The sequence below is a fragment of the Xiphias gladius genome, chromosome 4 (genome assembly GCF_016859285.1).
Source record: "Xiphias gladius isolate SHS-SW01 ecotype Sanya breed wild chromosome 4, ASM1685928v1, whole genome shotgun sequence".
NCBI classification, from domain to species: domain Eukaryota; kingdom Metazoa; phylum Chordata; class Actinopteri; order Istiophoriformes; family Xiphiidae; genus Xiphias; species Xiphias gladius.
Window position 1 is genome coordinate 7,924,048 of NC_053403.1, and position 140,041 is coordinate 8,064,088.

The 140,041-nt window shown below is 40.1% G+C and overlaps 12 protein-coding genes and 1 long non-coding RNA gene across 35 annotated transcripts in view; 5 read left to right on the forward strand and 8 right to left on the reverse strand.

The window, feature by feature from the left end:
- Window positions 1–10,262: 10,262 nt before the first annotated feature.
- Window positions 10,263–12,563, reverse strand: LOC120788956. The gene is made up of 3 exons (XR_005707325.1): window positions 12,355–12,563; window positions 10,670–10,753; window positions 10,263–10,441 (listed from the first exon to the last, which is right to left on the reverse strand). It is a non-coding gene; the product is annotated as an uncharacterized LOC120788956 (long non-coding RNA).
- LOC120788949 (cytospin-A-like) lies at window positions 11,567–21,303 on the forward strand. 4 transcript variants are annotated; one of them, XM_040125264.1, is made up of 12 exons: window positions 11,567–12,032; window positions 13,207–13,332; window positions 15,019–15,492; window positions 17,024–17,097; window positions 17,489–18,102; window positions 18,178–18,265; window positions 18,406–18,481; window positions 18,579–18,615; window positions 19,104–19,200; window positions 19,321–19,437; window positions 19,940–19,999; window positions 20,225–21,303. In XM_040125264.1, exons 2-12 carry the CDS (start codon window positions 13,293–13,295, stop codon window positions 20,312–20,314), a joined length of 1,767 nt encoding a protein of 588 aa, XP_039981198.1. In that variant the 5' UTR covers window positions 11,567–12,032; window positions 13,207–13,292; the 3' UTR covers window positions 20,315–21,303. The 4 variants fall into 4 exon arrangements, with proteins under 4 accessions (XP_039981198.1, XP_039981197.1, XP_039981196.1 ...); XM_040125262.1 differs by lacking the exon at window positions 11,567–12,032 and adding an exon at window positions 14,332–14,488 and having other exon boundaries at window positions 13,221–13,332; XM_040125263.1 differs by lacking the exon at window positions 11,567–12,032 and having other exon boundaries at window positions 13,213–13,363.
- A 75-nt stretch (window positions 21,304–21,378) lies between these two features.
- On the reverse strand, window positions 21,379–24,553 carry grcc10 (gene rich cluster, C10 gene). 4 transcript variants are annotated; one of them, XM_040125279.1, is made up of 5 exons: window positions 24,419–24,553; window positions 23,031–23,100; window positions 22,858–22,911; window positions 22,290–22,466; window positions 21,379–21,718 (listed from the first exon to the last, which is right to left on the reverse strand). In XM_040125279.1, exons 3-5 carry the CDS (start codon window positions 22,907–22,909, stop codon window positions 21,579–21,581), a joined length of 369 nt encoding a protein of 122 aa, XP_039981213.1. In that variant the 5' UTR covers window positions 22,910–22,911; window positions 23,031–23,100; window positions 24,419–24,553; the 3' UTR covers window positions 21,379–21,578. The 4 variants fall into 4 exon arrangements, with proteins under 4 accessions (XP_039981213.1, XP_039981214.1, XP_039981212.1 ...); XM_040125280.1 differs by lacking the exon at window positions 24,419–24,553 and adding an exon at window positions 24,127–24,410; XM_040125278.1 differs by lacking the exon at window positions 23,031–23,100.
- Window positions 24,496–26,237, forward strand: saysd1 (SAYSVFN motif domain containing 1). The gene is made up of 2 exons (XM_040125277.1): window positions 24,496–24,973; window positions 25,762–26,237. The coding sequence occupies exons 1-2, from the start codon at window positions 24,779–24,781 to the stop codon at window positions 26,083–26,085; spliced, it is 519 nt and encodes a 172-aa protein (XP_039981211.1). The 5' UTR covers window positions 24,496–24,778; the 3' UTR covers window positions 26,086–26,237.
- Window positions 26,238–26,537: 300 nt separating this feature from the next.
- bpnt1 (bisphosphate nucleotidase 1) lies at window positions 26,538–38,796 on the forward strand. Of its 10 annotated transcripts, XM_040125268.1 has the most exons (12): window positions 26,830–27,180; window positions 27,279–27,346; window positions 27,759–27,765; window positions 28,398–28,519; window positions 28,703–28,807; window positions 28,895–29,002; window positions 29,199–29,247; window positions 31,021–31,110; window positions 31,357–31,448; window positions 31,519–31,716; window positions 32,717–32,822; window positions 32,995–33,831. In XM_040125268.1, exons 3-12 carry the CDS (start codon window positions 27,759–27,761, stop codon window positions 33,144–33,146), a joined length of 1,029 nt encoding a protein of 342 aa, XP_039981202.1. In that variant the 5' UTR covers window positions 26,830–27,180; window positions 27,279–27,346; the 3' UTR covers window positions 33,147–33,831. The 10 variants fall into 10 exon arrangements, 9 of the variants coding, with proteins under 9 accessions (XP_039981207.1, XP_039981208.1, XP_039981202.1 ...); XM_040125267.1 differs by having other exon boundaries at window positions 26,830–27,346; XM_040125271.1 differs by lacking the exon at window positions 27,759–27,765.
- On the reverse strand, window positions 33,929–40,450 carry LOC120788951 (serine/threonine-protein phosphatase PP1-beta catalytic subunit-like). The gene is made up of 8 exons (XM_040125276.1): window positions 40,345–40,450; window positions 38,684–38,815; window positions 38,013–38,243; window positions 37,628–37,732; window positions 37,068–37,139; window positions 36,267–36,418; window positions 35,126–35,260; window positions 33,929–35,034 (listed from the first exon to the last, which is right to left on the reverse strand). Exons 1-8 carry the CDS (start codon window positions 40,403–40,405, stop codon window positions 34,930–34,932), a joined length of 993 nt encoding a protein of 330 aa, XP_039981210.1. The 5' UTR covers window positions 40,406–40,450; the 3' UTR covers window positions 33,929–34,929.
- Window positions 40,451–42,200: 1,750 nt separating this feature from the next.
- Window positions 42,201–60,145, reverse strand: LOC120788955 (phospholipase B1, membrane-associated-like). Its single transcript, XM_040125282.1, has 40 exons — window positions 60,081–60,145; window positions 59,925–59,959; window positions 58,500–58,584; window positions 58,344–58,395; window positions 57,750–57,830; window positions 57,203–57,268; window positions 57,041–57,102; window positions 56,308–56,383; window positions 56,027–56,134; window positions 54,591–54,665; window positions 54,415–54,486; window positions 54,160–54,234; window positions 53,998–54,058; window positions 53,323–53,381; window positions 52,542–52,615; window positions 52,348–52,391; window positions 52,082–52,190; window positions 51,504–51,555; window positions 51,027–51,107; window positions 50,855–50,920; window positions 50,642–50,742; window positions 50,399–50,480; window positions 50,203–50,307; window positions 49,414–49,509; window positions 48,544–48,615; window positions 48,247–48,324; window positions 47,751–47,811; window positions 47,313–47,371; window positions 46,805–46,872; window positions 46,670–46,713; window positions 45,894–45,993; window positions 45,736–45,787; window positions 45,553–45,633; window positions 45,390–45,455; window positions 45,189–45,283; window positions 44,460–44,541; window positions 44,267–44,371; window positions 44,083–44,178; window positions 43,902–43,976; window positions 42,201–42,977 (listed from the first exon to the last, which is right to left on the reverse strand). The coding sequence occupies exons 1-40, from the start codon at window positions 60,134–60,136 to the stop codon at window positions 42,708–42,710; spliced, it is 3,177 nt and encodes a 1,058-aa protein (XP_039981216.1). The 5' UTR covers window positions 60,137–60,145; the 3' UTR covers window positions 42,201–42,707.
- An 8,675-nt stretch (window positions 60,146–68,820) lies between these two features.
- LOC120788658 (protein yippee-like 5) lies at window positions 68,821–72,663 on the forward strand. 5 transcript variants are annotated; one of them, XR_005707279.1, is made up of 4 exons: window positions 68,821–68,988; window positions 70,102–70,270; window positions 71,196–71,512; window positions 72,606–72,663. XR_005707279.1 is itself a non-coding variant. In XM_040124604.1 (4 exons), the coding sequence occupies exons 3-4, from the start codon at window positions 70,130–70,132 to the stop codon at window positions 71,415–71,417; spliced, it is 363 nt and encodes a 120-aa protein (XP_039980538.1). In that variant the 5' UTR covers window positions 68,821–68,988; window positions 69,156–69,236; window positions 70,121–70,129; the 3' UTR covers window positions 71,418–72,562. The 5 variants fall into 5 exon arrangements, 3 of the variants coding, with proteins under 3 accessions (XP_039980538.1, XP_039980537.1, XP_039980536.1); XR_005707278.1 differs by having other exon boundaries at window positions 72,609–72,663; XM_040124604.1 differs by lacking the exon at window positions 72,606–72,663 and adding an exon at window positions 69,156–69,236 and having other exon boundaries at window positions 70,121–70,270; window positions 71,196–72,562.
- Window positions 72,664–73,043: 380 nt separating this feature from the next.
- On the forward strand, window positions 73,044–79,140 carry slc35a1 (solute carrier family 35 member A1). Its single transcript, XM_040126180.1, has 8 exons — window positions 73,044–73,270; window positions 73,553–73,733; window positions 75,209–75,368; window positions 76,384–76,536; window positions 76,721–76,787; window positions 77,140–77,316; window positions 77,413–77,547; window positions 78,109–79,140. The coding sequence occupies exons 1-8, from the start codon at window positions 73,261–73,263 to the stop codon at window positions 78,240–78,242; spliced, it is 1,017 nt and encodes a 338-aa protein (XP_039982114.1). The 5' UTR covers window positions 73,044–73,260; the 3' UTR covers window positions 78,243–79,140.
- A 1,400-nt stretch (window positions 79,141–80,540) lies between these two features.
- On the reverse strand, window positions 80,541–91,854 carry rars2 (arginyl-tRNA synthetase 2, mitochondrial). Its single transcript, XM_040126017.1, has 20 exons — window positions 91,666–91,854; window positions 91,455–91,528; window positions 91,233–91,335; window positions 90,148–90,231; window positions 89,951–90,051; window positions 89,808–89,863; window positions 89,257–89,340; window positions 89,095–89,171; window positions 88,738–88,896; window positions 88,497–88,603; window positions 88,008–88,103; window positions 87,671–87,731; window positions 86,490–86,566; window positions 85,268–85,392; window positions 83,590–83,657; window positions 83,333–83,442; window positions 81,937–82,032; window positions 81,721–81,795; window positions 81,521–81,584; window positions 80,541–80,723 (listed from the first exon to the last, which is right to left on the reverse strand). The coding sequence occupies exons 1-20, from the start codon at window positions 91,699–91,701 to the stop codon at window positions 80,637–80,639; spliced, it is 1,740 nt and encodes a 579-aa protein (XP_039981951.1). The 5' UTR covers window positions 91,702–91,854; the 3' UTR covers window positions 80,541–80,636.
- A 1,199-nt stretch (window positions 91,855–93,053) lies between these two features.
- Window positions 93,054–98,807, reverse strand: akirin2 (akirin 2). Its single transcript, XM_040126129.1, has 5 exons — window positions 98,292–98,807; window positions 97,553–97,687; window positions 95,888–96,037; window positions 95,729–95,800; window positions 93,054–94,065 (listed from the first exon to the last, which is right to left on the reverse strand). The coding sequence occupies exons 1-5, from the start codon at window positions 98,461–98,463 to the stop codon at window positions 94,055–94,057; spliced, it is 540 nt and encodes a 179-aa protein (XP_039982063.1). The 5' UTR covers window positions 98,464–98,807; the 3' UTR covers window positions 93,054–94,054.
- Window positions 98,808–100,673: 1,866 nt separating this feature from the next.
- On the reverse strand, window positions 100,674–104,907 carry cnr1 (cannabinoid receptor 1). 2 transcript variants are annotated; one of them, XM_040125618.1, is made up of 2 exons: window positions 104,649–104,907; window positions 100,674–103,763 (listed from the first exon to the last, which is right to left on the reverse strand). In XM_040125618.1, exon 2 carries the CDS (start codon window positions 103,716–103,718, stop codon window positions 102,309–102,311), a length of 1,410 nt encoding a protein of 469 aa, XP_039981552.1. In that variant the 5' UTR covers window positions 103,719–103,763; window positions 104,649–104,907; the 3' UTR covers window positions 100,674–102,308. The 2 variants fall into 2 exon arrangements, with proteins under 2 accessions (XP_039981552.1, XP_039981550.1); XM_040125616.1 differs by having other exon boundaries at window positions 104,644–104,907.
- Window positions 104,908–136,990: 32,083 nt separating this feature from the next.
- Window positions 136,991–140,041, reverse strand: part of rngtt (RNA guanylyltransferase and 5'-phosphatase) — an 86,615-nt gene continuing 83,564 nt past the window's right edge. For all 3 annotated transcript variants that reach the window (XM_040125873.1, XM_040125872.1, XM_040125874.1), the window contains exons 15-16: window positions 139,801–139,924; window positions 136,991–137,402 (exon numbers count right to left, since the gene is read on the reverse strand). In XM_040125873.1, the coding sequence (XP_039981807.1) occupies window positions 137,236–137,402; window positions 139,801–139,924 (291 nt within the window). In that variant the 3' untranslated portion in view covers window positions 136,991–137,235. The remainder of the gene's footprint in view (window positions 137,403–139,800; window positions 139,925–140,041) is intronic.

Consider the following 140,041-nt stretch of genomic DNA (forward strand, 5'->3'; position numbering starts at 1 on the left):
CGTGAAATCTTGTTTCATAGGTGTTATCGCAGTGAAGATGAGTCGCTGAATGAGAGATCTGATACAGGGAATACAACAACATCCACAGAGGGTTAGAATAGCAGTAAAAACAGCAAGTGACACTAGGATGGAGGACATCAGAGCCTTGTATCTCCCGAACATGTTCAGCCAGTCATCCCACATGGAGGTGTCGACGCCCGCGTGTTCCTTCATCTTTTTGTTCAGGATTCGTAGTCCATCTACTGCAACAGACAAACTGCCATCTGCAGCGGTGTTATTAGGAATGAACGTACAACATCGTTCCCCAAACATTGAACACACTCCTCCTTTCTCGGCTAGAATCATGTCAATGGCTATTCTGTTCTGGAACGCCATTAGGGAGGTGGCTGCTAATTGCTGATGAACTGCTTCAAACCCTCGTTGTGTTAGATTTCCCAATTTCTGCACATTATAATGAACATAGTTGATTCTGTCAACATTCTTATTTATAGTGCACCACCAACAGATGCTAGACTCAAACCCTGCAGCTACCTGATCGATCAATTTGTATTCATCAGGTACTCCTCTCGGTACTCCTATAGCATCAATATAGGTTGGGTCTGGGCTAACATTTCTTTTTGTTCTGAACAGAGGCTTCTCACCGATCGCGTTGGTGAGCAGGTCTTTCAGCGTCAGGGGATGAACTTCCACTGGTAGTAAGAGCGTTACCAGTGCACACAGACCTGATGAGTCCATGGGAAAACGATCTCTGATCGTCTGTCCTCCACACCACCACCAGAGGTCACTACGAGCCATGAGGCGCCTGTTCACTGTTGCTAGGTGAACGGTGTGGAGACACCATGAGGTAGACACGGAACCTACATCCTCTGTTCTTTTTCCCCTAGTGACATTAAGACAGGTAAAGTTTCCTGCAGCTACTTTATTTGAGAAAATCGGTGGTGCCGCTTCTTGCGAGGTAAGTGGATAAACATTGTCCCATGCCTGACAGTCTGGTCTTACAGTTTTATTCCACATTACATCTATTACACAGGATTGAGTCATTGGTGCTGGAACAACTTGTAGTACTGGCCTAGGACCCATACATACGATGCAGGAACCTCTAGCTGAGACATCTGCCGCCTGTCTGGCCAATATCATCCAGTTGTTTGCTGACTCAGTAATTCCTGTATACGACACTATACGGACCTTTGTTTTCTCCTTTGTTTTAACAACATAAGTAGCTTCTGAGGTAGATTTTGGCCCTGGAGTAAAATCGTTTTGCCTCCCAATTTCCCCATCGTCCTCGTGTTGACAGGGCTGAGTGGCTGTGCTATTTGGACAGAGACTAACCCATGTGCATGGGTCAGTGCCACTCTTTTGTATGCAAAACCCAAACCTGTGACATGTTGGTGGGCCATACTGTCCTGTTGCTGTTGGCTCTGTCAGCGGTTCGGCTGTGCCATTTATGACAAAGCATAACTGATTTCGAGTCCAGTTATAACTTAGTCTACGTGCCCACTCCTTAGCCTTTTCTGAGGTGCCAAATGTTTCTGCAGCCCAGGATGAATCTGTAGGCAAAATAACATTACTCCAGTCATTCCCACTAGTTTTGTAACCATTTACATCAATATAGGCGGTGTAACCTGCCCAATGTCTTGTGGTATAGCCCTCAGTCATGGGCAAATCATAGAAGCACCAATCCGCTGTGCCATTTTTGCAATTATAGCAAAGGTAGGGATCTGGTGTTGTTCCGCCTATAGCGGTCGACGTATCGCAGGGATTCGAGAATGCTCCTGTCAGAGTTTTAACATAGACATCCGCTCCTTCTGTCCTTCGCGTTCGCATAAGTTGAAGTGATTCCGTTTGGACTTTGACTGTTTCAGTACTATTTGCTCTTTTCGACGGAGGTTCCCAAAAAGTACCATACCAGGGGACATGTTACTATAAATGATAGCAGAAATAGATAGCACATTGCGAGGTCTGCCAACACATGCGGTCGAGTCATTGTGGGGACTGTAACTGCTTATAGATTTAGCGGCTTGTAATTTCTTCTCTGAGTTTCGAGTCTACCTGACCTCTAGACAGTCAAGTCCACTCTATTGTCAGTTTTCTGCTCGCTATTTCTGTTCAGTGTCCTCGGCCGCAATGACGCGTTTGCAGTGTGTTAAGTGGACCCAGGTGGATCTTTCCGCTATCTTTAATGCTGTTGGCGTTGTCAATAACACTTGATATGGACCTTCCCACTTGGGCGAGTGCCAATGCTTCCTTTTAATGCTTCTGATTAGCACCCAATCGCCTGGTTTCACTAATTGTGGTACCAGCAAAGAGACAGGGGAATCTTCGTCAGTTACTTTCTCTTTTTGCTTTTCTAGCATTTTGCGCATGTAATCAGCCAAATTCATTTCAGTGTCTGTTTCCCATTCATTTTTAAATTGTGGCAGTCTGTACGGTCGTCCAAACATAGTTTCATATGGAGTTAATCCTCCGGAACTTGTTATGTTTATGTACAATTGCACTAGATCTAGGCATTGAGTCCATGGTCTGCCTGTTTCTTCCATACATTTCTTTAACCTATTCTTAATAGTGCCATTCGCTCTCTCCACTAAGCCTGCACTTTGCGGATGATAAGCTCAATGGTTCTTTAGGTCAATGTGGAACATAGTGCCTATTTTTCGTATCAGCTGATTTACAAAATGAGCTCCATTATCGCTGTAAATCCTCTCAGGTATTCCATATCTTGGAATAATATTTTTGCATAATGCCTTTGCTACTGTTAGCGCATCGGGATGTTTAGTTGGGAATAATTCAATCCATTTTGAGAATGCATCTATTATTACCAGACAAAATTTCTTTCCCTCACTTTGGTGTAGTTCAATGAAATCCATGTGTATTGCCTGAAACGGGTATAGTGGTGCAGGGAACTGTCCTCGTCGTGGGCGAGATTCCTTGTGGATTATAATTAGCACAGGTTAAACATGCTCTGCAATAATTTTTTGAATAGGAAATGAATCCATAGGTTGAATATATTTGGTGTACCTGTCCTACCATCAATCCTGTTGAGACATGTGTTACACCATGGCTCAAAAGTGCTGCCCATTTGTAGAGATTTTTTGGTAAGATAGGTTTATTGTTTGGTCATACATAGACGTCATCGCGTTTTTGTGCTCCGTTTTTTATCCACACCTGTTTTTCATTTTCTGGACTTTGTTGTTGCATTTCTCGCAGTGTGTCAGTTGTTAAAGGAGTTGATTCATCGGTTACAACATAGTTGTCGCTTTCTGCGGCTTCTTTAGCTTTTTTATCTGCTAGTGCATTTCCTAGCGAGACAGTATCTTTCCCTGCGGTGTGTGCCGCACATTTACAGATTGCCAGTGTTTTGGGTAGTTGTACTGCTTTTAGTAATTCTTTTAATAACTCTGCATGTGTGACTGGTTTACCTGTTGAGGTAACCATACCTCTGTTTTTCCAGTATTGCGCGAACGTGTGTACAGTTGCATAGGCATACTGGCTGTCTGTATAGATAGTGACTTCTCGACCTTTCATAAGCTTACATGCCTCTGTTAGGGCAACTAATTCTGCTGCTTGTGCAGAGAAGTGTGAAGGTAGACTCCCTGTTTTCAGTATTGTTTTGGAGGTCACTACCGCATACCCTGTTTTTGTTTTGCCGAAGCTGTCTTTTTTGGATGAACCATCTACAAACACTATTTCACCTGTTTTCAATGGTTGGTCTTTCAAATCACCTCTGCTTTTAGCTGAAAACTCTGCAAGCGCCTGACAATCGTGTTTTTCACCATCCTCAGGGAGTGGTATCAGCGTTGCAGGATTCAGCGTTGTACATCGCTCTATTGTCAGATGTGGTTGTGAGAGCAATGTGGCCATGCACGACAAATGGCGAGCCGGCGACAGGAAAGTCATACTAGTTTGCAGTAATAGTGCCGAAACTGCATGAGGAACTTTTAATATTAGTGGGTGGAACAGTACTATTACTGCACTTGTTTCCACAGCCACAGAGGCAGCGATAACTGCTTTCACACAGTGTGGGAGTGCACAGGCCACACTGTCTAGTTTCGATGAGAAATATGCTATTGGTCTTAATTTATCACCGTGCTGCTGTGCGAGAACTGAGGTCATGAAATGACCTTTGCAGTCTACCATCTGTATGAACGGTTTGTTGTAATCTGGTAAGGCCAACGCTGTGCTAGACACTAACACTTGTTTGATTGTGCAGAAAGCTGTCTCTGCTTCTGCAGTCCATTTCAACTGAGATGTCATTTTGAGATCTTCCTCATACATCATTTTACTCAATGGTGATGTTATTTCAGCATAATTCGGTACCCAGTTTCTACAGTAATTAGTTAAGCCTAGGAAGGACATCATTTGCTTTTTTGTTTGAGGTTTAGGTGCCTGCAAGATTGCAGTCTTTCTGTCTTCCACTATGGTTCGCCCTCCTTCGTTCAAATTGTGTCCTAAGTACTTAACTTCGCGTTTGCACATCTGTAATTTATTTTTGCTCACTTTGTGTCCCTCTTGTGCTAGATGTTTCAGCAGTGCCAATGTATCTATTTTACATGTTTCTTTATCAGGGGAAGCTAACAACATGTCATCTACATAGATGAGGATTTGGCTCTTCCCTGGAGGCGTGAATTTAGCCATACTAGCGTTCATTACTTGAGAGTAAATTGTGGGACTTTCACAGTACCCTTGTGGCAGTCTGGTGTATGTGTATCTCTGTCCACCAAACGTAAATGCAAACCAAAATTGACTCTCTTTTGCGATTGGTATGGAGAAAAAGGCATTGCTGATATCTACCACAGTGAAAAACCTTGCATCTGGTCTTAATGTATTCAGGAGAGTGTAAGGATCTGGGACACAGGGAGCTCTTTGGATTACTGCATTGTTTACTGCTTGTAAATCTTGTACCATGCGCCATCCTACAGATGGTGCTTGCTTTTTGACCGGGAATATAGGAGTGTTACATGGGGAATCATCACACTTAATTATCACTCCTGCAGCAATTAAATCAGTTATTACTGGTTTTATGCCTTCGCTTGCATCTGGTTTCAAGGGGTACTGTTTTACACATGGTCTGTACTCCGTTTTTGGTCTGATTTGAACTGGCAGTGCTCCTTTTATTAAACCAACATCAGTGGACCCTTTTGACCACAGCTCTACAGGAATTGCTTCCAACAGGCTTTCTTCTTCCTGTGTTAGCATTAGGTTTCATTCTGAGTCTTTTGCATTGGAGTGTAGATGCACTCCTTCTTGGACTTGAATGGTCCAGAACAGGGCTTTCCTGGTCAGACCAGTTGAGTCACTGTACCAAGTGTTTACTGATGTTGTGGTCCAATCTGTTGCTTGCTCACCCTGCTGCACTATTTTTCCCAGATCTTTCCAAGTTTTGGTTTTGTCTTTGTACAGAGAGATGTGTGGAGGCGTCCACATTCTGAGTAGTTTCCCTACTCTGTCTGTTAGTGTGACGCCTGCAACAGCTGTATTCTCTGCATCTGAGTACAGATAACTGACTGTGACTGTAGCAGGGGTAACTGCAGCCAGTTTTTTCTCATACTCTGGGTCTGAGCCAGGTGCGTTTCGGTACCACATTGTGATATGCAATGCATCATCAGCCATTGCATTTTCAACTTTTCTGATTGCATTTCTCCCTTCTGCCATCAGGGCTGTCCCTGTTTTCTGAGGTGGTTTGTTAGGGATGTCGAGTGAGTAATAGTGATAAGGTTGACCTATCCCTTTGAGAACAAAAATGTTCCCTTGAGCCAATTCTTCTTTTCGTACAACAGCCATGTGACCCTCTTTTGTCGGAACCAATGCAAGCTCCAGCTGTAGTAGGCCATCTCGGCCTAGGAGATTTACTGGGCAGTCTGGGAGTATTAGTATTGACAATTGACACGATCGCCCTTTTGGATCTCTAATCCAAACAGGTTGTGATTGTGGTACGTAGGACAAGCGTCCATTAGCACTTCGTACTGACACCTTTTGACCACTAGGTGTGTAATTTGGAAATAGTTCTGTGCAGGTTGTTCTGCAGGCTCCAGAATCGCATAGGAATGTAACAGGTTTCCCATTTATCAACAATGTTATCTCTGGTTTTGTCTCGTTAAGGGATAAAATCTCTTGTAAATTTAGTTCCACCTCCTCATCACTGTTTTCCTCAGCTTCCAAGGGAGGCTCATTTCCTGGATTATCTAGTCATGTTGATGAATTGCTGTGACCTGGGCATTCACGTGCCCTGTGACCTTCTCTGCCACAGTTCCAGCATTCCATCCCAGAGCACTTATTTATGTTGCGCTTGTCTATACCACGACCTCGGCTGCGATCTATAAATCCTCCTTTAAAACCTCTTCTGAAACGTCCCCTGAATCCTCCCCTGCCTTTTTGCCTACCCCTCCCTTGGCCTTGGTAGTATATTTCGTCTCCCTCATCCTGATAGAAGGTTTCTACAGATGACTTTTTGTCCTTTTTACCTCTAGTCACTTTCTCTGCGTGTAATGCATGACTTATGTATTCCTCCAATGTCCCTGTTGACAGATTTATATAGTGTTTCTGTACCCATCCATGTATTCCTTCTCTCGCTCCTGCATGTAGGGCATTTTTCAACTGCTGTCTGTATGCTCCTACATCATCACCATTGTCTTCTAAACCGCTATGGGCTCTGAAAACATTAGCCATCCTGACTCTGTAGTCATCAAATGACTCATCATCTTTTTGTTTAACCCTGCCTATCTCTGTGTAGTTGGCTTTTCTCTGAAAACGTGCTCTGGCTCTTCTTGCTAAGCCTTCAATTCTATGTTGTAATTCTGGTGTGTCAGGGGGTAGGGGGCGTCCCTGACTATCCCTAGGGTTCCAATCTCCCCTCACGTGGTGCCATTCAATGCCCATAGCAGTCATCCATACCTGCTGGACCTCATTACCATTGAGGTGGTATGATCGTCTCAGATCATCCAAGTCTTCTAAGAACTGAGTTATGTCTTCTTTGTGTGGGGTGAGACTTTGTGCAGCTTTCTTTATGTCTTCTGCTGTCCATGTACGATACACTAACATTGTGGGCTGCTGATTGTCTTGGCCCATTAGTGGATTTGGAACTTCAATCATCGAACACTCTTCTACAGTATCAGATGAGGGGGGTGCTGACGGAGGTGGGGATAATAGCTTCCCTAATGTTTTAGACCACGACAGCCTGGGTCCTTTTTGTGACATCATGTGTCTTGGTCCAGAGCTATATTCTGGTAGAGGAGGTTCATCTGGTATGTCAGGGTACAGTTTTTGCTTTGTGCCTTTAGTGGGTGTCTTTTTTGGTGTGGCCCCTGATGCATGTCCTCCACTAGCTCCCTCGTCGTCTTCCTCCTCTTTCTCTACTCTTTGTGGCATCTGCCTCCTTCTTGTCACTACATACTCATCATCTTCCGTTCTGTGAAACATAACTTCCTGTTCCTTTCCTTTTTGCTGCTCTCGCGACTCTCCCTCTCTCTCTTTTTCTCTTTGTTCTTCCTCTCTCTTTTTTCTCTGGCCCTCTTCTCTGCATTTTGCTATCTTTAGCCAGCATTCTGTATCCTCAAAGCCTAGTTTTTTCATACGACTTTTATCATTTTGTGCGTCACGCCGTATTTTCTCTTGTAAGACTGTAATCTTTTGTGTATTTAGGCTTCCATCGTAATCAAATTTTCTTATCCATTTATCGAGATGCTTGGTATATTGGTGGTCATGTTTTTCAACATATTTCCAGTCTTTACACCTTAGGGCTTCTCGCGGACTCTGCTTACTGTTTCCTTTCCCCATTTTAATGTTTTGGATCAGTCTTTCAACACCTAGGGTATTCTATGACTGATATTTCTTAAATTGAGATAACAGAAATCCTGTTGTGATAATCCTCAAGCTTCTACCTCCAAGGAGGCGAAGGATTCTTGCCTAGTGCTTCCACAACAGTTTGTTATTTGACTCTCAATTTTATTTCATGATAGAGAATACCTAGTGGTATACTCTATCCATTCACTCCCCTTCTTTTGAAAAACAACTGTGGTCACTGTTTTATTACGGAATTTAACGAGCTCCGCCAAACGTTAACGGAATTTATCGGACTCCGCCGTCCCTCTTTTACCTGTCAGTGCCTAGGATTCACAGGGTTTTGTTTAACGCCTAAAGCCGTACTACCAGTGTACTCTTTACCGTTTTTCTCTGAGACCCGCCTTCACGCGTTCTCTAACAGTCTACTACAGTGTTTTCCTTTCATTGCTTTTTAATGAAAATAACACTCACCAAACCGTAGTCCTCCTCTTGGATTCCCGTCAACCCTTAGACTCCAACTGGCGAGCCGAAGCCCAGTACCGGAAAGGGTCTTTTTAGGCCGAGCTTCTAAGCACGGCCTGCCGTGGCCACGGTCTTAACTGGTGTTCCGCTCCGCCCGTAGGAGTCCTCGGGTGTGTTGGGATCCGGCCCGAAGGACCAAGTAAATGTCAGGTTCAAACAACCTAAAACAGATATAAGCACAGTAATGAGGCAGGACACAGAGTGGTGGGGTTAAATACTTGCAAGGAGAACGGACAGAGAGTGCTCAGTTACAATCTCCAACCCGCTCTGAGTTTCTCAGCCGTCTACCTCGCTCTTTTATTTCCATAGGGTGGTTCGTATGTCGGCATAGCTACACAATCTCATCTGAGGAGCAGGGTGCCTCCTGCCTGTCTCAGGGACGGGTCAAGAAACAAAAACAAAGGAAGAGGGAATATATCTTATCTTTATTGGGGGTAACTGCCTTGCAGCTGAGGTACCTCCTTGTGCATAATTCTCAAGGGTGCTGATAATACAAGAGAAATAGCGAAGCATGGGATAATTTATGTACATTCTTCTAACAATATCCTTCCTTATTATTTAATCATAACTTAACTTCAAAGTTACAAAGTGCTTTACAGTAAACAAGGAGTTAAAAAAAAACTACATACAATCCAAAATGTTAAAAAATAAAATCAAACCATTTCCACAAATCAGTGTCAATTAAGAGAAAAATACTGTATTAGATAAAAATCCGTCTTAAACGAAGATACTGACTTTACTTTTGCAGCCAGGTGACTAAAACAACTGCAACCTGTGGAAATCTCATGGGGAATAACTTTCTGTTTAGGGCGTGTGAATGATAAACACTGTCCTATCCTGTCCTTTATGGACTGCTGTTGAAGGGCCCTCGGGCAAGGCACTTTGCTCCGGCGGCGCTTCGCGACGGGCCGGCGTCGGTAGACTGCTGCGTCGCCGGGCAGCTCCTGGGGGGGGACCCGTGTTATCATTCAGGAGGCAAGTCACACCATTAAGCTTTGCAGACATTGTTTATGGTATAAAAAGTGAGTGGGATTAGCAAGAAGAAGCTGGTTTTGCAGTGACGTGTGTAGTTCACTGGGAATTCATGTGGGTCCAGTGCATGAAACAGCCAGGGGCCGAGAAGTGCCTGCGTCTCTGAGCCTCTGCTCGCACTGCAGAGGCAGAGAAATCTGCACTAACAGAATTAGAGAACAGTGATAACATAACCTCGGCAACAGTGAAACGCACATATTTGCGAGTGGATTTTAGTTTTAGCGGGAGTGTTATGAGTTGTTATAACAGGAAGGAAAATTATATCTGTCTGGAAGGTAAAAGAAACAAGGTAAAAAAAAAAAAATTTAAAAAAAATCTGAGACAGAGCAACTTGTATTGAAAAGCAGCAAAAATGACACTATGCATGTTTTGCATAAATGTGAAAAAAATCCCCCGAAACAGACGAAGCTTACAAAACTCACACAAACCTGGGATTTTAGAGTCTGCCCCTTTACAAAGAACACCTGAAGTGGTTTCTTCAGGTGTTCTTTCTTACCCACTGTATGTATGGCAGTATAATAAATCCCAATGACACAACCCCCCCCTTTGGAAGAATGCTCAAACCTGCACCCGTCTGAAGCCCCACCGTCATGGGTGGCTCGCCAAACGGGTCTACCAGGCACAGGACCAGGGGCCTCGAGAGGTCAGGTGGCCCCCTGGGCCCCCAGCTTCTGCAAGAGGTGACTTAATACTCCTTGTTTGAAAGCCACAGGGCTCAGGTGGGAGATACAACGGGACCACAAAGAGAGGCAAGAGGTGATTGCGAAGAGAGTCGAAAAGACCGCAAGGTGACTCAGAAGTGTCCAGGGAGCCATTTTCTCATAATCTGTCCATGCCCACTACGCATGCCTGAAATAAGTCATTTCATTAAGCCTCCAAACAAGTGAACTCACTAAATGTTAGGCATTAATCCCACTGTTTGATGTCAATTTGGGGAAAAAATTAAGAAAATATGTTTTTTACAGAAATCCTCTTCGTTTTATTAACAACATCAAATGTTGACAGACTAAAGAATCAATCCAAATATTATTTTTTCATTATTCCTGGCAGCATTGAATTTGGACATCAGAGGGCGCCAGATATCCTTTTTCACTGTGCTCTGTCCATGGTCCTGAAACATTGAAATTACAGTAATTACATGCTGCATAATAATAATAATGATAATAATAATAATGATATTAAAAAAAATATATATATATATATATATATATATATATATATATATATATATATATATATATATATATTTATATATATGTTATAATAATGATAATAACAATAATAATAATAATGCACAAGAATCTCTCCACGGTGCTGAAGAATTTAACTACAGACTGACCGGCTCTGTCTCCGGTGCAGACACAGTTAACTCCAGTTTCACCCCACTGGGCTCTCCGTTGCCTGTCTGTCATTTTGAAATCAACTGAACACACACACAGACACTCTCACACACACACACACACACACACACACACACACACACACACATCAACTTGTATGTGCAATGCAGTGCATATGAAATGCTTCATTTCCAGTCCTTTTCACTGCAGCAGTTTTCCTTTGTTTGTGTTCATACTTCATCAGTCAGAATATAACATGACCCAGACCGAATCTGAATATCCCTTTGTCTCCTCTTATTCTTTCTGTCTACTACTGGCTCTCCCTGCTAAAACGGTTTACTCCTGTTTTCCTCCGTCCCCCCCCTTTCCAACTCCTGCCACTTGCCGTGGAATTGAACTCTTTTTTCCCCCCGCCACCGCCGACCTCTGTCCCGTCGACCCCGTCCGCAATGTCGGATATCTCCCTTTGAATCGCGAGTTTAACAACCACTCCACACAAACTGAGCCCCAAAGCCGGGGGGGCCTTCCTATGTTTACCTGGGGGGGGGTTTATTGGTGTGGAGCTCGCCTGCGCCACACTGCAATTGCTCGTTTTGTGGATTTTAGATTCAGATTTCCACGTAAGGTATCACTATGAATTTTTTATATATACTTGAACGAATCATAACGCAGCTTGTGCGGGGTTAGAAAACAGAGAGGATCCCATCTTGTAGCCTTCCAGTGATGCTCCTCGGGCAGTGGGAAGCCGTCCGGGCTCTCTGCTTTTGCAGTCGGTGCCGGTGCAGTACCTCGTCGTGAGCTCCGCCAGATGCTCTGCGCAGCAGCAGCAGCAGCAGCAGCAGCAGCAGCTACCCCCCCCCCCACGGGGCCGCGTGGAGCTCAGACCAGTTACCTGGCTGCCGGGCGCACCTGTGTCTGACAGAAGACAATTACCCTCCAGCTGGTGTCGGCCGCTTCCCCGGCGCGGAAGACCGCACTCCGCGCGGCCCTTTCCGGCGTTGCCCTGAAACAATGCCGCCGACAACATTCGCGTCGCCGGTCCGGTTTGTGTTCTGCCTCCGTCTTCGCTTTCCGTCGCATTGGATTTAAAGGGGAAGCGGACTCGGATATTTGTCGGGAGTTGGGGCTCGAGTTGCGGATGGTGGCCGCCTCCCTGTAGCCGCGCGGCGCAACGTGGGATATCGGAGAGGGGGAAAAAAAAAATGATGGTCGGTAACTGGGACCGCGTCCTCCGGTGAATTTGGGAGACGGGACGCAGAAGAAAGAAAACATTAAAAAAAAAAAAAATTAAATAAAAATCTCCCGGTGAAGGAGGCCGGCCGGGGACCAAACTGGAGGGCGTCCAGCTGGCAGGCTGAGCAGGTAGGACGAATGAGGGTGGAGGGTGGAGGGTGGCGGTGTGCGCAATCATAATGCAATTAGATGCAACGTATGTCACAGCCAGACCTAGTTTTATTTATAAATGTCTATTGTTTGTTCATGTTCATTTCATTTTAGCTTCAAAATCAAATGACTTGTTCCCGATACGGAGAGTTATTTTTGTTTAAAAACCTTATTCCAAATTTCATTAACCAAACGCGCAGTTTAAAGTTGGCCGGCTCATTGAAAACAGGAATATTTAGCATAAGCAAACTTTCAAAACATTTTTACAAATCAATTGGAAGCCCTCCTTAATACGGCATACCAGTCACCAAGCTCCGCATTGATTTAGTACCGGTCTAGGTTGTAGAGTTGGTTCCTCCAGGTTGCCCAGTCTCTTTAACAATCCCCCAAAATAATCCGCAGGGGCCGCAAGTCAGCTGTGTGACACGGTGGTTAGAAATGAAATGATTGTCAAGTACATGCATCACAGGGCATCATGAGCATGCCGAATTTGTCTGGGGACACCACCAATGTCTTTACTAAGCTCATTTATCTCGTTTAATATACGGGTCTTTTTTTTTGTTGTTGTTGATAAACACTGCAACCTTAAATCACTAGATTATTTAATGGAGTTTGGTTGTTTTATTCATCGCAAAGAGTCGACCCTGTGTTACAAATGATACGACCCCACAGCACCGCGGGGGGAGGGGAGGGGTCTACACGTCGTTAGGAAGAATGTTATCATTTTAACACATCGGTGACTCTTTCTTTTAAGAAACCACATTTATTTTACTTCACGCCAAGTGCGTGTTACGTCTGTAAACCGGTCAGCTCTTCGTTTTTTCATGAGGCCCTGATAGAAATCAGGCGGCTGTTCTGAGGTGACCAAAGAAAACTTAAGGCAGGCGACGCAGCTGACACTGTGCTGTAGTTTTGTTTTTAAAAACAGTCAAATGTGATTTACTACGGTTTTTACTGGCCCTAATGGTCACATCAGGGTACCTGCTTGGGCCCCCGCCTCTGAGGCAGGGAGATTCTGCACCAAAGATTTCCTGAGCAAAGGCACCGAAGGCTCCTTCCTTGACATGTCGCACGCTTTTTGTTCTGCTGACGTAAAAAGTCTCAGCACTCAGTCATACTCATTAAAGATGCACATTTATTCCCACTTGTCCAGACAGCAGTGGGCCAAACAAATCGGAGGACACAGTGAAGGACGCTGGGATAGCCTGTCCGGACACCCCCCCCCCTCCCTGCTGGATCATGGGTAACCATACTGGCAAAGACAGCCATGGCCCTACAGGTATCCCAGCAACGCAAATGCACAAACAATGGTTTGTGGAAAAATATTGATTTATTTCTTTTTTAATTCCTTTTTTAAAAAGCCTTTTCAGGATACAGACGACAAAAAGTACTGTTTTAGGTTGCTGCACTACACATGCCCAGTTTTCTCTCACAGTCTTGAGCTGAGGGCCTTTTTCTTTCTGGTCCTTATACTGTTAGACAGGCTATTTTTAGACACCTACTTCCTGGTGGCAAGTCAGAAAGTGCCACATGTTTTTTGTTTCAGCGTCTCGTTATGTGTAATCCCAGGTGAGCGTGGAGCGGATTGCACTCGGATCAAAAGAAACGTCTCCTGAAGCTTTTAGTCTTTTGTGACGCAGAGGAGTAACGGCATCCTCTTACACTGAGGGAGGCATCAGCTGAGGCGCTTCCGCTCGTTGCTCTTTTCTTCTGCGTTACAAAACAATAGACCTTGAGAATACATAAACACAAAATAAATACAGAAAATGAGAAGTTCGTTAGACTGTTGTGTGAACAGTTTGTTTTAAGTTGGAGTTGCCGATGTCGCTGGATTCAAGGTAATTGTTTTTTTTCATTACATCTGACCAATTCCAAGAAAACGCAAAGACAAATACCATTTATCAGATCATTTTGTTTACCCAAAGGACACTGATACAGTGCGAAGGCAGCGGAAAGCATGTTATGAATCGAAATCTGCATCCTCTAAGGGAAACACTGCTATTTTTTTTTTCTTTTTTCTGTGAATTTATACCCATGTGAGGCTAAATCCCAAAGTGGGGCCGCTGTAGAGATGAACGTCACAGTTCCACTGAGCGATTCCCTGTAGATTTACCCAGTTTGTCCAAACGAAAATTCTGGTGTGAGCCACTGTATGACGACAAAAACATTTCTTGGCCAATAGGAAATGACGAATTAGACCTGTAAGTCAGAGGCCGCTCGCTCTGGCTGATTGTCACTTACAGCTGTTTAAAATGCCGCTCCCGGCTTTCCTATGCAGGAAGTGCTCTCAGCCCGGAGGATGGGAAGAGCTCCGCTGCCGTAGCTGAACAGACAGCGTCATGCTGCTGCCGGGGAAACGATGAGTCTGCAGAATCCTGCGGTGCAACACAAGGACAAGGAAGGGAAGCATGAAAAGATCCCATTAGCCTGCCGAGGTCTGCATGAATTAGTAATCGGTTCACACCATAACCGGCGGCGATTAGCGTCATATAGAAGTCGTGTAGCTCTAGCATTAGTTGAAAGGTGACACCTTAGAGGGAGGTCTAGAAACCGAGCCAAACTGATGATGATGCAGCAACATTAGTCTTCAAGTTTCTGAAAATGTTTTTGGAAAAGTGGCAGCGCTGGAAATGGATTTAATCGCCTGGTGGTAGCAGCGACAGCAGCTGTCAAATTGCCTCTCTTCCTGGATCTTCCCACATGGGGGAACTGAGTGTGTGTGCGTGTGTGCCAGAGGCTTTGTGCTGCATCAGTCAGCCCAGGACAGTAAATAAGGGAGTGGACACTGAGAGCTTACGTCTGCACTGAGGAAAAGAAGAGAGGGGGCTTTGCATTCAGCACAATTTTTCAACTTGTATCAGATGATTTTAAAGCTCAGGACAGTGATATTTTTCTCTTTTCCCTCTATGCTTTTATCTTCCTTTTGCTCCTCTCCTGTTTTTACAATCTATTTCCCCCCCCTCAGGTTCTCCTTTAGATTTCTTCCACACGCCTCCTACCACGCCCTCAGAGGAAGAGCAGACTGCCATGGCATTACCCTCTGCAGCTTCCTCTAACACGGCACAGACGCCATCACCAGCCGGCAGCACCACCCCCTCCACCACCTCTCCAGTCGCAGAGTGGACAGAGAAGCTGTCTGCTCCCTCAGAGTGGGCCTTAATAAGCTTAGACGGCATCGCCGCCTCAGAGACAAACGTGAGCGAGGCAGCAGCGAGACACGAGAGGGCAGCGGCCAGCCCGGGCAGCCCCGCGTCTCTGCCCCCGTCCAGGGCATCGCCTTCAGAGCAGAGCTGGCAGGAGAGAGATAGCGGACTGGAGCCGCAGGCTGCGGCAGAGAGAGCCGGAGAGGAGATGGCCCTGGTTTTGCTCAGTCTGATGGAGCACTACAGGGCCTCGCTAGCCCTGAACCCCAAAACTGATGTTACCACGGGAGCAGTAGGTAGGCCCTCTATCTTAATCGTTTTCTTTTGCCTCTTTAAAGTCACTTTTATGGAAACTGTTGTTGACCTCTGTCAGAAACCAGAAGAAATTGCAAGAGCAGCAGAGTTTGTCTCCTCGTCCTACTCAAAGTAAATGTAAACGAAGAGGATCACTTGTTGTGATAAACATGCGGATGTCAAAGTGTCTCCTTAAAGTGCCACGTAACTATTGGCCACTGGTAACATGCTTAAAATCGTATCTTTTCATTCTTTGGATTTACTTAAAGTCCCTCTTGACTCAAAAATGTTGCTTTTGCTTATCGTTACTTCACTTTGATGTTTGAGCCTCACCGTGCGGAATGATGTCTCTGTGGTGTTTGACAGTAGAAGGCTGTTTCTTCCATTCATCTGGTGAAAGAGGACAGCTTCTCTCTGTTCACCCCTAAATCAGTACTAAAGACATGTGCATGTACGAGCATGATAACTGGCCAGTCGTGGTCCAGTATTCCAGTGTGCAACTTAAACAGGTGTGATTTGGAAACTTGAAGCCTCCAGTGCACGTACACTGAAAACACACATACGCTAACTTTTCAGCAGGTAAACTTTTGAAATGAACAATGTCTACATTTTCATACATTCTGGGTTTTGTTTTTGTTTTTTTTCAATGAGGGAGAAAAAAAATAACTGCTTTAACTTTTTTTGTGGAAAGACCAGATCGGACAAATATTTATTCCAAGTGGGTATTTTTATATGTCTCAAAACAGGAGGTTTGGAGGGGATCTGTAAGTTCATCTGATTGTGATTTAGTATTGTGACAAGGTCACTTTAGGATGATAGTTTTGACTGCTGAATTATCGCAGCGTGTGGAAAGTTAAAGTACAAGGTAGGAGGAGAAAACCTAAAGAGGCACTTCAGTGATTTTAGTATTTGCTTGCAAGAGACACATTAAGGAAAAAATGATCACAACTGAAACAGCAGAGGCCCAGAAATCCTGACTTTTAGCATCTAGTATGGTTCAAGCCACACGAGATACCAAAAAACACTGGATCCTACATTTCCCACAATGCCGCTTAATAGCATCCTTTGTTAGCCTTTCCCTGCCTGGTAAGCGCCCTCACCCTCCAACTCCACGCCCCCTTTTGGTAATGTGTTTAGCTTGCTGTTTAAAAAAAAAAAAACTGAAGTCTTCAAAGCCAAACCGAGATAACCATGATAATTAATATCACAATAACAATGATCAGAGTTTAGACGGCTCCCTCCAGAGCCACGGAAGAAGAAATGATCCCACTGTGAGGTTCTCCTACTGATCAGTAAACTGAACTTCTTGTGTAAAATTGGTGGAAGGCCCCTTAAAGCGAAAAATCGATTTTTCTATTTTAATAGATTTTCATTTTCCTCTTTTGTAAAACCTGTAAACCTGTAATGTTGCTTTCTGTTGCCCTGCTGGAAATAATGAATGATTTGCTGATTACAGCTGTCAGACCTAAATCTGTTTTCACTCAGACCTGTGTGCTTTTTTTTTTTTTTTTTCCCCTCCGACTTGTCTGTCAGAGCTGCTGAGGCGCTTGATAACGGAGAGAGAAGAACTGGTTAAGGAAGTGGACACGCTGAGGGAGACACTGAGGGTGAGTTGTCACTGAACGTCGCTTGGCTCTCTTAGGCCCTAAACATTCCTGTGCGGTATAAACTTGATTTGAAGACAAAGGACACTTGCAAATAGGTTTTTGTGTTGGAAAATTGATGAAATCTTAAAAATGTCAAATTCAGTTCAATTTATCTTTGCATTTTTGGTCTGATAACTACTTAGTATGTCATGTGATATCATTGCAGCATAAATATTCAAATACCCAGGTTGTGCTGAAAAAAATATTGATTTCTTGCTTGTGCCTTAGACTGCTGAATTTATAGAGTAAGAGATCAGAAAGGATCCAAAGGACACTGAGAGCCTCTTTGAGATGTATCTCTTAAATTCAGTGTTTCTTTTCCACGTGGTGCTCTTTCTTTTCTCCTCCACAGACGGAGAGGTTGGAGTGGCATCAGTTCCAGTGTGACCTGCAGGTCGCGGTGTCTGTGGCCGACCGGCTGCGGGTCGAGTCGGAGCAGGCTCTGGGTCTACTCCAGGAGAGCCACATGGCCGTGGAGGAGCAGCTGGCCCAGGCTCTCAGCAGACAGCGGGAGAAGGACAGAGAGCTGGAGATCCTGCAAGGCGAGCACAGAGACGTCTGCCGCAGGCTAACCGAGCTCACCCTGCGGCAGCAGCAGGAGCGAGCCGAGCCGGGTGCTCTGAGAAACACATGCAGGTTGAAAGACATAACAGATGGTGATAAACAGGCTCAGAGACAAGACTCTGAGGACGGGCAGGGGGAGGAAAAGCAGAAAGTTGTGGAGGAAGCTGAAGCAGAGACTGAAGCTAAAAATCTTGAAAAGCAGGAGGAGGAGAATGAAGCAAATCCAGATGTGGAAGCTGAAGGTCTTGATCCCGAGGAGGGAAATGGATCAGGGAGCACGCAGCTGAAAGGGAAGGGGGTAGCAGAGGGATACCTTCGCAGTTTAGCGGCCCTGGAGAAAAAGAAGGAGGGACGTGGGCAGAGAGATTCAAGGAGGATTGTGATGCTTTCTGAAAGATCCTGGTGAGTCTACCTGAATGTTCACACCCCTTACGTTAAAGCAAAATCTTATCAAACATGCACATCTTTGTCTTTTAGGAGTTTATCTCGTCTCCCACTCCCAACTGACTCGTCCAGTCAAAATGGGACCTCAAAAAACACAAGCACAACATTGCCACTATGCAAGGTATAACACTTGAACGGCTGAACACATTTATTACATTAGCAGGGTCATATGTCATCTTTAAAGGTGTGTATATGATTTTTCGTTGATTGTTTTTGGCCTGTGTAGAATACGATTATCGTATCATTTCTGAACTCTTCCAGAAGCAGCAGCCAACAAAGAGGAAAAGGATGGACCGCATTTTACAGCAGCAGGACAGTTGGTCCAGCTTTTTTACCGGTGAGTTTAAACCTACCAAACCACCATTATGTTTTTTTTGACAGCTTGGTAAGTGCACAGTTGTGTGTGTGACCGTGGCTGCATTTGCATCTTGCAGGAAAACAGGATGAGGACCAAAGCTCAGATTCCATCAAGTGAGTCACTATTAGACCCTTTTTAGTTGTTGATACTGACGTGCCAGGAGCCCCCTGACACCGGTAATGATTTAGCATTTTCAAATTAAACATGAAGTCACATTCAAACGTAGCCGCAACCTCAGTTCCAACGTGGCACATTTGAATCTGCAGTAAAGGCTTCCCTTGCAGTTCCAAAGTTTAGATTTGCTACTGAGGATGACACCTGACCTGTGGACAATGCACCGCTACTAATGTGTTTTTTAACTAAACCTAAAAATGGCTTTAAACTAACTTGTATGATTCTACGTTTCCTGGTTTATATCATGCTAATGTTGTTAAATGTCATTATTATGGTTTTACTTTTCAATGTGTAACTTTATTAGTTTCTCAAGTGCTTTGTAACTATTTTAAGAAAATTGTTATACAAATCAACTTATTCTTAAAAGTTTTTTTTAGTGAATAACTGTAAACTGATTCATGGTTGAAATGTTTTCTTTTCTTCCCAGACCTCAGGATGGTTTCAGTGCTCTGCTGCGACGTCATGGCGGCTCCAGAAGAAACTCCCTGCTGCGCTGGTGCCAAAGTCGTACACAAGGTTATAAGGTTAGAGAGAGATTTTTAAATCACTCGCAATCTGTAAAATCAAGTGGAATTCCGCACAGGGAACAAAAATACCTTGTTACAAATCAAATAGTCTCATCAACAAATGTGTTTTTCTAACAGAAGATTGAGATCACCAACTTCAGTAGCAGCTGGGAAGATGGTTTGGCGTTCTGTGCTGTTTATCACACATATTTACCAGGTCACATTCCCTATGATGGCCTCACCCCAGAGGACAAGGTAAAGCTGCTAGTGATTCTCAAAACACAAGCATGTGAAATATGCAGATTTATTTCATTTGCAAAGACCATTACCACAAGTCTTAAAGAACTTTTATAGAGACAGAAAAGAACAAATAGATATCAGGCACTAATATTAATAATCTTATAAGTCATAAAACTAGGCACACAGGTTAACCACGAAGCCCACAGTTTAAAAAATCCATAACTCTCCACAAAAAGTCCCTCCAGGTGTCTTGCGTCATAAACTCTGACTTCGGAAGAGCGAAAAAAAAACCATAAGAAAATAAAATGTATTGACATTGTTGTGCTCATCAGACCGAATTTTACCTGCTGGAGGTCTGAGGACCAAAACATTATTAACAGAGAGTACAGGTGATCGAGTGTGCAGCATTTTTTTTGGTTCTTTTACAAAAACCCACTCCTGAGAAGTACGTCTGTAAAAATGTGAACCTGAGTTGATACAAAAGCTGCTTTCTGACTTGATTACTGTGTTTTTGCAGAGGGAAAATCTGGACCTTGCTTTTAAGACAGGAGAGAGTGTGGGCATCACAGCAACGCTGGTGAGAGACTATTTGCACAGTACACTTCTACCGTTTGGTGCAGGATTTTACCGGATAGATTTGGAAAATAACTAACGTTCTAATTTGAGATTTATGATTAGCGTACAGTGTAATTGTAGTTCTCTTTGACAGTACTTTATGACAGAGGAGATTTACTGACAGATCTCAGAGTATCGTGTCCTCCGTTCCTAAAACCTTGACCTTTTCCTGTTAACTGCGTGGCAGACAGTGGAAGAGATGCTGAAGGCAGACGGGCCGGACTGGCAGAGGGTACTGGGTTACGTCGAAAGCATTTTCCGTCACTTTGAGATGTGACGCCGTCGCCTCTCGTCTTGCTCCTGGCTCTTTTCTATCCTTTGTGACTGGAGCTGAAGGACTGGGACGCTGTTCACCACAAGAGGGAGCTGTGTTCGCAATGAGGTAGACAGCCAGGGTTTAAAGCGTATCAGCAACACTAGACTTTATGACAGGATTTTATGTATCAACGCAGTTTCCCTCACACGGAAATGGCTCTTGGCTGACACCCAGATGAAGAAACTAAACAGTTTTTCCCCTAGGAATGCTTTCATTTCTCTACATACTGTCATTGGATCCGAACAGCTGCTGGGTGAATATGCACAGGACACAAAATTATTTAAAATCCTTAAGTACAGCACACTAATCACCTGCTCATCAATTACTCTCACATTTGTTACTGGTTGCTGGTTTTGCACTGTTTGCAAAAAAAAAAGGGCACTTTATGATTAATGTAATGTTGTGGTGGTTCTTTGAGTGGATGATTTCAGGATCTGGGGCTCGTAAGTTTTATTTATCTTGAGTAATTAAAAAACTCATTTTTAGTCATAAGCCTCTCCTGCCATGATACAGAGTTGTCATGTCTGCATGCACTCAGAACTAAAATCCACAAAACAAAGCAGGGGGGCAGACATGAATCCAGATTTTATATTCTGTTATAGTGATGTTTTAACCTTAAAAACTACAGAGGCTGTCTGTCGGGCGGGAAGTTGCCTTTGAGGAAATCTAAATGTGTGTAACCGCTTCGGTATTTTAAAAAACATGGTAAATATATTAAGAGATGTAGTTGACAAAGCCTTATTGTATTAATAAAGTTATGTATGATGTAAGTTTTATTTATTTATTTCCCCCCCCCATATTTTCTCCATTCATTAATACCACAGAGATTCACAGAAAACGCTTTAATTTTAATATATAACAAAAATGGCACCGATACATTTGACAGAATATAAAAATGGTACAAAAGAATGATATAAAAGATGGCATTAAAGGAAATGTTTAATGTTCAATGACATAAGAAAATGGTCATCATGTAATGTAACAAATAAATAATGAAGCATTTCAAAAGCAATAATTTAACAAGTTTTGCAAGGTTGCTTTAAATGAAACCATAAATGTAGATAGGGTATGTGTTTAATCTTTGCCGGAGAGCATTAGTGTATTGCGTTTCAAACGAACTTTTCCATAAACTCTAGACATGATCTTGGAATTACAGTATGGTCACACAAATCCAAAACATTAAATGAAAGTAACCTTGCAGCTGAGCAGTGGATTTCAATGGTTCCTATGAAGCTGGAATGGCGCCTCCTATAGGTGGTGTCGACAGAGGTGGCAGGAGGAGGGACTTCAGTTTAGCTGACATGGCTGCAATTTCAGGGTCCTGGGTTTCATACATCTTCACCAGTCTGGCAAATTTTAGGACACCTGAAATTGAATCAGAGCCAAGTGTCATCTACCCTGAATGACCTACCGTCTCGAAGTACAACACCTAAATATGTAAATGTGTATATATACATGTTACGTGACAATATTGTGTGGTTGACATGACACTTTCAGATGATATTCATGTACAAAACATTTAGAAAGAAAATTGTTTATTTCACTTCATTATGTTATTTAACTGTACTGCAGAATTTAAGACTAGAAAAACATGTAACATATTTATCATTAGATTATAATTTCTGTTATCTTAAGTTTCATATCATGACAGTGTTATATAAATATATTGCCCAGCTCTAGCAAATACAATGATGAATTCTGGTCTCAAAAGATCCTAAAGTTCAATCCTGTGGGGAAATATTCCCTTTTACAGGGTGGTGAGTTTACTCTGTTGCTTGGACTGGTCCAATGCGCACACAGCACATCTAGGAAGCTGTCAACTACAGAATATGTATATGTTATTATGCTAAAAGCTCCTTTCTGCGTAACACATCAGTGATGGTCATACACATTAGTGCATAAATCTGCATGTAAAGGCTAGAAAATGGTCCCTTACCCTCGCCTTCGTTGTTGAATCCGTAGGCTTTGATAACTTCTTGTTGAATCTGGGTGGCCACAGGGAGCACGAGCTGCAGCATCTTGCCCATGTCGTTGCAGGCACTCTCTCGAGCCTCCTCCATCCGAGCAGCGTTTTCTGGTACTGAGAAAGCCTGGATCACCTCACTCAGTACCACTGTGAAGCAAGAAAAACATTAGTAGTTTCCCTGCCTCTGCATCAGGCATATACAGTATAGTCTCAAGGCAATTTAATATATAGTGCATTCCATTCCAAGTAAACCCAGTGTGTTTTACATTAAAACGCATGTGCAAACACTCACTTAACAGACATATAAATGGCAAACATAGTCATGGACACACATACAGTGACTAATCATAAGCCTGTGAAAGTTTTTTTAAAGTGGACACAGTTGTGACAGTACCCTAAACACATCTGGATCTTATTCCAAGTTAAAAAAAAAAAAAAAAAAAAAACTAACTCCAAACAGAAACAGTGAGAACCACCTCAGAACAAGCAAAAGAGCTAGAAAAAGGAGCTTGTTTTGCTCCAAACCAGTTCTTCTCACCTCTGGTCTGCTCAACAGTCAGGGTGGGCTGTTGTGCTGGAGCTGAGGCCATGTCTGGAGAGGAAAGAGATGGAATAGTATAAACAGAAAAGAATCTGCTGTAGATGGCTAAGACAATACAGGACTGATGCAGACAAAATTCAATACTTGTAATTTTAACACACTTAATTTACCTTCTGAATTGCTTAAAGAAAATAAAGTAACCTGAGCCGTAGGGCTGCAACCTTTGATTGTTTAGTTGATCTAAAAAAAAAAAAAAAAAAAAATCAATATGTAACTATTCTGATCAATTGTTTCGGTCATTTTTCAATCAAATTTTACAAACATCCACTAGCTCCTGCTCTTCCACAGTGATGATGTGCTGCACATTGTAAACTGAATATCTTTGGGTTTTGGACTGTTTGTCAGACATAACAAGCTATTTGAGGACAATGTCTTGGGGTCTGAAAAAACTGTAATCGACATTTTTCATGACTTTTTGATAGTTTGTACATTAAACGATTAACTGATCAATCAAGAATATTAATCGAGAATATTATCTGCAGGTTAATCGACATTAAAAATAGTTGTTAGGAGCTCAAGTTTCCTACGTTTTATTTATGAGACTGAAAACGAGATAAGGAGTTGATCCTGATATAATAAAATTTGACCACATACCAAAAAATTTCTATATCTAACGTGAGATCTATAAACAATAGTGTAAGACAGTATGGGGATGGCAACATGGTCCTAAACTCGAATGCAAGAGGTGAACCTGCATCCAGCTGCTGTAAAATGATGCCCCTTCTACTGTTTAAGTAAGTGGTGGAAAGTAACTAAGTAGATTTACTTTACTTATATGCAACTTTCTGCTTCTACTCCACAACATTTCATAGCGAAACACTGTACTTTTTGACTCCACTACATTTTCTCTTTCAGATGAAGTTACTAGTTGCTTTCCAGATTAAGACTTTAAATACCAAAAATGTGGTCAGTTTATGAAATACGAAGCCTTAAAAGATTAAAGTCCCAAGCTGTATTTGAAATAATCAAAATTTAAACCACCTTTACCAAATACACCATTTAGTACCGCTTATATAGTAATAATGATCCAGTAATATAGTAATGTAACACTGACAGTGGCCATTCTGGATAATGAGCAGTTTTATTTTAATACTTTAAATACATTTTGTTTCCAACACTTCTATACTTTTACCTGAGTAATATTTTGAATGCATGACTTTTAGTTGTAATGGAGTAAATTTGATAGTGTGGTATTTCTACTTTTACCTCAGTAAAGGGTCTAACTACTTCTTCCACCACTGGTTTTAGTCTCTCCTAAGTTATATAACCAAACGTTAACTAGTCTTCCACCATAACCAAGCAGCCTAAAGGAGACGATGAGCTGGACATCGTCAATGTTCGTTCATCGCCGACTTTTCTCTATCGATAGATAATACACTAATGTCAGCGTTAGCTTAACACACAGCTACCAACAGCAATAACAACCACAATACATGTATTCATAGTGGGATTGATCGACCACTGAAAAATTAAAGTGTTGAGGTTCGGGGAAACTCACCACTGATGAAAACAACCTAGCCTGTAGCAGAGCGGGGAAATTTTGCTAGAAAACGATGCCTTTTACGACATATGAAAGATTTTTACGACAGATGAAAACCTTTTACGACATGACGTCCTTCTTTCCGACAGACGCTGACGCAAAGGGTAAACAAACTCCTCGTTAAGCTAGTACCGTGGCGAAATCTCTCCAAAATGTGAAATAAAGTGGGAGATAAAGTGTAAGACAGTTAGTATAAATGTAATGGATATTTTATAAAGCTTAACCGAAGCAAAGCTGACATAAAAATCTTTTGAATGAGTTGCTGCCGCGGCTATTTTGCCAGACGGACCTAGTAACGTTAGTGAATATTTAGTGTCGATGGAGCAGAAGCTTGCGGAGTTCAGAGCTCGACGACAGGCTGGAAATGCTGCTAAAAAGGACCAGGGTGCTGGTCCAGAGCACCCGGAGCCAGATCACGAACCGACTGTAGCGGCTCACCCTGACACATCATCAACCGCTGACAGGCAACAGACGAAAAACAACCGAGCTGCAGCTCAAAGCTCTCAAACCCAGGTAAGATAACTAACAACTACACTGTGAGTCGAGTGAGAGGTTCATTCTTGTTCAGTACCTTATTTGCAGTAGTGGAAAATGTGGGGAGATTTTAAACTTAGCAACGAAGTAGCAAAAGCCCAATGTAAAAACAAAAACCTCCACACAAAGTTTTAAACAGAAATGTAAGTAACAATACAATTAACAATTTATCGTTTTGTATCTTGATCTTCAAACCAACTACTAACTACAGAAGTCAGGTTAATGTAGTGAAGTAAAAAGTACAAAACTTCCCTTTGAAATGTAGTGAAGTAAAAGAATAAGCAGCATAAAATGCAAATACCTAATTAAAGTATAAGTACATCAGAATTGTAGTTAAGAACAGTGCTTGAGTTCATGTAGTAAGTAACAAGTTCGCTCTTCAGTAAATAGAAAAACAGGAGTATTAAATATTTCACGATTAAAATGTAAATACCCAACGAGAGTAAAAGTGCGTCAGGATTGTAGTTAGTTATACTCCACCGCTGCTGATTGGAAACGTACCATACTACAGTAAAGCATGCCGGAGTTAAAGTAAATTTACTGATTCAAAACTGTGTGTAGTTCAATCATAATAACAAGTAACAACTTAACTCTATCGAAAGGCAGGAGTTCTCATGACAATGTGGGAACCCAGCAGGAAGAGGTCACGGGTTGTAAATGATCTATGAGCAGTGAGCAGCTGAACAAATTCCTTCTCAGTTTGTTCAGTGTTATTAGTGTTAGAGTCTATACCCAGATCATGAACTTTACCATGTCTCCCCCTGCAGGACCATAGCGACTGGCTGCTGGACTCCGCTCTGGGAAGATGGCTAGCATCGAGACGGTTTATCATCTCAAACCTTACTTTGCTCAAAGTGCTGCTTTGGCTGGTGCTGCTTGGCCTGTTTGTTGAGCTGGAGTTCGGCCTGCCCTTCTTTGTCATCTCTCTCTTCTACTGGCTCTACGAAGGACTCCGTAGCCCAGCAGCCCGCGAGCCCGGAGAACTGAGCGCTTACTCTGTCTTCAACCCAGAATGTCAGCCTCTGCTGGGCTCCCTCACTGCAGAGCAGCTGGAGGGAGAGATGGGTTACAGACCTCTTGCTAGCAGATGAAATGCTTGTGATTTGCACATTTATATCAAATAATCAGGCTTTTTTGTCTTTTCTATGTTAATCGTTTAAAGAATTTACAGTGACTTAAAACTGTAATATCAGTTTGTTGCGGTATGTCTGTATGACACATAAAATTGAGATTTGTCTACTTACAACTTCATCAGTGTTTCTGTTCTCTTATGAAGCATTTTAATAGAGTCACGGAAAATTGGAGCTGCCTGTCAATTAAGGCTGTGAAACAACAATCACAACAATAATCATTATCACCATTTCGCTCATAATATAATGTGGAACATTTGTCACAAGCAGGGCTGCACCTATTTTTTCACGATGTCTTTTAACATTAAACTTTTAACATTTACCTCTACTTTCCATTTCCTTTACTGATCAGTGTGGGGTTAATGGAAAATCTGGGGCAGGTGTTTAAGAATGTGAATGGGAAGACAACGGCTCATCCCGACTCACACACAGAGAAAACATAAAGGGCGAGCTGCTGTTAATTTATGTGAGAAAAATGCCGTTAACTTGAAATTTAAGGCTTTCAAAGTTTAAAGAAGCATTTTGAAGAGTATCTTGTCTCTAGAGAATAATTCATTTTTTAAAATCTTGTTTGGCAGTGATATTTTCAAAGAAATCTGCCAGGAAAATAAATTATGTTCGATTGATGTAAGTGAGAGTTAAAAAACGTTCATGTAAAACTCACAATGGACGTTTCTTTTTAAAATAAAAGTAATTGAGTTGGGTTGAGCCGAAGAGGAAAGCTTATTAGTCAAAACGTCAAGCAAGTGTTCTGTATCTGTGCAATGGTTTTGGAGCCCTCTGTCCTCCTCTTGGCCTCAAACTGGACGGACACTTGGACCCATTGGATGTCTTTTCGCACAGAGAGCAGATGTTTCACAGATAAAGCGAGATGATTCACCCCCGTCTACCTCAGCGTTTGCTTAAAAGCCTTTAGACCAGTCGAAGCCACGTTTGATCGATCCTGTGTTTAGCGAGGACCTGAAAAACTGGCACACCCCCGGTTTTAAAAGAACGCTACTAGCTTTAAGTGTTAGTGCCCTTTTTTATACGTGTAAACCGAATCCTTAGAAGAAGGTGAATGTCAGGAACGAACGATCTTTCCAGCTGGCAATTTAGCTTGGTGTGGGAATGTAATTATCTTTAAATTCATCTCGGTTCTTTGGGGTTCAAAGGTTGTGTATTTACGTCTCCCAATTTCAAGTTATTGGAAACTGCGGGCCGTCCGTCTGTGTTAGATTCAGTGAGTATCCAACCCAGTTCACCGCTTTCTATGACTTTGTGGTTGATATGTCGGCAGTCATGGAGTAATATTACTGGTTCAGCTAGCTATCATCGGTAGCATGTTAGCTAATTAGCCACGAATGCAGATCTTCACTGCTTATTACCTGAGCCAAGGAGGTCGTGTTTTCACCCGAGTCTAAGCAGCAAACTTTACAAAAGTAAAGGTAAAAACCTGGCAGCAGATATTATTGGATTAGTTGTACTGCTGCATAACTGTGCAACAGTCATCTTACTGTTGTAGCAAGTTAATGTGGAGCTAATTTAAAACGCTTCATTTACTGTGGGGAAGTCCAATCTTTAACAGTTAGTCGTATATTATAAGATGTCCAAATGTTTTGTAACTTGATCTTCAAAGAAACCATTATGTACAGATGTCAGGTTAATGTAGTGAAGTAAAAAGTACAAAACTTCCCTTTGAAATGTAGTGAAGTAAAAGAATAAGGAGCATAAAATGTAAATACCCAGTTAAAGTATAAGTACATCAGAACTGTAGTTAAGAAAAGTACCTGAGTACATGTAGTGAGCGACAAGTTCAAATTAATTATTGATTAATGTTACATAAATAAAATCCTAATAAAAAATCATAATCGACAATTGCTACAAAAGAAAAATGAGGTTGCAGTTGAAAAGTTTGTGAGAGAGGAGGATTGTGTTGCAGTGTGATGGTGTTTATTCCACAGCTGTGCGCCCATGAATCTGACAGAGTATCCACTGAGAGTTGTTCTAGTTCTGGGAAGATGTAAAGGATGTCAGCATTTCTTGAGCTAAAATAATCACAGACATCGATTATTTCAGATGTAGATGTGTGTATTTTTTGATGTAGATGAAGAGAAGCAAAAGGTTTTCATCAGGCGATTTGCAAAAGGAGAGAAAATATAATTTACAGTTTAGTGCATGGTCATCATTTGAACTCCATTGTCGACTATTACGGCTGTTGACCTTGTAGGTATTAGTAATGCGTTTGAATGTGCCGATTAAAGGTGTTCTGTCTCTGTCTCTGTATATCTCAGCAATGTCTGGAAGTCCTCCTCTGGTTATGCGGCTGGTGTCCTCTGCCTACTCTGTGGCTGAAAAGGCCGGGGCCATTGTGAGGAAGGTCCTTCACAGTGGAGAACTTGGCATTGTGGAAAAGGTAGGACCCTTTTTGTTTTTAGTACTTCAATCCCAGAGGAGGCTAAATGTGCATTTAGCCCATTAAACAACATGTAAATACTGTGGATATTTAAGGCAAGCTATAATGCTCCCTGCCTCGTAAGTCCCTAAGTTGTTGTAATGGTTGTAACCTTTTCTGATTCCTCCATGTACCCGCGCACAGACGGGAGCTAATGATCTGCAGACGCTGGCAGACAGACTAGCCCAGCAGAGCATTTGTGCTTCGCTGTCCAGACGCTTCCCAAAAATCACCATCATTGGAGAGGAGGTGAGTGAAAGCAGTCCTTCAGAATGATTCTGGTTTAAGGCTTTAGTTGGACAGTGGGGTGATCACATGCACCTCTTGTTCATGCAGGAGCTTCCATCTGAGGAGGTAAGGGAAGACCTCATTGAGAACGGCCAGGCAGAGGAAATCCTCCAGAAGAGCTGTCCAGCAGAATTTAGTGAGCTGAAAGAGGAGGAGGTAACCCCCCAGTAAATTTAGAAGTGCAATTAATATCTTCAGTAACAGTAATTAGGTCCAGCTGAATAATTAAAAAGCATTTTCTGTGTATCGCAATTGTTAAAATATGGTGCAGCAGAGTTATATCAAAACATTGCGGTGTTCACTCTTAGTGTGTGTGCATTTTTTCCTCTGTTTGTCTCTCTCTGAATCCCAGTTTGTTGTGTGGGTTGATCCACTTGATGGCACAAAGGAATATACTGAAGGTAGGCTCTTCAAATATTCTTCTTAAAAAAAATCAGCCCGTGTGTGTGTATTTGAATTAGTGTGCACTTCAAACGCTTGCATTTTGTTTTCTGCACCGTGGGCTGAGGCTTCATTGTGAGCCATCCAGAAATTAACTGAACAAATACATTCAGCACTGAAGTGTCTCCGCCAGCTTGTACTGAAGACGTGAAAGAACAGACGCAGTAGCTAACTCATTCTGACCTTGCAGCAGGTCGTCGCTACCGCTGCAACTAACATTTTGACCATGGAAGCTCATTCTTGGCTGTGGTAAAATAGTCTCCACTAAAAGGTCCACTTACTAGCATTTTCTTGGTTTTTCAGCTTCGAAAAAGCACAGCCTTAACCTTGTAAATTAATCTAAATCAGCAGCAGCTTCTAATGTCACTACCGGGTAATACTCTGTGTCAAAATGTAATGGCCTCCTTTTCGGTGCTTGAAAAAGTCTAATGAAACCTGTTAAAATGTTAAATTAGTGTATAATGTTACAAAGGCATTTAACCATTTTTGAAACTAGTCACTATTACGTCGAGTGTTTGGCAAGATATTTTAATTATGTGTTAATTATTTGGACAGATAATCCAGTAACAATCTTTGCAATTTTTTTTAGCTATTTTGCTATCAGTTATTATTACATCATAAGTTATATTTTATGAAACATGAAGATTATTCATGAAACGATGATCAGTTAATGTGACAAATAAACAATAATGCACAAAGTAGTGTTCAGATACAAGGAAATAATGAACAAGGTAGATGTTTTAATTTTATTATTTTTTTATTTTGGAAAACCTTGGAGTGAATTAGTACCTTTTTATACCTTAGTACATGCACAAGGAAAAATTGTTTTTAGTCACTTCAGTCCATATTTTGGTTATTTTGACTAATGAGTTACTGGTAAAGTACTCTGGGCAGTCTAAGTGTCATCGCCATGGTTACAGTTTAAAATGTAACCTCTCCACATATTAATAAAGATGGTTAAAGCTTTGGCATTGTTATAGACATCTGCTTAACATTCAGAAACAAATATGTTTTGTGACATTGTTAGAATTTGATAAATTATTTATTTTTTCACTATATTGATTAGTTTTACTACATTTAAGCGTTCGACTAATGATTATTTTCATTAGTTATCTGTCATTTACTTTCGCAATTAATCTGTTAATTTTTCGGTCAATAAAATGTCAGACATTAGTAAAAAAAAAAAATACCCATCACACTTTCCTAATCCCAGTCTGACGTCTTCACATGTCCGAAGCAATTTTTGTCCGACCAACAGTCAAAAACACAAAAGTATTCGGTTAACCATAATGCAGGACAAAAAAAGCAGAAAATTCTGACAACAGAGGAGCTGAATGTAAGTAATATTTGGCGTTTTTGCTTGAAAAGTGACTTAGATGATCAATCGATCATCAAACTTGTTTGCCGAATAATTTTCTGTTGATGGATGAATGAATTAATTGACTAATCATTTCAGCCCTACCACCTTTTGACACCTGGCAGTGAAGATAACCACTGACATTGTACGGTCTTTAACTGACGTTTTTGTTGTGAATTTATTTAGTTCTTCTTTGTTCCTATTTGTTTGTTTGTCATTGGGTTGCTTTCTGGCTGTCAGCTCTCAGAGCTCCACTGTCACTTTCACCTTTTTCCTTCCTCTCTTTGTGTGTCCCTCCTCCTGCTGCCTCTCTCTCTCTCTCTCTCTCTCTCTCTCTCTCTCTCTCTCTCTCTCTCTCTCTCTCTGCTGACCCCAGCGTCAAGGTGTCTCCACCACCAAACTGAGGTCCAGATACCGCACAAAGGGTCGGACACCTCTCAGCCTCACAGCACAGCACTCTGTACGGGTGACAGATAGGAGGCAACAGCAGGACAATGATTAATGAAAGCTTAATCCCCTCATTGTGGAATATTAAGTGTTCTGGACTACTCCAGATGCAACGTTCCCCGTAAAACTTCCCTGCATGAAATTGCTTTGTCAGCTCTTAACTGGCCAGAGCAGTTTCTCATGTTTGCTTAGCGAGTAATTTCAGTAAACCAGCTGGCTTTGTTAAGTGACCTCCATCTAACATCCTGCTAATTTCTGACTTCAGGGCTGCTGGATAATGTGACAGTGCTTATTGGTATTGCCTATGGAGGCAGAGCCATTGCAGGTGTCATCAACCAGCCTTTCTACAACTACCAGGTACAGACCCAACTAAATCACGTCCTGCAGCTGTGTCTTAAAGGCTAACACTTAACTCAGACTTCTTCAGGTTGGAGCGGGAGCACATTTAGGAAGAACCTTGTGGGGAATGCCGGGACTGGGCGCCTTCGGATTTCAGCTGCGGGAAGTTCCAGGTGATAGGCGAATCGTCACCACCACCCGTTCCCATAGCAACAAGCTGGTAACGGACTGCGTAGACGCCATGGAGCCGCATGAGGTTATAAGAGTGGGAGGCGCTGGAAATAAGGTGAGTTGGATTTAAATTTTTAACGCTGAGCTTGTCGAAAATGTAACGTGGGACTTTGGTCCTCCTGTACAGCCAAAAGCTGCGTCATGTGTAGGGGTGACTTTTTCATGAATTATCAAATGCAGTCATGGTTTCTGATCCTGACCTCCAATGACCGAATCTCACACCAAGATCAGACTTTGCACTTTTAGTACTACTACTAACTCATCTTTTGTGCTGGTAAGCAAATTCCTTTAAGGAGTAAAGTAAAACTGCTTCCAAATTGGACCCATACAAAGTAAAATGCAGCACAGAGCACATCTTCTTCTTAATTTTTTTGGTGTTTATATTTGTAATCAGGGTTTCTATAGTGTTCACCAGGTTAAATTTAAAACTTTTAAGACTTTTTTTAATACCACATAGAATGTTAGAAAATTTAATACCACATAGAAAATTTAATACCTGTTTGACAATCATACCATCCAAAGTATGAAAGTATGATGGAAAACCAGAAGGGACAACACGGCCTGGAGTTATTTTAATATCATATCACATTTTTTCAGCACTTCCCAGCAGTATATAACAATAATTCCTTATTATATAATTAATTCATTGCAGAAATTCATCAAGTCCATATATGTTTTATATGAACTTCGATGTTTGCTACAGGTCTGATGAATCCTGCATGAACAGTCCGTTATTGCAACATTCCCACTTTTGTTAATTAAAGTTAAAGTTAATTAAGTATAAAAATGTTTGTTAATTAAATAATCAATTGACTGGGGTTTTATTGCTGCAAAGCCTGAGTACAAAACTGTGTACTATTGATACTGAAGTTTGAATCTGTTTTATACAGATATACTGTTTATACTGCAAAGTGTTATGGTATAGAGATGTGTCTTGTTAGCGAAACTGGGAGCTAGGATTGCATGCCAAGAATATAGATATTTTAGCAATAACACCAAGCAAAGAGCTTGTCGATGCGTGAAGAGCAGCTGTTTACTGAACCACCTCTCTGCAGATCATCCAGCTTGTTGAGGGAAAAGCGTCAGCTTATGTCTTCGCTAGTCCAGGGTGCAAGAAGTGGGACACCTGTGCTCCTGAAGCCATCCTGCATGCAGTCGGAGGTAAAAATATGTCCTCATGTGAAAACTCTAAGGAAACGTTTCAGAACAAACTAGCAGTATATTTTATTGGTGCAGATTAAACTTTAGATTCTACATTTTACAACATACAAAGTTTACTGCTCTTTGAATTGATCTGCTTAACATCTCATCTTCTCCTTCTGTTCTTGCGCAGGTAAACTGACTGACATGCATGGCAATGCATACCGCTATGATGCTAATGTAAAGCACATGAATTCTGCTGGGGTTCTCGCCACACTACGCAACCACGAGTACTACGTCAGCAGAGTACCACACTCAGTGCTGCAAGCCCTCAAGTCAGATTGAGGTCTGTCTAACTCAGAAAACACACTAATGATCCACTGTGGGGCAGTAAAATCAGCAGGTAAAAAAAAAAAAATTTAAAATCCATCCATAGACAGGGTCCTATCTGTCTGAAAAATGTTTTAAATGTTTTTTTTAGTTTTTTTTACATAAAATCTATTCTTTTTACTCATTTAAATCAACTTTATTTGACTTGTATGTCTGATTCTAACCACAGCAAAGACTGAAAACGGTGACCTCAGACTTACACTGTTCATGTGTAATTCCTCAACACACCACACTTAATTAACCGAAAATAAGCAGAAAGCAGGCCCAACAGCACTTCCATTTATTTCACTTGTTTGAAACAAACTTGTACAAATCTCAAAACGTCTTAACATACTGTTTCCAACTTGAAGACCAATAGATGTACAAGGCAAAAGGCAAGATTTAAATGAATAAAAATACATAGGTTAAATGTTCATTAGTGAGTTGGAAATCATTTACTGTACTTCATTCAATAACCACTAAGTGGGAACATTGTAATATATCTAGCATAATGCCAACAACAAACAATATCGTCTTGACTTGATGATTTTGACCTCTTTACAATGTCATGCAACGATGTTCAATATGAGAGGTCGACGTCTACCGCTGTGAAGAAGTAAAAGCTTTTCAACCTGTACAAATTAAAATACTGATAACTGTTTTTTTTGATACCTGTACTGTTTGTCAGTTCCTCACATTTCTTTTATATACCTCTGTATCTTGCATTGGCATATCCATCTCTACGTTTCTACACACCTACTGTACTTACCAGACTAAAGGACACAAACTCAAAGTGCTCACTGACGTTTTGTTCCCACATTTCCACGTACACTTAATTTACATCAGAACAAAAAAAAAAAAGGAACCTTTTACGCTTTTGCATTGCTTTTTTCCCCTACTTCATACCAATAATGGAAATTCTGCTCCTCAACAACCACAAATGCTCATTAACTGATGTGAGGGGTACAAACTGTTCAGAGCTGAGGCTGGAAACACTTATCTAATGCAGATAATCTATTGTTTGTGAATGCCCTAGTAAAGGTACAGCATGAGTTGGCTGTGACAGTTTTTTTTTAAAGTTCAAATAGGCCTTAACAAATGTTCTTGCTTGCATTTGGCATGGTTTCTAGCAGTATTTATTGCACTTTTATCACCAAAATCTCTGGCTTTTATTGATATCTCCGTGTGGAGGAATAACATTCTTGAGTCGAAGAGTAAGCAAATAAGCTTAATTCCCAAAATGTTTAAACTGTTCATTTTCTGTTTTAGGCCAATATGGAAGGTGACAATGGCAGTTATTAGGGAAATTACATGGACATTAGACAAGTCAGTGTGAAACAGTAAATATTTGGCCCTGTTGTTTGAAGGATTTTACAATGGCTAGGGCCAATAACCCATCTCAGTCTCATAAATGTGCATGCATTCACAAAATACACAATGGAAGTTGTTAATCTGAAGGCTGAGAAGCATCTTTTCTTACAATCTTGCCCATTCCACAAGGGGTTGGTTTTTATATTGCTGAATGGACTGAGTAGTAGAATGAGGGCTGAGTTAGTACATACCATGGCATCAAAAAATGGAAAGAAAAATACCACTCGTGTTCATAAAAATACCCACAGAACAAGCAAAAAACACTCCTGGAGTTTCTGTTTACACATGAACAAGCTTACTGAGAGAAGGCTGGAGTGTTTTAGGCAGACTGCAGAGACGTGGGCCAGAGACCAGCTGGGGGAGGAGCAGGAGAGTCAGGGCCAGCCGCTCACCTCTTTTTAGGTGCCTGAGTGGTGCGAGGCGGGGTGACTGGGCGTCCTGAATTCACCCCTCCGTACTGGTACTTTGCTTTTTTTTCTGATGGCTTCAGAATCTGAAAGACCGGATGATGGTACTTATAATTACATTGACAGCGCATAAATCAAGATTAATGTGCCAGTAAGACAAAACACTGTGCTCTGTACCTGAAAGGAGCACATAAGGGACTCGTCCACACTCATCATGCCGCCTGCATTGTCAAACTCGCCGCAGTAGTTGGGGGCAGAGAATAGTGTCACCAGCTGTCGCTTGGCAAAGAACTCATAGCCGTCTTCAACAACCTGTATGTAGAAGGATTAGAGCTGAAATGATCTGGATCTAGACAAAAATTCTTCGGCAACAACTTCTGTCATTTTTAAGCAAAAATGCCAAAAATCCACTAGTTCTAGCTTCACAAGTGTGAACATTTGCTGGTTTCCTTTTTTCTTCTATGATAGTAAACTGAATTTTGGACTGTTGGTCAGATAAAACAAGCAATTTAAATATGCCAACTTGGGCATTCAATTTTGATGGATATTTTTACATTTTATAGGATCGACCGATGAATCGCTGATGAACATAATTGTTGCAGCCCTAGGCAGAATAACAAATTTTAATTTTAATGGTGTATTATAAATTTACCCAAAGTCCCAGCAAGCATGCACTCGAAAAGTAAATGGCACTGATATGTGAAAAAGAAGCTACAGGAGAATACAGCTGCGCTATTATGGCTAAAAGGACTATACAATTAGGGTTGGGTTACATGAGAATATATTGGACTTTTGAGATATGTCAGCGGGAAGAGTTTTTTTTTGCTATACTGTTTCTACAGAGATGGCTATCCCTTTAATATCTTTGGTTGTAATAGGCCATTACAGGCAATTTTGCATCAGCAGGACTGCATCAGGGTGATATTGTTGATAAAGTACCTTCATTTGCCAAGTATTTAATTTATTGGGTTAATCAAAAGCTGACCTTACCATATGGTTATTTTATCACAATTATTCATCCATCTTCGGGAAACACATTGTGTATTTGAAATTAACAAAACTGCCTTCACCTTTAATGTAAATTAAAAACTTTCATCAAGTGTACAAATCTTGAAATAACTGAGTCTTTTGTAATGTTATCAAATACATTAAACTGAACTCCGTGATTATAAAAAATGTTTCTTTGTTTCTGTATGCAGTGATAATGTTTTCTCAAAGGTTTGTGAATTTGTAAAAATAAAGTTCCAATTTATTTGCCTTATTTTCCACAGTATCATTTTGAATACAGTCGTAAATCACAAGGCAGCAGGAGTGTCACCTGGTGTGCCCGGCAGATGAGATCCAGGTCGTGGCGGTTGAGGAACTTGCTGACCACGTCGGCCCCAAAGGTGAAGGAAACTCCTCGATCGTTCTCCCCCCACCCCTGCACGTCTTTGTCTGGGTCCGACCACAGCAGGTCACACAGCAAGCCTGAAACAAATCAGGCACTAGTAAGCCAAAAACACACAGCGGACAGAAGCCGGTACCTGATATAAACAAGTGTTTTCTGTTAACTACTTGTGAACCAACTCCAGGTACCCCCTGAAGGCTTATGAATCCAAAATCAAAGGCTTATTGAAACAGAGTTTTTCTTAAACTTAGAGCTGTCAGTTTCATTTATTTTCAAATAGTAGGAAACCCTAAGACTACAATAGGAACAAGAAGTACAGACAAAACAAACGTTTCTGCACTACCAGCTCTATCACTTGAGTCCCAGAACTAGCATTTTATCTTTGGATAAATCAAATTAATTAAATTTGCATAATTACTAAATCCATGCACAATTTTAACATGAAAACATTTTAACATGAAATTGCTCATTGACTTTGTGCTCTATCTGCTAATAAAATCATTTCAAGTGCACATTATGTTATGAAATTAGCAGTTATAAATAAGAAGCAGCTTACGATAGTGATATTTTGAATTTACTTTTTAACACCAATCTCTTACAATCAAGCAATGCAGATGTACTACCATACTGTATAGAACCAACTCGTGCTTTCCTTGAGACCACATGTAAAGGACGCGATCATCCGATCACAACCGTAGTTCATTAGCACAAACACACAGAACAACAGACCTGTGTCTGGGACATCAGTGGGTCTCATAATGCGTCGAATTTGTTCCATGGACTGGAGATCAGGTGAGAGCCCTGAGGAGAACAGATGACTGCATTATATGTGAAACACACTACAGCAAATCCCATGTGCACCACAATTTACATAAGGAAAAAATATACAATAAACTTTTATTCATCCTAAAGCAAGATTACAATATAGTAACCTCCAGATAATGAGTTGGCAAAAAATGTGGCATAACATAAAATTACAGTTAACACCTGTAGTTACTTAAAATACAATATATTTTAACTGATTATGTTATGGTAATATAGAAAAATGATAAAAGATTGTTTTCTGATTATTCTCTTTAAATATTAAACCATTCAATACTTTTATTAGATAAAATATTAAAGCCCTTCTAAAATACTAAATGCTGATGAATTTGTAAATAAAATGTTACATTTTAAACATCAGCTTTTTTTTAAACCCATCTAGGGGTGAACTGCAGTCACATAGATAATATATGACATTATCTAGTAGCACATTACTGGCTGACACATAGCAGAGATCCTTCACAAACCTCCATGGCAGCAGAAGATCTTCTCATCAATAATCGCAGCAATGGGCAGGCAATTAAAGCAGTCTGTGAATGTCTTCCAGAGCTTTATGTTGAACCTGCGTTTGCCTGAGGAAAAAATTAAGAAACGTGGCACAAAGAACAAATCAGACAGAGAACTAAATGATACTGGATTTCTTCATTGAAATTTGCATGTGAAAGTAAGGCTCTACTTTTGCAAAGGGAAACCAAAGACAGTAAAAATAAATCATCAGATTTATAACTTAGTTTTGTAACTGAGGAAACATTTTGTTTGCAAATGCTGACAAGGCTCTCCTTGGCCACAGGCAAAACATAGGACTTCAAGGTGAATTATATGCACAACAAACGGGTGTGTTTTCCAACTTACACTCATCATAGAAGCCGTATATGCGATTGATGGAGGCACACTCGTGGTTCCCCCTGAGCAAGAAGAAATTTTCTGGGTATTTGATCTTGTAGGCAAGCAGCAGGCAGATGGTCTCCAGCGACTGTTTCCCTCTGTCCACGTAATCCCCCAGGAACAGGTAGTTGGCCTCTGGAGGGAAACCCCCATACTCGAATAGCCTCAGCAAGTCTGTGTACTGTCCATGGATATCACCTGGAATCATATGATCAGGCATCATATGTTATATGTTTAATTGACATCACAAACTCTACAATGACCCTAACATTTTTTAAAAACAGAAGGGATTAAATGAATATGGATTAAATACAAATTGCATGAAAATTGTTGTTTAACATACATGTATTTCATGACAGAAATTTATTTTTTACAGCTCCAGTGTATAAACTGTGGTCCTTTTACATCACAGTAGTGTAATAATATACCATAATCTATTTGGTGCAAAATTTTATTCCAAAAAAACTTTACAGTACAATAAATGTGTGTATTTGTACACTTGAAAGCACAATTTAGCATTTAGCCCACATTTTTATGTTTTGACAACCATTCTCCACTGTGTAAGTCATAGTAATCAAGGGGTAAGTCATCCAAAAGGAACAAATATGTGGAAAAAAAAAAAACAATAAAATTCTCACCACAGATTTTGAGAGGAGCCTCCAACTCTAGCAGGATCGGCTGACTGAGGAAAATCTCCCTGGACTTGATGCAGAGCCCCCGCACCTCAGCCTCTGTCATCTGTACTATCTTCCCTGGACGACATCCTCGCACTGCAAGGCAAAAGTGCAAAGAGGTCAACACTCAACCTGGGGCTGATCCTTAAACAGGGATGAGTTTTAGACGCCAGATTCATCCATCAAATTCAACACTCAGTAATGACAAGTGATCAGGTACATTTTCAACTTGTAGGCTGAATCAGCAATAGACAATAAGCATTGTTTTTTTAAAAAGTACTTTCTAATATATAATTAATGTATCTGTGTTATAGCCAAACACAAAAAAACAGCATTTTGAGCATTTCTAAACTGATATAAAATTAAAAGCCTGTTTTACACCAATGTAACAAAGACTTAAGTTTAGTCCACTGTGCTCTACTTGTATTAAAATGCCTCCCAATCACAATGGGAGTGATAGCATGTTCCAATCGCGTGTTCTCTTTCAAGCTCTTGTTTACTTTTGCATCAGCGTTCGCCATTAAACAGAGCTGACTGTTGCATTTGCTTTCGCTACTGGCCAGACATGCTTTTGCACCGGTCAACGCGGGCTGTTGTGACCTGGCAAGTGCAGGAATGACCAGATTGTTGGCTCAGCTGGAAGCGTATGAAAGAGGGCGGTTGGGGTCCGGGAGCGACGCGAGGTCTAGAGGACAGTTTTATGTCAAATGAATAAACAGCGAATTTGACGTATGTATGTGTCATGTGTTAGCTCTGGTCGTAACTGCATGCGGATTTTCTTTTAAATACTTTATCATTGTCAAACTGAAAGGGCAGGCAAAAAGAAAAAAGAAAAAACCCAAAACATTAAAAGAAAAATTTAATTAAAAGAAAATAGAGTACATAGCAAATAAACAATACAATACAATAAATAATTAATTCATATGAATCGTGCTTTAATTTAAATTTAAAAGGTAACTAAATATAGGCACGATTAATTTGTAGGGTTTTACATATTTAGATGTCAAATTCATACATTTCAGGGATTAAAATGTCTGCGTTATGGAGGTTTTAGTGATCTCCCACGTAAGGGGGGTGTGTCCGGCCGACTTAGCAGCCTGCCATGCCAACGAGAACAGTTAACGTTACTTAGCAACCACAGCATTCCACGGTTCTTTTCTCCTTCCATGGCGTTCAGTTTTTGATTATAGAGAAAACACTAACACGCCTTTCGCTACTCGGATACTTTATTTGTCATAACGTTGCGTTATATTACCACTTAACGCAGTCAGCCCTCTTTCTCGGGCAGCGACGAGGGATCTTTTTTTTACAGCTATCTCCAATTTTACGCGCAGTGTCGAGACTAACGTTAGCTAGCATTCGAACATGAGCGAATAGGTAGCTCCTATGAACTGTGACATCACTATAACGTTTACATTACTCCCGGAGCAGAGCGCTGTTAACGCAACGGTTAGCTTTACGGGTCGCTGGTGACCACGGATAGCAACGGATGCAGGGCGGTAAAAATCTTTTTTTTTTTTTTTTTGTAGGTGTCGTGAAGTTACTGGTAATAAACAAGAACGTACAATTCAGTCATTTTCTTGATAAAGCACACAGAAAGACAAAATATCACAATGCTGCCCTACCTTCCAGTAATCGAGAGATGAGGCTGTCAACGTTCAACTCGCTTTCCGCCATGTTTCTCATACTCACGCAGGCAGGGCACTGGGCAAAATTGGCCCTGAATGTTGACTTGTAGGCTCAAAGAATTACCCCGTGTACGCACGCAGACGGTGATTTATGGATCATCCAGGTTAACAACGTTGTTGGAAAGTACATTTACAGGTCACAGTTTTGGGGGTACTTGTTTATTATTGCAATACTTCCATTTTACTTATACTTCTACCCCACTAAATTTCATGGAAATAAGTTTTACTCAACTACATTATTTAACAGCTACAATTAATAGTTAATTTTCTGATTTCTTTTTGTAAAAAAAAGATTTTACATAGAAAACATAATCATAATAATAACTTCATTCTTGTAGCACTTATCAAAACGAGTTACACAGTCGTGGAGCAACAGTTACAGTAAGAAGGATATAAATTATGTTAAAATACATTAATACACAGAAAAATGATACTAGATGATACCGCTGATAACAAACCCATGAGTTACTGTAGGGCTTCCGTCTCAGGCTTTTTAATGTTTTAAGCTGACTGGTTTTAAGACAAGAATTATGTAAAAAGGGTGTTGAATATGCACTTGATGGCTACATACATTTTATAGTGCTAAAGACTGAGGCTGGAGCTGCATGCCCCAGACAAGTCTGCATCCTCACCAACTGATCCATGTAGAAGACTTGTAAACAAAGAAAGAGCATCTGGATTACAGTGTGGAGCTAGTTAGTCCTAGTGGCCTATTATAATGATTTAAAAAATGTTAATCAGGCTTTAACTCTGTTCGGCTCCTTACAGATAGCTTGTCTTTTTGTTTTTTTGTTTTTTTCAAACAGTAGGCAATGCATTTTTGTCTCTTTGTTTTTGTATTACATGTGGTATTTTCCTTTCTTTGACAATCATTGTAAAGCTAAACAGGAAATGTGGGGAGAGAGACGGGTTATGACATGCAACAAAGGTCCTCAGCTGGGAATCGAACCGTGCATGTCACAGTTATTTTATATGCACCTTTCACTAAAGTCTGATAGCTTCCAAATACTACAATTACTGGCTTTGCTGTTGTGAATTGGACTTTTATTTAATATTAATTGTAACCCCAAAAACAAATGTAGTTAGTTTATGATTATGCTTCTTGGCCTTGGAGGTTCACGTTGGGTTACCTGTGTAGATAGTTAGCTAGTTAGTTACACCTTTGCATCTTTTGTTTTTGAGTTTCATGGCAGTCCATCCAGTAGTTGTCGCGAGATTACATTCAAAACCACAAATGTCAACCTCATGGCACTATAGGAAAAGTCAGGGTATCACCAAAATCTTTCCATGTAGAAACCGTGAATGTCTGTACATAAGTTTTCTGCCAATCGATCAGGAAGATGTTGAGATATTTCACTTGAGAAGTGAAGACTTCGACCATCTGGTAGCACTAAATTAAAAATCAGGGGATTACCAAAGTCAGTAGGGGATCATGATTTTTTTTACCATATTTAATCCATCCAACAGTTGGTGAGATATTTAAGTCTGGACCAAAGTAGTGGACCGATGGACATGGACCAATCCTAAAGCTGAAGAAAAGAAAAAGCTACATATACTGTAGAGTTTGTTTAGGTTGGAGATTATCAGACATGAGATAGTGCAGGACTCCTCTTTCTTTCACTGGGTAAGACACTATTGTCTCAAAAGTACATCAACAATAATTGAACATTGCAGTAATTTTATTTTATCAATAAATAAAAATGACTAAAGAGAAATGTACAAAACATTTGGGTTCATGGAGGTCAGTCAATTACATATGGAATATTTCAAAATTTCTGTGCAGTACAAAAAATTACAAATATTTTACATACTTGCAGTACCAATAAGCAATATTTTTCAAACTAGCATTTAATTATTTGAGTACCTGTAATGTGAAAAGGTCGCTACTAGTGCCAGTCCAACTGAAAATCTACATCCCAGTCTGCAGCTCTATGTAGGTTTTATAATTTTGCTTCATTGGTCCTAGATATAGTTTTTGTTAGTGCTAAGTTCCTGCGGCTCACACTGACAACTCTCAAACAAAACTGTGAACAGCTGCTCCCACCACGTCATCAGGACCTGCTGACTGTTCACTGGTCTGCTAGCTTGAAACAACAGACGGTAAACAAGCAGCTCGTGAAGAAAGTCAAACATCTAGCAAAACAAAGAGACCCAGATAATTTTGCCAAGAACTGGTGGACCAAACCATGGCTGCAGTGCAACTGTAATGCAATAGCCTATCGATGTTGCTGTTTCCGCTAGGTGTTATTTCTGAAGTCAACTTTCTGCCCTCTAGAGTTCAAAAATTGCTTGATGCAATTTTAAGGCTTATATATACTGTGGCATATACGGTTGTTGTTCCGATGTTGACAGCAGGTGAGAAGTAGCCAGGCGACAACAATGCCAGCCAGTAAACTGACGTTTCCAACAACCACTGGCACCCATACAGGAATGGAGGGGGGGCATTTAGGCACAGCGATGGTTGGTGTAAGACTGGAGCTGGTGGTGGGGTGTGTGCTCGGAGCAGTGGTGGTGACGGTTACTGGTGGGGTTGGGAGGCTGTTAATCTTAGTGAAGATGAACGGACTGGCCTATGGGAAAGGTAAAAAAGTTAAAATTAAAAAAAAAAATTTAACTTAAAAAAAAAACATGAAATATAAATGATGAGTTAAATTATGTGGAGGCCCAAGGTGTTTAATATTAAACAAATAAGACATTTTGAAATAAATAGTCATGAATAAAACCAGAAAAAATATATAATTATGCATTTCTAAAAACAAGCAATATTTATGAAATGTTACGTCCTCCTGTTTATTTAAGGTTTATTTTTATTCCATTTCAGTAGTTTTTATTTCAAAATGTTGCTTTTGCTAAATCTGCTGTTTTATTTCACAGTGCCATTTTACCTAACGACTGCTTCATAATTCATTCACTTTTCTTTGTCAGAACTGTAAAAACTGCTGAAATTAAATAAAAAATTACCTTCTATAAAGTTGGTTATCGTGAATAGAAGCAGGACGATAGAATTAATAATATATTCTTTGAAACAAACTACCCATAACACACTTTTCCACTTATCTAACAAAAAAAACATTTAAGTCAACATAAAACATGAACCTGCAGAAACACAAAAGGAATAAAATAAAACAAACTATAAACAGCGGATAAGACAAAGTGTTATGCATAAAACTGAGGATACACTAAAAATTAAACATATTTCCATAGCAGTCCTATTTTATATTTCCTATTACTTCACTGAGTTTTAAAAAAAATATTATATCACAATCTCATAGTTATATTAAATACTTTGTATGTATTCATTCTTAGGATTCTTTATTTCATAATGTCCATTTATTGAATTCAACACTTTGGGTCTCCATTAAAGTAAGACTGATTGATGTTAAAATTAAACACTAATTAACAAAAAATAAACAGGTATAGTTGAGTGATAGAATAACAACATGAGCTGTGAGTAGTGGGATTTCTCTCCAGACTCCAGAAATCTCCACACATACCTCAGAGGGACAGTGAATCTTGGAGCGATCATATGTGAAATTGTTGTAGGCCTGTTTCCTGCCTACAGGCTCCAACTGTTAAGACAGGAAGAGGAATTCTTTAAAACCAAAGATCACTAAAAACACTTGGAAACACTGGCCACTCTGCGTCAGTTCGGTCCCATTATTGCCCATTACTCACCATGTTATTCCAGAGGGCAATGGCCATCTCAGAGTGAGATCGCTCGCTGATGTGGAAACAGTCGACAGAGAAGAAACTCGGGTCAGCCTCGCCCTTCTGGTGAAAAGATCAGATTTTCGGCATGGGTACATTTCATTATTTGTATGTGTATTCTTGTTTTAGTAGATTTGTCTCTGTCACTTACTCCAATATAAGGGATAAAGTAATTCTGTAGAAATGGTTGAAGGACAACAGCAAAATCTTCTTTTCCGTCATAGCGATCTCCAGAAACAAGATGCTGGATTTCAGCCTTGGCAAAAAATAGAAAAATGAAGAAATTAGATAAATGAATGAGGAGACCCCATTATAAAAAACTGAATATTTAGAAAAGCTTTTACCTGGTACTCATGATTGATTCGTTTTATCTCTTCAAGCTCTGGGGAGTTTTCATCCGGGTTGATAACACAGGGACAGCTGCTCCTGCAAAAAAAAACACATTCCCACTAATTGTTAGATTCAAATAAATTTCCATTAAAGACTCAAGTGAAAATTACTGGTTCCAGATGAGGACAAGGACTGTAAAGAATAGTTTGCAACTGAACTGGCAGTTGGCCTTCCAGTAATGTTGGAAAATTGTCCATTGCTAGAGATGATCATCTGTCCCATCAAGGACTCAAGCAGCAACATTTGTTAGCTTACCAGGTGTATGCACGTTGTAAATGATACAGTCTTAAAAGTATGAAAGCGTCAAGACAAACTGCAAACTCAACCCTATACAATTTAGTTTTTGGCACTTTACCAATCCATTTCTTCACGTGATCATAGCATCTCTCTATGAATCCAGGTGAAATTTAGTGAAAATTAGGGCAGTGCAGTCCCCTCCCTATTTTTCAAAGTTTATTTTCTTTAAGAGCCTTTCTAAAGAGTTTATGAGTTTGTCTCAGCTTGAATTCAATACTATTTTTAGGTATTAATTGTTGAAACACATTATAACTTGTAGAAATGTACAGATACAGTATGTCACCAATGAAAGGATCTTGTAGACTTTGTATATACTGATATTGTAAATGAGTTATAATAAGGTAATGGACCATAAAAACAGACTAGATTAATACAAAACAACAAACCTTTGCAGAAAAGAACAACCCAGTGTGTTCTTCTTAACTGCTTTCAGTGGATATATCTGCAAAATCTCCACAACATTGACCAACAGCCTCGGGACCTAAAAATACAGGGAGATAAAACGGGGGAAAAGGCAGAAAAATATGATCCACTTATTCTGACAAAGACAGATTAGATTAACTTTTAATATTTTCATTATAACTCACCTCTTTGTAAAGCATGTCCAAACTGACCATAAGATTGTGACTGTAATTCTTAGGTGACAGATTATTCTGCAGAGATATGTCAAGAATGCGTTTTATTGCAATTCAATAACATATAGAAATATATGTATTTGTGTAAAGTACATGAATTTTAAGGAATACTTACTTGGTCTATGCAGTATTGGCAAAGATCATTTTCCCCTACAAATATTGTCACAAGTTTCCAGTCCTTTTCAAAATTCACGTCCTGTGTAGCATTTATACAGAACATCAGCATTAAGATAGAAAAACGACTTGATTCAGACATTACGAGAACAACATAAATCACATAGATTTAGGGATTTCTCACCTTATTTCCTCTCATGGCCTTGATGAGAGCTCGCACTTGTCCTGGAATCTCTCTGTGTGAGAACAAATCCAGGCAGGAGGTGTTAGAGGAATATCAAAAAGTGATTCAAAAGTTTTATTCCGGTGGGGGAACAAAACAAAAAACAAAAGGGCACTTACGAGGTCTTAGCTTGTGGAACAGCCATGTTGAAGCCCTTCTGTCTTGACCCCTGACCTCTAGAGAAGCCCTTCAGAGAGGGGTTAAACTTCTTCAAGATGTCTGAGGAGATACAAAGGAGAAAGAACCAACTTAGAGGCACTGCACTGCAGGTTTTCCGTCACTCTAGCAGCCCTTCATCTGGTCCATTGGCCACTAGTGGAAGCCTGTGGCTCTAGTAGCTCCCAAATACGGCTCACAGATCTCTAAGAAACAGACAGTGGGCCTCATGCAAGAACATTTTCGTATTCTTATCCTAAACCCCTGCTCATAAGTGATCCAAATCACCCGTACAAACTTGTCACAATGCTACCTGAACATGAGCAGGAGTGCTTTCATGATGTGAAAGCACTCCTAAGGGGAAGGCAGACTGTCGGCACAGGACAAAGTACAGCAGATCTGGACACTTGTGAATTTGCTTCATACTTAAGAGAAGATATGAGAAGATACAAGAATAGCGGCGACTGCCACAATTTTTCTTAAATCACTTTGCCACTTAAGAATGAATTAGTTCATAGGAGTGGTGCTTGCATGAGGCCCACTGTTTAGAAAATGCATGCCCACATTAAGGCTGAAAATATCTGACAGATTTCCAGCATCTAATACTAAAACTGAAATGAATGCACCGCTGCTGACTACCGATGCACATTTCAAGCAATATGTTGGAGAAATTGTTATTTCTGTCGGATACAATGACTCAGATAAATTAGTTCTTGCCAAATAAGCGGCGTAAACTCACTTGGTAGTGTTGTGACAGTCTCCAGAGTCTTATCCCCTCCGATGCTAAAAGAAAAACCCAACAAACATCGATGAGATTTTTTTTTTAAATGTAACAGTTAATGTAACCCTTATTTACACCACAGACGTGTTTTACCTCCACGATACTCCTTTATATTCTCTACTGAGGTCAAAGAGATTCTTTGCTTTAGCGCCGGTGCCTGCCTGTAAGCAGAGAACAAACAAGCCACAGTGCAGCATGAAGACACAGAAAAGCAGCCTGAAAACTCAGTGAAGACAGTGAGACACAGACAGAGATAAGTCTTAAATCAAAGACCAAACACCAGGACATAAAAGAGATGATCATCACTGGTGCGAGCTATCTGGCCGATAATAAACTGATTAGAGTGTTCATAGTTCAATGACATCAAATAACTGATATCAACAGGTTCACAGTTGGTGCTAAACACTTAATGTTTCTAGTCAATGCAAACACATATACAATATTATATAAAAATCACATAATAATTATCTGCTAAGTATTTATTTATTTAAAGATGTTTGATTTTATAATATGTGTCCAGCTGTTTTGTACATTATGTCTGCTTCTTTGTGCTGTCTTAATTAAAAGAATAAACTGGATATCAGTTTGTTATGACCCATACCGTTGAAGAGTCTCCCAGGGCTGCCACCACCATAATGTCTGCGGGTCTCAGCTTGTGAACTGCAGATAAAAGACACAAAAAAGATTCAGTCTATTGACATCGAGTTAAACCATAAACATCACACCTGTACTATGTCATATTTAGCACTTAACCTGTTCCTAAAATTCAAAGCCACCATGTGTATTATTTTTATGTGATTCATTTAACATCGGTTGAATCATCTTGGTGGCATACATTTTTGTTTGTAGGAAAAGGAGACAATGCAGGTGACACAGGGTGCAGTTTATTTCAGCCCTTTCATTCACACTGTCACTGATGGCGTGCATAGTTGTATGCCAAACCGTCTCAATTTCAGCTTGTAAAGATAAATAGATAAAAGAGGACACTACATCTCATATCAACTGTCTGCTGATAACCAAGTGATGACTGTCGTCTCACCTGAAGTTGGCACAGTGTCAGATGGAACAAGGTCCACACAGGATAAGTCACTTCCCCAGTTCTGGAGAAAAAAAAAGAAACAAAGATAGAAAATGGTAATGTATAGATGAATCTTCCTGAAAAATATTGCTTAATTAGTTTTTCAGTGAGTCTCCTGCAATAATCCCTTAAACAGGTATCAATATTGCAAAGTTTCTTAAAATATGAGTTGGATTGAAAATTGAGTTTTGGGCTTATTTCAATATCAATTTGACAAACACAGTGTGTTTGTCTGTTGTATATATGTAGGTAAAGTGGTAATCCACATCCACAGTTTCCCTCATTGGTGCTCACTGCTGTGGAGTTTTGGTACTTCAGCCAATCGGCTCATTATTTCATTGGTATGTGAGTTTCTGTTAAATTTTAGCTTCATTCAGGTCTTTAGTTGTTAAACATTACATATTTTATTTGTAATAGATCGCTTCCTCAGCTTCTCAGATAGACGTTAGATGCTTACTGTAACAGGTTCAGGGGTCAGGGAGGGACCAGCATATTTGTAATTGCTGTTGTTATAGGTGCGAATGTATGGCGAAGTCTGTAGGAAAACACAAGAGCGTACGTTATTTCACAGCAGTCAGCAAATATGCAGCTCCAAAATATTGAAAGATGGTCTACATTCAAGTAAAACAATCAATTTTCAGTGTTTTTTTCCTAACAGGCAGGACGTTGGGAAAAGAAAGAGACATAATACTATTTAAAACCACATTTATCAACATTCATCACACTGATTCTCCATTTAATCACAATTTATTACCTTGGTTGGACATTTCAGGCTAATGTCTGCAGCAAAATCCTGTTTGGAGGTCTTATTGCCCAGAGGTTCCAGCTAGGAAAACGAGTCAGTTGAGTATCATTCAGTACTTTCAATATGCAATACACTGGTACTTTAAACGTGATGATCATATTGTAACAAAAGCGCTCCATCATGTTTATAGTCTTTGTATTTTGAGGTAGTCGTCGAGTTACTAGTCAGCCACCAGCAAAGTTACACAGAAGTTTAACTGACATTGTCACATCCGCCATTTTGTCAGATCTGTTTCTATGATTTGTTAATTAAGTTTTCCTGTGCTCAGTTTACTGCTAACCAAGCTAGCGTTTTATACGAGCTGTCTGAAGCTAATGTGTTGCTGATACAACATTCTAGCTAAGTGTTAATTTACTATTGAGCTAGCTGTTCTGTATTTTATTCTAAACCTTCTGCATTCAAAACTTGTTTAAGCGAAAATATTTATGTATTATCAGAAACGTGTACTAAAGTAAGATTCTCACTCACTATACAGCCAAAGTGGGCTCTGTGAATGTAACATTTTTATATGTTATATTGGATTATTAGTATTGTCGCATTAATATGCAATCACCATTTTAATATTGTAGCCAATCGCTGTAGAAATAATTTTACTCATTTTATATAAATGTTTTTCACAGTCTTGATTTGAAATGTGTTGAGCCTGCTGCATTGCTGTGCTCCTATATGTATGAGAGCAGAGGAGTAACACAGGAAATTAACAGTAATGTCCCCAGGAGGATAGTAATTTACTGACATAATATTAAGTTAAATGCATCCACAAATAACAACATATCTGCAGATACTTTCAAAGTTTCTTATTGACTGTCAGATACTTACCATGTTGTTCCAGAGCGAGCGAGCCATCTGCGTCTGGGCCCTTTGGCTGAGATGGAAGCAGTCCGCGCTGAAGAAGGAGCGATCGGGACGGCCATCCTGTGGAAAAGGTCCAATTCATGTATGAACCCTGAGGACTACTGAGTAGTTCTTGCAGACAGTTAAAAGAGAAGAGCAAAAACCACTTTTTTTGTCTAAATATAAAGCTACAGCCAGCGTCTGGTTAGTTTAGCTAGCTTAGAGACGGGGAAACACTGCTGCCACATAACTTCCAGTAAAACTGCAAATTGTCATTTTTACACTTAAGTTTTTGTACAGGTTAAACAAACGAGATATAACATGTTAATGAGTGAACTTTATAAATGCTGGCAGGCAGATTTTGTCACCTTTGGACAGAGCCAGGCTAGCTGTTTCAAGTTAGCTTGGATTTCAAATTTCACTTCTTTTGTTGCTGGTCTTGACAGTGCCTAAATTTTCCAGCACTGTTTAGAGAATAGACAGAGTGTAACCTCTTTTTTTTTTTTTTTAGCTGGATTGACCCGACAGCACAGGTTTTTGTACTGTTAATTCAGTGATTTTAGATTGGAATAATGAAAAAATCAGAATACTATTAATTACCTATGCCTAACCATTTTACATGCTGTATGCCAACACACTGGATAGTACCATACACTGTAGCAGAGACCCTGTGATGATTGTGGTGATAATCCTGTGGTTAGATGCCACTGGTTCCCGTAGACCCAGTACAGTCCACAAGTAAAGACTTTATAGAGAGTTCTCATTGTTACTGACCGGCAGTTTGGGGACAATGACTTCTCTGAAAAAAGGCTGGATGACCACAGTGAAGTCTGAGCGAGTGTCATAGCGGCTCGACTCCACAAGCTCATGGAGTACACGCTTAAAGAAAGAAAGAGAAGGTGTCAGTGCCTGAGGGCGAACCGGCCTTTTACTTTAACAACCATAGTAAGGTTTCCTTGGTCTTTCCTACCTGATAGCTTCTGTTGAGGTCAACTAACATTTGAAGAGCTTTAGAGCTGGGCTTTGGCAAGATAACACAAGGACACAGAATCCTGACAAAGGAGAGATAACATGGTATTATATCACTGTTTATGATTATTTATTAGATGATAGCTGGGGGAACGATGGGAGCACATGAGGTGGATTCCAACCCATGACCCCCCATGCCTTTGTAGAAATCAATCTCAGAGAGCATTTTAAACGGGATACTCACTTCACCAGCCAAGTTGGGCATTTAACTGAAGTGTCAATGTGCATTTCTCTCAGGGGGATAATATGGAGGGGCTCGACTAAGTTCACCAGAGCTCGAGGCACCTGACAAGGACGAGCTCAGTTAATGCAACAAACCATCAACCAGACCGACCTACTGTAGGTCTGCAAATGTAGCAGCATGTCTAGAGCATGAAGTCGGTTTTATTTATTTTACCTCTTTTTGTAGATAATCCAGGCTTTCCTGAACATTACGAGCATAATTCTCTACAGAATAGAACAGCTGTAAAGAAAATGAAAAGTTTTCATGTTGTGTCTTTCAAACGTTGTCGAATGCTCTAAAAATATCTAAAATATGTCATGAGCTGCTACTCGACATTAGTACTCACAGAGTTGTAGCAGTGGTCACACATGTCATTTCCACCGATGAAGACGGTGATCACCTTCCAGTCTGATTCAAAATTGATTCTCTGCACAGGAAAGAAGAAAGTCAGGAAGTGTGAGTAGTGTGTAGTTGTTTTAAAAGGCAGATTTTTTTTGTCTTAGTCTGTGTAATGTTTGAGGAAACATGGATACACGATGCATTTAGACTCTATGTTTTTTCTTCCTGGCAGCACTACTCAAGCTATACATATGTAGATCTTCCTTGTTCGAAATATAATTCAGATAGACATTTAGTACATTGGTGTATACTAAATGTCTATCTGAATTATATTTCAGAAATATAAATTTTCCAAATTTTGAAAAAGCAGAAGTTTTATGGCCAGTGTCGCTGTCCAAATCATATGTAACATACAGTATGCATGTAGCAAAGGATTTTAACTTTAAAAAAAAAATAAGTTAAGAATAAATGTCTATAAACTTACAGAGTCATTCTTCATCCTTGCCACCAGGGCTCGCACCTGCGATGGTAAGTCCCTTAAAACAATAACATCAATATAACAATGAAATGGCAAATATTTTACTAAGGCAGGTAAAAGCACATTTGTTTAAAGATATAACATATATCCATATTCTGCTTTATTTCCACTATAGTAACTGATTAACAAAAAGCAGTTTCATCCCACATTTTAGTTTTTGAGTACTTGATTTTAAAACAAAATAATTGATAAATTTGATTCAAGGTCTGGAAAAAGCTAGTAAATAGACCTTAATGCAATATTTATATAGCCAAACAACAATTTCCAAGTTGAAGAATGAATTTTCATTTTTTTCTTTTATTAAGACATCAATACCCCCTCTTTTTTTAAATCTATATATTTATATGTTTAAGTATATGTATTTCTATGGCAAGTTTTTTTTATATGGTTTTTGTTTCCGTTTTAATGTAAAGGCAAAAATAGTGTAGGATTTCTAACAACTTGGATGCATGCATCTAAATTTCTGAGCTTAAATCTGCTTAATTCCTACAACATAACGCAGACATGCCTCCAACGGGACTCACTTGCTCTTGGCTCCTGCCACAGCCTGGTTGAGGAAAGCCTGCGGGGTGTTTTGTTTGCCCATACCAACGGAGTACCCCTTCAGGTTGGGATTAAAATGCTTCAAGATGTCTGTTAAGACAAAAGAAGTACGGTTAAGTTGTAATAAGACCAGATGCGTTCTAAGGTGTCAACATTCACCTCACAGGGACAAAGTCAGACTCAAACAAACTGTTTTCATTTGATCAGAACAACATATGTAGTAAGTTATCAAGAATGAGGCACTCACTGGGCAGGCTGGTGACCACGGTGAGGTTCTCATCTCCACCAACACTGGGGAAAATTCAATATTTTAAAGTTACTTTCCAACTAAAGGATTTGACGGCTGTAGTGCCACATTAATACCAACACAGCGAGACGTTCAGCCTTGGCAGTATTCAGCAATGTTGTGTGACGGTCGTGGTGAAAAGGTTTTTAACCCACCTCCAGGATAAACCTCTGTACTGACGCAGGACGTCCAGGACCTGGTTTGGGCTGGACGCAATACCGTTCCCTGCCTGACAGATAGAAAAAGGACAGTGTTTCAGTGACATGATAACATCATACATTATCCGACTCTTCTCTATTTATAGATATTAAAAATGTGATTCTATTATACTGTTACACCAATGTACTGTATAATTATCTAATATAAGTTCATGGTCTAAATGTCCACCAAGGACTTTAGATCTTTGGATTGTTCATAGTAGAGTAGACATTAGTTATGCAGTTAAGGCTGACAATTTTGATTATTGACTAATGTCAATATCAATCAATCAATCAAATAAAGTTCAGTCTTAATAAATCTAACAAATTATAGTGACTACAAATTCAACTTTCATCTGGTTGGGTTCATCAATAAATATTCATAAACATTCAATCTTTAAGTATAATCATATATGTATCTAACTCTAAATTAATACATAACTGACATTATTTATTCTACTTTAATGTCCAAGGACAATCCTTCACCTGTAAAAAGTAAAACATTATCCACTAATTTGAGCTACAGATATAGAGTGTGTTACTGGGGACTATCATTGTACACTGCATATCAGTATATGTTAGAATTAAAGATTAGGATTTTTCTTTTGGGATCTACTCTCTGTTTTCAATTGGCTTTTTTTTCCCCTGATTATACTGCTTTTATTTTTGTTCTAACCTTTGTCTTTGTTTTTTCTATCTATTTATCTACAAAAAAAAGAAGAATGACAAAATGACTCACTGTCAGAGAGTCTCCCACAGCAGCCACAACCTTGATATCTCCAGGCCTGAGTTCATGGACTGGGGAAATACAGAGGACATTTCAGAGTAGTTGGAATAATATCGGCTCCAGACTTCATTGATTAGAAACCACATGACATTCAGAGAAAAATATACAATAATACAAGTAAATACAATAACATAGTGATACAACTTGCTGCAAATACTGTACAGTGGTGTAGTAAGTAGTGTAAAGCAGTATCTTGAATATCATAAAATGTGACAGTAAACAAAACATTTAAACAGAGGTAGGCACAAGAGATCAGGCAGATCAATACCAAAAATTAAGGAGATAAATATACAGACGGGTGACAAAGGAAAACCAATATAAGGTGTCATTGATTATGATCTGGATTTGGCACTTATCAAATCAATTGTTTTGGATTTTGAGCTGAGGCCATAGTTTCGTGTTTTCAAGTGTTCATGTGGGAAGATGTGTCATGTATACTGATATCTGAAGTAAATAAGAAAGACATTATCTTATCAATCAGCCTCAACATGCTGGTGCTGCAACATAAAAAGCCTGCGCATGAAAAATCACACATGAATAAAGCATTATTTTATCTTTATATACTTTTTTTTTTTTGCCAATTGAAGGTCACCCTGGAGCCTGATAAGTAAGTGCACACCATCTTACCTGAGGTGGGCGCGGAGGCCGAGGGGCTGAAGTCCCCGCAGGGCATCTCTGTTCCTGTTAACTGACCGGACACACACAGAGCACACCCACAGTCAGAACTAGACAGGAGATAAACAACGGTGCCACAGGCTCCATTTTGCTCGACACCGGGCAGTTACTCACTGGGTGAAAGAGAGGAGAAGCGTTGCTGTGGTGATATGCGGGAGAGTTTCCCTCCGTCCTCAGGAAGGGTCGGTCCTGGGGGAGGGACACGGATAGCCGGGGAGAGGGGAAGGAGAAGGAGGAAGACTGCTCATTCACCACAGAATATTAGTGTGGCACACAGAGTTATTATTTTCAACTACAGTATGTTTAATAGCACACATTGACGAGCTGATTTATCTGCGTATGTGATGGTTTTTTAGCACCGTTTCTCACCTCAGCTGGACACGGCAATGTGATGGTATTTCCATTGTCCTCTGTGTTGTCTTGGCCGACTATGGGCTGCAGCTGAAAGACACAAAACTCACTGTCTTCATGTTTGCCGCGGAGAGAACAGGGACGCTGTATGCTGTATATACAGTATAGGAAGAAGCAATTGCTTTAGGCCTCACCAGGTTTGTCCACATCTGCACCATCAGATTATCAGTTTGCTTTGTGGCTTCTGACTCGGACAGAGGCTTCCCACTCTGTGAAAATAAAGGAACATTTGCATCAGTTGCTGCAGTAAGATAACCAGGACTCTGTGTCTGTTACTGTCACCAGCAGTCTTGGAATGGCATCATCCCAGAAGATGAGGCCTTTTGCTTTTCATTATCATTTGACATGTTTTTTGTTTTTTCTTTGGCCATTTTTTTTTCTTTTTCTTTGCATCATTTCATAATCACAGAAGTTGTTATTACTAAAACACGTTGAAAATAGACACTCTGGGACTGTGCAGTGTCTTCAGATTATCTTTTTTTACACACATACTGAACACCATTGTGAATATGTAGGACATGGCTGTTGTTAGGACACTAGGTACAGGGGTTGTTGCCTCTTTTGTGTTTTGTTTGCACAGGTAAGGTTAGCGCAGTCAGACAGCACAGGTTTTGTTTTAATTTTCATTTTGATTAGCCAGCTGGCTGAGTTAATAGAGAGTTGCGTTTGTTTTAGCGTATTTATTTCTTTGATTTGGCTCAGTCTGCAGCCCTTCTCCTTTGTTGTGCGCCTCGGTTTTCTAATTGTGTTGTTTTGGATCTATTTACAGACATTTTTATATCCAATCATCTGCGTCTAAAAAATAAATGGCGGTTTCGAACATAAATAAGTGAATAAAAAGAAGAAGCACATACAAACGTGGGAAAGCCAGTCAACATTGAAATTGAATGAAAACAAAACCTTTTCTACTCTCAGGAGGTTTCTTAGAATTTAAGAACCCAATCTTCCAAACTACCTTTTAATTTACTGAGCATAGACTCCAAAGCTGCTGTTTTTTCTAGTTTACCCAGTCTTTTAAATATGGAGCTTTAGCTTCCCTATAGGACTTTTTCACAGAAGAATTTCGACATATGAAGTTAAGAAAAAAGCTCAGGTGTACATAATAAAATGGATGATGTCTGAGGTCCACTGAGCTGCTTCAGCTTCAGCGACCTGCTGTTCGTGCTGGTTCACTGTCACGAATTACTGGGACACTTGAATAGACCAGAGACATTGTTGATGTTATCAGTAACACCTTTTGCTACTATCCAACCCTTTCTCCTGACATGAATCAGGAGTCACAGGTACTGCCGAAACAAACAATCTGCTCAGTACCTCCAAAACCTTGACTCACAACAGTCCGACTGAGGCATATTCACACGTACAATGTAGAAAAGCAAGTTTGCCGTAATTTTCCACTGTGGCACTGATGGAAAATCACTGATATTTGGGCCACAAAGTCCAATGTGGAAAGCAAACCAGATTGCTCCTTGCTTCGGTACCATTAGGGATTTAGGGATGCAAAATGGTGCAGATGAGAGGAATAGCGAGACTGAGGGTAAAGCGACAGTTTCAGCTGAATGTAACTCACAGCGACAGATGACAGGTCTGTGATGAAAGGTTTGTCCTGCAGAGTGACAGTGAAGTCGTCTCTGTCGCCGTACCAGCGTTTCTTTACCATGAGCTCGTCCAAGGATTCCTGCTCCGTGAAAGGGAGTCGGAGAAGAAAAATGAACCATTAAGAGGTCAAGTATACACAAGTTTGTACTCCACCACCGCAGGTCAAAATTTCACCGCAGCTAAAATAACCAAAGGACTGAATGTAGCCGACTACATACTGTACATGTATTTGAGGATTGAGAATGGACGAACCTGCAGAGAGTGAGTCAGCAAGGCCCTCAGAAGTCTGACTTCCGCTTCACTGTTTGTTTCCATGCATTGGCACATCCTGTCAGTAAAACAGATTCACTCGGTCTCACTATCTCTACTTTTACAGTCAAAGACCAAAAGAAGAAAGGCAGAATAAACTCAAAAAAGAAGATTTGAAGAGTACGTGAACGAGGCCCGCAACAAAATTACAGCCCTTTTTTACAGCCTCAAAATACATGTCAAATCTCTGGTAAAATGTCTTTTGTTAAATGGAACATGTATTATTGGCCATAGAAGATCATTTATACAGAGGCTGGAACAAGAGAACGTGAAAATCAAAACTGTGTGTTAGAAACAGAGTTTACGAGTTGGTCTTAGTACAGAATCAGATGTGTTGTTGTGTTTGTTTGTACATTATATTAGTTAAAGATTATTTTAGTTGGATGTTATGCTACCTTGAGACACTAAAACTGAACAGATGTTTTACATGTGATGAGGCTGTAAATTGGATGTAATGTGTTCACATAATTATCAAATCTTGTTTTGAGTTTGCTCTTCCTTCCCTCTTCTTATAATTCACTGTCCAAGGACAAATTACATTAGGTGGATCGGTTTGTCTCTAAAGTCTTCATGTAAAACAGTCATTATTTTTGTTAAATGTGTCACAAACCATTTAATCAAGTTACTTTTATATTTTAAGCCAGTGATGAAGAAAGATTTTCAAATATGCACTCACTTCTGCTGGAAAGTGTCGTGCTCTCCATCCCACAATGCAACGCTGACGATGGTCCGCTTTAGCTGCAGCACAGTGATGTGAAACAGAATCCAAAATGCGTAAGTAATGCAAACACAGTAATACTGAGAGAATGAAAAATACTGTGTATAATGTGAAATATACCTGAGAGTGCAGCAACTGCAGAGCATCATCCACCTCTTCAACCACTGCCTGGATAACAGACTGAACCTGCACAAAAACAGCAGATTTAAACAGCAGGGACCTTTTTTATTAATCTCTCAAATCTCAATATTTCAGGATTTGCTCGATTTTCTGACTACGGGCACAAATAGCCAATAGAGTCTTGGTGTACTGCTAAATACCATGAAGCTTTGCTTTGCTTCGCTAACACTTCAGAACACCTGTGAGGAACCTGAAAATGTACGATGCATTTTGGTTTGGTTGTCAGATAATATGTAGATATTTTTTTTACAAGTCTTTAGATATTCTGTAGCTCCAATCACAGCAAATGCTAAATGCATAAAATAAGGTGTGAAAGTGTGAAAAAAACTTGTGTTCTGAAACTTCAAAGTTTATAGAAACATAGAAGAACAAGTTATTTGGGCTCTTGTTTTTGAGACTAAGCATTTTGTCCATTTGGGCTTTTAACTATGCAACATCTATATCTATTGACAATAATGTAGCATCATAATAATATTTCACTGCTTACCTGCTGCTGCTTGCAGGCACAGAGCCGATCCACTTGTACAAAGAGAAGCACCAGCTTCCAGTCTCTATCCACATCAATGGCCTGTGGGGGGAGAGAGAGAGAGGGAGGGGGTCTTTTAGTCAGCGCACAGCAGGTCAGCAGAACATGTAAGTCTGTGTAATTTGTCTACAGGTAAACATAATGTTCTGCAAATATTAAGAATAAGTTTTCCATCAATACAATTAAGAATGTGTGACTGTGTCCTTGGGTATAAAAGGGAAAGTTCTTTTAAGGACTTTCCTATTTCCCCCAAAGTTTGTACTAAGTTGCACGGTTCCTGGAAAAAACCTATTGGGAAAATGTTCTGCAGGTACAGATCTATTAAATAAAGTGTTGCTAAGCTGTTAAGAGAGTATTTGATGGTTGTTTTCCCTCACCCCCAAACAGGACACCGTATAAGCCCTGGTATTACTGTGCAATGCTTGCACTAAACGAGCCATTTGAGATAGGATGAAATACAGGAGTAGACGTAAAAGTGTCCGATGACACAAAAGAGGCCGACCAAAAATTCTAAACATCCCTTAAGATGAGAAGTGCAGACACCAAAGCGCCTACCTGAGTGCTCTGGAGATAGAGGGATACTTCCCTTGCCTGCTCCACCATCGTGCTAAGAGCAGAAAGTAACGTGAGAGAAAAAAAAATTGAAATCGCTGGAAGCAGCCGGAGTGTTTGGTAGCATGCTGTATTCCTGTCAGAGAGTTCTGTCTGTACCTTTGTTGATCAGACTGAGGGCCAAACAGGCTTGTTTCATCTGAGAGGGGACTGATCAGTGCAGGATCGAACAGGGTCATCAGGTCTAACAGATGGAAGGGAACACAAGTTTAGCTTCAAAACCCAGAGCTTATTTTCCCATGTGGCTTGTGGGTGTAAACACGCTGACGCTTCCAGCTTCTGAAATGTAAATATTGCTGGTTTCTCTTGTCTTCTATGATAGTTTTAAAAAAAAAATTGTAAAAATGCTTGGGTTTTGGATTGTTTGCTCGACGAGGCAGTTAGAATTTGTTAACTTGGGCTTTAGGAAATGTGTTAGGCATTTTTTACAGTTTTATAAACGTTTATAAGAATAAATGGACTGATCCGGAAAATACCCAGCAGATTAATCGATAATGGAAATAATTGTTAGTTGCGGCCCTAACAAGTTGGATTTGACCGTGAAAATAATGTCTTTATGAGCTTCGCAACACTTCCAAGTAGCGGTCAGTCTCCAAACCTTGCAAACATTAGCAAAGTCCAGATGCTTTTAACAGCCTTACATATGTAACTAGAAAATGCGCTCAGTAGAGCGCAGACCGCTGCCGAGGCCAGTGTGAAAGAACATACACTAGACTTCAGAGGAAAAAAATTCAAATTCATAATTAATGATCCAGGCCTGCCCCAAAATTGAATGGTTACTTCCCTGGCCCATGCCCCATCCCTCCACCAAGTTCGGTGCAAATCAGTTCAGTAGGTTCAGCGTAATTATGCTGACAAATTGACTAACAAACAAACCAAAAACATTTATTTGAGGATGAAATGCAGTAAACATCTGGATTCAAATGAGCCGTAACGGGAAAAACATTGCTGGCTGACACTATTTCAGCAAGACTGCAAATTCTGAACATTTCAATCCGAAGAAATACAAAGGTAAAGCGAGCCTTGATCAACAACCATGACCTGATCTGTGTTAGCCAGTACGTTATCTGGATGAAGCACAGACACTACTTTTTACCTCATGAAGGGCTTTTAAATAGATAGCAGACAACAGGCCCGGTGTGTATGCTAAGTGTATTGGGGTTCATTGTTTCAAATTATCAGTTAGTTTAATTATCAGTGTAGTAAAGATAGCGCACAGTAGTATAATCGAAGCTCATATCAACCTCCTTAGATTAATTGCTCTGTTTATTTAGACTCAAAGCCAATTCTAATCAAAGTCTAATTTTGATCATAGCGCCGGCGCAGACACTGGGGCTTTCCCATCAAGCCCGTTTGAGGGTAGTGGGAAAAAAAGCAGAGTGAAGCGCGAGGCGTGCATGGGCATCCCAAGAGAGCAGTAATTAACTTTCAAAAAGAATTGAGTAAATTACTTAAGAAACATTGTGCTTTAGGCCCTGTAAACCCTGCAAACAACAACAATGGAAAAAAAAGTTTGAAATGTACCTCTGAGTCTTGATACCACTGTGGACAGCTCAGTGCTGCGGGAAAATAAAAAAAAAAAACACACCGTGTGTGACTGTGTCTCTACACTGATGAATTTCAGACCTTGTGAAGCAAATGCCACAGCGTGGTTGAGGCCGGCTCGTGACCCGTGCTCACCTGTGCCTGTGAAGTCCGACGGAGGAAAGCACAGCCACATCTGAGGGCCTGACCATGTTAACTTGAGAGAGAGAGAGAGAACAACAAGAGACGACAGAGTTTAATTTGTAGTAAATCAGAAATAACATATTATTGTAGTAGAGGTATGAGGTAATGTGATAGTTACTGTGTGAATCAATCAGTGGTGGAGCATCAAGTATTTAGACCCTTTACATAAGCAGAAGTAGCAGTGATACTCTATAAAATACTACAAGTAAAAGTCCTGAATTCAAAATTTCGCTTCTGTACAGACGCATTATCAGGTAAATGTACTTCAAGTATCTAAAGTAGAAGTACTCATTATGCAGAATAACCCTTTTATATTAAAGGATCCTTATTACTTAACATGTAAACAGCATTTTAATGTTGAGTTGGAGCTTGTTTTCGCTACTTCATATACAGTTGGATAGTTTCTTTTTTTTCTGAAGCGTGTACGAGTACCTTAAAACTGTGCTTTTTGGGTAAGTTAGTTACTTTCCAACACTGGGATGAATCACTGCTCATAATTAATTCACAAAATCAACTTTGACTCTGCAATTGGAGGTTATCCACATTTTTAGACAGAATAGTCTACAGACACTGAGAAATTCTGCTCTACATTTGAATCATTTGATTTTAATGGATGTGACATTTCTGGCCTTGCATGGATATACTGGAGTACTATATTCTACCAAAAGAGGCACCTTCACAATCAATCAATCAAGCTGTCATCAAAAAAAAACCTTTATCGATGGTCTTGTTCTCTGGTCTGGTCTCTAGCTATGACTTACCAGTTGAAGGAGGTGGCTGAGAAGGAAACATCTGAGCGCAGGGCAGTCCAGTTACTGAAAGCACGAGGACATAGCACAGAGTAAACAAAGAACATCAGCATGAGTGGATCAAAAGTTGAGATCAATGTAGTCAACTGTGCAGAATAGTTTGATTTACACCTTTTTGTTCTTGTTAGGCTTAAAACAGACAGAAAAACTACATATCCAAAACCATCATATGCCAAATCAAAAATGGACTTATAAAATTTCAAATTTGAATGACACACACCCACATAAATTTATGAAGAGCTTAAGCACAAAAAAGCCCCAGGTGCAAGCTCAGAACATATTTTTCCCGATAAACAATTTAATATTGTCTTTCTTCCACTGATGACAGTGGAAGAAGGGAACAGTTAACAAAAGTGATATAAAATCCTAAAAACTGCAGCGCTCACAGCGCCGCTGAAACGAGCATTGACTTACAAAGACCTGTTGTCCATGTGAGACCCAGCAGTGTGATGAGAGCCAGCCGTGGAAGCATCTTTTTTCTCTGATTTTGCCCGACTTTCCTGCAGCCGTTCTTCCTTCCTCTCTGCTCTCTCTGTTTGGGGGTCAGCCGCCTTTCTTTATCATCATCAGTTATACTTGGCCACTAAGCTAAACATATCATAAATATGCAGAGAGGGGGAGGGACTGGTCTATTTGTCCAAAGGACACAACCTCAAGGTTCTTTTTAATGAAACAATGATACTGATAACGTCCTCTTTATTGGGATAATGAGGGTTAGTGAATTCCAGGGGTTAATCTGCTTCTATTTATACACTGTAAGAGGGTTTTTGCAAAATTTAATTTCACTTATAGGTCATTTGGTTACGATAAATAAGAAAAACTATAAATACAATAATCTAAAATACTATCTAACAGTCTAGCTTTACTGGAATACAGTACAACTCTATGCTCTTATAACTTGTTTAACAAGTAGCTAAACTGTAGAAAATATACAGTTACACTTCTTACACTGAACAGTGAGGACAACTATGATAAAGACAACAAGTTGCAAAAGAAAGCAACTTAAAGGTTCTAGCATTTCTCTGTTATAAAAAAATTCAAAATCAGCTCTGCAGGCAGGTCTTTCTCTACTGGTTAAACAAGTTACATAAAACACGCTCAAACTATTATTCTGCTTTGTAGACATGATAAAAATCTGCACATCTGCATCTGCACAGCAAGAGGAGTTTCAACCTGTCTTTTGTGTCAGCATTGATTTCCTTTGTTTTTTTGTTTTTTTTTTGCCGAAAACTTCGAAGCTCATCGTCTCAGAAGCATCCTGAAGTCGGAGGGATCAGCTGCAGATAAACAAGACTGTAAATTTCAGATTATTCGTGTTCAGAAATCATTCATTAAAGAATCAAAATCCTACAGTTTCAAGTTTGGTTTTATCTGCAACTTTCAAATGTTATCAGCATTAAGTAAACCAGTAAACTATCGCTTTCGGCTGAAGAAATAGTTTGACAACACTGTTAGAGCTTCTTATGTTCTGGTTCTGAGCTACATTACTCCCTTCATTAAGACCAGTTACTCAGTTTCAGAGTGATGGCAGGTTGTAATCCTTCCTTGTTTGTGTTTGGAGTGCGCCGTAAAGTTTATAAAGTTATATTATGGTACTTTTATGTGGCAAACTAATGCTAAATACTGAACTAATTCACCTTGATTAATATTTTATAATGAAATACAGTAGTCTTTTCTCAGTGTAGGGGCAAGACTAGCTCTTCATTAGCATAAAACGAGGTTTTTCACCTCGTTTTATGCTCCGGGTATAATGAAGAGCAAAAACTCTGACAGAAATAATGTTGTATAACGTATCAATATCTCCTACTGAAAGCTAGTGAAAGCGGTGATTACAATTTAATGAGGAATAAGGGATGAAAAATGCTGAGATGTCAGATTGTTGCACTTAATTACCGAGGTATTACCATAATAAACACATCAGATGCATGTGTTTACGTGATTCGGTTATTCGTTGGCGTGGCGATGGATGCGTTGAAGAGGGGGCCCAGCGAGGCTGCGTTTCTACGCCACTGGCGGCGCTTGTTTGCTTTCTTGCTGAGCGTAAGCTGAAAAGATCACCACGCTCAGGTCTGTACAGTAAATATGAAACTTCGGCCGGCAGCCAGCTAGCTTAGCTTAGCACAAAGACTGGAAACGGGGCTCTGTTATACCTTCGTTGTTTAATCTGATCAAAAACTAAAGTGCAGAAACAACAAGTTGTGGTTTTATGTGTTGCTATGTGCTGGATTGCTTGTTGGCTGGGCGCAATAACTTCCCTGTCAACCTCACAGTGACAGGAAGACTCCAGGAAGTCCCTTTTAGAGGTGCTACTGTCTCGTAGGTCGATTTCGTTACCTCTGGACAGAGCCAGACTAGCTGTTTCCCCTGTTTCCAGTCTGCACTGTGCAGAGCACATTTCCCAAAATGTCAAGCTATTCCTTTAGCACCTTATATATCAGTCCTTTCCATGTTGACTGACCTTTCATAATATAAGGTCAGGAAACATGCCACTTTGTTGGCTGACAGTTTTAACTGTGTGAATGGTTATTGGTGTGAAAGGACAAAGCACCACAGGTGCAAGGGAGAAAAGATTATATGGCTTATTGGCGGAATACGTTGATGCTGTCGCTATATTTAGTATTTATGGGTAAGTTGAAGAAAATCATCAGTTTTCCCAGCAACCGGTGCTCCTTGTTGGCTTCACGTCAATTGGGTTGATCATTACGTGTTGCGTAAATGTGGAACTAATGGACTAAAATTGTCATACAAACTTAGGTTTTTGTGTGGGAAAAAAAAGGTCATGTGTCCCCTTATACTACTCTTAACAGGACCAGTGACAAGATTAAAAAGTTTTAGGCGTAATGTCGAGAACCGTGTAGAGTCTGTGGGTTTTGCGTGATGCTGCAACTCCCTGCTGTTGGAAAAGGTGGAAACTCAAAAAAAATGTATGGGTTTTACTTTTAAATCTTGCTCTGCATGAAGACGATATGGTTATTTAAAATACGTATTGAGTCGTTACTCCAACACAGTTGTAGAAATTAATTACGTAACAGAGATGCTTCAGTGTTATAAACCTTGACTATTGCTTATCTCTCCCCTGATTAGAGAGGTGAGGGGTGATCTTTCTGAACAAAGACGTTAAGAAAACAACTAAACAGATCTTTACTACTACTGCCCTTATTCTCATGAACCACAGACATTAATACAAGCTCTCATGCAGCCAGCAGTACTGTATTAAACCACGGCTGTATGCACACCCAAAGATGCACAAACTGTACGTTAGAACGTTTAAAGGACTCATTCAGCCGAGGTTCTGTCGCTACAGAAAAAAACGATGAGAGATATGAGATATGATCTCTCCGTTGTTTCCTTGTTCCTCCCTGCAGATCTTTAATGCTGCAGAACTATGAACACTGTCTCTAACCAGTGTCAACTCCAATTGAGATTACTGTAATCCTGATATGAGGTCGCACTGCCTTTACGGTCTGTTATCTCCCCTCAAGGACATTAACTCTGCACGAACCCCCTGCTGAGGCATGGTTTTTATCTCCCTGATCTATGCTAATCTTTGAACATGCTCAGACGGGCTGAACAGTTTGTCCTGTAGTTACTCTTCTGGATATGCAACGACAGCATGAAAATCATGCTCATGCAATCGATTAAAAATTGGTTGACCTAACTTGACCTGGGATCAAAGCACCATCTTCCCGCTTTGTCTCAGGAAAAAGGTTCAACATACAGGATTTCTTGAACAGTCTTGAAACTTCTTGATCACTAACCAGGCTGGTACTTATTTAGAAACCTTGTTTGGAAAAAAAATTCTTTTGACAACCGCTCATCCAAATCGACTTTAAACTTCACGTGTGCATTGTTGAGGACCCAAGGAAGGGCAGTGTGGACTGTGAAGGTTTTTGGATGAGAGGTTCTCGAAGAACATAAAAAGAGAGGGCAGTCGGTTAGAGCAGGGTCGAATCATCCACGTAGCAGATGTCGTCGGTTAAGACAGCGGCACGTCGCAAAGGTGGCTGGGCCACAGCACGGATCCCCTGGAAAACAAGCTGCAGCTGCAAAACCCCGCACAGGATCATCTAAAGTGTGGGGCAATTTTAGACAGAAACCTAAGCTCCTCTAACTGGCACAGCAACAGCGAGACCCCACCGTTTTGTTTACTTTTCACCCCCACACAAGCAGGATATATTAGGATTATCAACGGGCAGAACAAGTCACTTGTGCACCGCTGCTGTTGTGGTAACCTTACGTTACACCATGCCTCTTCTAACGTTGTATATTTTCTGTTTTCTTTAACAGCCACGTATGAGGGAGAAAATGGCTTTAACTGACGTTAAGTTGTTTCATATATTTTCCTTGCTGATGCAAAAATACATACTACTTATTATTATTATTATATATATTACTCCAGCGATGAAATAAATCCATGTCACGCTCATTTTAAGTTGTAAGTGAAGTTCTTCAGGAAAACCACAGCTACTCCAGTTCAAGGAAAAGGTTACTATGAAACCCGGTGATTCCATTAATTTACACTCGCTTGCCTATTTATTAGATACACTTAGATAAAACTGATGCACACTAATACAACAGCCCTGCAATAAATCCTCCCTTCATGAGCATTGTATGGTTCAGTCTTTATTGAATCTGTTTAAGAGGACGTCGATTTATTTCAATGGTCATTTTGGAGGCTGTAGTTTGCAGTGCTGTTGAACTGTACTGGGTCATACCGAGGGGTGTTCCTAATATTTTGTCAACCTTAATTCATATAAATGGGATGGACAAAATATTAGGAACACCTCTCAATATAACCCAGTAAAATTCAGCAGCACCTCATGAAGGGTGGATTTGCTGCAGGCCTGTTGTATTATACTGCATTAGTTTTTATCTGGATGTACCTAATAAGCGGGCAAGTGAGTATATGTGTCACAGCAATCCATTTGAAATGTTGGATCAGTATTTTCTGATCAGATTTCTGGCAAATAGTTATCAATATCACAACACAGCAGTGTCATGGAAATAATGATAATGATGATGAATAAAATATTGACCTTTTTATGAGATAACAAGACCGTTTTGAACTGACACTGTATTAGTTTATCAAAGTTTGTATGAATTCAGATGCTCTGGAGAGCTCCAGAGGTCTCTGAGGTTTGTGAAGAGTAGATCCCTGACAACTGCAGTACAAAACACAGGTGAGTATACAACCACTGAGACATGTTTTCTACAAAGTATCATTGATTATAATATGCAAGAGGTTACTAGTTTAACATGTTCCCCTCACTATTTGCATTTGATTGGATGCTACACAGAGGAGTGAAGGAGATGCTTTAGAAATAAATAATACTGGGAAAATGTAGGTAAGAAGGTAGGAAACATTTTACAAAGGGACTTTAGTATCATGCATGGACATGTGAAGAATGAATTGGTGGCTTTGAGAAGAGCAGGAAATCTTTCGAAGACAACAAGAACTCAAGAAAGAGTTGGAAAAGTTTCTGCAAAGGGCCAGCAAAGGTCCCTGTTCGGTTACGTGAAGAAATCAAAGGAGATGCTGGAAGAGATAACAAGAAAAAGCAAAAAATTGACAGGGCTGCCTCCACATATCCCACCAACTGGGGCGAGGGAGCGCCAGATGGACGTTACTGAGCGCTGCTTTCCCGTCTGTTCCGAGCACACAAACATGATTTGGCACCAGATGCAACCAGTCATCCGGGAGGAGAGAGAGAGGTCTCTATGTGGTATTTTGGGAAGCTGCTGATGCCTTTGGCCCACTGTCACATAACTTTTAAGGTGGGAGGCTTTGAGGTTTTTGAAAATTCTGGTGAGGCCATGTAAAACGTCCTGAGAAGATAAAGTGCACGAGGCATATGAAAGCAAAATCTTACAGAGCTGGTAGAGGTGGAGCAGGACAGTTGTATTAATAATGGCCCAGTGGATTTACTATTACACCTGTCTTTTTTTTTTTATTGGGATGTCAGGCATTTATTCTAATGCAAATCACATTGTCTTGATTTTGTTAATCTTAGTTTAAAGTTAATCTGTTACTTGATTGCAGGAGGTTTTATAATACATGATGATAAGCAGCCAAGTGTGGCTTTACTGATACCGATGCCTGGGTAACACACCGTAAAAGTTGGGCCTGCGTTGGCCTTGATCAATGCTAGATTTGTCTATAATATTTGATAACTGCCACATCATGTGCACTTTCTCCTGTTTCCTTTCTGTTCCTCCCAACGGGTTGGAGAGTTCACCATGGCTCTAACATACTCACCTGTCTGCAGCATTACCCTGAATGAAACACAAATGAAAACTGCCGCTGACAAAGCAGGGGCCGATCTTAATGTATGTGAGTATCTTGAGGCTTAAAAAAAAAAAAAAAATCCTCAGGATTCATAGGGTAAATGTAACTAAGTACATTTTCCCAAGTATCATACTTAAGTACAATTTTGAAGTACTTGTCCCTGAGCAGTACCATTTCAATGCCGGTTACTTCTACCTCACTAAATCTGAGAGGGAAATATTTTTTAAATCCACTACATGCACTTGCTTACAGCTATAATTCTTAGTTACTTTCAAGATCCAGATTTTACAACTGATTTCGACTCTCCAGCTCTTTATATAGTATTTAAAAGGAGCCCCACCTTAGATATACTTTTGATACAGTATGTTATAATTAATTACTCATTGAACCATTCTACTGCATATTAAGTACTTTTACTTTTGATACTTTAAGTACATTTTACTGATGATACTTAGAATGCAGAACCTTCCCTTGTAATGGAGTGTTTTTAACATGGATGGTGTCGGTATTTTTGCACGAGTAAAGTATTTAGGTAGTTTTCCCACAAACTGTCAATAATCCAAACTTTCTCCTCTCTTCCGCAGGGTGGCTCCGAGCTAATTCTCTGTCAGAGGATTTAACTCTACACGTATGATGGAGAGTGGTCATCATTATTAGCAGCCCACCATCTGTACATCATTGTTCTGTGAAAAGCAGCACAAAGGGCTGCATGGGTCACCCGGGTCCACAATATGTGTGGCATACTGCATGTGTCTGTTCTACTCTGCTGCTCCCCTGTGGTCAGTATTTACTGCTGCATCAAGCTGCCAGAGATGTACGGACAACACGGGGGAGTCTCGGCATTCAGAATAAAAGCAAAGACTTTGGAAGACTGGACCTTCAACTCAAAGAATTTTACTGGCACAACTGCACTCAGACGCAGTCTTGCCAAGGGCACTGTATGAATACTGAAACAAGTTTACAGGACGATCGGAGCATTGTTAGAGTGAGGAAAAAGTGAAAAAAAATATTTATTTAGGTGTAGAATTTTATGCATGGAAAAAATTACGATTCAGAAAACTGAAAAGTGCATGTGAAACCGAACTGCAGCCGCAGATTTAAAATCTTTCCCTTTTTAAAAAAAGGAAATGGCATTATCGTTTTTTAAACACTGATTAAAGTTTGCAACTAAAAGAGCAAAAAAAAAAATGTGTTTATTACTCGAATAAACGAATAAAAATGCGAATTATAGGGATAAAACCAATACATGAACATTTTTTCATGACAAGACATAAGGAAAATGAACACAATTTAATTCGTTTATAATAATACATAAATAAATAGATGAAATAAAAGAAGGCTTGATGTAGATTGAAGCTGCAACAAGTAGTCGATTTATCGATTAGTCGATCAACAGAGAAATAATCAGCAGCTTTTTTGATAATAGATTAATTAATTGGGTTTTGGACTGTTCATCAGAGGACATTTTATGAGGTCACTATTATGTTTGGGTTGGTGAAATTGGTGAAGTACCATTTTCCCAGTGCGAGTTTCGAACGGCTTTCCGTGAGTGCGGATTTACTTTGAAAAGTCCCGAGCGGAAGCCGCGGTCCTCGGCTCGTCTCGGCGTCGACCGCTCGGCTCCCTTCGACAACAACAGTAACAGCGGAGGAAACGCCGATTTGTTTTATAAACCGAGGGCAAAAAGAGAAACCTGGCGAATAAAGACACAAAAAATAAAAAATCTGCGTTTCTGTTGAGCCCCTGCCTCTTCAGCCAACGTTAGGTGAGAAAATTAAACTCGATTTAACCGTTATTTGGCCTGGTATCGTTAGCTGTTATCCTCAGTTTTAACTGACAAGCAGTTCGAGTAGAGCGTAGCGGTTATTTTATCTTCTTCTTTTTATTTTTTTTTTGTTTATGAAAACTTAAAACTCTGCTTGTTCACAATAGGAAGCTCAACCACAGTGACTTTTCTCGTATTTTGATCCTAACCCTGTTTATTGACGGACCGGGCCCTAATGATGCCTTCAGGTGAGTCCTGCAAATCCCCAAAACATCCGAGCGTGGGAGTCATAAGTAGTCAGGCGAGTTAGTACGAATATGAACCTGAAAATGGGCCAAGGTCACGTCTTCGGATTGAGTCTGGGCTCTCAGACGGACAGTCCAAGACCACAAGATACTCAATGTACAAATCATATGAAACAGAGAAAAGCAGCGAATCCTCACATGTTGGAACCCGCAAATGTTTGGCATCAACTGCTTGATAAATAATATAAACATTTAATCAGTTATCCACAGAGCTGATGATTAATTTTCTGTTGACTGTTTGATCGATGAATTATCGATCGATCCCCTGTTTTTTTTTTTTTTTTTTTAATCACAGACAGACATGGTCCTCCCCTCTTGTCATCACGACTCACCAATAAAATGTCAAACCATTTAGAAACTGGGTGTCGAGAAAGGGAGTGGATTGGACAATGTGGATAAAATCCTCTGGCATGATGTACGGTTTTATATCATGATGTTCAGTGTGATGATAAAACCAGACTGCAGTGTCTATGACAAATCCAGCGAATTAAATAACTGAAAAATCCCATTATACACATAATTTTTAAAAAAACAACAACACTGCCATAAAGCAGTTCTGCTCATTGATTTGCAGCAGTGCCCCAAATAGTCTCATACAACCAGAGATAGTAAAGGGATTGCTGCCACATTATGAGCAGTACAGTAAAATCTCAGATAGTAGACAAATGTACACTGTCTTATGGTATAAAGTGTGATATCGCCCACCTATAATAGAAAACACCATTCTTCTCGTTGCCTTTACTTGGTTGGGCCTTTAATTGTATGCTTAAGTTACATCATCTAACAGGGCTGCTTCATTTTACTGTAGGTTGTTTTTTTACCCGTTGGTCCGAAACATGGGGCGCATCTTCCTGGACCACATCGGTGGGACTCGCCTCTTCTCCTGCGCCAACTGCGACACCATCCTGACCAACCGAGCCGAGCTCATCTCCACACGCTTCACCGGAGCCACCGGCCGAGCGTTCCTGTTCAACAAGGTACCTGCACATCGCCACTCTCACGTGACGGACACCTGTCGTAGTGGAAAACAGCTGTGTTGCAATAGTTGATTGGACCACGGTTAAAATACTTTATCATACATCCCTGGATGTCAAACAATCACCCTGTCAGGTAGTTATTTCCATTATAGTACTTATTGTATTATAACTGATATATTGTATTTTTAGCACATCTGATGTAAAGAAGTGGATTATTCTACATGATGATCAATTCCTTTATGAGATTATAAGACGTTTCTCAATTTGCTGTTTCGTACAATCAAACATTTTATTGGCAGCAAAATCCAGGAGTTGGCCAAGTGTTATGCAAACACAGACAAACACAAAATATTCCTGATTAACGGTTGATGATATTGTCACAATTCTCAAAACTGTTTTAAACTTCTGCGAGAAAGAGAAATCAGTCCTAATTTCATTTAAAAAATGCAATAAGAATCAATGGATGACTGTGAACGTCATTAGAGCTGAAACAATTAGTCAATTAATCATTTAGTCGATTTGGCAGAAAATTAATCTGCAACTATTTTGATACTTTATTTATTCATTTTCAAACAGAAAATCCAAACTTTTAATGGTGATCAGTAAATGTGAAGATTTGATTGTTTTTTTTTTTCTGTTTTATATTATTGTTAATTGGATTATGGGATTATGGGGCTATTTAAAGATGTTTTTTCACAATTTATTTGTCATTTCATAGAGTTTAATTAAGAAGTTTAAATAATTGTTAGTTGCACCGCTGAACATCATTTAAATTCATTAATTTTCCAACTACATCTGGTCCACAGCTATCCAACTTTGAAATATTTTCTATAATGTTTTGACTTTATTTGCTTGCGAAACCTAAAAATTCCACTTGGAGACACTGAAATGTTACAGCCACAGATATCCCATTGCTGCCCTCCAGGTTGTGAATCTGCAGCACAGCGAGGTCCAAGACAGGGTCATGCTGACAGGAAGACACATGGTGCGGGACGTCAGCTGCAAGAACTGCAACAGCAAGCTAGGCTGGATGTATGAGTTCGCCACCGAGGAAAGCCAGCGCTACAAGGAGGGCCGTGTCATCCTGGAGAGGGCGCTGGTGAGAGAGAGCGAAGGCTTCGAGCATGTTCCCTCCGACAACTCCTGAGTTCACGTCAGTTGCCGTTTGGATGCTCACTCCGTGCATACTACAGCTTCTCCTCGGGCAGCTGTGCGTGGACGTGCATAGACAGTGTGCCATTTGTGAGTAGAGCTACACCAAAATAATATCACGGGGTTGCTGTTTGTGGGGGGTGTTTAAACAAGAGGTGGTGGACATTTTCCCATTACTTTAAACATTGTATCCTAAGAAGGGAAACACCATTGTTCCTCTACCCATTCAAAACCACCCGCATTTTCAAAATGTGCCCAGGAAGGGCTGTGGTGTTTGTAAAATGCGTTGGTGGGGTGGCATTTGGGCTGCTGTCAGAGGAAGAGGATTCGCTCCTGCGGCTCAGACAGGTAGATTATAATGCAGGCATCTCTAAAGCCAGTAACAGCACTGACGAATGCCGACACTAAAGAGAGGACTGCTGGGTCTTCATTTAGTGAAATGAAATCTGTTGGCTTACAAAGTTAGTCACTGAGTGGTATGCTGTGATACATTCCTTTTCTGGCAAGTGCTCAGTCTGATATGCTAGAAATTCTTTGTTTCAATAATGCATGAAATGACTTTTCTTTAATATAAGCTGCACCAGAGTGTTCTGCAGAAAAAAAGAACATTATCAAAGTAAACAAAATTTTAAAGAACAAAACGCTTCCTATTAATGTTATGAGCTGCCTGATGGACAGGTCATCACCATCGGAAATGAGAGGTTCCGTTGCCCTGAGTCCCTCCTCCAGCCCTCTTTTCTTGGTATGGAGTCTTGTGGTATCCATTGTGGTATCATCATATATATGATGATGTTATTATCGAAGAACCAGACATCATTTTTCAACTACCAAGAGTTCCTATCTCCCTACTTTATTTTCACCCCATGATAAATGATAAGAAAGGTGATCAGAACATGTTTTATCATGATGGAAAAAAGCCAACTTTTGCATTTCAGCACAAATATTTAGGTTGGCTGGTGCCAATTGGCAAATTATCTGAATGGAAACTTATTTAGTTCAATTTTTTTTGTCAAAAATAAATAAATACAAATATATTAATTAATGAATCTGTGTTTTCTTATATGTCTGTCCATATTCAGATTTTCATATTGTAAAAGATTATTTTTATTATTTTTTTTTATGAATTACCTCTGCCAAGGAGGTTATGTTTTCACCCATGTCTGTTTGTTTGTTTACTTTTCAGCAGGATCACACAAGAGCTTCTAAGCCAATTTGCACCAAACGTGGTGGAGGGATGTGGCCCCTTGGCCCCCGTCGCTACTTCTGGCGGCATTACCAGTTTGACAGACTAATTCTGCTGTTGACGAAAGAAAGAGTTTTGTGAATGTAGCTTGACTGCAGTGTTTCAGAATGGTTTCATATTGGTATTTAACATGGCTAGCGGGCTAATATCACAATAGCTTTAGGTTTCTATATCACAGTAAAACCTCATGGTGAAAACTTCACGCAGTAATCACAGTATGTTCAGAAAAAGAGGGCTGAAATATGCCCTGGATTTCAGATTGTGCAGACTTTCAGACCCCGGGTTACAGTGCTACAACTCTGATTGGACGGACCGGCGATGACACAATAGACATTTAACTAACCGACGAACCGCATTTCGGGGTAACGAAAACAAACCTAACGTTCGATTACGTCGATTTGCACAGTATTCTGGGAAATTGAGGAAGTATGAGGCCAGGGCAGGAAACTCCATATCGGGCTCATCCATCGATGTATTTGTGGTCCGACAGCGTTCCCCACCAAACACATTAAATGTCTGTTAGATTTAATGGCATGTCATTTTAGCAGGATAACCGACTTCCTTGCCACTCGGACGGACACAAACCAGAGCAACAATGGGCGGCGGTGAGTTTTACCAGTAACTACAAGCTAGCATGAGCGGTTAATGTTAGCTGTCGCTTAGAGAGGGACAAACGGTGGCAGACAAAAAAAACAACCTAAATTACACAGCTTCTGGCCACTAGTTACTTGTCAGATATAGCGTGGCTTTAAATTAACGTAGATATAACATTCGTTGCTGTTGAATAACCCATAATGTCGCCTATTGCTGGTGTAGCAATTACAATTAAACATGTAAGGTAATGGCCGTTAGCTAACTAATTCTAAGTCCCTGTTGGTTGTCCTCAGAAAACGTGAGTTTGGTCTTCAAGCTGTACTGCCTGACAGTGATGACTCTGGTGGCAGCCACATACACGGTGGTACTGCGGTACACAAGGACCATTTCGTCAGGAGACCTGTACTTCTCCACAACCGCAGTCTGCATCACCGAGGTCATTAAATTAATACTGAGCCTGGGGATGCTGGCAAAGTAAGTGTTCGTCGGTCACCCCTTGCTCTGGGCGGGGGAGAAGGTGTTTTACAGTCCCCCTGTAAAATGGGAGAGGTGACCAAGTTTGTATATACAGAAGGTATAACGAGAGGTAGCCACAGGGGAGGGCTGGTGTGGGATACAGCAATCCATGTAGATTGATTGTGAATATCTTCATTACTGATTAATCTTCCAGTTGTTTCCTTGGTCAATCGACTAATCATTAGGTGTATGAAATGTCAGAATCCAATACCCGTCGCAGTTTACTAAAGCCCAAGGTGACATCTTCATTTTGCTTGGTTTGTTTAACCAACAGTCCCAAAGAAAAACCCGAAGGCTTTTAATGTGCTGTCGCACAAGACAAAGAAAAGCAGTGTACCCCCCCCCCCCATGTAAGAAATCTGCTTAAAAACTAACTTAAGATAAAAACTATATAACCTTCTGAAAGCAGGAATAACACACTCTTCTTCCCACACATATAGAGTTGAATTAATAGGCAACAAATTTGATCCTTGCTCATTTGCTATTACAGCTTTATATGGTCTGGTGTGACCAGTGGTTTTACAGTGGTTAATGTTAGCAGACTTAAGCTCGATGCTGGGTAACTGACAGATATTAGTCACGCTGGTGACTCTTTTCTACTTGTGCTCCTCCTACACTACATGGTAACATGTCACAGACTTAACATGATGATATCTGGATGCAGCTAGTGGAGAACAGAATAGTCTGTCAAAGATTGTCACACATCACTATCGTTTTACTGTTTATATTTGTACTGTCGTAATTGTTAAAAGTAATTTACAAGCAAAAAGGCCAGTTTCCTTAGTGACCAATTCTAAATTTGGAGGCTTTGTTCTTTCCCTTTGTTTTATGTGATAGTAACCTGAATATCTTTGGGGTTTGGAGTCTTGGTCAGACAAAATAAGCAACATGAAGACGTCACCTTGGGAATTTGGGAAATTCTGATTTTCTAACTTTTTATAGACCAAATCATTAATTGAGAAACTAATCTGCAGAAAATTCAATTACAATAATAATCAGCCGTGCATACACCACAATACATCTTAGAGGTAGAGGAATATAACCTCAGGGAGGGAATATATGAAAAACAGCATTCCATGTCACTCCAGCTGAGAGATGAACAAGTTTCAGGGGAGGGCTAATAATCAAACAGGGCTGTCTCCTTCTTTAGTCTCTCGAAATGACAAGGTTTGCTTTTACTTAAACCTTTAAATCAGACAAATTTTATTTGTATAGGCACCTTTCATACACATTCAGTGCCTTACCTACTGACAAGTTAACACTAAAAAAAGTACCAATATTACGTGCTTAAACAATTGTTGACTTTAGAAGGAAATTCAAGAACACGGATTCATCCATTTCCATCAGTCAAACTAATGTCTATTGAATTGAGTCGTTTAAAGTATAAACACTTCCTCTTCCTAATCAGTCTGTTTTTGTGTTATCTCTCCCAGAGAAACAGGAAGCCCCATCAGACTGAAGAATTCCATAGTGGAACATGTGTTCTTCAGCCCAAAAGAGCTGCTGAAGCTGAGTGTGCCGTCTATAGTGTATGCAGTTCAGAATAACATGGCCTTTCTTGCTTTGAGCAACCTTGATGCAGCAGTTTATCAGGTATGACTTTGAATCCTGTTTTTACTCCATTATACAAATGGGTGTACAGTATGCATGTGCAACACCGTGGCTGGGTGTGGTCATCTTTGGTGAACTTGAACCTGTCCTATACAAACAAACTTACAATGAAGATTGTAAAGAATTACAACAGGTGCGACGGGGAGACAGAAAAATACTACACCTACCACTAAAGATTAGGTTGATTATCAAAGGAACTGCTGATTATTTTCTCAATTGTTTAGTCCCTTATGAAGTCTTGAAAGGACTTGCTTTGACTGACATAAACTGAGGTTCAGTTTACAATGATATAAAGCTGAGAAAAGCAGCAAATCCACACATTGTGATTTGAAGTTACTTTAAAAAAAAGTTACTTAAATGTTCAGACGATCATCCAATTAGTTGCCAATTCATTTTCTGTTGAAAAACTGATCGTTGCAGCACAGCTGAGTCTTCTAGGACTGTTGTTTCCACTGTGAAAATTAAATACTGTAGAGAATAATATATAATTTTATAACTTACCAAGTCGTGTCGATAGCTACAATAATATTGAATACAAAATGATGTAAAGATGAATAACACGCCTATGTTGGGGTCATTTTCTGACATGGTTAAAGTAAAATATGTCAATTCAGTGTTTCATTGTTGCTGCATTGATGAGGGTGAATACCCATTGGACAAAGTGTAGCTTTGCACTTAGCTTAATCAAATACAACTCCACAGCTGAGGTGTTAGACTACAGTGGACCACTTTAATGTGGACCACTTTAATGTCTTTATTTATTTTATTTTTTTCCTCTACATTGGGCAAATTTTATCATTGACCAATCTGTTGACTATATTTATTATTAATCAATTACTCATTTAGTCAATGAAATGTCAAAAAATGGTTTTAAAAAAAAAAAAAAAAAGAATAGGTTCTCAGATCGAAAGGTGGCATCTTTACATTTCTGGATTTTTCCACCCAAAAGTCTAAAAGATATTCCAATTTGTAACCTGGCTTGTGTTTTCCTGTTTAGGTGACCTATCAGCTGAAGATCCCGTGCACGGCCTTGTGTACAGTCCTCATGCTGAACCGCTCTCTCAGCCAGCTGCAGTGGTTCTCCGTCTTTATGCTCTGCGGGGGTGTCACACTTGTGCAATGGAAGCCTGCAGAGGCCACTAAAGTCCAGGTAGGGGTGGGACGAGTTAAGATTGAAATGTTATGACCATCCTGGTGCCTCGGTGAATCATTATGCATGTCATGTAACCAGCACTATCATAGATTTGTGCTTTTTAAAACTTGTGTGTCCTCAAGCTTCAGGTGGTATTTACCATCTGCCTTGTGGCTCATATAATTTCTTTTTTTATCTCCAGATTGAGCAAAACCCGTTTCTTGGGTTCATCGCCATTGCCGTTGCTGTCCTTTGCTCTGGATTTGCAGGTAAAATTGGCCCTGGATTCTGCGGAAATAACTGGCCTTTTTGGTTTTATATTGATTTTAGCTGCCACACAGACAACAAATACTTTCAGGACCTTAAAAACACACAGTGCCAAAGCATACACTGGCCAAGCAAACACATGATTTGAAATCGAACATAAAACTGATACCAACTGATGTCATTTCTTATCACAAGTTGCTAAAAGTAAACTATGGTTTGATTAGCATTGCTGTTATCGTGGAGGTGTCAGATCTCCATCTTGTATTTAATTTCTCAGTAATTAAGATATGCATCAAAACATATCTGTGAATATTTACTTGCACCTAACAGTTTTGTGTCTATGTTCTGATTGAGGTGTGTACTTTGAGAAGGTGTTGAAGAGCTCAGACACATCCCTGTGGGTGAGGAACATACAGATGTACCTGTCTGGCATTGTGGTCACGCTGATTGGTGTTTACATTACTGATGGTGAAAAAGTCCTGGAAAAAGGCTTCTTTTTTGGTTATACACCCTGGGTGTTGTTTGTAGTATGTAAGTATGACAAATCATGAGGATGTTATCTATTTGATGTCTTTTTTTTTTTCCCCCACAATATTTCGGCTGACTTTGCTCTCTTTGTGCTGCTAGTCCTGGCTAGTTTGGGAGGTCTATACACGTCAGTGGTGGTGAAGTACACAGACAACATCATGAAGGGCTTCTCTGCTGCAGCCGCCATTGTTCTCTCAACTGTGGCGTCCGTCATTTTGTTTGGACTACAGATAAGTAAGTTCGTTTCTCATAACCAAGTGTTTGGTATACTGATGACTGAGAATTTTATTTTATTGTTGTTGCAGTCCAAGTGGCTCATAAGGTGAGGCTGTGTGATTTGTGCGTTTGGGAAAAAAAAGGGGTTCTTTTATGCAAAATGTGCAAAGTTTTAGAGGTTCACAATGACTGGGCAATGAAGGAAAAGGCTAGCGTGAGTGTGTGATATGAAATGGCAGTTTAAATTTATTGTAACTAGTGTATATATATCTATATTTTATGATTGGTGTCGATTTTAAAGTAATTAAAACAATAAAACAAAAAAAGACAAAATAAAAAAGGACTAGATGTTAGATTTTCTATATGGATGACTTTCTTTGCTTTGAAAGATTCAAAACGGGACATGAATGGTACTTTGCATTTTTGGAAGATACCTGTGTTCAGAAACATAAACCTACAGATTATTTTATACAAAAGTAACATCTTTTTACAGAGTTTTTTCAAAACTGATGCCATTCCACAATGGTCTTTTTGAAATTATGTCAAAGTCTCATTTTGCTCCCCCTCCCTCTTTTGCAGCATTCACATTTACCTCTGGTGCCACCCTTGTGTGCATTTCCATCTACCTATATGGTCTTCCAAAGCAAGACACACCCAAGATGAGCCGGCAAGACACAGACAGCGAATCCAAACAGAAACTGATCACTGTGTGAGTCGCTGACCTGCAGCGGAGAAAACATTTATTGCTGGTGGACCAGGTGTGCTTCGGGCTTTTCTGGGGACATAAAAGAGCTCCTGCACTGGAGGAATTAGGGAGCCAATCCCTAGTCCTAAATTATTACATAGACGACTGCTTTCGTTTCACTTTAATGTGGATGTGCTCCTTCAATCCAGCCCACTTCCACCCACATGGGACTGGTGACAGTACAGTGAATCTCCCGATTATTTGAAGAAATCTTAAAGTTTTTAATGCAGGGGCGAGGGGCGTATAAATATCACAACACGTTATCATAGTTTTTTGTTTTTATTTTTTGTTAAATTAGTAATAAGTCTGTTTTTTAAACTGTACAGTGTGAGTGACTTATGTCCATATCACACAGTGCTGATTGTGAATGTGCCCAAATCACAGGACAACATACTTGGTAGAAGGATGACGACAGGTTGCACGTGTGATTATGTTTAATACCTCGAAGGTCTTGTGTCTTTTTTTATCAGATCTGTGTCGGGTTTTGCTTTGACATTTTTGTCATTTTAAAATTTTAATTAAAATTGATTGGAAATGTATTCAAAGCGACAGCTAGTATTTATGAATTTTGTTTCAGAATATGCACAATCATTCCGATGTGTTTTCGATTGGTCGTTTGATAAACCTGTCCCTCGAACAGCGACTGTCCAATCATAGCTCAGCAACTGTAACTAGGTACAGGAGGCCTGTCAAGCTTTGGATTTCTCCAATGCCGTAGCAATGCAGATGGGACTGTAGTGAGAACGATTCTTCGCATTCAAAGAGTTTGGAGGCTGGTTTCTTTTTTTAGCTTTTCCAAAAAACACAAACACCAAAGAAAACATCCCGTAGTATATAAAATAATTAAAACTAGGCCCACTTTTACCAGCTGCAACATTAAAGTAATGTACTGATTAATTAAACAATAATTATAATACATTAATATACAGTATTCTGAAATGGATCAGTCTGCATTAGGAGTACTTTTACTTTTTGTACTTAAAATATATTTTGATTCTAATATGTATTTACTTTTGCCTAAGTAAAATTTTGATTGTATAACTTTTACTTGTAACAATGCATTTTTACACTTAAGTATTGCTACTTTTACTTAAGTGTAAGATCTGAATACTTCTACCACGACTTTTCTAACGGAAGTTACGTTATTTGCAATAGACTGTTTCTTTATTTACATATGTTTTAGTTACATGGATCAACTGGTGAGGATGCTAATTTTTTTGCCTGGGACATGCAGCTTTAGCCTCAGGCTTGTTACGGACTATCATGTAAATTCAGACCCAGTTTTTACAACATTCGTTTAAAAAAACAGTCAGTAAGAAACATTAAAAAGTTGTCTGGGTAAGTGTTTTCAACTTACTTGTGGAGCTAAGGTTAGATTAATTGCCTGCTCTGTCTACCTCTGTCTGAAATCAAGGTCCCATTGTTTGAGAAATTAAGGATGCATTTCCCATTTTTGATGACATAACCTTTGTAGGTTCAATACACTTTCTGTAATTGACTTTGGACAAAAGCATAAGCCAATTTAATGTTCTACAACATAATGCAATAATCAAACTACAGATGACATATGGAGAGTTTTGAGTATTGTGTTGTTTAGTGGTTGTTATCCTTAGTCTTTTTGCACAGCAATGTGGATATTTTACTTTACTTATTTCAGATTAGCATATTACTGACATAACTTAATAATTTTATCCATGATCTTAAATACATATTTTAAATGAATTTCTAAAGTTTGCTTCAAGGCTTTTCTCAGCGTAACAAAACCAATCTGCTATGAAACGATGAGTGCAGTAACTGTCTTGTTCCTATTGTTAAGAACTTACTGCAGTCATCGTTTCATAGCAGATTGGTATTGTTGCGCTGAGAAAAGCCTTGAAGCAAACTTTAGAAACTCAACCAGTTGTATCAGTCTGACCTTGGCAGCATGCCTGCCATTAATATCAAATTACCCACAGTCATTTACCCTTAAGCCCATATATAGTTTAATTTCCCTCAGTAAACCACTGCTTTCGATTTGAAACAAAGCCAGAGGCAAAATTACAAAACCGTGTCACTGTCCAAATACTTTCGGTCCTAACTCAGCGTCAACCTTGCCGAGTTGAGATACAAAGCTCAGGACTGATTTGTCCTGTTTTCCAGGTGTCAGCAATGGTTTGACTTGGTTTGGTTTACACCTGATCGCAATCTGTGGGTAGAAAATATGTGAGAAAATAGTATGAAAAGCAAATGCTTCTGAGGGAGAAACTGAATTCAGTTTAGAAAGATGATTTTATTTTTAAAATGTAAGGCTCCTTATTTACAGTACAAATAAACTACAGCAGTAAAATAACAGTAATTAAGTCATTACAAACTTTGGTGAGTTTCACATTTTATCAACTGGTGTGATGCCGAGGATCCTCATCCCGTTGGCCAGGACTGAGCAGGCGCTGCTGAACAGTTGTAACCTTGCCTGTTGACATTTAGCCAATGAGATAACACTTAACAATTAATTTAAAAAAAAAAAAATATGAACATGTAATTTTTGCACATTAGCAATGTCTTCAACTGTAAAAACGTAGTGAAATTGTAACATGTGACCATCTGTAAACAGAGTTGCATTAGCAGATTCCGTGAGCCGACCAAACATGGTTTCCTTGAGAAAGGCACACCGTTCTGTATCCGTTTGATGTAACTCAAAGGTGACCTTTTTCCAGCTGGCTGGTTTAAACCCCATTAACAACAAGCACCTGCATCTATTGATCAGATTATTTTCATGTAGAAAAAAGTTTGTTATTCTTCTTGGTACAACTCTGCTGTGTAATACTGTACATTTAAAGAACAAATATGTAACTTTTGAAAGATTAAATAATAACTATTCTTACAAATGAAAAGTTTAATTCATCTAGTATTACTAGTAGCTAATGTTGGCAAACTTTAGATAATATTGCATTGTAACTGACATTACTGAGTCAATTTGCTTGCTTGATGAATCTTCTCTACTTGTATGGCAGTTAAAAAGTTTAACATTTATCATTCATTCCTGTACTGTAGTCACAGTCCAGCAAAAGTTAGATGAGAAATACTACGTAGACCACCAATATAGAACTACAGTTTAATAATAGTCATAATTTGAGTCGCAATATTTGTCAGAAAAATATTTTCCTCCAATCTTGTAGCCTTTTACAGAGGACAGAAAACTGATGTTGCATAATGGTGCTTTCAAAAGGAAAAACCATTCGCTGTGCACATAAGTGTTTTTCTTTCTACCTTTGCGAGATCCTGACGGCTTCCTTTTACTGGCAACTCTCTGTGTGCTGAGGCGACCAGGTGGCTGGAAGAGAGTGAAGAGGAAAGAGATGGATACGCCTCAGTACACAGTTAATATACCACCTGTACAAACTTTCTGTAATGTACCGGGGGGAACACTTAGCAACCCAGTCCCTCAGGACTAACATCCTTTTCCTTACCACAGCTTCAGTAAGAAGTTGACTAGGTGTTTGGGTTGCAGATCCTGGGCCGACTGGTACAACACCTCATCATAGCTGCAAACAAACAAAGTGGAGGCCGTGGTTTTTGGTTTTTTTTGCAAATATTGATTCAACACTGGCAGATTGTGACATATTCTTTCATTGTCTCATATTTGACAACAGGCAGAGGAATTGGGCGATGACAGGTCTGCTTACCGAAGGAGGTGCTGCAGGATGCTGATACTGGTCTGCTCAAGTAAAAGGGATGGATCGAGTGTAGATGACTCTATGCCCTCATTCCTCCGTTTTAAACTGCAGTAACAGTATTACAATTAAGATGTGAATTAACTATCTCATAAGTCTTGTTGGCTTTCTCTCTCTCTCTTTTTTTTTCCCCTTGTTGTGTAAGGACAGGTACAATACATCTGGTTATAGTATCTGGTTTCAGTGCTTTCCTGCAAGAGTAATGCAAATGATCAGTGGATCAACTGTTGTGTATTTATTTATTTTTTATTCCAAACAAACATTAAACTAACAAAGAAGGAGAACTAGCAACTGAAATCAGGCAGTATAGTGTTTAAAATAAAAATGTACAGACTGCAGAATGTTAGTTGACAGTTTCTATCAGCACATTATATTACATAGGTATTATGTAGCATATAATATGTAGGTTCACAGTTGTTTTTTTTCTTCAAGTCTGTCTTTAAACAGCAGCCCGGTGCCCATATGAACACTGCTTGCTGTAATCCTTCCTGCTGTTCATACTGGCCATGAAAAGATCCCTGTCTTTCAAAGTTTCAGTCTTTTTAGTACAGAATCCACACTTGAGGCTACTCTCCCTCCACTGCAGCCCAGCACAGAAACACTTCCCAGGGTAACACAAAGAGCGAATTTTATTCTAAAAACGACAGTAGCTTGTGAAGATGTCCACTTGACTTGTCGAACTCAGACTGCGGGAGCCTCACATTAGCTTCAGATAAACTTTGGAATAAATTTTTGCAAAGAATCAGACAATGGGGCACAGTAGGAAGAGGGTTCTCAAACAGGATGAGCACAAGGAACAATTACGGTGTGAAAAACCTGTTTCAGTTAGCATATCTGCATCTGACTATTGTTCGACGTCAGATCTGAAAAAATGCTAACCGTTTTTTTAAGCCCTTATATTTAGCGCCACGTCAACCACCTACAACATTAAAGCGCTGTTTGCATTTTCAGCCATCATTAATAATAATTCAGTAATCCTCAAATATAGATATCTATATCTCTATCTATCTCTATAAAATCAATCATGAGATTATAAAAGGGGTCATTAATACTTACTTATTAGTACTTACTTTTGATTTTTATTACATTTTGCTGATAATATTTATGTACTCTATTAAAGTAAATTTTGAATGCAGGACCTTTACTTGCTAAGAGTATTTTTACTTTTAATTTAAGTAAAGAATTTCAGTATTTCTTCCATCGCTGAGATTGAGGATGGCTGCTAGAAATTGTTCAGTCTTAATTAAAGTCTTACAACATCAAATCACCAAAGTAGCAAAGTTACAACAGAACTACAAGAATTCCCGTCTTCATGTTTCATTATTTTCAGCAGCTAATGGATACAGACCTGCAGAGTCGAGCGTGTGTGTACTGGAGGAAGACGCCCGTGTCTCCCTGAGCCTGCAGCATCCTGTCCCAGTCAAACTTATAGTCTGTGTGCAGGGGACCTTTGAAGTCCTGAAACAAAGTCAACGGAAAAGAGTAATGAAAAATAGATATTTCTCTGTCTCTCTCTCATCACATTGTACAGACTAACCGAGAAATGAAACAGGCAGTCAAATATTAGACAGAGGTAAAGTTTAAAACTGTTATTTGATCATTTACCTGGACTATTAGTGCACTGATCCCCACTTTCTCTGCTGTGCCCTCTGGGTCGTCCATTTCCTTTGTTGCTGTAGAAAGAGCAAGCGTTGGTGTCACTTCTATCCACAAATACAGGTTCATTATTCCCACAGCGGGTCCCTTCATTATTACCATCATGCACATAATCAATTTTAAAGAGACTGGGATGGGTAATGTTGGGGACAACAGCCTGGGTTTGCATTCACATGACTGTTCTATTGTTATTAGGCCAAGCAGAGTAGTTTTAAATGAATCAGAACCTGGTTGTAATGTGCCATTGACAAAAGTGTCCAGTTCTCATTGAAAAATTAATTATCCTAACGCTTTAACATAGTTTTTCTCTTGTTTTCACTATTAGCAACGTACTCGCTCTATCTGAAAGTATCATATATATTCTGCATCGGCTTATTTCAGCTCTTAATTGATGTTATTTGATGTGTACTGAGGGAAATATTAAAAATCCAAGACTAAATATTTTTTATGGCCATACCATTCTACCAAACTGACATATTCTAGATGTCTCGCGCATCATTTTATACGCACTTCCCCAAAATTCAGACACCTGTTTGAAACTTTAAGATCACCATTAAACTTTGGAGCGCCACCTGTGGGTTTGAGCTAAATCTGGCTGCACAGCATGAGTCTGTAATGACCGACTCCTGGTGAGTTAGTGACATTTAAGAGGTTAAATAACTACGGTGGAGAAATTTACAGAAAATACCACATACTAACTGATGCACTTAGAATACAGGAATCAACATACTTAATAGTTTTTATTTATTTATTTTTTTTTACTTAATACTTTATTTTGTTACTTTTAAAACATGAACACAGAACGTACTCAAAACCGGCTTAGAATTAGTGTGTAGTATGGGTCTGGGACGCAACTCAAACCTTCAGTATTGTCAGAAATGCTGCACCGGAGGAACAGCGCCATTGTCCGGTTTTGAGATGCAGTCAGACATTCCCACTTCGCTCTAAAGCTTCAGACCAGACTGAATGCGGCACACTCTGTGACTGCCTGACACTTGGTAGAAAGTCCCCCAATTTAGCATTTATAAGCAGTATATATATAAAAAGTCAATAAATTGTTTCTAACACACTATAGTTATAAAAAGGTGTTTAGTAATGTATTTGTAAACAACTATAATCTCTCCTTTGGACACCCATAGGTGGAGGCTGCTTTATAAACAGATAATGAAGGATAATATGGTTTAAAAAAAAAAAAAAAAAAAAAACAGTTTTAAAGATATAAAAAATGTCTTCAAAGGAGAAGGTATATTTGTTGCTCAATACCGTCCATTAATAAACACTTAAAAATAAAATAAAACCATTTTCCATATATGTTTTGCATACTGCTTATAAAGGCTAAATAGGGGGACTTAAAGGTGTTACAGTAAAATGCAGTGTGGAGAATGAAAAAGTCTGCCAGGTGTTCTTATTCCTGTAACATACTATGATGATGATTTACTGATGTTAAAATGCTTCATGTAGCCCCTTTAAAATAATACTGTTACTTTATTTACATTGTACACAGCAGCTGCTTTTGCACTGCATAGGCAGTTTTGGGTTTTTTTTTTTCTTTTTTGTACAAGGGCACATGCAAATAGATTTTCGGCCATTTGCCCCTTAACTGCCTAATGTGTGTGACAGACTGTACTTTTTGATTGGCTCATGTTGTCTAACATTCGGGCTCGAGCTTCGTCCAGCACGTCCTCCAGAAACACCACCTCACCGGTCCTGGTCTTCATGCCCTGCACCAGGCCGAAAGGCACATGCCGACACCTGCAATCAGTAATTATGTCCCCTACTCAAGTAAAAGTAGCAATACAACACCATTAAAATACAGAATTACAGGACTAAGTCTTTTTTAAAAAATGTCCTTAAGTAGCAGCACAATTTACATAAAATATCAAAAGTAATCATTATGCAGAATCAGCCATTTCATAGTAGAAAATTATTAATATGATATTGTTTTATTATTATTGATGTGTAAGCAGCATTTAATGTTGAAAGTGGTTGAGGTGGAACTATAATTTTAAAGTGCTTCATGCACTGTTGGGTTGTTCTGATCTATACCAAGTTATAATGTTTCATAAGTTTATTATGTTTTGAGATAATTTTTTTTTTTATCTTCAAAATACCTACAACTGTCAGATAAAAGAAGCTGAGTAAAAACTATATTTCCCCTCTGAAATCGGAGCAGAAGTACAAAGTAGCATAAAATGTATGGAAAACATCCATAAAATGTATATAATATGCTCAAGTAAAGCACAAGCTGCTCAACATTGTATTTAAGCAAATGAGTGAATATACTTGGTTAAATTTCACCGCTGCCTGCAACAGCACCGACTCGTTGAGAGCAGAATGACAAACAATTAAGACAGCTTGTAATCAAGACTCCTGTCTATAATGGGTGGAGTACTGATTACATAAAGTATGACAAAATGAATTCACTTTACATTCTCATTTACTTGATTAACAATTATAAAGACGGTGCAAATATTTTTGTCTGCAAGGCTCGTTTTCCCATTATTTTAATCAGATGCACATTTTATTTTAAGCCTCCTCTTAAAGTTAATGTGCATTTCCATCAGTGTGAGATACATTTTTTTGTTTTTTAAAGACATTCTACAGAACTGTATTTTTAGAGCAATGAGTCATTATTTGGTTACTCTTTGGTTTATAGTGGCTTTTTAACCAACAAACAGCTCCTCTAAACCCGTCTATGTTATGTGTCTGGGGGTTTGTGTGTCTGGGGTTTCGTGTGTCTGGGGGTTTGTGTGTCTGGGGGTTTGTGTGTCTGGGGGTTTGTGTGTGTGTGTGTGTGTGTGTGTGTGTGTGTGTGTGTGTGTGTGTGTGTGTGTTATTTTTCCATCTACCTGTCAGCCCAAGAGTGTCCCATAGCGAGCAGGATCTGGAACAACTGGTGGAAGTGATTCGCTTGACTTTTATCTGTCTGAAAAAGAAAAAAAACAGATACAGCACACTGATTAAAAAAAATTTAACAATAAAAGGTCATGCAGAGTGTGTGAAAGGAAACAAGCTAGAAACTCGAGTACTAGTAGTAGTAATAATAGTTAAAGAGGAAAATCTGAATCACGAAGCCGGATTTTAACTTGGAATACATGTTTTCTATGATTAACTGTTTCCACATCCACAGAGAGAGAGAGACAAGAGGGTAGACCAGGATGTCGGGGCTGACATCATCATATCATGGATTTAAAAAAAAAAACAACCACCTTTTGTGACACTAAATGCTAGTCAGGAAAGTTGAATATGTTGCAGAGTTAGGTCGTGCTGGCAAAAACACAGGTGGCTCTCGAGTTTACGCAGGGAACATGTGCACATGTCCTGCCCTGAGTTTACGTGTCGGTGCAAACAAAACTGCTTATTTTTCTCAAAACAGATTCAGGAAAAAGGAGGCATTCGAGTGAAGGAGTCGCCTCATGTTTTGATCAGAACTACTGGTCTGAGAAAACGTATACATTTCCACGTGGAGCCTTCATTAGATCATAACGGATTTAAAAACACCAAACCACAGTTTAAATAAATATGTGAGACCGCGACTAACAGTTACTTTCATTATCTATTAATCTGCCGGTTATTTTCAAAATTAATCAATCAGTTGTTTTATCCATAAGAGGACCAGAAAATATTTTTTTTAAAAAAGCCTGTCACAATTGTCCAAAGACTTGGTTTTTTTCTGACAAACTGTCCAAAGCCCAAAGATATTCAGTTCACTATCCTCACAATATAGAGCCTGGAACTGGAAAAATTACTTAAATTATTATCAGTTACTAGCAGTTGCTGAGTGACTTTCTTGGGACTGAATAATTGTCTCAGCTCTGTAATAAGTGCAAAAAACTAAATTGCTGAAGATCACTGAAGCTCCACCATTAAATTCCATGATCTACTCATCACTTACAACTGCATTAAAATGTGCCTTTTGAATGTGTTTTTGTGCTTTATGTGAAGTTGCCCCACCTGTTCTTCTTTAGAGGACAGCGATGAGCAACTGAGAAGGTAAAGGTAGAGAGCTGGAGTGCTCCGGTGTCCTTACCACATAAATCATCTCATCAAAGTGGTACTTGTGTTTTCGGTCGATGGCTGCAGCGAGATCTCTGGAAAGGAGAAAATGCAAAACAGGCTATTATTGCCAGGGTGGCTTCCAAAAGTGCAGCAGCAGCTTTAGACCAGCATTTCTTTTCTTTCTTTTTTTTTTCATTTTCACCTTTATTGAATAGCTGATAGCGAAGAGGCAGACGAACAGGCCATTCCTCTATTTCAGTGTATGTTTAACTGTTACAATCTTTTTTTCCTTCAGAAACCACTTGTTCAAAATTTTCTAAATCACATTACATAAACTGTTTCAATAACTTTCTCCCACTAGTACTGACCTGGTGATGTAGAGCGTTGTGCCGTCGCTGCGGAGCACTGTACAGACGCTGCTCATGTCTCCGTCAGGGGAAAGATCCACTACACCAGTTCCCTTCCTGTCAATACAACAACTTCCATGAAATCCAGTCCATGTGGTGGCTGCGTTTAAGTTTAATCCATGACATGTCAACCTCAGCTGCAATGACAAAGTATTAGTTCAGCTCTTCCTGTAAAATTATTGAATGAAAATTTTTTGTGAAAAATTAGGTTCAGGTTTTCTGTCATCGTTTTTATTTTTCTAAAATCTACACTTGATAGCCAAAATTACTAACCAATACTTAGAAACTCAAGAATCTTGCTTATCTTGCTCAAAACATTTTCTCCGTGTTCTTTATGCCCTGGTAGGAAACCTGTAAATTGGGTGCATCTGACTGATCTGCTGGTCTCTTAACACGTGTTTACATGTCACACCGGTTACTGATCAGGAACCATCACATTCTGTCACATACTCAGAGGTTTTCATCAGGCCTTGGCTCTGCAGCTGCTCCACCACTTTCTGGGCTTGATCTTGGTGATCGGACTCCCCGGAGTAAATGTCAAAGTGGACCCCTAACCGCTGGGAAGATCAGGTTTCAGTCAGTGAGGTGTTAAAATTCTAGTGATGTTTTCATTTCTCACATCAAGTTTGTATTTTCGCCACCAAATTTTTGACCCTGATGTCCATCTATCACGCTGTGCGTCTGGTTGCACCTTGTAAACGTGATGATACTCCTTCACTGTGATCTCTCTGAACTGTTGCCATAACGACACGGCCTGGCTCTCATGCTGCTCCAGCTGTCTAAAGAAGTCTCTGGCAGCCTGCTTCATATCCTCATTGTGCTCTGCTTCCTTGTTGACTCGGACATACACCTGCAAGATGCAAAAATATGAATTATACACAAAATGCAGCCATGGCGATGCCGTCTGTCCTGGTAGGAGGATCTGTTTGCCGCATTTAGACCATGTAACACAAACTTTCTCAACCCAAACATAACTGAAACTCATGAAGGACGGATGGAAGTTCACCTGGTTTGTCATATCCGTCTTTATACAAACATGCAGACTCACCTCAAACAGATGCTGTAAGGGATTCTGTTTTAATTTCTCCTGACATCCAAACTGGCCGAACCCGGCTCCTAGAAAACCTGAAATACAAGAGGGAGAACTAGCATTTAGGACCTCATGAGACTGGAAGACGCCTGTTGAATATTTTGAACATCATTTACTCACCAAACTGCATACCCCAGTCTCCAAGGTAGTTCATTCGAATAACGTTGTTTCCTAGGGACTGCTTTAGATTGGCAATGAAGTTACCTGGAGATGGAGTTTATGGGTTTTTTTTAGTCGAGCTGACTTTACTATCACTTCAAAATGAGAGTTCACAGTAAAGCCCGAGCAACACAGGATATTATTCTATTAATTTTCTTAACATAACCCATAACGTAACAAAACATTTTTTATAAGGTTTCCTTAAATTTGTTTTTTTTAAATTACAACCAAGAAATATACAAGTACCAGACATTTTAAAGTTGAAAAACTAACTATAGGTTGGCGACACTGCTTCAAAACATATTTCTGTACTTCAGTGTCTTGTCATTGATTGGCTGACATAAACGCCAATACTGATCTATCTGCAATGAGCTGATATTGGCCAATGCGTTGGCCTGGCTGACTTATCGATGAGGCCCTAGTTCACAGTGCAACTCACATGCATGCTGTATCAATGAATAGAACTACTTTGGCTTCAGTTACTGAATAAATTAACTTCGGGCAAAACTCACCGATAATTGTAGACCGCAAGTGTCCAGCATGGAACTTTTTGGCAATATTTGGGGAGCTGCAACGTACAAACACGTGAACTCTGTTAAAATATCTATAAGGTGAAGACGTACGAAGTGTTGAAGAAGAAAATACACAAACACACCTATATTCCACTAATGTTGTTCCTCTCTTGAGGGTACTGAAAAGTTCACTATCTAACCCAAATTTCTCACCCTCCTGCTTCCCAAGTGGCTCCAAAATTTTCTATGACAGATAAAGCAGAAAGATTATAACAGCAGAAGCAGTCAAGCCTTTTTTTTTTTTTTTCCTACCACTGTGGAAATGTGCACATTCACAAACCTGGACAAGAAGCTTGCGATTTACTGTAAAGTTGATCACTCCACAGTCAGCAGATATGTGTTCCACCACACTGTCCTGCTTCAGCTGAAAAAGGCAATATGGATTACAAATTAAAAACAATGAGTTGTCTACCGCGTCACCTTTTTTGAGCCGAGACTGTGACCGCTTAGCACATCTACAAAAATACACTACATGACCGAAAGTATATGGACGCTAGAGCTGAAATAATCGTTTGGTCAACAGAAGATTAATCTTCAGTAATTTATTAACCCTTTAAAGTAATTTATGAAGCAAAAACGTCAAAAATTATCTGGTTTCAGCTTCTCAAATGTGAGAATTTTCCAACTTTTCTTTTGGTTATAAACATTGTTAATTTTTCTTTTTTTTCCCCCCATTTGGACTGTTTGGTCAAAAAACTGTTGGACAAAACAAGACATTTGAAAATGTCACCTTAACCTCTGGGAAACTGGGAAACACCAAACACTCTTATGTGACTGCTGAACATCTCATTTCAAAAACATGTTATTAAAAACATTAATATGCTGCTATAAGAGCCTCTGATGCAAGGCAGTCAGGCCTGGCTTGCAGTGGGTATTACCGTTCATCTCAGAGGTGTCGGAGGCCATCGAGTGTCAGGGCTCTGGCTAGACCAGTGAAGATCTTTCACACCAAACTGGGAAACATATTTCTTTTTGGACCTGACTTTGTGCACGAGGGCACTGTCATGTTGAAACCAGAAAGGGTTTTATTGCCACAAAGTTGGTAGCACAGCATAGTCTAAATATACTGTAATAGTTTCCCTGAATAGGTCGAAATATGTAATTTTGCTCCCTGGTGAAATGTAGTTTGGTGTAAAGACAGAACTTGAAACTCTTAGACTAATCTGAAACCTTAAAATTTACAGCCTTTGAATGGTTCTTTCTCAAATTGAGGACCACTCTGTTTCTTTGGTATTTCAAAACACACACACACACACACACACACACACACACACACACACACACACACACACACACACACACACACACACGAACATATTAAATCTGTTGTTTTGTTATCCGTGGTTCCCATGGGACCTATCTCACCTGAGTGGCCAGGTTTTCTGTCTGCAGCTGAATGTCTCCACTGGATGGTAAGATCCCTTCGGTTCGTAACGTGCTCACTGACAGTTTGAAGTCAGCGGTCTTCCTGAGGAGCAAAAGATCAGGGGGCTTTAACGAACCGATGGGAGGACAAGCACCAATGGAGCATCCGAGTCGAACAGAGTGGCAAAAGATTTACTGTTTAGCAACATAGACACACTTAACTGTTTCTTAAAAACTGGAACTGCTGACAGCGCTGGTATGAAGGCGTCCTCCGGTTGCTTTAGCGTCCTACCCAGCTAGACATTAAAACATACACAACTTAAAAACGTATAAAGACAGGTTACAGACTGTTGTTTTGACTCTTACCAGGGTCAAGGCACGTTAGCATTAGCACACAGCCTCATTTCATTTTCAGGACTTTTAGCTTCATTACCTTCTCTGCAATTCTTCTTCTAAAGAAACAAGCCATGTTTCCTAAAAGAGCAAACACAATATAACGATGAACTTTAAGTCAAAATTAGACAAATCTATCCATGGTCCGTTCACATTGACATGGCTAACGTGCTTCCTCCTTAGCCACACCGCTTCCTCTCAGCTTGTCCAATCACAGGCTTCTTTGCCAACAACGTGACTACCAGAAAAGGTTTGCTTGATTATGTTCTCCGCTGCTCCCGACAGTAAGTAATCTCTCTCTAAATCGCCGGAAAACCATTCAAATCGTACATGTTTTTCCATTATATTGAATATACATGACTAAATAACTAACCGTTGAAGTTAAAGTTGGAAACAAACGTCCTTGGTTATTTATTATTGGGGGTTTAACTCAGCAATTCTGCTTCGTCAGGACTGTGCGGCTCGATTGAACGTCATTGACGGTTGCGTTTCCTTGGTAACATAAGCAAAATAAAAATAAAAAACCACGACAACTCTCATCACATCATAAATCTCGCGTTGCTAAATTCTGACTGGTGCAAAGAAATACGCGAGCTCCATTCCATACTGTTACGCAGTCGAACACTGCTGATGACGTTTGTTTAAATGTGACCCACACAAAGTAGTGAAGTATTCCATATGGAATATGTGACGTCACTGTAAGACCACACAGAAGTACCGGTGGGAGGAATAAGACAGATGCCTCAACCCCGGCGGGTTTTAGGACCCTGAAAAAGCCAAAGGGATGAATACAGATAAGAGCTCTCTCATTCTCTAGTGGAAGGTAAAAGAGGAAGAAACAGAAACTCAGGCCCCTGAAACTCGCAGTCTGAGACTTACCCTAACTAAATGATTTCCATAGTTTCAGTTCTGATAAGATTATCGGAGGTAGGTCATTAATGCCCTGGGTATGTTACCATCAGAAAAAAAAACCTGAAAATATTTCATATTTAATTTACTATTTTGAATTAAAAATTTCTGTTTTAAGTTTAATTCTGATTATTTGGATCATTTCGAGCTCAGTGCTTTTTATACTTGTCTGGGAAATTTGCATTCTCGGTGTGGAAGCACACCTATGGTGTAACAGGATATGGATTTTAAAAGCATTTGAGAGTCTAGCTCTCGATTCAGAAGCTCCTGGTGTTTTTGAAGCAAAACCAAAATCTTGAAACTGCACCAATGACCCTATCCTATTTTTCCAGTGGATCTTTCGTTTTCTACAAATTGATTCCCTGGTTTCCAAAATCCCACTGTTGGTATCAGCCTATATGCTTACTTTAAATACTTTAGTTCCCAAAATAATAAAGATTAATTTTCCCATTTCAAGGTCACTTTCCTGCCCTGTGGTAAAATCAGAGGCCTTGTAGAAAACAGCAGCTTGTAGTTAAAGAGTTTATTATTGTGACAAAATAAAATAATGAAATAGGCCCAATAATAATTGTAACACAAAGGTCAGGGTTTTATGCCAAACAGTGAGGAGAATTTCTGGCATGAAACTTTGCTGTTAAGTCATTTAAGTTTCAACTTCATGTTTTGAGCACCACAAATCAAATTAAATTAAAATTTCACCGAACTTTATAGCACTGGACTGGCAGCATGGGTCTCACTTACATATGTTCAGAACTGTAAACAAAACATTTACGATTCGTGTGAACACTTCAAAAGATGGTGTCAACTGTGGCGACTCAAACGGTCGTCTCAGATTGAAAAACCCTGGCAAACAGACATTTGTGTAAACACTTTATTTGTTCACTTTTCTTGAATCAAAGCCCTGTTATATCTACAGCAAATAAAACCATGAAATTTTGGTACAATAAACAAAAGTCAAGCAAAAAAATAAAAAAGTACAGTGTATACACATGTAATAGCAGTAATCAGCAGTAAAGTTTAAAATATATATATAAAAAAAAAAACAAAAAAAAAAAAAACCAAGATGCCTGTTTCTGGAGTCCAGTCTGGAGGTGGCCTTTATTTGCCCACTCCCCAATGTCCAATCCCTTTTTCAAAATGTACATAGAAAAAAGCTGCATAACTAACATCCCCTCTGTGAAATAACTAAATCTGACAGAAAAATATAATAAAAATCAAAAGGCCAAGTCTGTGGTGGCAGTCAGCCTTTTATGAAGGCATCAGAACAAAGCCAAATAAATATTGACACGGCAGTAAAGAGGCCACTGGTAGAGTCACAGAAAGTCCTTGGACATGTTGGCAGCAGGAAGCCCTCCTAACTCTGGTAGACACAGCAAACGTGGATGCCACTAACTGATGCCTGAGGCAGCAAGTCCACATAGAGGCGATATGGCACAGCTAGAAGAAAAGCCCACCTACACCCACTCAGTCCCTGGAGTAGCTTGCAGCAAATGGTATTCCCCCATATCTGAAGCTGACACTCAGGAAACATCTGTGGAGAGGAACAAGGAATGAATACCAATAATATTTATATTATCAGTTACACATTTCATATCACGACATGGCTTCACTTGCTGCTGTGTCGTGTTGGCCCTCTGTTAGTCAGGAGAGACCTGCAGTCCTTAGTATTTACTGCCCTTTTAGAAAAACAGCCTCTATATCTATCTATCTATCTATAATTTCTTCTTCAGTATTGCCAAACTCACTGCTTCACTTGAACTCAGGGGTGTCTGGAGGATCCATAATTCAAAATAGAGCTTGGTAAAAAGTCCTATCAAATATTTTTCTCAATTCAGATGGAGTAAACTGCAGCATGAATTTAAGTTGGATCACCTGATTTCTTTGGCAGATTTCAAAAGTTTGAGTCCATCATTAACTATTCCTGTACCTCCAATGGTTACGTCTCAGTGAAATGTAGACCTTTTAGACTGATTCGGTTTTTCTTTGTTGAAGTGTTGGATTTTTGACAATTGTCCTTGTGTACACAAAGCACCCATGCAAGAGAAAGTGGACTGTTCTTACTGGAGCACTCAATCAAGTTTGAAATAATAAACTTTTGAATAATGTGCTACTTGCTGTTAGATTAAGATTCCATGAGTGTTTGCCTGAATTAATATCCAGTATTTTTGATAATGGTATGATATTTTTCATTTTGTATCATTGTGTTATTAACACAGTTCAAATGCTATTTTAAGTCAAACTGTCTCAGTCTCAGGGTGGCACGGTGGTGTAGTGGTTAGCACTATTGCCTCACAGAAAGAAGGTTCTGGGGCCTTTGTGTGTGGCGTTTGTGTTTTCCCTGTGCGGGTTTCCTTCGGGTACTCTGATTTCCTCCCACAGTCCAGAGTCATGCAGGTCAGGTTAATTGGTGACTTGTTTGTCTCTTATGTCAGTCCTGTGATAGATTGGCAACCTGTCCAGGGTGTACTCCACCTCTCTCCCTGTGTCAGCTGGGATTGGCTCCAGGCCCCCAGTGACCCTCAAAGGTTAAGCGGTATAGCTAATGGATGGATGTCTCAGTCTCTAATGATTTAGACAAGTGGGTTAATATTTGGTAAATGTTGGATCACTAGGATTCACTACAGCAGAGAGGGATAATACGGGTTTTCTAACTGACTAAACACAAGGTGAGATGCTGTGTCTAGTATAAGGTTTTCATTAAACATGACCTGACTAAGCAGCTCTCCTTAGGTAGGACATGCTAGCATAAGCTGATTGTGTGGCATTGTGATACTGACTGTGGACAGTGAAAACAGTGCATTGTCACAGCATACTATAGAAATGTTTTGACATGTTAGACAGTTAAGTCTCCTCCCTTGTATTATTATATTTCCATGATCCACTACTGTCGTTTGTGAAGCTTAGCCACACCTTTAACAGCAAGCTAGACTGCTGTGCAAAATGTAAACACTGAACACCTGCATTGGCCCATGTCCAACTGGTATTGTAGACAGATGAAAAGCAGGACAGAACTTTGAAAAGGTTGTCTTTGACAGATAATGTGAAAATGTGTTTCTCTTTACATTTACAATTCATTATCAACAGTGTGTCATAAACTCTTAAGTTATGATCACTAAAAAGACAAACCTGCAGAGGCAAGTTTTACAGAGACCATTAATAAGCAATAAGTGATTGACAACAATAAATATACTCACAGCTAGCAGGCTGTTCTCCAAACCTTCGCATCAGTTGGTCATGTGTGAACTTGACGAACGCGTCATATTGCTCTGTTGAAGAAAAAACATTTTTTTGGTACTCCGTGTGGATTACTCATGACAAATTGTTTTCTGTACCATGTTTTTAGAACATCATACCTGCAAGCTTTGTCGTCAGTATCTCGTCGTACTCCTCACGGATTTTGTCCTCTCGCTCTTTCAGTAGTCTTTCACAGATCATTCCAACCTGTCTGAGGGAAAATAAAGGCTGCTCTTTCCTGGTGGGAGATGAGGCACCTGAGGATGTACCTGTTAGGAGAGTCAATATCCCATAGTCAATGATTTAAAACATTGCAAAACCACAGTAACTTTGTCAGTCTCATAGAAGAACAGATATTACATTTGATATCCCTCTACTTTAATGCCAAGCAATTGTGGAAGAATGCTCACAATTAAGAAATGCATATCGTACATATATGCCAACACCGTTGTTCTTCTATCTCAAAAGGCCTTCACGTGTTCGCAAATTTCGGTTGAATATTGGAAAAGCAGATGATGTTCTACTTGAGCCTCATGTTTTCCTTGTCACTCTGCATTGTGTCAAGTCAGTTTTATTTATATAACCCATTTCACAAATCTGCCTGGATGGGCTTTACTATTTGCACAGCATACAACACCTACTGTGGAGAATTCCCCACAATACCGGGATGTATTAACACACTGTCTGTTGGAGCATGAGGCAATTTCAATTATTCACAAAGTGGGACTAATATACAAAATTTAAAAAAAAAAATTAAAAATTAAAAAAAAAAGACCCTCCATAATAAAAGAAAATGAAAGGATAAAGGGGGGGGGGGGGGGGTTTCCCATGTCTGCTATTCTTCCTCTGTGGGGGCTGGCTAAGGCTCTGGGATTTTCCATAGTTGTGTGGAATTCAATGGTTTAAAAAAAACACAAACAAATCCCAACATGTTGATGTCAAAGTGGATAGAAACGTCAGTTGCTAGTTACTAGGTGTGCAAAGAGAAAATGGCTAACAAGAAGGCAATGTCGGAATGAATAACAATATGTTGGAAAAATGGACACTCAATCTGAATATCCAACTTGTAACCATGTGCCTCGGTGGACTTATTACAGCCATGTTGTTACTGCAACCACTAATTGAACCAGTCAGTCATAATATGCTAGTGATTTGGTTAGCTGATCCTTGAAATGAATGGTACATAAACTACATTCTTAGAAGTGCTATATGTAAGTTTTCTCTCCCATCAAACACAGTTTCCTGCCGGGAGCGGGTGGGTGGTGATGATAATGGTCACTTGCCACGAGCTTCAACCATTGTTGCGTTTACAAAACCAAAGGTTGGAATACACCCTCTGGGCAGCGCTACGTCTTCATCCTCTCATGCTGAACTGAGTGCAGACTTGACGCTACAGTGACTCACAATCGCAAGTTAGCATTACGAGACGGGACAGGGACAGCTGGTTAGCATACTAACTTTCAGTTGAAGAAAAGAAGTTCTAGAAATAGAACCAAAACAAGACTTAAAATTGGCGTTGTTTTCCCTGGGCGAGTAAAAGAATGGAGTTTTAATTCTGAACTTGCAACGTTTCTTCTAGACTGGCAAACAAACTGCTGTTAATGCTAACATTGGTAACGTAGTGTTAGCAAAAACTTACATATAGCACCTTTAAGGTTCATGATTGCAAGCCATTGTTCTAAATAAATGGTGGATAGCAGTTTACATCACCCTTTAAATTATGACCTCGAACAAGAAGTTGACAGATAGCAAAAACTAGCCTCTATCTTCATAAGATGAGATACCTGGTAGGGCAGATCCACTGTGAATGTTCTGCAGGTCCAGAGGACAGCAGCCATCCGCCTGCTGGAAAGCACTGTCCAGGTGTCGCCGCTTCTGCAGCCGCTTGTACTCTTGTTTGATGTTGTGTAGAATTTGCTCTGAAACAAAGAAACACATTTGCTCCATTATATGACTGACGCCTTCCCACAACGATGCTACACTTGTATGGAAACAAATTTGACAATTTCACGTGGTCTTGCTGATGTATACTCAGGTACATCATGACTTATGACATTTAAATAGATGCTATAAAGTAACTGTCCAATTCAGTGTGGATCAAATACTTCTAGCAGAAGAAAATCCATTCATTATTTACGCAACAGCAACACAAACCATAGAGAAATGTTTCCTGTTATTCCAACACTTCATTTACCCAAACCACTTTACACCAGTAGTAAGAGTCAAAAATGAATTCATAAAAACTGCTACAGTGAATGCCGAATTTACAAAAGGGCGATAAAGATTCATATCACATCGTCTGTAACATGTGTATACCGAAAAAGAACATTAACACAGACAGCACTCGTTTAACTTGACAAATAACGTATGGAGTTTTGTTTTATCCACACGAAACATACCGGTACATACCGGGCAGATGCTACCGCTAGGTTGCGAGTAAATCGTAGTCCGGTATACTATTAGGAGGGACTTTACATGCTTAGCTGCATATTATGTTGACATTTTGATTTACAAGTCGAGTACCTGTAGTGAGTCTCGACGACACTTCCCCGAACGGTGAGGGTTCCATACGTAGATACTTCTGTGGTGAAGAGACCGGAGACATGATCGCGGCGCACCTCCTCCTTTTAGGAGAAGCCGGGCTCATAAGTGGATCGAAGTCAAGAGTCCTTTTTAGAGTAGCCCCGCAAGCCATTACGCTGAAAAGTGTCTAGAAAACCTTAAATTTCCTGTCGTCTGGGAAATTCACTGACTCGGGCCCCGGTATGCGCTGCTAATGCTAGCTAACGTTCGCTAGGTCGAACCGTAGCAGCGATTCCGGGGTGTAGACAATTAGGCACTTTTTTCGTCTCCCGTTGTCTTGTGCTGATAAATCTCACCGACTTTAAGTCAGTGAATATATCTCGAACAAAACGGTATACAACGATTTAAGTTAACCTTCGTAAAAAATCAGATGATTACAGATTTGCTCGCACCACTTAAGAGTACCTACTGCAACGGATGAAACTACCTTTTATTCCGTTCTATTGTATCGGTAGTGGGCATGCGCAATAAAGCGTTTCGTGCTGGGTACTTGTAGTTTTTATTCCCTGTCGCGTCCGTTATTTTTATGAGCTTGAATACTACATTTCCCGAAAACCCATAAAATTTCCTTTTTTTTTTCAAAAATCAAATTTGTTTTGTTTGGCAACAAACGCCCCAAACCACGGCGAAGTTTCAGTTTTACCTAAAACTTAAACATAAAACTTGTAAAGAAAAAAAAAAAAATTTTGTTACCGATTTATAAAAGAATACTCTATTATATTTACAGTTTGATTTTTAGAATAAAAAAATAATACACGTTATACAAGCATTAACACATTTTTATGAGGATTTAGTAATGAGGGAATATTAAATTACCATCGCAGCTCAGCCTTTCTAATTTGATTCATTTCAATATGCGTCCAGGTTAATTGGAAACCTTTGGCTACAATACAACTACAGTGGAGAAGTTATGCAGTATATTGGTATTTCATGTTGTTTCTCAGCCGTAATGTTATTTATGAGCAGGCTACAGGACTCACTGTAAACTGATATTCTGAAATTAAGGTCTATTTTCTGTTCAGAAAAGGTAATGCTGCCTGAGAAGGAAATAATTTGAAATTAAAAGCTAAACTGTATCTAGGTCTTTAAAATAAATCCTCAACTAACTGTCTGTGGATCATGTTCAGACTTTAGAAAGGAAATTAATTAAGTTGGACAAAAAATAGATAGTTTTTCAATCGAGGTAAGATTAAGTATAAATATTATTAAGTGCTGATCAAAACTAATGACTTAACTCAACCACTTAACTCAACCACCCTTGTATAGACACATTTTAAACTGTACAAAACTAGAGGGGGATTGGTAACGTGACTGATAAACACTTGTTCTCGAGCCAAAAAAGCATTTTATATCTATGATAATATAGTACTTCACTAAACAGTATTTTTGTGTGTTGTTATCCTCTAGTGTCAAGCTGGAAAGTGGAAGGAGTCTAAGTGTAAGGGTGTTACACTCTGTAGTGTAAGTGCTATAGGCTGTAGAAAACATCTTGGTAATGATTATTGTCATTTTCGATGAATCTGCTGAATATTTTGACAGTTAATCATTTTGGTTTATAAAATGTCAGAAAATTGTGAACAATGACTATGACACAGTTTCCTAAAGCCCAAGTTGATATCTTCAAATTGCTTGTTTAGTTTGACCAACAGTCCAAAACCCAAAAATTTAAGTTTACTATAACATAAAACGAAGAAAAACAGCAAATGCTCACGATTGAGAACTTGGACTAGGTAATATTTGGTCATTTTTGCTTGAAAAAAAATATTAAACAACTACAAAAAATAGTTCCTAAATGATTTTCTGTCAACTGACAGATATATAGATAAATGAACAAAATCCTGTTGACATCTGTGTGAACAGATGTCGCAGTTTTCCAATTTCCTCTAAGCCAAGAGATGAAAAGAACAGAGCAGATGTTGCCAGCAGAGGATGCTGTGGCAGCCGTTTACTTTCACTTTGTCACTTTTGGGGTTACAAGAAGTAACCACAGCAATACTTACAAAGCTAGAGTCTCTGTGTAGAAATGCCCACTCGCTTAAGAAAGGCTGCCACTATTCACGGTGTTAAATCTTCCACAAGGGGGCACTGAGACATCACTTATGGCCTGTTGCTTTGCCAATCCGCTCAGGGCTCGGACTCCTCTTGTAGTATCTGTTGAATCAATGATTGTTGGATGAGGATCTAGCAAAATGTGCTGTGCCCTCCCGTTTCCCACCATCAAATGATCAATCAAAGAACTGCAGGCGAAATGACAACCAGCTTCAACTTTATTCAAAAATTTGAAAACAGCAATACTAAAAACACAGGACTGACTCTGATTTTTAAGTCACAGATTCCTCATTATGCCGACACTGTACAGAAGCCACTTGACAGTTGACATTTTGACCTTCAATACTCAATAATACAAGAGGCAGCAAAGCATACTGATAAACAGCTGTCTGGATAACTTCTACACCAAGATAAATGTCTACAGAACAATTGTGCTGTGAGATTTCTAGATTAAAAGTACTACATCACCTATTAGAAAAATCACATCTTCTCAAATTCTTTTGTAAGGTCAGTTGTCGATTCTCCACACAATGCATTCACATCAACTTCCACTCAGGTTACCAGCTATTGAAAAGACTCATGTGTCTTTGTTTAGATAAGTAAAATTAACAGCAGACATATTTTTATTTAGAGTTACGCCAAAAATTACTTCACTAGGCCTGTGCATGGGTTGCTTCTGTTCTCCGAAATGATGCCCCACTGCAACAGTAGCACTAAAACATCTCACTGCAATGGTTCAAAAGGCTTGGGGTTTGGACATATATCACCAAGTCACAAAGGTATCACACACATACGAGGCTGAATCCGAAAAAATCCTACATTTGATGAAAGCAGCTATAGTCGGAAACCACTTCACTTTGTCACAGTAGTGGACCAGCACACTGTGTCAAACTTCAGGTTTAACGAATGTGTTCGAGCTTTGGCCAGAAGCTTGTTGTTGTTGCTGTTGTTGTTGTTGTTGTTGTTGTTGTTGTATTGGCTGTATCGCTGAACAAGTCGATTTGAACACTTTATTTTGCAAGAAAACACTGTACAGTTGTTAGGTATACATTTGAACAAAGACACGTTACTCTAAACGTCTAACAGCTAACAAGTAAAGAAATGGACAACAGGGATGATTGATGCCACACAAAATGCCATTTCAGATTTCACATACTCATAAGCTGTGAATTAATTTATCTCCATCTCACTAGTTTATTTTGTGATGGTGATAAATATGTTTTGTTTTGTTGTTGTTTTTTTTCATCTTGAGAATGAATTACCTCTCATTTGTTGAAATCTCTTCACACATTTGCCACTCACTGAGTGCTGTTAGAAGAAGTACAAAAGTGACATGTTGAATAACACTTTTGGAAATAAACAATCAGAGTCATTTGATCTTTTTTTCATTACTTGCCTATAGAAATGTCTACACGCAACATGTACATTAAGCCTGTAGAAAGTCAAGGTGCCAAGATTTATTATATTTATGGTGCAAGACACATGTTAAAATCTAAATGACACAGTAAAACCTCTCTAATTAAAAATGTCAGTAGCCCCTTATCCCATAAATGAAGATATATTGTTTTCAAAACCTGAATTCACAGTACAAAAATATAATATGCCTTCACTAATTGGACATCATGAAGTCAATGGTAAACACCAGACCCAGGATAGTCTTTGATAATCCTTTCAAATCGTGAGTCCTTTCTATGACCTTGCAATACCATTTGGCACTTTGGCACACTATGTACTCACACACAAACGTAAAATAATGCGACCACTAAAGCGTCTATGTGAGGATGTAACTCAATACTTTCAGGAAAGCATTTTTTTTTCTTCTCTGAAATATCTAACTTCTGCTTAATTGTGTAAAATGGCTTTGTTTGAGGAGGATGACATTTACACAGTTTCACCTGTAACGGCCAATTAGACGGCTTCTGCAGAAGTTTCAGTTGACACAGACATTGTTACTTTGGCTATTTTCACAGTGGTCTTCACGCAGCTCTCTGCGGCCCTGTTGGCAGAAATGTTGGCATTTCTGTTCTGGCAGTCTGACTCGAGGCTATTGTCCAACTGCTGGGCACTGCCCCTGCAGGCGTGGCAGGAGCTGAGGAAGGCGTGCCGCAGGTCCTTGCTCCTCAAGGCGTAAATGATTGGGTTGACGGTGGAGTTGAGCAGGCAGAGCATGCTGCAGAATGCAAACACCGTCTTGATGTCATCGTCCATCCTCCAGAAGAGGTCGTAAACCATGATGGTGAGAACTGGGCCCCAGCAGATGACCAGCACCACCAGGATGAGCACCAGGGTCTTGGCCAGACGGATGTCCATGCGTGCCTGCTCAGGGCGCGTGGTCTGCACTTTAGTCCCGTCCGCTGAGTAAACAACGAGGCTCTTCTGGGAGGCCCGGCTCAGCATGCGCACAGCATGGTGGTGTGCTTTCCACAGGATGTACATGTAGGCGTAGATGATGAAAAGAACCAGCACACTGGTCACACCGATCCAGAACATCAGGTAGTTCTCATCAATTAGAGGGAATATGTCTGAGCAAACAGAATTGAGACGTTTACAGTTCCAGCCCAGCAGAGGTAGCACTGCGATGATGATGGAGATGGTCCACATCATACAAAAGGCTATGACAGCCTTGGTCCGTGTCACGATGCGCCTGTAGGCAAGAGGCCGGTGTATGGAGATGTAGCGGTCAATAGCCGTGAGGAAAAGGCTCCCCACAGACGCCGTGAACGATGCCGTGACTCCACCCAGCTTGAAGAGAAAAACATTGGGGCTGTCCTTCCTGTGGAAAACATGGAAGTCCAGAAAGCTGTAGACAAAGATGACACTGCCCAGCAGGTCGGCCACAGCCAGACTGCCAATGAAGTGATAGGACGGCCGGCAGCGGAGGGTGCGGGACTGCAGGATGACGCAGAGCACCACCAGGTTCTCCAGCACCGTGAAGGTACCCAGAGTCAGAGACATCACAGCCACAGCCAGCTGCTGGCTGGGAGTCAGGATCATGAAACACTCCATGTCCATGAAGTTCTCCCCACATTGTATATTGTCAGTCTCGTCTCTGAATGTGCTCCTGTTGCCAAACAAGTCTGTGGCATTGGTGGGGTAGAAGGGGATGCCCTTGAGGATAAGCTCCTCATCCGCAGGCACTTTGTTTGGGAAGGAGTTGCTGCGGAAAGCAGATAAAGGCTTCTGCAGAGAGAAGCTGCCCTTGAAGTCTACATCATTGATGGGGTCATCATAGTTAGCATCGTTGGAGCCCAGATACTGTAAACCAGATGTAATAGTCCGGAAGGTGGTGTCCGCCACACCATCCAGCACAGATTTCATGGCTGTGTCTGAGGGTAATACTGCAGTTTAAGACGCCTGGACAACCTACAAATTGATGAAAAACATTTCAGACATTTCTTTAAATCTGAAAAAAAAAGGATCCCATGCATATTATCTCTGGATATTTTCTAATAAAAATGCCTTTAACACATAATCCAAAATTTTCCATTGCAAACATTTAGAAATACAGAACTCTTTGATAGTTTGTGCTATTTCAGATGTTGTTTTCCCACACACCTTTTTCACACTGAGTTCCTGGATTGGGCACAAACCGTATCTGCTCTTTAAGAGCCCCGGTGTACTTACTAATACTGTACTAGGCACCCTCTGCTTATCAGCACACATGAAATGATTCGTCACTGAGCTTTTACTTTTCAAAAACAGGAAACCTACACATAGAAACAAGAAAACGTGAGGCTGAAAATAAAAAAAAACCCTCTTTTTTATTTTTTCTCCTGTGAGGTTTAGCGCCAAAAGATGAACGGTAGGCAGACAGAACAATGCAATTCCCATGCACCTGTATGGACTGGAGCAGCGTTGCAAAAAACGAACCCACGAGCTAATTTCCTTCCATGTGAAATAACGTACAGGACGTGCACGCTCAATTTTGGATCGTCCAATTTACTGCGGTAGTAAAGAGATATGTGAGAACAGCGGGGGAAGTTGCTATCATGTCATTTAGATATGTGCAGAAGTTATTTTAACCTCAGGCTATTGAGGAAGTCTGATCAGCTATGTAGGAGCGTAGATTTATTGCGGGGAGCACAAATCCATTCAGGCATCCGCACATTAAAAAAAAAAGGGGCGACCACTGACACTTTCACGCCGGAGTAAAACAACGCAAAGCATTTCAAGTGCAAACGCGACACTGAGCAACACTGAAAGCCTCGGTGTGATATCTGAAGGAGAAAAAGTGCTTCTTTACCTTACATAATTTTTCCCAAGTGCGCAGAATCGCCCTCTTACCGCCGCGCGTTAATCCAAGTCAGAAGCGCATCATCCGACCAACACCGATCTTACATAAAGGGAGAGACAACCAGCGTGCGTGTCTTAGAGGGAGACCACCGTCGCTGTCATCATTTCAGAGTTTCGTTTTCAAATTGTGTGCGTGACACAAGTTTTTTCATAAAATGTCCGCAGAAGTGTCTCGCCGGTCTCGGGAGTGCGCTCCTGCTCGGTGGATGCAGGGTGCAGGATGCTGCCGCTGGCCCCCGCGTCTCTCCAGCCCCTCTTCTCCCTGTCTCCACACTTATGAAGCGTCGCTCCTACGAGCCCTGTCACGTGTTTCCACACAGTTTTACATCTGCCCTCCCCGCGAAGCCGTCGAGTGCGGCGCACAGGAGCACGGCAGACGACAGTGGTGATGGAGGCTTATAAAAAGGATCTGATTTGAATTCCCGGAGCTGATCTTAGCAGCTGACGGGCTCGGGCAGAGAAGGCGGGCATGGACACAGCACAAGGCACAAAGGCACAAGGCGCAAAGCGCAAAAAAATAAATAAGCAAGATTACCAGCAATTTGGAATAATCGCTTTAAAGCCCAAATTCACAAGGTAATTCTGAGCAGAATTTCTACAGTTTGCAGGAACAAAAAAGATGCATTTTTCCTATAAAGTTTCCACACGAAGGTAACTTTTAATGGCGCCTTCCTTTCATTGTCAAAGGCAGATAGAGGTTGCAGACTTAATTGATAGTCGGCACATGTCTGTTAATCGTGTGGATAATTATCCAAAATTGAAATCCTCAAAGCGCATAAAGAAGACGCTATCGTTTGTGATACCGGCTGAGCTGCGAGTGTTGAACCCAGTCGACTTCACCATGTCTTTTCACCCCCTAATAAACATTGTTTAATTTGTACCTATCCAGCTGTTCACTTTCCTGATATGTTGGGTTTCAAACCAACTGTTTTCAGCACGTATATGTGAGTCAGTGGTTATATTTGGGGGGGGAGGGGGCTGCAAAAGAAAAGAACATTTTAAAGGCCAATTATTTCATCTACAACCTTGAAAATAAAACTCAGACAAGATTGATGGGTGATGCGACAACACAAGATGATTCATATACATTTTATTATGTTTTTTTTTTTGTTTTTTTTGCTCACTACACATTCACTCTGACCTCAGGATAAACAAGAGCGTTATCAGCCCATTTGATCAGATTACACACCAGCAAATAAGCAATCAGATCCTGCAATGAATCACAATAACAGAGATATGGCTTTTGCTTGGCCTTAATAAAAACGGATTCAAATCGCCGACTATGAATGATCTAATTTCCACTCACTCATTCGGGCCATAACCGTGGCAAACATTTTAGTGATGTTTTTTTTTTTCCCTCCTCACACCGTCTTACACAATGGCAGAATCAGCGGTGCAGTCCAAGGAGACAGGAGTTCAGTGGCTGCTTTGTCGTAGATAAAGTCAGAATAGATGCATCAATCTGACATTTTGCGGCCACAGATTGCCCTGGCAGACAGTAAATGAAAACCTTGCGCCACGTTGGCACTGAAATGTGGCTTTGGCTCTGTCATCAACCCAGGTGTAATTATTGATCAGCCATAGCTGCCATCTATGTTCGAAACAAACAAAATGTTCTACTTTGCAAAACGAGGAGAAATTTATGGTCAGCAAATGACAGGAACGTCTATAAGAAAAACACAGATCTTGTGGAGTTTCAGGTTCATTTTTCCGTGAATTTATTTCTCATTTTTGGCAAAGTTGACTGTCGGCAGGTTGTCAGTTTAAGCAGCTGACATACTTGGAGATCTTCTCCAAGCTGACTCTCATTCATCTATAGGCAAACTGAGAAAAAACGCGTTCTTTACTGTCACGATCTGCTGGACTAGATACAGACAAAAGCTGAGCTCCACAAACTGATTCAGACCCGAGAGTCGAGCAAAATAAAAACTCTCTTTCCTCGACTGACAACTCATTAGCTCTAGCAGAGTGACCGGCAGATAAACGCCTTGTTCAAGGAATCATCAAAGAAGCGAAAGGAGAAAAAACAGTGGTTCACTTCCTCTGCTCAAGGATTCTCAGATTTAACAGAAGCTGGAAGTAATCAGATGCACTTTCACCGTTAGCGCAGCACTCTGTGATTTTTCATTGCACCCTGGGAGTTATGTTCTGATCATGTGGTGTAGGTTACTTTTACATTGTTCGTACCTTCAACTTTTTGTTTCGACCTCTAGGTTTTGTCTCCCGCATTTCTCAGAACATCTGCAGACAGGTCATGAGGTTGTTTCAGGCAAATTAACTTCGTAGGCATGTACGTATAGTCTAACTAGTAAGCCAAATAACTGTGTAGCTATGACTGCTGCTACATTTAAAGGTATTTGTTTTTGATTAGGAAATCCATATCTCTGCCACCCTTATGATGGATTTCTTTGTTTATTATATGCTATTGAAAAGTCAGGGGATCACCAGAGTTATTAGGAATCATCCACTGGGCACCATAAATGTCTTTACAAGATTTCATGGCAATCCATCAAAATAGTTGTTGAGATATTTCAATCTGGACCAAAGCTGTGGACCAAGAAATCAATCAGCTATAATTTTTTTTTTCAATGGTAGATTTCTCCTAGGCTTGATTTGGATTCTCTGAAATGTGCAGGGTTTTCTTACATCAGCATGTAATTTCTGCAGAACGCACGATTAAGTATTCACATCCATTTGATTGACAGCCAGCAGGAGCTAAATATGTCTCGGGACACCTACAATCCTCTCTGTCACCAGTATGCAAACAAAAACTGATTGTCTTTTATGCCTGCTAAGACATGCGGGACCTTTAAATATACCATTCATCTGCCATAAAACAGCTGCCCGCATGGTGTAGGAAGCATCAGTCTCACTCTAAACATTAAAACACCCTGATATAGCAAATACCAAATGTTCCAGCAAAAACTGTCTAACATAATTTGCAATTAATCTTCTTATTATTCTGATCCCAGTAACTTTGCAATATCCACCACATGGAGAAAGTTAAACTTTGGGCAGCAGGGTGGTTTGCCAAACTGACTGGTGTACAGTGACAGTTCTCTCTGACTTGGTTGGCATGCTAACCTGTGAGTGAGCAATGAGTGACGGCTCAAGCAGAGCGCACAGCCATCTGCGTTTCGGTTGTGGTACATAACATTTTGTCCTCCACTGACTCACTTTGAGTCTAAAGTCAGAGAAAAGAGCTCAGGGGAACAAGAAACCTGCAGCAGAGGAAAGAGGTCTCACGTGATCTCGATACCGGTTCTAATTTGACAAAGTGTTTGCTATTCAGTGCTAAATAACAGACTTCCCAGTTTACTGTAGGTCTGTTCTGCTTACTTTATTGCCGTTTGATCATATTAATATGTGTAACAGAAAATCACCCCCATAGTCGAACAAAAATTCATTTCTAAACACATCTCCAACATAAGGGTGCAAGATATGTTAACAAAAAGGTGCAGGAACTTTTGCACAAGTTGTTCGTAAGCTCCAAGACAGGTGTTTACTAAATTAAGATTTGCGCATCATTAAAATGAAACAGGTCGCGTCACGCCAACTGCTTCTTACGTGGAGGTTGGTCACTAAATATTTACACCCAGTAATAGCCAGGTGTAACTGATGTACAGCCCACTGAACTAGCTAACTGACAGAACTACTGTCAGCTTGCTCTTGTTCCTTTGTAGAAGTTATTCGCTACTATTACACGTAGCAACTGCAAGGTGTAACTGTTGCATATCTAACTAAACTAGCTAACGGGCAGATTTAATGTTAGCTCGCCATAGTTCTTATGTAGCAGTTAGTTGTTACTAACCTAGTAACCTCCAGGTGTAACTGTGGACAGAATTACTCTTAGCTTGCTCATGTTTCTTTGTAGCAGTTATTTGTTACTACTACGCGTAGTAACTGCTAGGTGTAACGGCTGCGTATCTAACTGAAGTAGCTAACTATAAGAATTAACGTTAGCCTCCTCTATGAACCATAAACGGTAGTATGGAATATGGCCGACATACCGTATCTGACCAGACACTTGACCAAATTGGTGTTTAATAGTGTTGCAAACTGGGAAGTCTTTTAATTACATTTTAGAAAAACAGAAAAATATCAATACTGCCAGGTGTAGCTGTTGCATAGCTACCTGAAATTGCTAACTTACAGAATTAACGTTAGCTTGCTATAAAACCCCTTTTAGATTGAAGAATTAAAGAGGTAATAAGGAATATGGTCATCGTATCTGACCTGACACTTCATGAAAATACTGTTTAACAGAGATTACATTTCATAAAAAACAAAATATACTTAACCGCCAGGTGAATAGTAACTGCTGCATAGCCAACTGAATTAGCTAACGGACAGAATTACCATTAGCTTACTGTATATGACAGGTTAGATTGAAGAGTAAAAGCACTTAGTCTAGCATATAGACATACCTAAAACTTGATTAAAATGCTGCTTATGCAAACTGAGAAGACGCTAAATTACACCTCACAAAAAATGAAATACACCGCAAATTACAGAGAGTTAATAATAATGACTAAATGACCAAATATTCTCAGTTGAATAGGTTAGGTTAGTTGTATATTTCCCACTCATTCCAAACTGCAGGAATACTAACTCAAACCAACTAACTCTGAAACACTTTCACCGTGTAATCATATATGAATGTATCCAAAGTCAAAGGATTGTCGGTTAAGTTTAATATTTATCGTTTGGCCTCCTAAAACTGTTATTTTTGGAGGATATAGTACAGCTTATTCCTTCAGTAACTTCCAGTTTACCATGCTTTTAGTAATTGCTCGTCCACGCAACACTAGTCAAAGATCTTGGGAGGGACTTTGCAAATAAACTTAGAGAGGGATGTACGAATAGCCAGCGGACTCCGGTCCAGGAGTGCAGGTTAGAACCCGTGAAGTGCTAAGTGCTTCTTTTGCCTCACAAGGTTCACATTACAGTGTTGCTGGATGAGAGGCGGATAGGAAATCACTCAGGACTCATGATGCATTTTGCGCCGGTCTAATATCCTGTCTCTTTCCTGCAGATTGTTCCACATTGTGGGCTCTTTCAGGAAGGAGCTCTGGCCCGACAGAGTCCGAGCCAGAATTTCCCAGTTTTGCACTAATGCATCAGTAAAAAGCTCCTCAGTATGAGAGGCCGACTAAGGTTGAATAAACAATATCTGTCTTGGATTCTTGCATTCATCCTAGGCTTTGTTTCCCACCGGTATTCCCATAATCTGAATCTTGAAACCTCTACTTTCCTTGGGTAACATGAGAGTTATGTTGCACATGCTTTTACTAAATAGGATAAACCAGTGATTAAGGTTATCATATGGCCAATACATGAGTCAGCTCCATCTGTAAATAGGTCACATGAACTGTAAGCACATACTTTCTTTTTGCCAGTGAGCAGTTCAACTCACTTGGAGCTCATTTCTCACATGTGGCTCATAATTCTGTGTAAAACTATAAAGACAAATGAACCGTTGTCTGGTGCCTCCATAAATAAACACAAACCAGCTATAAAGTCTGCGTGTTAATGTTACAGAATTGCAGCTGCACCATCAATTCAGAACAAATTACTGTTTACACCAGCTCTACAGTGAACCATGCGAAACTTTTCCTCAATTATATCAAACAATGAATAATCATCAGCAGTTATGTTGCATAGACTTGATTAGTTTCAAAACAGTAGTTAGGAGTGATTTGGTGATGAATCTCACCTGTGTGTGTTGTGGCTCGAGAGGAGGCACTACCGCATTCTGTATCAAATTATTGGTACATAATGATGTTTCCATTGTTAGTCCTTCCCCCTGATAGCCTCTTTGATTTTCAGAAGGATACTTCATCTTGAAATAGTGTCAGCCAATTTGTTGCATGCGAGTGTAATAACAATAAAGCTAACTGAAATTGCACCGATATAGCCTCTCTGTCCTGCTCTAACATGTGGTTTGTAATTAAAGTCCATCGCCAAACAACATACAAGAAATATACTGGCAAATACACTGTCAACATTTCTGCTGTCTTTTTTTGTTGTTTTTGAAACAAAAAGCATTTGACTTGCACGTGAAAAAGTGTCTTCAGATACAAAATATCAAATCAATAAAAGCATAAACACACTCAACATTTGGCTGATGGCATTTACTGTATGTTGTTTCATTTGTTATAAAGTAATAAGTCAAAGTGGAAGAGAGGAATGATGGTAGTGAAATAGGAAATACTGTAATGCACTCCAGGCAGGAAAAAAGGAAAATCAGCATTTTGTTATCTCCCTATTCTTGCAAGGCAGGGCGTCTCACATGGGTGAACAGTTCAGCCCCCTGCTGCTGGATGTGGAGTGATGATATTGCCCGTGCAAGCGTCCTCATACACATTTCATGGGTCAAAAGTCAAGACCACTAATGCGGGTGAACTCGCTGCACTTTAAGCTGAAAACCAGAAATCATAAAGAGAGACTCATACCTACCTCAGGTCATCGAAGCCAGGCTTCCATCGACTGTGTGTCTTTCTTGCAATCCTCATGAAAGAGGCACGCGTGAAACTCAACGAAAATCAAACTGGGCTGTGAAGGCACAGAAAGAGTACTACTTGTTACAGGACTGCATTTGATTTATCTGAGGTTGCAGCTTTAGGGATAACCATTTATCTTCTAAGCTGTTTTTTTTTTTTTTTTAGAATTACATCCATTCTCAGCTCCCCGTAACTGGGCTTAGCTCAGACTGGAAACAGAAAACTCTGCAAAGCAGAACCTCTAAAACTCCCCTATTAACACATTATATCTTATTCATTTAATTCGCAAGACAGCCGCATTGCAAAAGTAACATGTTGTAGTGCAACAGGGGTCCTAGCTGAGCTAAGCTAACTGTCTCTAGCGTAATCTTTAACAGACATATATGAGTGTCTATTTCTTTAAAAGTAGAAGGATGTGGATGCAACCCATGAACTGCACACGTTTAATATAATTACAGCTTAACGTACACTGTATAAGATGACCAGTACAGTATGACCACATATAATATATTTGCAAATCGTTTGACAAAACCCTCTCTCCTCAAGGTCCATGCAGAAGCTCCACTGGAAATTTTGATTATATGTCTTGATCTTGATCATTAGATGGAGTTAAAGAGTTCTTCATAATGCTTTAAAAAAATCCAACAGAAATTTGAACATTTTTGAATGACAACTGAGCAAACTCCATCTGGGGATTAGGATACTGTGATATGATCATAAGCTCCATAATAGCCACTCGATGGACCTTGAGGTGAGCCCGTTTTGTCCACTGCTGTTTCATTTTCAAGAATGAACTTTGAAACTGAAATTTGCACGTCTTGTCTTATCAGAACATTGGAGTCTGCACACTGTGAAATATGTTGATTTTCACCTCAGGTAACTGGTATTAGTAGACATTGTTTTGCATTTGCAACTTGAAGTGTGCAGATCTCACCATTCAGATTTTTGCTTGTATTCTGTTCAGCATTTGATTCATTATTTTTTGTAGAGTGTGAGTGCTTCCTCTTCCATCTTGTTTTTTTCATTTATTTGTTATGAGGCACTCCTGATATCCCATAAATAAAAGGTAACTGAGAGCAAATGTAAAGGTTTAAGGTGTGATATTTTTTCATCCTGGCTTCATTGGACCATGATCCTCAAAGTGCACTGGACTGGTTTGCATTTCAGCTTGACGCCATTCAAAAGAGGATCAGCTCACCCCCTCTGAGTCTGATTTGAAAAGCTTCCCTGTCCCATACAGGTGAGAGTGAGCAGCAGCCATCTTGCGAGCTAATTCTTCAGAAAGTTTAAGAAGCACAGCGAGCCTGGCCGCCTGTCATGCAGGCTTTGTGTCAGACTGTTACGTTGAACGGGGCTGAGCTGGGCAGCTGGTGAGGATGCCTGCCGGGTGCCTCCTATTTGGAGTGGCTCCGGGTAATGCTGACTGGGAGGAGACCTCGGGGCAGACCCAGGACACACTGGAGGACTATGTATCCCATCTGGACTGGGGATGCCTGAGGCTCCAGCTCATTAATTCTTACTACTCACAACAATAGCTGCATGTGAATCAGAAATTTTTAAAAGCATTACATTTAAGTACTGATGTTTAGTCCCATGTATACAGAACTAAATTATTGAAGACACAAGTTTAATGCCAAGAGGCATTCATCCTCAAATTCAGCTTCGAAGCAGGGTGAGAAGTCTTGAGATCTTTGTTGTATTATAACCATAATATTAATTCATAACTGCCTCTATTGGACAGCAATTACTTTCACAGTCTCAAAGTGTAATCTCTGAGTTGTGCATTCGCAGGTGATGGTAAATTACCCCTCAGACTTGGGTCACGTCAAACTTTTACTGGCAAACACAAAAAAAAAGAAAAAAAAAGGCACCAGAATTAAATAATGACCCAATATCTTCAGCTCTTCCTCCCAAGGTAACTGTCAGAAAGTGTTAATAACATCTTTAGCAGTAATATTACCTCCAGTAACTTTTGTTGACATGGAATAATATCACCACTGTGGGACTCTCTGTTTCAGGATTGTTCCAGAATAAAGCAGGCATAAACTAATTTAATTAGATTAACTTTAATTTGCACTAAATATTTGTTTGTTCAAAGTCTCCACAAAGGGGGAAAACAAAACATATCCAAATGAAATAACTGTGCTAAAATGCATCAGTAATCTAAAACCCTTTTTGGCTTCGCACCCTTTATAGCCAAGCGGTGTCTGCACTCACGGCCCCTGGTCACAGGTTGCATATGAGCAGTTCTAACCAAAGAGAGTTGGTACTTTGTCAGATTGGTTCATTTTAACTTCTTACATTGATTTTTATTTGAATGTAATTTTAAATTCTAGTGGAGATGCCAAAGTTTCCAAAGTTAGCAAATATTCCGGAGCGGTGGTTTTTTTTTGTAAATTTGTACAAAATAACGCAGAGGACGAAAAAATTCATTAGTTCAAAACATCACAAAGTTTCAATGAAAAGCCGGCACAAGGTCACAGAGTGTACAGCCTTGACAAAGCAGATCACCGGTGTGTTTGTTAAACTCTAATTAAATAATGGCTATGGATGTTTTTTTCCCTGAACATTAACTTTGATTATTGCCCATTAGGTCATGAATATATAATTTATTTATTTTATTAGATAAGATCTGAAACCAACCTTTCAGGGGCTTTAAAGGAACATAAGGGAAAATGAAAGGGAACAACAGGCCCTGAACAGGCAAAACTCAAAGCAAAGATTTGATGAAAAGTCAGCCGAAATAAACATTATTTTATGCAGTAAAATGTTTCCTAACCTGTCAATCCTCTCTTGATCCCTCACACAAAACAGATTATATTAGAATTATGGCAAACAGTGTAATATCAACATTAACGTGCCAACTTCCTACACAAGGAACTGCCAAAAGAACTAAGACTACGAGGTGAATTACAAATGGGAGAAATGTTAAAACCCCTTCTCTCTCTGACGGAATTATCAGAAAAATCAAAATGGAAAGGGGATGTTTATTGGATGATTGGGAAAACAAAAGAATTTAAAATTCACTGCAAATTCAGACAGCAGGTGTGTAAATTTACTCCAGATCATAAACAATTAAAGATTCTCTATTGTTTTGACACTGAAAAAAAAAAAAAATTAACATATAAATGTACCAGCCAAACCAGAGCTTACAGTCTGACCCACTCTATGCACCTGCCTGCCTGTCTGTGAAGTGCAAACATCCCATCTCTCCGCTGAACTGACACGACTGCCTTACATATACTGTTGGCATGACAACCAGTGAGGATTGAAATGACTAGTCCACATGACACAGCCCAAGGTTGAGCGCAGACAAAGTAAGAGAACATAATCTTTTATTCCCATAGGGGACTACTTCACAACAGACGGCGTTGCACCAAAAAAACAAACAAACAAAAAAACAAAAACAAAAAGGGGCCAATAACAAGATGTTCTGCGCCAATTATCCCAGGGACATCCAGTAGGTGCAAGGATGCCTCCTCTGCTGCATAACAGAGCTGGAGTGGGTGTACAGTATATTCCAGCCCAGCACATCGTGATCCGACAAGTTTTACTGAGCCGCTCACAATCGCTGCATTACAGCTCCTCCAGGAAAGGTGAGGTGAGGAGAGACGCACAAAACGATAAACATCTGCTATCCGAACACAGGGCTAAGCTCGGGCGTCATGGCAACCGAGTCCCCTTTTGAGTGGGACGCCGGTGTTGCTGCATTGTGTGGCGTAATATCAGGGCCCCCGGACAGATATGGTCATGGAGAGCTGATCGCAGCTAGAGTGTGAGCACCGAGGGGCTGCAGCCATTCACACTGCTGTCCGCCATCAGTCCCCCGGAGAGTTCAGCACTAGTGGAAGACTCAGCGCTTTCAGGAGCACAACCTTCGCTGAGACAAGCGGTCAAATAAAGGTGAAACTTCACGCGTGGCTTTGTTTAAACATGGATAAACCTACAGTTTGTCCATCAAGTCACTGTCCTTATTGTTCGGCATCAGCAAAATAGGGAATTCTGTCAATTTTATCTTGAAAACATGACAACTTTCTTTGGTTTAGGTGCCATGTACAGTATTTAGTGGGCAGCGGGTGACAAGGGCTTGTCTCTATTCATTATAAATGTGGTATTATCAAAAAGTCATCATTTACCCACTCATACAATAACTGCACGTTGCTCAGGCATGAAAAAATGTATTTTCTAGTCCAGGAACATATAAGTGAATATCAAGTATCTTTACTACAGAGCTTTTTTTTTTTTAAATTTTTCAAACACAGAAGGAAAAAAGCAACTGGAAATCTGCTTTACGAGCTCTATATTAACCCATCAGTACTGTCAGGGCCTTACTAAGATCAGAATACTAACGTCAGAAAATGCAAATTTCCCCAGCAGAACCTCTCCCACCTAAAAAAATGTTTGACTAGCCCTCAACCATTAGAGCGGCAACACACAGTGGTTATCATGATTTAATACCTAATATCGCAATTATTTTTTCTAAAGTAACTGTGCGGTCCATAAAATGAAAAAAGAAAAAAAAAAAAACAGTGAATACCACATCATAATTTTCCAAAGCACAAGCAGACACATTGAAATTGCAGATTTTGTCTGACCAGGAGTCCAAAACACAGAGATATTTTATTTCATTTCATGTAAGACGAAGAAAACCGGCAAATGTTCACATCTGAGAAGCTGGAAATGTTGAAACAATCAACTGTTCATTCAAAGTAGATGCAGACAAAATATTCTATCGATAGACTGATCAGTGAATCAGCTAGCCATTTCAGCTCCATTTCATTTTAAAGCTATTTGGTCGGAATCAGCCTTAAAACCCCACGATTTGTAATATGTGAGCAATCGTATAAACACATAAACTATAAATATTACAGAGGACATGATCTCAGTGGCGGCTACCAGCCGGAGTACTGGTCTAAATATGGATTTGCACCTTTTTCTTGCTGCTTCTTGTGCTTTTCCTTCTTTTCATTTCGAGTTGGTGATTTACATATTCCTTTTAATTTTGAAATTTAACACAGCTTTCCCAACATTCACCTCGATGTACATGACATTCAGCACTATCGTGCCTCGGTTTGCTAAAGTCTGTCATCCACCCAGAGGCAAAAAGACGAGGAAAAAAATGACTATGATGGGAAAGCGGCGGGTTATAACACACGTACAAGAGATGCAGTATTTGAGGCTTTCGAAGCAATCGAGTCTCGATATTTAATGAGAAAAATCAGGTGTGTGTGGGTCTCCTTTGCGCGGATGGAACGGCTTCTTCAACAGGAATACGAACATGCTGCTCAGTTTCTCGCTCATGTTATTTAGTAAACTAACGTACTCAACCCCCCCCTCCCTCTGCCTCACTGGCACATATTCAGGCTTTCAGGTGTTCAACACACAGGTGGACGCCGTGATTACCAAACCTCTGACTCAAAACTTTGCCAAACATACACACGAAACCACTGGACAATTTTGCTTTAGATCTGAACAAGATAATTTATTGCACTTTGGCAGGTCCAAAATGGTACCGAGAGGGTAATTCACAGAGTTCAGCACCCAAAAATGCACACAGCCTGATGATGTATACCTGGCTAACGTGGACAGAGCTGTCAGTCGCTGATGCGGGGAGACAGTTTGCGTTTCTCTGTTAAGTGTCAGTTTACCAGCTGCTCTCTCGTCATGCTCCAGAATCACATTTGAGCAAGCAGAGTCAGATAGTTGGGAGGAGGCGCTCGCCTCTGCTGCAGCCTCGCTTTCTCTTTTTGCGTTCAAATTTTGCCGAGTGCAGCTTTCACAAGCAATCTTCCGCTCTCACGTCCGTGTACTAAATGCGCAGCTACTGCCAGCAGCTGAGCTTAACGGAAGACAAGACAGGGGAACCAGCAGGGCCTGGCTCCGTTCAACAAGTCCTCCGAAGCAAACATAAAGCAAACAAAAATAAGTATTCCAAATCGTGGGAAATGTTGTGGTTTAAGTTAAACTTTTTACAGCTTGGGAACCCATCCGTCCCTACGCCTTCTTTGTCCCTCCATACCAACATCCCCTGACTTCTTCCTTTGCTCCAGTCATGATTTCTACGGCCCCTATAGGACTTTGTCACTTGAATGCAAACGTATGTCGTTTTGCTTCACCTGCTGCAATGACTAATGCTGTCATTCTTCCTCGGGAGGACAGTCTCCTGCGTTCAAAGGTGACCATATCCGCCCTCCGGCAGAGCTAAAGCTCACTGATTTACACATTAAGTATTGTTTGTTTAATCAATAAAAGCAGCAGGTTGTGTATTCATTAGGGGCTTTGTGCCCCCACAAACTACTAACCCTTTTTATGGATTAAAACAAACAAGATAAAAGGTGTCAATTAGTGAGTTTTAAAGATGCTGGTAGGCAGGTTTTTTATTCTACCTTTGGACCGAACCATGCTAGCTGTTTCCCCCCTGTTTACGTCTTTGTGCTAAGCTAAGCTAACCAGCTGCTGGCTCTAGCTTCATATTTGTCGTACAAAAATAAGGGGATGCTGGGATCTGGGATGCTGCAGCAACAGCTATCACAATAACAAGACACAACAAAGAAATGAAGCAAATGGGTTGTTGAACTCAGTGGAAAAATTCAGCTCTGGAGCATTAAGCAGACAAATTGGAATTCAGGGAGGGACTATTATGCATAGCAGCATATTAAGCAGCAGCCACAGAAGCTATTGAAAAAAATAAATCAAATAAAAAGCAGTATGACACATCCAGGATCCTAGGCTACAAGGACCTATGAGAAGATACAAGTTGCAAATACTGTTGCAGTGGTGAAACACTGGTCAGACACGAACACGCATAAAATCAGCTCGGTTTCCATTTCAAACCCGCCTGTTTCTAGAGCTAATGGTGATGTACTTTAATGTAACTGTGCACACAGAGAGCGACGACTTTTAATTAAATTCTGCTTCACATAAGGCCCCCCACACTTTTTCCCTTTTATAAGATAATATGTTAATAATTTAGGGTTGTACCAGACATTACAGCACAGTATTTGAAAGAGATATCCAACAAATGAAGGGTAATGAAGAAAATATGTGAAGAGAAATGACAGTCTAAATACAGGATATGAGAAACTGTGCATCATGCTGAGATTAAACCATCCACATATAATCGGAGGTGTCTGTGTGTGTGGAGGTGCCTTCTCCCTTTAGCAGAACCCGCTGCAAGTATGTTTACGTGACAGATTTAGATTGTAAGAAATGCACGGATCTGTCTCTGTCCATCAGCCCAACACTGTGCAAGGTGTACAGAGAAAAATGACACTTTGCAAGGCTCCTGTGCATGAATCTGTTAATCGTAATAATAATAATAATTTAAAAAAGTAGTACTTTTCAAGCACAAGTCACAAAGTGGTTTGAAAAAGACATAAAACCAAGAAGAGCATAGATCAGTGTGAAATAAAATATGAATAAAGATGTAACAAATGAAATTAAATCTACCAATCATCCATGTCCTATGTAACTGGGTGCAGATACTCAAGTACTGAACTTGTGTAAAATTTTGAGGTACTTCTACTTAACTTGAGTATTTCCTGCTACTTTATACTTCTACTCCACTACATCTCAGGAGAAAAGGTTGTACTTTTTACTCTGGTACATTTATCTGAAAGTTACTAGTTACTTTGCAGGTTTTGATATTACTACAAATAAATGATGATACTTTTCTGTTTTTATTTTTACAGACTGAGCTACTCCGCAGTATATAGAGTGGTTAAAACTATATCCCACATTTACCAGCTGCAGCTTTAAAATCATACGTGCATTAATCCATCAGTGATTATAATTTAATATTATTCTGAAATGGACTCTGCAGAATGAGGACTTTTCTTTTAAGTATATGTTTTGATGCTAATACTTTTGTACTCAAATAAAATTAAATTTAGTATAAATCAGGTAGAAGTCATAATACACCACTGAGAGGAACCGTGCCAGAACTATTCCCAATCACCACCAATCTTGGAGGTACAAAATTTCAAAATAACTAGATTTAAACAGAGTAAAAATGATTTAAGAAAAAGAAAATCTAAAATAATGTGTTTTTTAAAGGAGTTCATGATGTTGTAAGCAAACAAACAAACAAACAAAAAAAACAATGGGCAATAAATTATGGTATAAATGCACCTGATCAAAAAAAGAAATTGAGGAAATGCTAAATTTTAGGTTTGCAGTTTGTAGAGATGGTGCAGGCGCTGCAGCAGGAAACATAAAGCAGACTCAGAGGGTGGGAGGTGTTGTCTAAGCCGGAGTTTAGGCTGAGTGATGCAGGCTGCCGGTGGAGGCTGGTGTGGGAAGAAGGCTGAGTGATGGGACTGACGGACAAGCTGGAGGAGGGGAGAAAGGTCCGTCATCTCCCCCTTGTGCTATTTACATCTTTTACAGCGTTGTTTTTTTTTCTCGCACGCACACACACACACACACACACACACACACACACACACACACACACACACACACACACACACACACACACACACACACACACACACACACACACCATGTTGTCATAGCATAGTCACTTTTCTTACTTTTCAACACAGAAGAGGAGGAGGTTTGACACAGTTTGCAGAGCTGTGGCTGAGCTGACAAGGAGTGAAAAAGTTGAGGGGTGCTCTTTTATCACGACTCAAAAGAAAGAGACTCAAGAAGAAAGAAACATAGGGCCATTTCAAGTTAAAGTTTCCAAACACCATGGTTTTCAAGCACCAATCATCACGCTTTCTTTATTTTCTCTGCAAAGAAAGATGCTATCTTTGTTATCTGAGGATCCAGGGTGTAGTAGTGAGGGGAATAGTGGAACTAGGCTCCAGTGTGTGGAGGGCCCCCGGAAAACCCCGGGGATAAAAGAAATTTCACGCTTGTTAGTGCTATAAACACAAGACTCTGGGGGGTAACAACTGGGCATTTTAGAGGAAAGCAGAAATAACGTAATAACACATAAATTAACAACATTACACTCTTTACAATAAAATAAAGGATAATCCAGTTGCAATTGCCTTTACTACGAAAGGTATTTGCTGGCGCAGTTTAGTTGTATATCAACAAAGTATGCTCAGATTTCAGATTCTGCGGACTGCCTTAAATGTGTTATAAAATCTTAATTTCTGATTACCATAATAAAACCCCACAGATGCACGTGTCTGTGCCCAGATTTTGTGCTACACCGATGCTGAGGACAACAAAATATTATGCTGTTGTTCTTTGAAAACATAGAAGCTCCAGTGATCAAAATGAGCTTTAAAAAAAAATAAAAAAATTCCTCATTCAGATAAACTGAAGCCCAGACAAAGCCAGTAGTGAGGAGTGTGTGTCCTAACAGCTGGCACCATGCTGCAAGTTCAGATTTTGAGCTTTAAGTTCGACCACACGGCAGCTCGGAGGTGTTTGTTACCTAAAGTGCAGTCTAACTGAGGAGATTGAGTATGGCACTGTCAATACCTCATTATTCTTAGAGAGCAGATTCTGTGTTTTGTTCTCAGTCTTCGCTGTTAAAACCCGTTGCAGCCTCTGCAGTAAAGTAGACATTAAACATTAAGTATGACATTCTTCAGATGTTCATGAAGTGTTAGTTTTTATTTCCGAAAATTAAAAATCAGACAAGAATAATTAGTAACTGTGGCATGTGCAAAAGTTTGGGCAAACTTGTAAAGTCTCAAAACTTTATTAACTTGTTAGGCCTTAATTGACTCTTGAGGACTTGAGGACGACCAGAGCTGATACGTTTTGTGACTCTTCAACTCTCGTGGTAACACTCAACAGCCATGGGCTCCTCCGAGCAACTGACCGAGGATCTGAAAACGAAGCTAACTAGGGCCAACAGAGCCAGGGAGGGGATTTCCATTGGCTAAAATGTCATTAGGAAACAGCAGCAAGGGGAGAAGATCTGAAAGCACAAGAAAACTTTGACATAAAACGGCACGTCTGCAGGGCACGAAGGCAAAGCAAAACCTCCATATGAGGGCAAAGGAGCCGCAGGAAGGACCTGGAGTGGTGGTGAACCGTTCTACTATGCAGTGTTGATGGAAGAGCCGTCAGAAGGAAACCTCTGACGGCCAAATCTTCTCTACACCTGCACAAACTCGAATTTCTCATGCAGATTCGTTTTACAGGTTCACAAAGGTTGATTTTACAACTACAAACTTTGGAATTATTTGTGAACATCACTTTTACAAGCTCAAAATCCTACTGACCCTAATCTGAGCCCATAGACACCTGATGCCTCATCACAAAAGCCAATGTCTGAAGTAAAAGCAGCATCTGGACGAGCCAGGGTCGTTTTGGAAAGCGCTGCGAACAGAGAGAGTTAAAATTGAGCTCTGTGGTCACAGTCACCAAATGTGTGTTTGGAGAAAAAAAAGGAGCAGCATTTTATAAAAATAACAACTTGCCAACTGTTAAACAGGGGGGGTGGAAATATTCTTCTTTGGGGTTTTGTGGCAGCCAGTGGCACGGGAAGCATTGCACAGACAGAGGGTAGAATGGATTCCACTAAATATCAGCAGATTCCGGATGCAAATGCCCTGCAGTTAGTCGAGAAAGTGCAACTGAAAAGAGGCTGAGTGGGTTGTAGGAAGGACCCTCACAGTCCCATGACGTTAACACCACTGGGGGGTGGTGGTTACTGAGCACTGACTTAGTAGGGGGATCAAAGTTTTGCACATGCCACAATTACTGTTTAATTTTTTTCTATTTTTTAAGTTCAAGAAATAAAAAGTAACAGTGGATTATCATTGTACTCTGGATTTTTTTTTCCCTTATTCAAAACCGAGGATCTAAGGGGGCAGGGTCATTTGTCATTTGTAAATTTGGGGCCATAGGAACCCCGTGCATTTATCCCGGGACGCCTCAGAAGGTACAGATCCCAGAGTTGGGAACCACTACTCTCACCCAGATCAGAGGGGTTGAAATCATCGATCCGTCATCAAACAGTACGCAGCTGCCGCTGTCTGAAAGTATGACAGAGCGTTTTGAGATCTGATCGCTTACCTGGGAACACAGAGCAGAGTGACGGCTAAATATATGCTTCTTCAGCTGAAGGTTTTAGGTTTTGTTTTAGGAAGGTGGTTAACCCCAATATGTACCGATGCACAGAGGCATTCGTTAATACTGTTGGCTGTTAAACCACGGTGGATGCTGAACAAAACAGAGCCTGATTATTCCGAGTTAGAGGGCACTCTTTAATGTAGCAGGGGCCAATATTCTGGGGGAATGCAGCCTCTTAAATCCTCAAAAAATAATGCTGTAACTCACCCTGCGCTTTATATTGCCTCTGCTCACAAAGAAAGAGCCTGTGCAGCAGTTGCACAAAGGCTTTTCTCTGCTCTCCTTGCTAAAGCTCTCATTTCAAAGCTTTTCCCGCAGCTCCATCATATCAATTAAAAACAGCCCCTCGCACTAAAATCCCGAGTTGATTTCTGCTCTTTCAAAAATGCATAATTACAAATAGCAGCTGGGGTGCAATTTCCAACATCTATTTTCTTTCCAACCTCAGAGCCAAATAGGCTGATAAGCAGTGAAATGCTTTTTTGATGCACACAATTTGAAAAGCAATTTGTAATAAATTAAATCTCCTATGTGGGTTTTTTTCTTTTGAATGAATCATAGTTTACACTATCAAATGGGTCTTATTATTTGCATTTTCGCTATCTGGAGAAATTACAGAATAAAGACACCGTTGCATGTTTTCGTTCGCATGTCCATCACTCTGTCTCAGGCCTTTTGAAAAGCAGTCGATAAGCAGGGTGTTGAGAGCCATGCCAGCTACTGTAGTGAACACTGTTGGCTAAATGAAGCTTGCAGTGTTCCCCGCACTAAGTGTCTCGTCCTCGGGTATCAAATACCTCGCCGAAGACACCAAGTCATGTCATTAGTGAAGCTGGAAGCCGAGGGGAGGAGGAGCTCAAAGAAAATAAATGGATCCCTGCAGTGACAGCTGTAGAGGCTGAGCAGAGCTGTGCCGACCTGCAACACGTCTGCCGCTAAATCAAGAGGGTTTTTCTATTAAAGCGGCTGGGAGGAAGGGCGACAGCTTTTAGCCAAAATTCCTCTCTCGCTTTGAGTTATATGGGCCTGTAATTGACATCAGTAATAAAGTCATATTTTCAAATTAGAGACGAGCAATTTAGCGAATAAGAAAGAGAAAATACATCACCAGACAAAGCCTGTCAGAGTTGTAATTTAGATTTCTTGGCTCAAAGGATAAATTTGGTGATATTCTATATTATTCATATAGACAACAAAACCCACCAAAAAAAAAAAAAAAAAGACTAAATCTAAGAATAAATTGATCCTACTAACAAGTGTGTCCTGTGTAGCCAAACCCTCATATATCTTATCCCTCTGGGCCATAGAGCTCCATTGTTGTTCAAAAAGCCATTAAATACACATCAAAGAGCCACACGGTTGCATTTGGGGGACAAGCTCCTCCATCACCATGAACATGGGCATTGTACTTTATTTCAAATCAGTCACCTCATTAGCGCACCAAATGTGTATTACTCCGCCACTGAAATAGCCCTCGGCAAATGCACTACTTACAACTGTTTGAGTAGAGTGTGTGAAACGCTACAGTGGCCGGATGTTTAAGGAAATCACTTTGGCCTCTTTAGCCATGCTAGTGGTGCGGAGCTAAGCACACCATTGTTGGTCGACTGGTGGGTCCACCGCTTTGGTCCAGATTGACATAGCTCAGCAACCTTTTGGTGGATTGCCTTTAAATTTGATACAGACCTTCATGTCCCCCCTCAAGATAAATTGTAATAAATTTGGTGATCTCCTGACTTTTCATAAAGCTCCATCGTCAGGTCACCATTTAAGTAAATTTGGATCATGATGAAATACCTGCAAACGTAACGACATTGCCGCCGGCCTGAGCTGTATTTTGTGATTAACACGAATCAGCGATTGTTAGCATGCTAACACGCTAAACTGAGATGGTGAACATGGTCAATATGACACCTGCTTAACATCAGCATGTTAGCATTTAGCTCAAGCCAAAGAGCCAAAGTGCAGCCTCGCAGAGCTGCTGGCGTGGCCGTTTGAAAAGAACCCCAAATATTCGTGAGCTGTTATTAAGATTCACATCTTCAGTAGGAACAGTTGGGGCTGGGGCACAGAGCCACAGACAGAGGAGGAAAGTCGAAAAGTACAGATAGACTGATTAACATATTGTTGGTTTTGGTTTTCATGGGATTTGTTGAGAGTGAGAAAAATATAGATAGCGATCTCAATCTTTCAATAGTGAGGTGCTTGCGTTAGGCTGTCCTCTATCACTGAACCGTAGACTGGGAAACTGAATGTGTTTCAGTTTCGAAATCCCATTTGCTAAAACAGTGTGTGTGCGTGTGTGTGTGTGTGTGTGTGTGTGTGTTAAGGAAACTGAGCAATAAAAACGCAGACATCTCTTGTAAGGCCACTAATATTGAAGAACAGCCCTATGAAATGCTGTAATTTGTTCATTGTGATGTCTAGGGCAGCAAAAAATAAAAAAAAAACCCATAGGAACCCTCTCTTTCACCCCTTTAATCTTCCAGAAAGATGCCGTTAGAAGATATGAGACGAAACTAAAAATGATGCAAAGGCTGATTTTTCCAATCTGGTCTGCCAAGGGTGTTGCTGTTGTACACAAGTCAATAAAAACCTTTATAAAACTTATGTTTCTTCTCACTTTGACCGGTCCCTGAGAACAAGCTACACGTACAAGCGGATGAGTGATGCTTGTTTAGCGGCTAAGGCTCAACACCTGATCTGCCAGTGCTGTGAAGTTACCTGATAACATGGGTGTCGTGATTTAACACTCAGAAAAATCCTCTTGACTCACACTCGTATTATTAAAGTCCTCAAGCCAGATGTGAGTCATTAGCTTTGCACTTTCAAGTCTCAGTAAATTTTGCTGCACGTTCATTTGCTCTGGCTGTTGGCACATGTGGGTGTTAAAAGTGCTGTGATCGTGTGATAGAGGGAGAGCAAGTTTAAAAGCAAAACAGCAACACATTCGTGCAATTGCATATGAAATGAGGGGTTTTTTTTGGAAAAAATTCAGCTAAAGCAGTTTGAAACGCCATTACAGTGTAGCCAAAGTAATTACTAGCAACAATTTCATGTAAAAGAAAAAGGTCCGATTTTGTGCTCTGGCTAATGGCTTTCATTCAATAAAAAGCAAACCTGAAGCCACTGCGAAAAAAGAATTCACGTTTGGTCTTTGCACACAGGAAGTGATGAGCAGACTTCTTTGCAACTACTTTTCTAAAGAAGAAATAATCCTTTTGTTGTGTGAGGGTGTGGAGGTCATGCAGGTTGTGTAGTGCATACAACCTTCACCGGGGGGAAAGCAGTCTTCACAAACCTGCAAGTAACACTTGCTCGTTTTTTATTTTTAAAAAAGTAAACGTGTTCTTTACCTAGTGTTAACCAAGATTTTTTGTTGCCTAACCCTGACCATACATTATGTGTCATAAACAAATGCTTTCCCTAACTTTAATCACACTGTAGCTGCCATGTACTGATATTGTAGACAGAAATCGTTTGCAGAATCATCCAAACAAACCTTCTCTCTGGTGATAGGGTTGATGGGTCATCTAGAGTAATTGGGGACATTGTGTCTGAATTAATTTCCTACTTCAGCAGATGAGTGCGAAAACAGCTTCTAACTTGTACATCATTCTGCACAGTGAAGCTCAAACATCAAAAGAGAAGTAACAATAAGCAAAACACTGTTTTGAGTGGAGGTGGACTTCATATTTGTCTTGGAGTGACCAAAGTTTCAACACTTTAAAATAAAAAAATAAAAAAATAAAGGCTAGCCCCCTGTAAAGCCTGATTTATGACTTGTGTATCCGCGTGGCCACAAAGATCCACATGACATACGTTTCGTTATTTGGCAGTGTCAACAGAGCCTGTGCGGGTCGTCCGTGTGCAGCCCAAAATGTATAAATGCGCAGTCACACGTTTGAACATGTCAAGTCACCCACTGAAGCAAAACTACGTGTCTGTTTTTTTTAACTCCCGTAAATCCTCACATATAAGCACGAACAAATAAAAGTCAGTCGCTAATATGGAGTAGGCTGTAGACTTTAGCCACCTAACACAGCTCACATGGTTAATTCAGTATGCTGCACATTTCCACAGTATTAATTCCACCAGTACACCACGGAGTCATGTCATACTCCCCCTCTGTTGCTCTGAGTCTTTATGTTAAACTTCAGGGAATGCAACTAAACACTTCCGGCAGATTTTTCACACTAAACGTCTTCAAACCTGCCCGTTATTGGTGGGTTTTGATTGTGAAAAATCTACACAGTGTGTTGGGTGGCAGTGAAAGTGTTGTTGTACTGATGGAATGAGTTCTATGGAAACGGACATTATATTGAGTTTATCGAGACAACAAGTAACTACTGAGAAAGTTTTGAGTTTGCATTAACCGGGGAACGGGAGAAATTAGAAAACAAAGGCCTGTTTCTAGCATAAGCCGAATAAAGAACTGGTTCTCTCCTCCACTATTTGAGAATTTAAAGTACATAAGTACTTCATGGGTAAGTGAAACTTGGCCTATACTTTCATAGTAAAATCTGCTTTGTGTCACTTGGTCAACATCAAAGTAATAAGAGTGTCACACTGAACATTGGTGCAAAAAAAAAAAACAGCTGGATATTTCAATCTTACATAAACTTTGTAGGATAGTATATGGAATAGTGACTGGTGAAATGGAATAATCAACCATTAAATCGCGCCACAATTGGCATTTTGATTAAAATATTGACTGTTTATTGATCATTTGGTGATGTTACTCACGTCTACTTTGCCTGCTATCCGTCACAGTTAAAGCACTGATCCTGAAGCACCCCAGGAATTAACTCATATGACAACAAGTCCCGCAGGGCTAGACAAATAATAGGATTTATTATGACTCTTGTATTCTGCTTTTTTATTGGGCATAAGCGTAACGGGTCAGACAGATCTGCATCAGCCAGTTGCTGAATGGACTGTGGTGTCAGATTAGGCTGTATTCAGCACCGTTTGTTCATAAAAGGGAACATAAAGGGAGCTTCACATCCGGAGATCGAAGGGGTAGAAATTAGTGTTGAGAGCACAAGAGACATATCAATAATGTAAAGATACTGTATTTCATCAGTATTTTGTCTCAGGTTGGCAGTGAGAGCTACAGGCAGCAATGCAGCCCAGAGAGATTCTCCAAAGACAGCAGTCTTTCTCCTGTGTCAGCTTTTTCACTATGACTGCAGCCTTGTTCGAGGAGCCTTTGTCGAGTCCATTTCCTTTACAGCTCCTCACTAGACACACACCAACATTCCCCTAACCTCACTCTCGCCGTTTCCCCGAACATAATGGGGTGTGGCAAGATGAGACTAAACCTTGAGGCATTTTTACGATGGAACTTGGTCAAAGGGAAAAGTGAAGAATATGGACATGCCCACTGGGCAAGGACTCCATCATTTCCATACAGCAGCAGTGGCAGCACATGGTCCTGCAGCTATACCACATGAAAAATTACTTTTGCTACAACAAAAGGTACCCCCCTCCCTCCTCGCTTCATCCAATTTACTTGTCTCCAAAACACTGCTTCCTCTTTGAGTATGATAATCTGTAGATCTGCCAGACACAGTCAAGGAGAGATTCTGGGGATTGCGGTTTAGTGTAAATTATACAAGGAATTTGGGATGAATACATCTGGAAACTGTACCAAAAGCTTAGTGGATGATAAATATAAAAATATATTTGGGCAAAAACAAACCTGAAGGAAAAAAAGTAGAGTTTTATCTAGAGGAAAATATGAGCACATCATCTACAAAAGAGAACAACACGCACTCTTAATGTGATGAATGACAGGATCTGTATAATAATGGGCTGGTCAACATGGAGCCTCCTAATCCCATTAACTAGATATTAAAGCAGCCACTGGCAACTGGATACGTCAGTGCCCCAAAATGGCAGCAGGTGGTGACTGTCTGGCTGAATCCAAAAGTGCAGACATCTCCACCCTTGCAGACTTAATGGCTGCATTCCCATTGTATCTGAGGTCTGTCCAAATCTACAATTCATAAGAGTTACAATGTGGATGTGAAGATATAAAAAAAGGAATAGAATTAATCATGAAGCAGATTAAAGCAGAGCAACTAATCTATAGGCTGCAGTCCAAATCTACTTTACATGCAGGGTTCCCTGCAGCATTTTATAGTGGAGGTGGATTAAACGGGCAACTGCCCAGAAGCCCCAGACCCTGATGGTTCCCTTAAGTCCCCACATTCATCCTTTCAAACCTCAAATGGCTTCACAACAGATACGCTGCAAAACCGTCAATGAAAATGCAAAAAAGTTAAATAAAACACACAATTTTCAATTTTTAAAGAAAAAAAAATGAAAGAAGCAACTTCAGTCAGAAGTGTAAAGGGAGTGGAATAACAAATGATTAGATATTGACAAGAAACTGAAACAAACACTCAGGAGAAATGTTTGGCTGACCCGATTGCTATTGTTGTCTGCAACGTCAAGGTAAACAATAGCAATGACACCCGGTGCAGGAGCATCAGCACCATTTTGGTAACCACAGGCAAGTGAAGCAAGTAGGAAGAAAGAGTCAGGGTCCAGTGAAACCCGAAATCTCCTACTGTTCAGAAGATGAATGAAGAGCGTGAGAGTAGCTAAGGATGGCTGCATGTTTGGTGCTTGTGTTGCTGATGGAACCTGCTCTTAATGCACTAAGTTAAAGTTCATCCAACTTACTGCTGTTAAGTACTCTCACAGCAGAGACTGATTCATCTTATGTCCCTGGAACAAAGGTAATGCTCTCTGAAGGGCACGCCGAAACAGGAAAATCACCTTTCTTCTTTTTCTGGAAAAATGACAAATTGTGATGTGAAAAGAGCACTCCAGCAACTTAGTACTGCATGTTCATGAAGTTTACAGACTGATAATGAAAGGTCAAAGTTGTTAGAGGCAGAGGTATCATTACTTTGGTCCCCAGTATTTGTGAAATTTCATAAAAGCCTGATCCCACGCTTACTTTAAAAGGTTCAGTAATGCATGAAACAAACTAGTCTCAAGGGATAAATGTTTATACCAGGTCAGAGTTGGTCTCCTCTTGGCTGAATCACACCGCCTTCCTGATCTATCTCTAGGTACTCTCTGGCCTTTACGAGTCTTTCTTGTCTCAAAGTAATGAATCATACAAATGGGGATAATGGCACACACATTTGAGCGGTCTATCTTTGAAGGCACTGAATAGTTGTGTGAAAAATGAAACCGGAGTGAGGGTTTACGTGGCGCACACTCTCACACCTCTGCACACCTGGCAACCCGCTTTATAAAGTTGTTGGATTGCTGGACTGTCTGTTTTGGGAAACAGACGATTCTGCAGTTAGAAAGCAGGTTTCAAATGTCGTTTGGCAATCCGAGAAGTACTTTGTGTAAGATGACTCGGGCCTTGATTCAACTTGATAACATCTTTCATTGGATGTCTTTCAAACTTCATCTCCTTTATAGTCTCCGAACTTGAGCCTGGATAACCCTGATGACACACTAGGGCAAGCGTGGGATATATGGACAAAATCTTCACTCATGTTACATTTTCGGCTGAACAAGTGAAATTAATGCCCAAGAAATCCAGGTGATTCATCACATTGACACAAAATTCATAAATCGATCTAGAAATACCATGCCAACAATTGTAATACTCAAGGTATCTGCCGATACCGAGTCCTGTTCCGATACCAGTGTAAATTTTAAAATCTGTCTCTAAATGAAACTTGTTAGGATCATTTTTATGTAAGGTAACACAACGCCAGGGGTTTCTGTGGCACTAGATATGCGAATGTGGCGACTCTGCTAAAAATAGGCCCAACGGTGCAATAAAAATATGAAGTGAGACAATCGCACAGGTTGTAAATAAATCGCGAGGTTCGCCAAATTTATTTGGAAGAGAAAATAATAGCAAAGTGTGAAATTTTTACCCAAACTGTCTGTTCTGCTTTGAGGTTCACATGTGATCCTCTGTTCTTGCAGTTGGGTGGATTCACGTTTTTCCTGATTACCAGCGACATCACGGGTGAGCACACTGCAACCGCACTAACGCTGCCAATGTGCGTCATCGGAACTGCCTGTCGGGTGGTTGGATAGCTTCAGGAACCCCCCCTCCCCCGACACCTTGCGGCGTCTGTGTCCGACCAGCTCAGTCATTTTCTGAAACTGACGATCAGACATTGTCACCCATTTCATGCAGTGACTGGCCAGCTGTGAGAGGGTTTTAACTTCTCTCTCTAGCTCTCTTTTTTAATTCCTGACACAACTTTTTCCGTCACCTTTCGTTTGAACAACTAAGCGCAACACTACGAATGTCTTTCAGGAGAGACTGTCTAAAAATTTGCGCTCTTATCGACATATTCAAATGATATCACGCCCCCCCCCCCTCCCACCTCGCCTTGGAGTTTGGCCTTTTGGAACAACTATCAACATCAGATTTCCAATGTGGTTGGACAACACATTGTACTTACTAAGTGAGGTGTTTTAAGGCATCACTCAACCCTATGTGGTAGCTAATCTGGCAAAACTGTCAGCTAGCTTGTTTACAAACTATGCTTATCTCACCGCTCGTTTGTTGCCCCTTTGGATTTATATTAAACTATGTGCTGCGTTAAACGATCCCAGCCATTACTTTAGGGGGTATGATGTTGTTACAACTAACAGAACGAAAGACCAAAGCTAAATAATGAAACTCAAGTTAAACTAAATCACACTGTAGCTTTCCTATAAGGCGTTTTCACTGTTTCTATTTCACATTGCGTTGAAATACCTCAAACAAGCTTTAGTTCAGCTTTTAGGCCAAGGTGCAGGTACTGTTAATGACTCTAGGAGATTTTGAAAATGTCAGTCACAAAACAAAAAGAAAATTACACCCACTGGCTACATGTACACCACCACCTCTTGTGCTGACATTCTCATATGTGCCAAAGTTAATGGAGTAAGAAAAGGCATGAATCACACATCAGTCTTTTTTTTTTTTTTTTTTTAATCAGTCAATTTTCTGGATTTTTACTCAATGGTAGCTAGCAGGGAGAAAAAAAAAAAATCACTGACTTCATACAAACTTGGTGGAACTGCAGAAAACCAATCGGTAAAGTGATTTGATGTTGATTACAGCAAATGTTGGTGTGCTGAAGGAGCAGCACTGTGTGTTAGAGTCACGGGAGAAATCTTTGGGGAAAAAAAAGGAGAGAGGGGGGGGGATTCAATAAAAAAAATGACCTGACCTTTTCAGCGTAAATGCAGGCAATCGTTGCTGCTTATTTCCCTGCCGCTCTGCATCCAGTCACTGGCGCTTCAATAGAGTGGGCGCTGAGTGGATGATGCGAACAGGGAAAAGCGGCAATGAACATCCTCCAAAAGAAAAGTGTAAAGGAAAACTCCGCAGAGCTTGTACTACACATCAACACTTCTGCGGCTGTGGAGGAGTTTTTTTTGTTTTTTGCTGTATAGATTCTATATAGTGGTATAAAACCACTATGGCAAACAAACCTGAGCAGGACAGATTTATGTCTGGGGAGAGAAAAACTCAACTTCTGAACAGTACTTTTGGTGGTTAGAGATACTGGTTTACAGATCAGGAGCTACAGCGTGTGATTCCAAAGATAAATGCAGGTTGTTGAGGAAGAATTTACTTTAAAACTGTAATTAGTTCATTTGTCCGTCACTGCCATTTGGTTTTTATTTGGTGACGAAAAATTTACATTTCTTTATAGTTCTCGTTTTTTAAAAGTGACTTTTTATTTAGTTCTGATGTGAAAAGTGGTCAACGACTATATCGAAGTCAGTTTAATAGTCATAGCTAGCACTACATAGAGGGTACAAACCCTTCTGTGGCTGTGGAGTTTTTCTTCGGTCTTTTAGTTTATTCTAACTCTGGGCATATTCCAGCATTGTAGGAGATGTTAGAAATCTGAGCAGGACTGATTTATGTCTTGAGAGAAAAGTGTGGAGTGGTACATCCCCAGTTATTTATAACCAGAAGAATCCATGGCCAAACCTATGAATATAAAAATCCAATTTGTAATAACCTGTAGTTTTCCTATAAATGTTCTTTTAAGTCGCATGTCCTTCTCAGACTCACCTTAGTGTCACGTTCATTGCCAAATTGATCAGAGCGCGCATTGACATGAGGTCGATGGCCTCGCTGTGCTGCTGTTACAAATGATTCCAGCAGAATGGCTGTCTGCCACCACAAACAACCACCAGCAGCTTCATCACCATTTGCCCCAAATGGGAGTCATTTGTTGCCACTTGGCGTCATGCCTAAGAGCAGCTTATGAGCGGGAGAATCTGCGATAATAGATTTGTGGCGCCATGCCTCCTCGACTCCAGCAGCTGAAAAATTTATGCAATTAAATTTCTAATTTCAGTGGGGTAATTAGGTCAGAACCGTCTGACTTCATTATCGAGAGCAAAGCTTGTTATTAAAATCGGGGCGGTGTGAATGGTTAATTCACGGCGCTCAGCCACTGTCGTATGTACTGAAGGGCATCTCAGCGCTGATGCGGCCGCATGGCTCAGGAAAAGAGCGAACGAACTATAGTCAAGGACTACGAACCTTTGAACAGACCTTGAATGAAGTGATGTGAATCAGCAAAGTGATTCATGGTTTCCACCTCTACTTTTCCCAAAATCCTGAATTTACAGGGATGTCGATACCTGCACCCACTTTTTCAGTATCTTCGAAAAAACCTTGTACTACTGTGGCATCAGAATGTGAGATATTAAGACCCCTTGACTTTAGCAGTTTGAGTTTTAAGTTTTCAATTTTTGACTGTGGACAACTTGCTGGTGCCAGACGGGGTGGTTTGAAAAAACTCCTGGCATTTTTCTCCAGAGCAGCGGTATTCACTATTTTTTTCCATGGGAGCTACACTGGCACGCAGCGGCACGATAGTAGACACTCTTTTACCACAAAAGACTGAAAACCAGGCGATTTTGGGTGTGTGTTTGGATATTCCACTAAGTTACGTAACCTGAAACCAGAGCGGGTTTGGCTCGCAAAGGGTGACATGTATATGGAAATGCAATAGACCGGGGGCGCTGTTTCGCTTGTTGAATCTGTCCACTCTGTCCACTATTGTCCACTGCAGAGCAGGTTAAGTCTTTTAAATTGGATCGTCAAATGCTGTTTTCATTTTCATTTTCACATTGTTATAAAATTGCATTTTAATTTTAATTGTGACTTGAATATTGCTTGCATGAATGGTTACATTGTATGTATTGCCTTTTAATTTTCAAATTTGAATTAACATTTGAATATTATCCACTGTAGAACTGCATCCGATTTTGAAAATGAAATGTAAAAATAACTATGTGAAAAAGAAAATGCAAATTGGATTATGCAGTTACATTTGAATTTTTACTCTAACAGCACATACTGTAAATATTTGGAAAATTATGCTATCGTGGAATTTAATTTTCATTTTCAAGTTTACATTATCATTTTAATATAGTCCCCTACAGGCTTCCATACATCATACTGTGTATGTGTAATGTTTTTTTTAAATCACCCCAAATGATCCTACACCAACCCACTATTTATTTACCTGTTCAACTGCAACTCTCGCCACTGTGGTGCCCCAGAATGCCTCCAAAACTAGCAGCACCACAGTGAGGTAGGGTAGGTCCCATGTTTGTGGCCCATACTGCTATCTCGTCTATGAATAGCGTAGTTGTTTTGTGTATTTTAGGAAATACGCACGGTACCACCCAGTATCGGAGAGGTGTACCTAATAAAGTGGCTACTGAGTGTAATTTTTTTTTTTTACCCAATGTTAAAAACATTCTGGGCAAAAATAGAGAAATCTCTTGGAAAGCCTCTTGTTTTGAATGTAGAATTTGTTTTACTGAATTTGAAATTTTGTATAAAAATGATATATATTTACTTTAAGAAAGGAATAAAATGGAAGAAATGGTTTCATCATTTAAAATAAAAACATACAGCACGTGCCTAGAATTGTTACGTGTAAAGAAATGAATGTGTAATCGACCGTGGAATCGTGGTTTTTTTCAAGAGAAAAAAAAAAAAAAAAAAAAAAATCACATATAAGGTTGAAATAGACACAAACAAACAATATGTCAGTACACAGGCTGGTTTTAACTCCACAGAAAGCCCATCTTTGCACCTCTGATCACAGAGGCAGAGAGCAACCATAAATGCATTATTCAATATGCAGATAACATTGAGATGATAATGGCCTGCAAGTCGACTCTGCTGATTTCATATCCTCGTGGAGCTCGCCGTCTTCCAGCCTCCAACACCTGAACTCCGAGAGAGTGAGCCTCATAATCTTCACTGCACCACCTGTGCTCAAGCGAAGACACAGAGCGTGCGTTTACACTTCCAGCTCCATACAGTCGCAGCGGCCCCGCTTCACGCCTCCTGCACTCGGGGGCATAAACACGCCCAGAGAAAACGCATTATTGATGTTCCTGGATCTACCTTTTCATGTGTTTGTGTTTGTGTTCTCTCGAGCTTCCATCCTAGCAGGGTTTTCACGAGGAGAACGATGCAGAAACCCGCAAAGCGAGAGTGTTTTGCCTAAGGGGGGTTTGGAATAAAACAGATTTCGGTTAACTCAGGCAGACAGTAGCTCAGTTTGAGAGGACGGAGGATGGATTTAAGCGAATGGAAAAAAAAAAAAAAAGGTATAAATGTGTCTGCTGTTGTGGATCGTGCACCTGCTGCATGCGGCGATGCCTCGGTAGCAACCCGACGACAAAAAGGTGAGCGAGGCTTTGATGAGAATCAGCCAGACTTCATATGCAGCCAGAGGGGGAAGCGAGTCCTGGGAGTACAGCTCAACCATCTCTGCTATAAGAAGAACAGTTGCCTCAGGCACCAGCAAGACAGAAACTTAAAACACACACATACAGCATGAGCAGGTTTGATTCGTTACACCCTCGTGTTATACTCTACTGACGTACATTAGTTCCTTATCTCCTGATCTAAATTCTCCACGCTGCACGACGAACCGTTGCCGTCACCCTAATCTCAAAATAAGCACAAATTCTGACTCTCGAGCTTAAAAATAAAACCTTTTTACTGCACGGGAGAACAGGGAACACAGATTTCAAACAAACTTCCACAACACCTTTGTTCTGAAATGCACACTTTTAGTCAAGACAGAAAAAGAAATATTCACTGAACGTTGAATCATTTCAGTGGCATCATCCAATCTCGTTGGATGGTTGTGAGAGAGACTGTCCCTCGTAAAAAAAAACCCAAAAACAATAAATAAACCTGTTGGAGATGTTATTTCACTCTGATTACACAGTCTAAACCAAACCAACACTCCTAGCAACAGGCAACAACGTGGGCAACGGTAAGAAAAAAAAAATAAATTAAATGTTCCCTGGCAACAAGGTTTTCCAATGGGATTGTATTAAAGGAAGGGTGATGAGCATATTTAAAAATCTGATGGAAAATGATCTCCATTTTCCTGCCTTTCACAGGGAGGTCCGTGGTCCACAATAAGAGAGTTTGTTTGCGAGCCGCTGGAAATCGTTGCACGAGGATCCTTGTTGCGATGCAGGTTCGTGTGTTGTTCCCGTGCGAGACACATTTCCTTACGTTTTAGGACGATGGACTGAACGTTTTTTCTGCACATGTCCGTCAGGAGCTGTAGACACATATTTGTTTGTGTGGAGGCTGATAGATATTCAATAGCGACATTCAATTTTACAGATAAAATCTTCTTTGAGATGTAAGCAGTGAGCAAGTCTGGCAGAGGGACACCTTTTCAGTCGTTTGCAATTTCAATTATTATTTCATAAGTATGTCTCTGTTTTTAGTTACATAATTAAACTGATTTTCCTTGAGGCCAAATCCTGGTTATCCTGGTTCCAGACCTCTGATTTGCCGCCAACATTTCTGATTTGTTCAGCAATTTAAGTAGGACTGGTGACGAGATGGTAGCAAGAGGAAAAGATGCGAGTGACTTCATCCCGCAATAGAACATGCATCCTGATGAGTCCCGACCCACAGGGCACGAGGGGTCACTCAATGGTTTGGTGAGTTTGAAAAATGATGATCACAACCACCAGGCCTCAACCCAACTTAACACGTATGAGAGGTTTTGGAGCAATGCGTCAACGCTCCCCACCATCATCAGCAAAACACCGCATGGAGTAATATCTTCTGGAAGAATGGTGTAGAGGCTTGGAGAATCTATTTCAAGGAGCAATGAAACCTTTTAAGATTCTTTAAGATACTTTTTTTTTTCTCTCCTTTTTTTAAAATTTGTCACCCAACTGTAGCTTTACTTCACTGTTTTTATTCCTTTGTAGTATGAGACCGTGCAATCGTGTCATCTCTCTGCGAACCCATGTGGCCTTTAAAAGAAAAGTCTGAAATCTTCTGAAACAAAGAGCTGATGCAGACTTTATCTGTTTGATCTAATTCTTGATATGAAAACACTTGGACGCCTCTGACTGAGCATTAGCGGCGACATTACTAACTTAACTGAACCCAAAAGCAAAACCCATGCAGCTTTGTGTTAAATTAAAGTAGATTTCTGATTTTTGAAGTGTTGTTTCCTGTTTTAAATACATTAAGACAGGAGAAGGAGCTTTGATTATGTTTACTCTTCCGTCAATACAAATTAAGGAAGTAGTTGACAAAACGTAACCAAGATCTACATCGTCAGGTGTTATTTGTAGTCATAACAATGTCCCTTTTAATAAATACCAATTAGCTCAGACTTTAAAAAAGATAAATAGGGGGAAAAAAAAAATTAAATAAACTAAGCATCATGTTTTTCAATTTAATAAGAACACCACCAATTAAAGCTACAAAGAGGTCTACAAGGTAAATTAATGACGCTGAGGCAGTCAGTGAAAGGTTTCTGAAGTCCTTACATGTACAGGCAGATAAAGCAAATGTGCAGAGGGTAAGGAAGCCTTAAAATGTCTGTTTTCTGTCAGGGGGGATGATGTGGCTGGTGATGTGGATGTACACAGTGACTGTGGAGCAGTCCAGAAGGCCTGGCCATGGGCTATGGGATGGCCCGGTTGGGTCTCTTTGGAGGGGGAGGGGGCATTAGCTCAGAGTCTGGGTCTGGCGGGTGTTTCCGGTTCTGGGCTTGGACTCCCTGAGCACAGCGGTCCAGATACTCCAACAGGATTTCCTTTGTGACGGGTTCCTGGATGCTTTTACACACAGCTGGGGAGAGAGAGAATGAACAGACACACAGGGGAGGAAGGAAGTTGCTTCAGATTTGGTGAAAGACTATTCCAGCAGCAGAATTTATGTTTCAGTCATTTTAGCACAGGCAACTATTCCAAACTGACTCTTTGGTAAACCCCTCCCCCTAAACAGCAATTATCCAATCAGCTTACTAACCGAAACTCGTCAAAACAAGTCTGTCAAACTGTTGATTTCTCAGCACGTTGAAGTGATGTGCATTGGGCTTTAGTAAGAGAACTATTTGACATTTAAAGAGTTCCTTTGTTTTTGGTTTTTGAAAAGTTCAAAAACCAAAAACAAAGGAGCAACATTGTAAGGAATGGATTAAACATTGTTTATCTGCTCTAACTTAAGCTAAATATAATTACAACTGTGCTACTTGATATTGTCATTAATTATCCGTTTATATACCAGCATCCACTTATTGATCACAGGAAGTGTTACAAGTTGTTGACAACTACATTAATGAAGGCGTTTGTCTATAGTATGTCTACCGTAAGCATCCAAACAAGGTTATGTTAGAACAAACTAACAGTCCGATTTTACATTTTTATTTTTCATACTGTTCTGTAATATCAGGACTAAAAATCAGGTTTCTCAAAAATACAGGCGGAGAAAGAGTTTTCTACCAACTCACTGAGTCAACGTTAATTAGCCAGCTAGCTACAGCTGCTATAACCTGCCAGTTGCCAGTTGTCTTTGCCGGCGGCAAAACCAGCACTAAAAAAATGATAGGCCTGCTTCTGTTCCCCCATATGTGAAATCGAGGAGCCACTTTTTCAAGTGGTAACTCTGACACTGTTATCGCTGCACTGCACGTGCGCTGCTGTGGAATGTAAAGCTCGACAGGCCTAGCAACGGTAACTAAGGGGGGCGGGGCTTAGCGAATAGAGTTGTGGACTGGTTCCGGAACCGTTCTTCCGCATTCTATTTAACCTTTTTCTTTTAATTTCCACAATGTTACTTAATATAGAAACATGATAAACTCCATCATTTTACTATCTCGTTGATGATGTTGATGTTATGACCACTAGTTTTATTGAAACTTTGTTTCTGGGAAATTTTTTTTGTTTGTTTTTTTGCCAGTTTGGCATAGTGGATGTATACTTCAATACCCATGAGCCTTTGCCACAGTTACTATGGAGAAGAAGCCAGTCAGACGTGCAAACCAGAGCAGTAGCGAATTCAAAATGTGCCGCTGTTGCAGTGCCAGAGTTGACGAGTTCTTTCAAAATTGACCGAAATTCAAAAGTAAACTGATGTTAGCTACAGTCATCTCGAGCTTCCACCATCCATTAGCAGCACATGTAACAGAACTTTAAGCTCAGTAATTGGATGATTCTTGCAGCACTTGGGAGCTGTAGTCGAATTATTACTCCATGGTTTTTATGTGTGCACAGGCTTGTACCCTCGACTTTTCTAGCAGATAGACAGAAGCGATTAACCGGGAGAATTTCATGCTGATCCAGGCCGTAGATGCGCTCAAACTTGCAATCAACTCACACTGTCTATTAGAAAAATCAATGGGACTTCTTACTAGCAGTACCAGAGGTGTGTCCAAAATACCTCTTCCCACTTCACAAATCTATTTGGCACAATCAAGACACCAACAACATGTAGTTGACAATGTATTACTTTCTAAACGGAACACAATGTTGTTTTCATCTTGGGGAAAAATGCAGTACTATCTGCCTAGATTGTAGATAGAAGGTGCTTTTGCCATCTTGGCTCCAAAGCTGCCAAACAGCCTGCCTAAAGATCTAAAGCTTAATAATTCAGGACTCTTTTTTCTATCTTCTTTTGTCAATTCAATTCATTCTTTAGATGATATTTTCTCGCGTTTCTTGTTTTTATTGCTTCGATTTGTACTTTTATGTGCCTCCTTGTACCGCACCGCAAGGTTAGCATTTAGGTAACTGCTACATAAACAAGGTTTATTACTGTGGTAAATTATTATTTTTGTATTCTTTCTCCACTGTTTCTCTTCTCTCTGTTTTTCACCATTTGTCTTCAGGAGCTGTTATAGCTGAGCAACTTTCACAGGACCATTTGAGAAAAAGTGTTTGTTCAGAATCCAGTTAATCAGGTTTTTTCTTCTTTTATTGAGCTGAGAAAACTAAAATTACTTGTACTCTTGAAGATGAAATAGCAGCTCAGCTATTACATAGTGCGAAGACTATTAACCTTTAAAAGACTTGCAAACATTAGAAACTTCCATAGAATCTTAGTAAAAAAAACATTTCATCATCAAGTTAATAAAAATGAAAAATGAGCCATAAATCGCAGGCTGACAGGTTGTTATTCACTCAGATACAGACACACAGAGAGAAGACAGTGATATAAAAAGATAGGAAATAACTGTTGGAAGTCTCACCAATGGCTGTTTCGTAGGAGTTGGGGAAGCTCTTGTCCACCCTCTGCCTCATGAACACCCAGCTGTTGTTGGCGAAGGTGCACTCGATGATCTTGCTGTCGTACTGTTTCAGCTCTTTAGTGGCCTGTGCAGACATGGATGAAAGGACACAGGTGATTTGTGCTTTTACAACAGAACGAAATAAATACCAGTGTAATTATATAAATCCTGTGAGGTATTTTGCTGCAGTCAGAAGCCCTGG

Excerpts from the sequence above, each read along its gene's own strand:
- akirin2 (XM_040126129.1), bottom strand. The coding sequence starts at position 98,463 with ATGGCTTGCGGGGCTACTCTAAAAAGGACTCTTGACTTCGATCCACTT. Across the intron at positions 96,038-97,552 it reads CAGTGGATCTGCCCTACCAG|GTACATCCTCAGGTGCCTCA; the intron begins GTATCTCATCTT and ends CTCTCCTAACAG. Across the intron at positions 95,801-95,887 it reads ACTGACGACAAAGCTTGCAG|AGCAATATGACGCGTTCGTC; the intron begins GTATGATGTTCT and ends TTTCTTCAACAG.
- saysd1 (XM_040125277.1), top strand. The coding sequence starts at position 24,779 with ATGGAGCAGAAGCTTGCGGAGTTCAGAGCTCGACGACAGGCTGGAAAT. Across the intron at positions 24,974-25,761 it reads CTCAAAGCTCTCAAACCCAG|GACCATAGCGACTGGCTGCT; the intron begins GTAAGATAACTA and ends CTCCCCCTGCAG.
- LOC120788949 (XM_040125262.1), top strand. The coding sequence starts at position 14,413 with ATGAGTCTGCAGAATCCTGCGGTGCAACACAAGGACAAGGAAGGGAAG. Across the intron at positions 18,266-18,405 it reads CAACATTGCCACTATGCAAG|AAGCAGCAGCCAACAAAGAG; the intron begins GTATAACACTTG and ends GAACTCTTCCAG. Across the intron at positions 20,000-20,224 it reads TGGGCATCACAGCAACGCTG|ACAGTGGAAGAGATGCTGAA; the intron begins GTGAGAGACTAT and ends ACTGCGTGGCAG.
- rars2 (XM_040126017.1), bottom strand. The coding sequence starts at position 91,701 with ATGGCTTGTTTCTTTAGAAGAAGAATTGCAGAGAAG. Across the intron at positions 91,529-91,665 it reads GAAGAAGAATTGCAGAGAAG|CTGGGTAGGACGCTAAAGCA; the intron begins GTAATGAAGCTA and ends TTTAATGTCTAG. Across the intron at positions 87,732-88,007 it reads ACAACGCTCTACATCACCAG|AGATCTCGCTGCAGCCATCG; the intron begins GTCAGTACTAGT and ends TCTCCTTTCCAG.
- bpnt1 (XM_040125267.1), top strand. Across the intron at positions 28,808-28,894 it reads TCACCATCATTGGAGAGGAG|GAGCTTCCATCTGAGGAGGT; the intron begins GTGAGTGAAAGC and ends TTGTTCATGCAG. Across the intron at positions 29,248-31,020 it reads CACAAAGGAATATACTGAAG|CGTCAAGGTGTCTCCACCAC; the intron begins GTAGGCTCTTCA and ends TGCTGACCCCAG.
- LOC120788955 (XM_040125282.1), bottom strand. The coding sequence starts at position 60,136 with ATGGTCAGGCCCTCAGATGTGGCTGTGCTTTCCTCCGTCGGACTTCAC. Across the intron at positions 48,616-49,413 it reads GCTCGCTCTGGAACAACATG|CTGGAACCTCTGGGCAATAA; the intron begins GTAAGTATCTGA and ends TCGTTTTCCTAG. Across the intron at positions 45,284-45,389 it reads TGGACATGCTTTACAAAGAG|GTCCCGAGGCTGTTGGTCAA; the intron begins GTGAGTTATAAT and ends CTGTATTTTTAG.
- LOC120788951 (XM_040125276.1), bottom strand. The coding sequence starts at position 40,405 with ATGAGAAACATGGCGGAAAGCGAGTTGAACGTTGACAGCCTCATCTCT. Across the intron at positions 38,244-38,683 it reads GGCTCCTCTCAAAATCTGTG|GTGATATCCATGGACAGTAC; the intron begins GTGAGAATTTTA and ends ATATGATTCCAG. Across the intron at positions 37,140-37,627 it reads GATCTTCTGCTGCCATGGAG|GGCTCTCACCTGATCTCCAG; the intron begins GTTTGTGAAGGA and ends TGTTCTCCTCAG.
- cnr1 (XM_040125618.1), bottom strand. The coding sequence starts at position 103,718 with ATGAAATCTGTGCTGGATGGTGTGGCGGACACCACCTTCCGGACTATT.
- LOC120788658 (XM_040124604.1), top strand. The coding sequence starts at position 70,130 with ATGGGGCGCATCTTCCTGGACCACATCGGTGGGACTCGCCTCTTCTCC. Across the intron at positions 70,271-71,195 it reads GAGCGTTCCTGTTCAACAAG|GTTGTGAATCTGCAGCACAG; the intron begins GTACCTGCACAT and ends GCTGCCCTCCAG.
- slc35a1 (XM_040126180.1), top strand. Across the intron at positions 73,734-75,208 it reads AGCCTGGGGATGCTGGCAAA|AGAAACAGGAAGCCCCATCA; the intron begins GTAAGTGTTCGT and ends TATCTCTCCCAG. Across the intron at positions 77,317-77,412 it reads CTGGGTGTTGTTTGTAGTAT|TCCTGGCTAGTTTGGGAGGT; the intron begins GTAAGTATGACA and ends TTGTGCTGCTAG.
- grcc10 (XM_040125278.1), bottom strand. The coding sequence starts at position 22,909 with ATGGCCTCAGCTCCAGCACAACAGCCCACCCTGACTGTTGAGCAGACC. Across the intron at positions 22,467-22,857 it reads GACTGTTGAGCAGACCAGAG|TGGTACTGAGTGAGGTGATC; the intron begins GTGAGAAGAACT and ends CTTGCTTCACAG. Across the intron at positions 21,719-22,289 it reads ATTCAACAACGAAGGCGAGG|GTGTCCTAAAATTTGCCAGA; the intron begins GTAAGGGACCAT and ends ATTCAATTTCAG.